Source organism: Malus domestica, chromosome 15 (genome assembly GCF_042453785.1).
Source record: "Malus domestica chromosome 15, GDT2T_hap1".
Classification (NCBI taxonomy): Eukaryota; Viridiplantae; Streptophyta; class Magnoliopsida; order Rosales; family Rosaceae; genus Malus; species Malus domestica.
The window spans coordinates 8,022,293-8,145,172 of NC_091675.1; the positions used below are offsets into that span (position 1 = coordinate 8,022,293).

The 122,880-nt window shown below is 38.2% G+C and overlaps 10 protein-coding genes and 1 long non-coding RNA gene across 33 annotated transcripts; 6 read left to right on the top strand and 5 right to left on the bottom strand.

Annotated features, from left to right (window-relative positions):
- The first annotated feature begins 7,527 nt into the window (after positions 1-7,527).
- Positions 7,528-9,387, top strand: LOC114821600 (uncharacterized). 2 transcript variants are annotated; one of them, XR_003769208.2, is made up of 3 exons: positions 7,528-7,704; positions 7,803-7,838; positions 8,640-9,387. It is a non-coding gene; the product is annotated as an uncharacterized lncRNA (long non-coding RNA). The 2 variants fall into 2 exon arrangements; XR_003769209.2 differs by having other exon boundaries at positions 7,534-7,704; positions 8,664-9,387.
- Positions 9,388-10,888: 1,501 nt separating this feature from the next.
- On the top strand, positions 10,889-19,865 carry LOC103415641 (DDB1- and CUL4-associated factor homolog 1-like). The gene is made up of 14 exons (XM_029093831.2): positions 10,889-11,504; positions 12,518-12,596; positions 12,723-12,839; positions 12,950-13,128; positions 13,221-14,001; positions 14,086-14,183; positions 14,273-14,696; positions 14,808-15,410; positions 15,566-15,748; positions 15,847-16,326; positions 16,740-16,850; positions 17,083-17,201; positions 17,312-18,935; positions 19,080-19,865. Exons 1-14 carry the CDS (start codon positions 11,221-11,223, stop codon positions 19,770-19,772), a joined length of 5,775 nt encoding a protein of 1,924 aa, XP_028949664.1. The 5' UTR covers positions 10,889-11,220; the 3' UTR covers positions 19,773-19,865.
- A 526-nt stretch (positions 19,866-20,391) lies between these two features.
- Positions 20,392-24,117, bottom strand: LOC103415490 (aspartate--tRNA ligase 2, cytoplasmic-like). Its single transcript, XM_029093832.2, has 10 exons — positions 23,351-24,117; positions 23,121-23,228; positions 22,897-23,010; positions 22,508-22,798; positions 22,301-22,411; positions 22,033-22,086; positions 21,762-21,841; positions 21,526-21,641; positions 20,958-21,072; positions 20,392-20,717 (listed from the first exon to the last, which is right to left on the bottom strand). The coding sequence occupies exons 1-10, from the start codon at positions 23,870-23,872 to the stop codon at positions 20,591-20,593; spliced, it is 1,638 nt and encodes a 545-aa protein (XP_028949665.1). The 5' UTR covers positions 23,873-24,117; the 3' UTR covers positions 20,392-20,590.
- A 2,894-nt stretch (positions 24,118-27,011) lies between these two features.
- Positions 27,012-55,317, top strand: LOC103423812 (uncharacterized). The gene is made up of 36 exons (XM_029094546.2): positions 27,012-28,268; positions 28,810-28,954; positions 29,768-30,046; positions 30,185-30,352; positions 30,450-30,665; positions 31,271-31,365; positions 31,642-31,816; positions 32,371-32,789; positions 33,114-33,237; positions 33,382-33,480; positions 33,576-33,647; positions 34,293-34,430; positions 34,672-34,825; positions 34,934-35,301; positions 36,304-36,767; positions 36,851-37,192; positions 37,456-37,680; positions 38,193-38,283; positions 38,438-38,515; positions 38,672-38,962; positions 39,092-39,289; positions 39,474-39,962; positions 40,412-40,573; positions 40,748-41,077; positions 41,197-41,279; positions 41,480-41,584; positions 50,758-50,986; positions 51,225-51,590; positions 51,724-51,825; positions 52,051-52,194; positions 52,643-52,731; positions 53,280-53,362; positions 53,470-53,585; positions 53,996-54,081; positions 54,188-54,287; positions 54,561-55,317. The coding sequence occupies exons 1-36, from the start codon at positions 27,328-27,330 to the stop codon at positions 54,624-54,626; spliced, it is 7,632 nt and encodes a 2,543-aa protein (XP_028950379.2). The 5' UTR covers positions 27,012-27,327; the 3' UTR covers positions 54,627-55,317.
- A 2,987-nt stretch (positions 55,318-58,304) lies between these two features.
- On the top strand, positions 58,305-64,922 carry LOC103456133 (potassium channel KAT3). Its single transcript, XM_008395774.4, has 13 exons — positions 58,305-58,645; positions 58,862-59,077; positions 60,486-60,647; positions 60,746-60,803; positions 61,013-61,330; positions 61,890-62,129; positions 62,230-62,328; positions 62,433-62,465; positions 63,371-63,556; positions 63,670-63,747; positions 64,002-64,053; positions 64,243-64,377; positions 64,656-64,922. The coding sequence occupies exons 1-13, from the start codon at positions 58,464-58,466 to the stop codon at positions 64,757-64,759; spliced, it is 1,863 nt and encodes a 620-aa protein (XP_008393996.2). The 5' UTR covers positions 58,305-58,463; the 3' UTR covers positions 64,760-64,922.
- Positions 62,732-65,518, bottom strand: LOC103456134 (uncharacterized). Its single transcript, XM_070814515.1, has 4 exons — positions 65,330-65,518; positions 65,146-65,186; positions 64,882-65,046; positions 62,732-62,994 (listed from the first exon to the last, which is right to left on the bottom strand). The coding sequence occupies exons 1-3, from the start codon at positions 65,441-65,443 to the stop codon at positions 64,896-64,898; spliced, it is 306 nt and encodes a 101-aa protein (XP_070670616.1). The 5' UTR covers positions 65,444-65,518; the 3' UTR covers positions 62,732-62,994; positions 64,882-64,895.
- A 7,955-nt stretch (positions 65,519-73,473) lies between these two features.
- Positions 73,474-76,277, top strand: LOC139187438 (FCS-Like Zinc finger 10-like). Of its 3 annotated transcripts, none has more exons than XM_070814031.1 (3): positions 73,474-73,861; positions 74,566-75,621; positions 75,727-76,277. In XM_070814031.1, exons 2-3 carry the CDS (start codon positions 74,609-74,611, stop codon positions 75,872-75,874), a joined length of 1,161 nt encoding a protein of 386 aa, XP_070670132.1. In that variant the 5' UTR covers positions 73,474-73,861; positions 74,566-74,608; the 3' UTR covers positions 75,875-76,277. The 3 variants fall into 3 exon arrangements, with proteins under 3 accessions (XP_070670132.1, XP_070670134.1, XP_070670133.1); XM_070814033.1 differs by lacking the exon at positions 73,474-73,861 and adding an exon at positions 74,182-74,382; XM_070814032.1 differs by lacking the exon at positions 73,474-73,861 and having other exon boundaries at positions 74,406-75,621.
- A 162-nt stretch (positions 76,278-76,439) lies between these two features.
- On the bottom strand, positions 76,440-82,416 carry LOC103456136 (probable E3 ubiquitin-protein ligase RZFP34). Of its 3 annotated transcripts, XM_070814034.1 has the most exons (13): positions 82,125-82,321; positions 80,151-80,770; positions 79,490-80,029; positions 79,316-79,403; positions 79,130-79,189; positions 78,996-79,028; positions 78,747-78,824; positions 78,561-78,604; positions 78,223-78,263; positions 78,053-78,135; positions 77,861-77,952; positions 77,643-77,754; positions 76,440-77,553 (listed from the first exon to the last, which is right to left on the bottom strand). In XM_070814034.1, the coding sequence occupies exons 3-13, from the start codon at positions 79,627-79,629 to the stop codon at positions 77,443-77,445; spliced, it is 882 nt and encodes a 293-aa protein (XP_070670135.1). In that variant the 5' UTR covers positions 79,630-80,029; positions 80,151-80,770; positions 82,125-82,321; the 3' UTR covers positions 76,440-77,442. The 3 variants fall into 3 exon arrangements, with proteins under 3 accessions (XP_070670135.1, XP_008394000.2, XP_070670136.1); XM_008395778.4 differs by having other exon boundaries at positions 80,151-82,416; XM_070814035.1 differs by having other exon boundaries at positions 79,490-80,770.
- Positions 82,417-84,267: 1,851 nt separating this feature from the next.
- LOC103400230 (leucine-rich repeat extensin-like protein 4) lies at positions 84,268-87,195 on the top strand. The gene has a single exon (XM_008338887.4). The coding sequence runs from the start codon at positions 84,667-84,669 to the stop codon at positions 86,743-86,745; it is 2,079 nt and encodes a 692-aa protein (XP_008337109.3). The 5' UTR covers positions 84,268-84,666; the 3' UTR covers positions 86,746-87,195.
- LOC139192252 (uncharacterized) lies at positions 86,758-88,554 on the bottom strand. 2 transcript variants are annotated; one of them, XM_070814037.1, is made up of 5 exons: positions 88,309-88,554; positions 87,759-88,030; positions 87,530-87,648; positions 87,226-87,290; positions 86,758-86,873 (listed from the first exon to the last, which is right to left on the bottom strand). In XM_070814037.1, exons 1-3 carry the CDS (start codon positions 88,327-88,329, stop codon positions 87,546-87,548), a joined length of 396 nt encoding a protein of 131 aa, XP_070670138.1. In that variant the 5' UTR covers positions 88,330-88,554; the 3' UTR covers positions 86,758-86,873; positions 87,226-87,290; positions 87,530-87,545. The 2 variants fall into 2 exon arrangements, with proteins under 2 accessions (XP_070670138.1, XP_070670137.1); XM_070814036.1 differs by having other exon boundaries at positions 87,226-87,295.
- A 2,909-nt stretch (positions 88,555-91,463) lies between these two features.
- Positions 91,464-103,495, bottom strand: LOC103415493 (uncharacterized). 17 transcript variants are annotated; one of them, XM_070814041.1, is made up of 10 exons: positions 103,165-103,440; positions 102,940-103,066; positions 102,765-102,838; positions 102,593-102,677; positions 93,880-93,942; positions 93,080-93,270; positions 92,726-92,982; positions 92,328-92,632; positions 91,983-92,206; positions 91,464-91,823 (listed from the first exon to the last, which is right to left on the bottom strand). In XM_070814041.1, the coding sequence occupies exons 3-6, from the start codon at positions 102,823-102,825 to the stop codon at positions 93,111-93,113; spliced, it is 369 nt and encodes a 122-aa protein (XP_070670142.1). In that variant the 5' UTR covers positions 102,826-102,838; positions 102,940-103,066; positions 103,165-103,440; the 3' UTR covers positions 91,464-91,823; positions 91,983-92,206; positions 92,328-92,632; positions 92,726-92,982; positions 93,080-93,110. The 17 variants fall into 17 exon arrangements, 8 of the variants coding, with proteins under 8 accessions (XP_070670142.1, XP_070670144.1, XP_070670141.1 ...); XR_003769606.2 differs by lacking the exon at positions 91,464-91,823 and adding an exon at positions 101,185-101,267 and having other exon boundaries at positions 92,003-92,206; positions 93,080-93,374; XR_011576284.1 differs by lacking the exon at positions 91,464-91,823 and adding an exon at positions 101,185-101,267 and having other exon boundaries at positions 92,003-92,206; positions 93,080-93,374; positions 102,940-103,062; positions 103,165-103,435.
- Positions 103,496-122,880: the final 19,385 nt, after the last annotated feature.

Consider the following 122,880-nt stretch of genomic DNA (forward strand, 5'->3'; position numbering starts at 1 on the left):
TAGTTTCAGGCTTGGTCAAGCGCGATACAAACCATGTAGTAGGAGTCCCCCAAGTCGCCGAGCTAGGGGGTCTGCTGAAAGAGGTGACAGACAAGGTAAGCAATCAGAGCTCCGACTGATTGTTCACCTTCTCCCCATCTTGCAGCAGCATGAAGGATAAAGAGAAGAAAAATGAGAAGAGATGATATGAGATACTTTTGCTTTTGAAGAAGTAACTTTCCACAGGCTTATTCTTGAACTGAGCTGGAGGGTTTTCTGGTTTCCTCCAGAGTATAAGGCCGACTGAAGAATTTGAGGGTCAAAACAAGTCCATCAAATCTAGAGTACGTTCCACCCTGCTGATATGGGATACTTTTGCTTTTGACAGAGTAATGAATGTATCGGCACGGGTGCTGTTACGCTTGTCTCCACATGCTTCCTTGTATCCTTCGCACTTGCCCTATCTGTTCCTCAAGCAGATGCGGAATCTTCCCTGGAAACATAAGATGTTGAAGATGAGTACTCGAGAGCAATGCCAGGTAAGTAATCAGGTAAGGGGTTCCAGGCAGTCAGTTCCTGGCTGGAAGCTTGATTCCAAGTGCTGACTGATTGCTCTCTTTCTCCTTGTCTTGCAGGTAAAAACAAGGCCAAAAGAAAAGACAGGAAAAAAGCATGATATGGGATACTCTTGCTTTTAACCCTGATGATATGAGATATTCTTGCTCTAGTATAGCTTGTTTGCAGAGGTATTATCGGGGGGAAAGAAAGCTGAATATTTCGAAAGGCTTCGTTGGGAGTGCCCTCTCAGATATGATGAAGGGTTGAGCATTTTTGCAGGTCTGCCTGTCCGTTGGGGATGGAGGTCGACATATATAGGAGTCTCCCTAACAACAAGTAGTAATGCTATTCCTTTACCCTGCTTGGTCATAGCACGGTAGTGGGAGCTGCCAGTTTCACATGTTTTAACTCTGTCAGAGCACTTTGAAAAAGTGGTCTGTGGTATCTGGCTCTCGAGATTCGGAGAACGATGCCTCTTCGATTTTTGAGAAAGCAATCATGCTGGGGGTATGACTCTCGAGATTCGGAGAGCAGTGTCTCTTCGATTTTTGAGGAAGTAATCATGTTGGGAGTCTGGCTCTCGAGATTCGGAGGGTGGTGCCTCTTCGATTTTGGAGCAAGCAATCTTGTTGGGAGTGTTGTCTCGAATGTGAGTAAAGGTTGGGCATGTTTGCTAGTCTACCTTGCCACGAAGTACAAAGGTTGACACACAGGGACTTTCCAATTATCCAGCAATGGTACTGTTCCTTTACCCTCTCTTCGATTTTGAGAAAGTAGTCATGTTGGGAGTCTGGCTCTCGAGATTCGGAGGACGGTGCCTCTTCGATTTTGGAGCAAGAAATCTTATTGGGAGTGTTTTCTCGAATGTGAGTAAAGGTTGGGCATGTTTGCTAGTCTACCTTGCCACGAAGCACAGAGGTTGACACACAGGGACTTTCCAATTATCCAGCAGTGGTACTGTTCCTTTACAGTTGTGGGTAATAATATGGTAGCTAGACCTTCAAAATTTATGTGTCTAAACTTTTGTTAGTGCTGTTTCTTTGCTATTCTTTTACCTTTCTTGGTCAGAGCGATGTAGTAGGAGCTGCAAGCTTCACGTGCTCAACTTTGGCAGAGAACTTTGGCAAAGTTATTTGTGGTACCCATGAGCTATTGTTGCGTGTGGGAAGTGGGTGATTGAACAGTAAGATTCATGTGCTTTCTACTTCACCAGAAGTCTTCGACAGAATGCCCATAATTTCTGCAAAGCTGAGTGTGCGTGTGACAGGTGTTGACAAGGCTAGAAAAGTAGGGCCTCTTCGATTTCTGAGATCGGCCCTCGTGGTCTCTGAGCAGCCCAGCTTTTGAGAAAGCGAGCGCCTCTTCGATTGATTCGGAGAACGATGCCTCATCGATTTTTGAGAAAGCAATCATGCTGGGGGTCTGGCTCTCGAGATTCGGGGAGCAGTGTCTCTTCGATTTTTGAGAAAGTAATCATGTTGGGAGTCTGGCTCTCGAGATTCGGAGGGCGGTGCCTCTTCGATTTTGGAGCAAGCAATCTTGTTGGGAGTGTTTTCTCGAATGTGAGTAAAGGTTGGGCATGTTTGCTAGTCTACCTTGCCACGAAGCACAGAGGTTGACACACAGGAACTTTCCAATTATCCAGCAATGGTACTGTTCCTTTACCCTCTCTTCGATTTTTAAGAAAGTAGTCATGTTGGGAGTCTGGCTCTCGAGATTCGGAGGACGGTGCCTCTTCGATTTTGGAGCAAGCAATCTTATTGGGAGTGTTTTCTCGAATGTGAGTAAAGGTTGGGCATGTTTGCTAGTCTACCTTGCCACGAAGCACAGAGGTTGACACACAGGGACTTTCCAATTATCCAGCAGTGGTACTGTTCCTTTACCCTTGTGGGTAATAATATGGTAGCTAGACCTTCAAAATTTATGGGTCTAAACTTTGTTAGTGCTGTTTCTTTGCTATTCTTTTACCCTTCTTGGTCAGAGCGATGTAGTGGGAGCTGCAAGCTTCACGTGCTCAACTTTGGCAGAGAACTTTGGCAAAGTTATCTGTGGTACCCATGAGCTATTGTTGCGTGTGGGAAGTGGGTGATTGAACAGTAAGATTCATGTGTTTTCTACTTCCCCAGAAGTCTTTGACAGAATGCCCATAATTTCCGCAAAACTGAGTGTGCGTGTGACAGGTGCTGACAAGGCTGGAAAAGGCTGGAAAAGTAGGTGCCTCTTCGATTTCTGATATCGGCCCTCGTGGTCTCTGGGGAGCCCAGCTTTTGAGAAAGCGAGCGCCTCTTCGATTTTTGAGATCGGCCTTCGTGGTCTTTGAGCAGCCCAGCTTTTGAGAAAGCAAACGCCTCTTCGATTTCTGAGCAGGCGCCTCTTCGATTTCTGAAGCTTCGTCGAGTGCAGATTTTTATAGGGGCTGGCATTAAGTTCCAAAGCACACTTGAATCTCTACCAGTAGAAGCTTCATTCTTGCACTTCTAAGATCTTGATTTGTCCGACCTCTTCTCTCTTCAACACCTTTGAAAATGTCTGGCCCCTCCGACCGTCGTTTTGACTTGAACCTTGTTGAAGAGGCAGCCCCGCCTTCTCCAGACAACATATGGCGCCCATCCTTCGTCTCCCCTACTGGTCCTCTTACCGTTGGGGATTCCGTGATGAAGAATGATATGACCGCTGCGGTGGTGGCCAGGAACCTTCTCACTCCCAAAGATAACAGACTACTTTCCAAACGGTCTGATGAGTTAGCTGTTAAGGATTCGCTGGCTCTCAGTGTTCAGTGTGCAGGTTCTGTGTCTAATATGGCCCAACGCCTATTTGCTCGAACCCGCCAAGTTGAATCATTGGCGGCTGAAGTGATGAGTCTCAAACAGGAGATTAGAGGGCTCAAGCATGAGAATAAACAGTTGCACCGGCTCGCACATGACTATGCTACAAACATGAAGAGGAAGCTTGACCAGATGAAGGAAACTGATGGTCAGGTTTTACTTGATCATCAGAGATTTGTGGGTTTGTTCCAAAGGCATTTATTGCCTTCGTCTTCTGGGGCGGTACCGCGTAATGATGCTCCAAATGATCAACCTCTGATGCCTCCTCCTTCTAGGGTTCTGTCCAGTACTGAGGCTCCAAATGATCCCCCTCCGATGCCTTCTCTTTCTGGGGCTCTACCGACTGCTGAGACTTCTCCTAAGCAACCTTTGTGAAGGCTCCCTCTTGTGTGCTTATTTTGACTCATGTATATGTACATATTTGTAGGTTATCGGGGATATCAATAAATAAGCTTTCCTTCATTTCAACGTATTGTGTTAAATACACCAAAGCCTTCTTCGCTAAGTTCTTTGAATTTTCTTTTGTTAAAGCTTGTATGTTGAAGGTTTCTGAGTGGAGCATGTAGGTTGGGGTAGTGTTCTCTTAATTTCCCGAATGAGGAAAACTTCTCGGTTGGAGACTTGGAAAATCCAAGTCACTGAGTGGGATCGGCTATATGAATCTTAGAACGCCATTGTGCTCGATCCTGTGTCATGTCCTTCGTTAGATCCAAGTACTCTAAGTCTTTTCTTAGAGTCTCTTCCAAAGTTTTCCTAGGTCTTCCTCTACCCCTTCGGCCCTGCACCTCTGTCCCATAGTCGCATCTTCTAATCGGAACGTCAGTAGGCCTTCTTTGCACATGTCCAAACCACCGTAACCGATTTTCTCTCATCTTTCCTTCAATTTCGGCTACTCCTACTTTACCCCGGATATCCTCATTCCTAATCTTTTCCTTTCTCGTGTGCCCACACATCCAACGAAGCATCCTCATCTCCGCTACACCCATTTTGTGTACGTGTTGATGTTTCACCGCCCAACATTCTGTGCCATACAGCATCGCCGGCCTTATTGCCGTCCTATAAAATTTTCCCTTGAGCTTCAGTGGCATACGGCGGTCACACAACACGCCGGATGCACTCTTCCACTTCATCCATCCAGCTTGTATTCTATGGTTGAGATCTCCGTCTAATTCTCCGTTCTTTTGCAAGATAGATCCTAGGTAACGAAAACGGTCGCTCTTTGGTATTTCTTGATCTCCGATCCTCACCCCTAACTCGTTTTGGCCTCCATTTGCACTGAACTTGCACTCCATATATTCTGTCTTTGATCGGCTTAGGCGAAGACCTTTAGATTCCAACACTTCTCTCCAAAGGTTAAGCTTTGCATTTACCCTTTCCTGAGTTTCATCTATCAACACTATATCGTCTGCGAAAAGCATACACCAAGGAATATCATCTTGAATATGTCGTGTTAACTCATCCATTACCAACGCAAAAAGGTAAGGACTTAAGGATGAGCCTTGATGTAATCCTACAGTTATGGGAAAGCTTTCGGTTTGTCCTTCATGAGTTCTTACGGCAGTCTTTGCTCCTTCATACATATCCTTTATAGCTTGGATATATGCTACTCGTACTCCTTTCTTCTCTAAAATCCTCCAAAGAATGTCTCTTGGGACCCTATCATACGCTTTTTCCAAATCTATAAAGACCATGTGTAAATCCTTTTTCCCATCTCTATATCTTTCCATCAATCTTCGTAAGAGATAGATTGCCTCCATGGTTGAGCGCCCTGGCATGAACCCGAATTGGTTGTCCGAAACCCGTGTCTCTTGCCTCAATCTATGCTCAATGACTCTCTCCCAGAGCTTCATTGTATGACTCATTAGCTTAATACCCCTATAGTTCATGCAATTTTGTACGTCGCCCTTATTCTTGTAGATAGGCACCAAAGTGCTCGTTCGCCACTCATTTGGCATCTTCTTCGTTTTCAAAATCCTATTGAAAAGGTCAGTGAGCCATGTTATACCTGTCTCTCCCAAAAGTTTCCACACTTCGATTGGTATATCGTCTGGGCCTATTGCTTTTTTATGCTTCATCTTCTTCAAAGCTACAACCACTTCTTCCTTCCGGATTCGACGATAAAAAGAGTAGTTTCTACACTCTTCTGAGTTACTCAACTCCCCTAAAGAAGCACTCATTTCATGTCCTTCATTGAAAAGATTATGAAAATAACCTCTCCATCTGTCTTTAACCGCGTTCTCTGTAGCAAGAACCTTTCCATCCTCATCCTTGATGCACCTCACTTGGTTTAGGTCCCTTGTCTTCTTTTCCCTTGCTCTAGATAGTTTATAGATATCCAACTCTCCTTCTTTGGTATCTAGTCGTTTATACATATCGTCGTAAGCCGCTAACTTAGCTTCTCTGACAGCTTTCTTCGCCTCTTGCTTCGCTTTTCTATACCTTTCACCATTTTCATCAGTCCTCTCCTTGTATAAGGCTTTACAACATTCCTTCTTAGCCTTCACCTTTGTTTGTACCTCCTCATTCCACCACCAAGATTCCTTTTGGTGTGGGGCAAAGCCCTTGGACTCTCCTAATACCTCTTTTGCTACTTTTCGGATACAACTAGCCATGGAATCCCACATTTGGCTAGCTTCCCCCTCTCTATCCCACACACATTGGGTGATTACCTTCTCTTTGAAAATGGCTTGTTTTTCTTCTTTTAGATTCCACCATCTAGTCCTTGGGCACTTCCAAGTCTTGTTCTTTTGTCTTACTCTTTTGATATGTACATCCATCACCAACAAGCGATGTTGATTAGCCACGCTCTCTCCTGGTATAACTTTGCAATCCTTACAAGTTATACGATCCCCTTTCCTCATTAGAAGAAAATCTATTTGTGTTTTTGACGACCCACTCTTGTAGGTGATCACATGTTCTTCTCTCTTCTTAAAGAAGGTGTTGGCTAAGAAGAGATCATATGCCATTGCAAAATCCAAGATAGCTTCCCCATCCTCGTTTCTCTCCCCAAAACCATGGCCACCATGAAAACCTCCATAGTTGCCTGTCTTCCTGCCCACGTGTCCATTTAAATCTCCTCCTATAAATAACTTCTCCGTCTGAGCAATTCCTTGCACCAAGTCTCCAAGATCTTCCCAAAATTTCTCCTTCGAACTCGTATCCAACCCTACTTGAGGTGCGTACGCACTAATCACATTGATAAGTTCTTGTCCTATTACAATCTTGATTGCCATGATTCTATCTCCTACCCTCTTGACATCTACAACATCTTGTACCAAGGTCTTGTCCACGATGATGCCAACACCGTTTCTCGTTCTATTTGTGCCCGAATACCAAAGTTTAAACCCTGAGTTTTCTAGATCCTTTGCCTTACTACCAACCCACTTAGTTTCTTGTAGGCACATAATATTTATCCTTCTCATCACCATAACTTCCACTACTTCCATAGATTTTCCCGTTAAGGTTCCTATATTCCACGTTCCTAAACGCATTTTGCTCTCTTGAACTCTACCCTTCTGTCCTAGCTTCTTCACCCTCCCCCGTCTAATAGGATCAAAGTACTTCTTTTGTGTGTCCCGGGTAAAGTTGATAGGAGCATATGCTCCCAAACAACTTTGAGTGGAGTCGTTCGAAAAGAAGTTTCTATGGCCCCCTTGCTCATTTAACACTGCATCCGGGTGCCGATGGAGATACAGCGACCCTCAAAAAAAAAAAAAATTAGAGAGAAAAAAAGGGGACAAAATCATAATTAGAACTACTTTAATTTACGAGAAGGATATTCAAACTCGGTTGCAATGGAGCGAGCAACTAATCTACCAATATATGTGTTCCGAATCATTAATTGATTCATGTTATGCTCTAAGATTGCGCGAATTTCATGTAACATTTATTCAAATTTACTTACGTCACTTCCTACTCAATAGTCATGGAGATTTCTAGACTTAGATTAACAAATATCAAAATTTTGCATACTAAGACTCGACTAGGCCTAAATTTTTTGACTAAACCAAGTCTCCTTTGACAAAGCAATGTCAAAAGTTTAAACTAATCTAATTTACGAGAAAGTTTATTCGAACCTGAGTGAATGTAATAACACTCGTATATTCAAATAGGTGTATATAGGGTATTTATGGCATTTCAAGTAAAATACAGCCATAAATGGAAAGATTAGGAGGGTAGCATGCATGACAGAGTGAAAGTCTGAAGAATACAGAGCCCCTATTTTGGTGAAATTTTGCTCATGTCTCTCCATCCCTCTCAAAATATCTCAGACACACACTCTCTCTCTCTTTCTGAAAGGCTCCAACTTTCTCCATTTCCACACCACAAAACCCTTCTCAAGGTATTTACTTTAGCTTTTGGTTACGGAAGATTTCAAATTTGTGATATTTTTCCAATAATTTTTAGTCAAGTGTTGAAGTTGTTTCCTTCTTATTACAGACCTCAAGTTACCAACATAGCATAAGAAAAGAAAAGGTAATGTTGGTTTTTCAAGTTTCGTTTTGGGTTGCAAAACTTGGACGTTCTGAATTTGTTGGGGATGATGTTTTGTTTTTCGATTCGGTAAAAAATGCGGTTGGATTCAATTTCCCTTTTTTTTCTTTGTATTTGTTTCTTATTTTGTTTGCCTTTGCTTGGTTTGTGAGAAAAAGTACCGAAGAAAACAAATTTCTTTGTTCGGTCTAGTGCAAATCTACTTGGGTTTTGATTGTCAAATTCTTGAACTTCTTACTTAATTTTGGAAACAAAATTATATTGCATAATGCAGAAGATACACTTTCTTTGATTCGACATTTGAAATTCCTGTATTTAGATAGAAAGTACTAGTTTAGGTATCGTTTGGTATGTAGACAAGACGGGACGGAACGGAATGGGACAGTACAGGACGGGGTGGAACGGAGAGGGAGCAAAGATGCCCTCGGATGGAAACAAAGAGGAAGAAAAAGGAGACGGAGAGGTTATAATTTTGTGTTCCACGGATGTGGAACGAGTCGTTCTAGGGGTGAGGCGGAACGAAAATTCACCTAAAATTCGTGATGTGGAACAGCGTGATTCATCCGTTTTAGACGCAACAAACGTGAGACAGAATGCCTCGTCCCACTCCATTCCGTCCCGTCCTATGTACGAACGGTACCTTAAGTCTGCATTTTGATTTTGTTCCGACAGATAGATCGATGTTAACCAAATTTTGTGCTACTGATATGATGTTGATGAAGTGTTTAGATAGCAAGAAGTGTTGAAAAATGTCCATGAGTTAACTTGTTTGACATATTGTAGGTCAATTAATTTCTTGCATTGTAGGAGAATCTATGGCTGCAAACCAAGGAAGAGATGCTGTTGTTGAGGCGGAGAAGGAAAAGCTGAGGAACAAAATTCGGAAAACGGAAGCTACAATTGCAGATCAGCAAAAGAGAATCGGCTATCTAAAATCAGCCGGCAGAGAACTTCTCATCCTTTTCGTTGCCTTGTATGGACGTTTTCTCTGGATCATCAATGGCGGCAAAGGTTTGAGATGCTCCGACTATTGGTTCTTCCTCGGCTATCATATGTTCCTATGCGCGGTTGGCTGGTCTTTAGCAGTAAACGGAGTCTACTATATCCTTAGTATTAAGGAGAGCGACCGGACCTTGAATGAGTGCAGGGAGTTGAAGAAAACGCTTGCTGTTCTTGATGGATCCAATATTCCAAACTTTGATGGAGAGCCGAGTCAAAATGCTTTTGGAGTTTGGAAGATCATCAGCGCTATCGTACTGAACTCTCTCGTGTCTGATATGCTGATCAGTTGCTTCTTGTTGTTTTCGGCTACCTTTACCAATCTTTGCAGGAAGGGAGGTGTAGAGTGAGTGACTAGCCTAGCCATGCTTCGTGCTCTGGTATTCGGATGTAAAAGCTTATGACTAAACTTGCTGCGGTTTACCTTACCTGATTTGTTAACTGCACATCTCTATGGTAGTTTTTGTAACTCGAGTGCAGTTCAGACACTTTTCGAATCCAATCAAAGTCATGGAGTAGTAGTTTCCTTAAATTCGTGTTTCGGTGTTTGTTTAACGCCATAAAAAGTATTGGAAGTCCGCATTATACTTAATACTTGTATCCTCATCGGTTCGTTTAACTGTTTTTCTGCTAGTGAAATCTCTTCTCCTTGTATATTGTAGCAACTGGCAAATAATCGTAGTTTGCTTGGTTCAGTTCCGTAGCTTGGCCTCCTTCGCGCACGCTTGCACGTTGAATTAGCCTACGTTGTTGCAGCAAAACTGAAGAGTAGCTGATAATGTTTCGCGTTGAATTTGAAATGCTTCTTTCTCTGCCTGGTTTGTGGTCTTCTGAAGAAGAACAAGGTGATGTCTCCTGGTGAGGGGAGGCTTGTTCGCACTTGTAAATTTGCAATTTTGCATCTACTAAACGATGCGTTTAATGGTTCGTGGCATTCAGAAGAATTAAAATTGAACCTTCTTCTATTGTCACCCTCACCACCACGACAAAATTGTAGGTCGGATATATAATGATGATGACATTGTTGATGAGAACTGATGTCTTCCGATGTTATCTCTCTCTTTATAATAACTCTGGTCTGGACTGATGTCTTCTGATGGATGTGACATTTGTTCTCACCAAAACGCTAAGTTTTTCCCAGTTCATGCCTCATGGCATTCAGAATCAAATCCACCGGTAGACATTGGGCTTTCTTTTTTTGAGCAAATGTAACATACATTACCAACAACAAACAGTACAAACACTACATGGAGATAAAAAATTTACAACACAGAGGCCCAGGAACTAAAACACAAACAACCAACAGAGGCCCAACCAAAAGTTGAGCCCAAAACAAAGAACACACAGAAACAACCAGAGATGCTGCAACCTCCACCAAAACCGCCGTTGCAACCACCAAAATAGCAGTTGTGCATGTTGATCCAATCAAATTCAGTTCCCAAACAAAGCCACGCCTCACCAACACCAGCAGCCAATTCCAAGCTTCACGCCCAGCACAACTACAGACCCTAGAGAACCTGCACCCATTCTACTCATCTCTCTCTTCTCTTTATTTTTATTTATTTTTGGTTGGTTTTTGTTTCGGGTGGTGCTCCGCACACCATTTTTTTAATATTTTTATTTAACTCATCTAGCTAAATTAATTAATATTTTTTTCAAAAAAATGAAAAAAAATTATTATTGACAGTCCAAAACTCTTAATTGTGCACTCCTCTAAAAACATATTTGTTTTAGAATATAGAGAATTTAAAGTATGCAGTTGAATTGTTGGAGTACTGATAATAATTATTAAAAATATTTTGTTCAGACAAACAATTTGTAAAGAGTTGTTGGCACTCGAGCGTATTTTTCTTCTCTTACATTCTCATATTTAGAGCATTAAATAATTTTTCAGATTAATAAACATGCCATAAATAGTTATAAAAAAAAAATAAAACATGGCCTTTAGACTTTAGTGATGTGGTAAAGTTTTCTCCAATTTATGTAGAAAAAAAAAATAATAATAAAGAATGAAATGTCCTCCGGAAAGAAAAGCCCACAAAGTAAAGTTTCTCCCACAAACGCCGGTAGGGTAGGGCTCCAAATAATCGGGTCGGGCACTTTCCGGAACTTTCCGACTCCACCTTTCTTTCTCACTGTTCCTCTCTCTTCTCTGCTATAAAAACCGAACAATCACTGCGCTGCTTTTTCTTTCATTTCTCTCTCTCCTCTCTCGCTCTGCGAACTCCAAACTATAAATAACACAAACCCTGAAAAACTCCAATTTCAGAAAACATAATAACGTACATAATTCATACACGCAAAAATAATAAATTCAATTTCCAATTGTTAATCCCTTCTCTCTCTAGGATTTCTCTCATTTGATATGGAGGCGGCCGTGGACGAGCAGCAGAACTTAGGGCAAGGCCAAGGGGAGGAAGGCGGAGCCGGGCCTCCAGCTCCGCCTCCACCGGTGGCAGCGCCAGAATCGCAATCTCAGGGAGGTGAGGAGGAAGAAGATGAGGAGGAAGAGGAGGAGGTTAAGAATGAATACGACGAATTGGCTGCCCAGGCTCACAAGCTTATGGACAAGGTCACTGCCGCGCCTGATAGCCCTAATCCTACTGTTCTTCACGCCCTCGCCTCACTTCTTGAAACCCAAGAATCTCGGTTAGAACCGTTTGTATAGTGCTAATTGATGCCTAATGCTTTGCTCTGTGCCATCATTTGCATTTTCTTGTTCTTCTTGTTCTTATTCTTTCCTGTAAAGATTGGGCTTTTGCTTTCGAGTTGATGACGATAAAATCGCAATTTAAGACGTTTAGATTAGCTTGTAGGCTGCGGGTTTTATAGGCATTGAGTGTGATTATATATGTGCTTATTGTTTTGTTGAAATTGGTGAACAATGTGAATTTTCAGAATGTTATTCCTCGGACTGTTATTTACTTAGTGGAGGTTTCATTTCTTAGTAAGCAATACTTCTACAGCTTTACAATGCACGGCCTGCGGGTGGTGTGATATAAGCATTGTTTGAAGACTTTTCTTGACGGTTGTACTTTGAATTGCTGTAGTCGATGTCAGGGTTTAAGGACGGCATGGGATAGCATTGTAATTGTACCTAGAGGTTAGGGTTTTTTTTAAAGTACAAAATGGTGGGTGAGTTGAGGAAACTGTCTTTGGGATGCGAAGGTGATGAGTCAAACTTTTCCTGGTGATTTGGAATTTTATTCTCAGCAAAGGAAAGACATTTGAATTAAGGTCACTGGACTATGAACTGTACACTTGGGATGTTACACTGGGGTGTGATTGAGTGATTCGATGTGGACTTTTTAAGAATGGTGGTAACCATTAATAGTTATGTAAATCTTTGGGTTGATTTGATGTTAGTAGGTTATGCATATGTGCTCGTGCAGAAAGGAATTAAGTTTGAGACCTGAAAAGTGAAAAGAATATTGATTTTTCATTGAAAAAAATGGTTGTTCTAGTATTATGTTGGTGGTAATTTTGATTGTTCTCGTTTACTTAGGATGCTCTGGCTGGTTATGTACGCACCGTTTGGTGACTTTTCACTGTTTTGGTCATTGCACAACTCTATATTTCTAATATGTACAGCATACAAGGTGTATTTTTTTTTATTTCTTTTTGAATCTTAATTATTGAGTTAAAAAATTCATTTAACACAGATACATGGAAGAGAATGGTCATTCATCCAGCAATGGTCGGACTTCACATAACATTGGACAGCTAGGGAACTTAGTCCGGGTAACTAGTTTTGGCACGTTATTACTTTAAATTTTTATCTTTTCAGGATGGTTGCTAAATATATTCATATGAGCGGATTGTATCTTGTTTGAAAAAAAAAAATCCTAATTTTTCTCTCTTTTCCAGGATCATGATGATTTCTTTGAATTAATATCTTCAAAGTACCTGTCAGATGCAAGATACTCCATTGCTGTGCAAGCAGCTGCTGGAAGGCTGCTTTTAACCTGTTCACTAACCTGGAGTGTAAGACCCCTTTTTTCTTTGTAATGATTGATTTCCATTTAATCTTAGTTTTTTCTAAAAAATAAATAATATGGCTTATTATCAATCTGACAAGCCTAAATGTGATACAGTATCCTCATGTTTTTGAAGATGCTGTTTTGGAGAGAATAAAAGATTGGGTGATGGATGAGACTTCAATCTCATCGGTCGAATACCAGAATTGGAAGCATGATTTGGGGGGAAAGGAGGTCTCAGATTTTGAAATGCTGAAGACCTATTCTACTGGACTTCTTGCTGTATGTTTGGCTGGGTATGTTCTTGCTGTATATTTTTATTTTCACATCCTCATTTTATTCTTGTTCACTAGTTTGGTTGACATATCTTAATTTTTATTGGAACCAGTGGCGGTTCAGTAGTAGAAGATGTGTTGACATCTGGGCTGTCAGCCAAACTTATGCGTTATCTTCGCATGCGTGTTTTGGGGGAGACGAGTATTTCTCAGAAGGATGTTACTCATTTAACAGAGAGCAAAAATATCTTGGGTGCTATTTGCATAAGAGGTAGAGATGAAGGTCGGGGTAGGGCTGGTCCACGGATAACAGATGAGAGATGTTTAGATGACCGGATTGTTGAAGGGGATCATGTCAGGAGTATCAGTAGGCAAACGTTTGGTGAAGAACAATGGGTTGATGGTGGAGAACCACCTGATGGATTGGCTGAAGACGTTGAGATCAATGCTGATGGAAAGATGAAATCTGGAGATCTTGATGAAAATGGGAGAGATGACTCCTCAAGGCGCAGACCCAACCGTGGATGGACAAGATCTAGAGGGAAGGGAAGGACCAATGAAGGACCTCTAGAGGATCAACAGCTCTTGACCTCTCCAGGATCTGGTAGTAGGTTGGGACATGGGAGGAGCCCTAGAGATAGGAGTTCGCTAAAAAATTCTGATGTGAAAAAAATACCAGACTCTAGGAAGTGTGCGGATGTTGTCCTTCTGGAAAGGGCGGATAGTGATGACTGTTTCCAGGACTGCAGAGTTGGATGTAAAGATATCTCTGATCTAGTTATGAAAGCAGTGAGATCTGCAGAAGCTGAAGCTAGAGCAGCCAATGCACCTGAAGAAGCAATCAAAGCTGCTGGTGATGCTGCTGCTGAAGTTGTCAAAAGTGCCTCTTTAGAGGTACTAAAGATGTTACTCTCACTGTCTGTTAACCATTTTATCTCTTTTTTTCACTTCTTAGATGTTTGCCACTTAATTATGCAGGAATTCAGAACTACAAATAATGAAGAAGCTGCAGTTTTGGCTGCTTCAAGAGCAGCGTCTACTGTCATTGATGCTGCTAATTCAGTTGAAGTTTCAAGGTAGGTACCTCTGTGAGAGCAGCATCTACTGTATGCTCTACAATATCCTTCTTTTCGTCTGGGTAATAATATTTTCTATGGATTGGCAGGAGCTCTAGTGGCATCAATGCTGAATCAATGACTTCAAGCTGCACAGAACCAGAAAATCATGTAGATGCCGAGGAATACTTCATCCTGGATGCTGAGTCCCTTGCGCAGCTGAGAGAAAAATACTGTATTCAATGTCTAGAGACTCTAGGAGAATATGTCGAAGTTCTTGGACCTGTACTGCATGAAAAGGGGGTGGATGTATGTCTTGCACTGTTGCAACGAAATTCTAGACATAGAGAGCCGTCAAAAGTTGCGATGCTTTTGCCTGATGTAATGAAGCTCATCTGTGCTTTGGCTGCTCATCGTAAATTTGCTGCCTTGTTTGTGGATAGGGGTGGCATGCAGAAACTGCTTGCTGTTCCTAGGGTTGCTCAAACCTTCTTTGGTCTTTCTTCATGCCTATTTACCATCGGCTCTCTCCAGGTAATGACATAGCTGAAGTTTAGCTGTTAAGAGGTCTAATCTCTCATTTACTTGGGTGACTATATCCATCTACTCTCTTCATTTTTTTGATGACCAATTAAATTTTTTTAGGGAATTATGGAGCGTGTTTGTGCTCTTCCTTCAGATGTGGTTTACCAGGTGGTTGAATTAGCTCTTCAACTTCTTGAGTGCTCACAGGATCAAGCCAGGAAAAATGCAGCCTTATTTTTTGCTGCTGCATTTGTTTTCAGGGCAGTTCTTGATGCTTTTGATGCTCAGGATGGATTACAGAAATTACTGGGCCTTTTAAATGATGCTGCATCTGTAAGATCTGGAGTAAATTCTGGGGCATTAGGGCTCCCTAGTTCAGGAACACTACGGAATGACAGGTCACCTGCAGAAGTACTGACTTCATCAGAGAAACAAATAGCTTACCATGCTTGTGTTGCTTTGCGCCAGTACTTCAGAGCACATCTTATTATGCTTGTGGATTCTATTCGTCCAAATAAGAACACTCGAAGTGCAGCTCGGAATCTTCCAAGTGTAAGGGCTGCTTACAAGCCACTTGACATCAGTAATGAAGCTATGGATGCAATATTTCTGCAGCTACAGAAGGACCGAAAGCTGGGTCCTGCATTTGTGAGAACTCGTTGGTCTGCAGTCGATAAGTTTTTGGGTTCTAATGGACATATTACCATGTTGGAGTTATGCCAGGTATAATATATTATGTTTAGGATCTCAATCTCTCTCTCTTGATTCAGGTCAAGGTTTTATTGAATTCCCCACCCTTGCAACATGAACTTCCAATATGCCCTCTTGCCTTTTCACTTTATCCCATCTCTGATTATACCTGATTTTGCTTTCTGCAGGCTCCACCCATTGAGCGTTATTTACATGATTTACTTCAATATGCATTGGGTGTTCTACATATTGTTACATTGGTCCCTAGCAGCCGCAAGTTGATCGTGAATTCTACATTAAGCAATAATCGTGTTGGTATAGCTGTCATTTTGGATGCAGCAAGTGTTGGTGGTAGCTATGTGGACCCTGAGGTAAAGAGCTGCTTATGATTTCATTTCTTACCTTGATGGCCATCTTCCTTTTCTTATATCAATACATTTAATCTTATTATTGATTTGTATCTTTCCAGATCATTCAACCGGCACTTAATGTGTTGGTCAATCTTGTCTGTCCTCCACCATCAATCAGTTATAAAGCACCTTTACTTGCACAAGGACAGCAGTCAGTTTCTGCCCAACCCTCTAGTGGTCCTTGTGGGGAATCAGCTGTAGCTGACCGAGGCAGTGCGGCAGCCCCTGGTACGCAGTCCAATAGTAGCAGCGCTCAAGCTCCTGCTGCCACTGCAACTTCAGGATTGGTGGGGGATCGCCGAATATCTTTAGGAGTTGGGGCAGGTTGTGCAGGCATGGCTGCACAATTAGAGCAAGGCTATCGCCAAGCAAGGGAGTCTGTTCGCGCCAACAATGGTATAAAGGTTCTTCTGCATCTCCTCCAACCACGCATATATTCTCCTCCTGCTGCACTGGACTGTCTCCGTGCACTTGCTTGCCGAGTCCTTCTTGGTTTAGCCAGAGATGATACTATTGCACATATATTGACAAAGCTCCAGGTTAATGACTTTTCAATTTTTCTGTCACTTCACTAGTTCAAGTTGAAGGATTTTTTTTAACTATATCCTCATTCTTGCCATGATTAGGCTTGTACCTCAGATATAACTGTCTCTGACTAGTTGCAACTTTAGAGTTCACTCCAAACATATTTATGCCTTTTATCGTTGATTCTTTGCTGTGACATGACACAGAACTGAGTGCAATGGCATTCTAGGATTCATATAGCCAACCCCACTTAGTGGGAAAAGGCTTTGTTGTTGTTGTTATCGTTATTTCTTTGCTGTATCCATCAAGTTATTGTCTTCATATTCTCAATCATGGTTTTGTGGTGTCATTGTCCTAAGTTAGGACTTAGGACCTTATGTCATATAAATCAATTTTTCTTGCTAATAAGTGCAATGTGATGTTCTAGGTTGGAAAGAAACTATCAGAACTAATTCGAGATTCAGGGAGCCAGACAAATGGAACTGAACAAGGCAGGTGGCAAGCTGAACTTTCACAGGCAGCTATTGAGCTCATTGCAGTAAGCATTTCTATTCTTGTACTAGTGTTCCAATTAAAATTGCTTGCAAATGTTTGTTTAATGCATATCTATCAAAATCAGTTTTAGAACGATATAGGGTTGTGAACATGTTAATGGCTTTACATTGTATCCAAAGAATGTATTGTTATTCCATACTCTTTTGCCCCCTCTGCTTCACCCCACCGACTTTTAGTTCATAGTAAAAAATCATTTCATATTGTTTTTGTTGTAGATTGTGACAAATTCGGGACGAGCTAGCACATTGGCTGCCACTGATGCTGCTATGCCAACATTGAGGCGTTTAGAAAGGGCAGCTATAGCTGCTGCCACTCCTATCACTTACCATTCCAAGTACGGAGCAATTTCTTTTATTATTCCATTATTCGTTGGAGTTTCATTGCTTTTGAATTTTCTGCTTATTAATTTTCCCCTCTATGCATGCACTATGGTTGAAATTTCAGGGAACTACTGCTGTTAATACATGAACACCTTCAAGCATCTGGGTTGGCCGCAACAGCTGCCTCTCTACTAAAAGAGGCTCAGTTGATGCCTTTGCCATCTTTGGCTGCCCCCTCATCTCTAGTTCAGCAAGCCACACAAGAAGCTCCTTCAGGGCAACTTCAGTGGCCCTCTGGTCGAACCCCTAGTGGGTTTCTTACAAACAAATCAAAGTTTACTGCAAATGATGAGGAAATAAGTTTCAAATTTGATTCTGCATTCTCGTATTCAAAGAAAAAACCTGTAGTGTTCTCTCCTAATTTAGGTCTACTGTCAAAGAATCAGTCTCAGTCTCATGACTCTCACCCCGCATCATCCAGGAAAGTTGTTAGTGCAGCAAAACAGTTATCTGCTTCTGCGAATGCATCAGAAACTCCATCAGTATCCCTGCCAAAACCTACTACTGATACAGAGTCCCATTGTAAGACACCCATCGTCTTGCCAATGAAACGAAAATTATCTGAGCTGAAGGATCCTGGGTGTTTGTTATCTTCTGGGAAACGCCTTCACACTGGTGACCATGGACTTCGCTCTCCCGTTTGTCTTACACCCACTACGGCGCGCAAGAGTGGCCTACTAACTGATACTGTTGGATTCTCTACCCCAACTGCCAACTTGAGAGATCAGTATGGTCGATCAACACCAGCTATTTTGCCATCAGAGTTTCCAGATGATAACCAGTATGGTAGTGGCCTTGCAACACCCTCCCAATTTGGGCTTCAGAGTGACCCTCAACCAAGCAACTCAGAGCGATTAACTCTAGACTCTGTGGTTGTTCAGTATTTGAAGCACCAGCATCGCCAGTGTCCTGCACCTATAACCACTCTTCCACCACTCTCTCTTTTACACCCACATGTTTGTCCTGAGCCAAAACGAAGCCTCGATGCCCCATCGAATGTAACAGCCCGGCTTGGTACACGTGAGTTCAGAAACATATATGGTGGGGTTCACGGTAATCGCAAGGATCGTCAGTTTGTTTACAGCAGATTCCGACCATGGCGAACTTGTCGGGATGATTCGGGTATCCCCTTGACATGCATCTCTTTTCTTAGTGATTCCTCTCATATCGCAGTAGGCAGCCATGGCGGTGAGCTCAAAATTTTTGACTCCAATAGCAGCAACGTACTGGAGAGTTGTGCAAGCCACCAGTGCCACCAGTCTCCTGTAACGCTTGTTCAGTCACGTCTTTCTGGTGAGACCGAACTTGTGCTTTCGTCAAGCTCCCAGGATGTGAGGTTGTGGGAGGCATCTTCAGTCTCTGCAGGGCCTATGCATTCCTTTGAAGGGTGCAAGGCTGCAAGATTTAGCAATTTCGGGGATATTTTTGCTGCTCTACCAACTGAGCCGGCTAGGAAAGAGATTCTCCTGTATGACATCCAAACTGGCCAGCTGGAATCGAAACTGTCTGATACATCTTCTAGCTCTACAGGTCGTGGACATGTTTATTCTCAAATACATTTCAACCCTTCAGACACAATGCTGCTTTGGAATGGGGTCCTGTGGGACAGGCGGGTTTCTACCCCTGTTCATCGTTTTGATCAGTTTACGGATTATGGGGGTGGTGGCTTCCATCCTGCTGGCAATGAGGTATGTGCAACTGCATTTCCATTTCACTTTATCCGATTCTTCTTGTTTCCAACATAACAGTCTGCTTTTTTTTTTTCTTTCTCGCAAGCTTGTATTTTTCCCGTCTTGATCAATTCTGTTCTGATTAGTGTAATTTTCCAACAGGTGATTATAAACTCCGAAGTCTGGGATCTCCGGAAATTTAGACTCCTCAGGAGTGTACCTTCATTAGACCAAACAACGATAACTTTCAATGCGCGTGGTGATGTAATTTATGCAATCCTCAGAAGAAATCTTGACGATATAATGTCAGCGGTTCACACCCGACGTGTAAAGCATCCACTCTTTGCTGCTTTCCGCACAGTGGATGCAGTTAACTACTTTGACATTGCCACAAGTCCAGTTGATCGTTGCGTCCTCGACTTCGCAACAGAACCAACTGATTCTTTTGTTGGGTTGATCACAATGGATGACCAAGATGAGATGTTTGCTTCTGCTAGAGTATATGAAATTGGTCGCAGAAGGCCGACCGATGATGATTCTGATCCCGACGACGCTGAGAGTGACGAAGAAGATGAGGATTCGGAAGACGACGACGATGTGGATTTGGACCCCATGCTGGGCCCGGATCTTGATGGGGATGATAGTGATATGGATGATATGAGCAATGACGATGATGATGATGGCGTGAGCGACGATGACGACGACGATGGAGATTTCATCATGGATGACTTTGAGGCTGGAGGTGGAATGCTGGAGATTGTAACGGACGGAGAGGAGGACGACGACGATAGTCAGGGGTTCGAATCGTACAGCAGTGGGGATGAAGATTTTGTGAGCAATGGTTTTGATGTTTGAAGTGGTATTTTTTGACCAGATATTGTAATTAATATCTTTGGGTTTCCTTCCAATGATTCATTATCCAATGAGAAAAATGGCCAGTCTCTATGATGTGTTTTGAGTCGATGAAACCTAGTCTTAAAAGGGCAACAAAGCGGACCATAGTGGCATTCCGTGCTAATGATGTAACATTTTAAAAAACTTCTGCATGTATCGCTTGCAAAGAGATCTTCACACAGTGGTGTTCTGCGCTAATAAAGCAACATTTTAAAAAAATTTAAACACGTATCACTCGCAAAGAGATCTCTGTGCAAATAAGTAATCATGTAACATTTTATAAAACTTCTACTAATAAGTAATAATGTAACAATTCAAAAAACTTGTACATGTATCATTCCCAAAGAGATCTTCACGACGATGTTGGTCACCGTTTCTCTCGAGCAGATTTTTGCCTTGAATTCTAAACTCGGTATTTTGAAAGGCCTATGGTCCGTGAAGTCCAGCAGAGTTCGTTTCTATTATTTTGTTCGTTTGGAATAGATTCTGAGTTCAAATCTTGTAAGCGAAGTTTCTTTCGTTGTAGCAGAGACGAGAATATTCTGAAGATGGCTATACTTTCCACATGGACATTAGAATATAGATAGAAGGTATTTAGAATATAATCCATTCATTCAACTCTGAATCATACGAACACCGAAGAAAAACGACTCGAGCGAATAACAAAAATACAGTTGGTTTATGGCATGCATGCATATGCCATCAGCTGTAAGAAGAGATGATTCTGTAAAACTGATGAACGACAAATTCTACGGAAATATTAGTAAAGAGTTGCGCCTCTAAGGGGCGAGCCTAAGTGGATCACGAGGAAACAGAGAAGTTTTGCGGATGTTGTTCAAACCACAAAAAAGCATGACGACACGCTCCAGCCCTACTCCAAATCCACCGTGGGGAGGTGCACCGTATCTGCAAGAATCATCATAAGCATGGTCAGGTAGAACTGAGAAGGCAATTTGTAAAGAGATTCTAGGGTCCAACTTCAACGCTACGGGAGTTTTAGCTGTTAGATTCAATTTCTACAACTGTTAGATCGTCTATATTCAATCTCAACCATTCGCTCTGTTTTAGCTGTTATATTCTTCATTTTCAATCTCAACTTTTCAAATAAATAATAACAATAACACAGGGAGCAAAGGGTAAGGATACCTGAAAGCGTCGATATATGTTTGTATCGTCTTTACATCAATTCCACACGCCTGTGCACGCTCAGTCAAGAACTCTGGAACATGGACACGCTGTGCTCCAGAAATTATCTCCTCGCCTAGGCGATAAAGAATATATATTTAGATTCACATAAAGTTAATGATTGGAGTATTTTCACTCCAAATGATAGTTGAATGTATAATGTTGTCCCCTAGAATAAAGAGAATAACTAGCACATATGAAAACGCTGTCTAACATATCAACGAATAAATGACAGCTATGGCATACTTTTAAATTTCCTTTTAGCTATGTTGATCCAATTTTCATATATACATTTCTAATTAACTAAAGTTATACAGCCGTGTTAAACATAGTCTTGAGCATTTGAACATACAAAAGTCTTCTTGATCCTATTAATCCTTTTTTTTTTTGGGAGAAGAGATCCTACTAATCCTGTTACTTATTAATTATTAACATCTGAAGTCCCGAGATTTAAAACAAAACTAAAACTAGCAAAATGAGTTAGGACATAAATACAACAATAATATTGATAGAAACAATGATGGTGTACCTCGAATAAAAACATCAAACGAATTACTGTAAGCAGGATTGTCATGGCAAGGCATTGTGTAGAATGGCCTAACAGCCAAAGGATAGCGGTGCAGTATGTAGAACTCGGTGCCATACCTGTAATCAAGTAAAAAATCAGTTCAAACATTTATGATGACAACAGAACTTCAACAAAATGAGAACAAACTAAAAATTATCCTTATTATAAGCTGACTTTGAACAAGCAAGATAAATTACTTCTCCAAAACTAGTAGGCCCAATTTTCTCTCATTCTCAGTGTTTAAATCCCCAAAAGGATCCACTTCAACCCCAGATTCCTGTGGAAAACATGAAACTTAGAATAAAAAGAAGAAATTATTTAAATGAAAGCATGCCATGCATGCTTCAGCTTCAAGATTTGCACTAATGCTGGCTCTGACCATGTGATGCATGAGAAACTCTACCAAAGTCCACAATCATGCATTACTATTTGTTACTCAAGTGGCTAAACAAGAACAAGGGGAAATACCTTAAGCATTTGAACACCTTCTTCAAATTTTAAACATAGTGTCTCTGGCAAATACTGCAAAAATTAAGAAATGACAATAATCAGAATCCAAAAACTGTGTGTCTGCGGCAACATTTTTTCTATAATTTTTTTTGAGAAGAAACATTTTTTCTATAATTCAGAATATATAGATAATAGAATCAATGTTTAGGCGATGTGACATTGACCATTCAACAACCAACATATCACAACCTAAATATTAAGACAACAAAAAATAAATAAGTGAGACCTTTAGCGGTTGGAATGGATACTGCCTCGCTACAGCTTCAAGCTCTTTTGCACAGTTCTTGTTCAAGGAGTCGAACATCGCAACAAACAAGCGACCAACAAGGTCCATGACCTGAACAAACAAGCATATAATTGCACCATAAGTTAACATCCATCGTCATATAGGGCGATAATGGTAAACAAATGCCTTAAAAATTACTAATTCTACCTCAGAGTAGTGCCTCTTGATCTCCATCTCGACATCAAGGCCAGTGAACTCACACAAATGCCTGTGGGTAAAGGAGTCCTCAGCTCTAAAAACAGGACCAATCTCAAAAATACGGCCGAAGTCACCACAGATAGCCATCTGCTTGTGAAGCTGAGGTGACTGGGCGAGGCAGGCTTCTTGACCCTTGTAGTTGAGTCTAAAAACAGCAGCTCCACCTTCACTTGAACCAGCAATCAGCTTTGGCGAGTGGATTTCAAAAAAGCCTTCGGATATCAAGAACTGCCTAAAGATCTACACAACAATGCAACCGACATACAGAACTAAACTCTTAACGATTTTCTCTAGCTTTAAAGAGATAAATAGCTGCAAATGGTGGAAAGACTACTTACATTGCCAACTTGACTCTGAATGCGGAATATCCCCTGATTCGCGGGTGTTCGCAAATCAAGAACTCGGTTATTCAAGCGGGTATCCTGATTAACCCGAACTAGTGTTTCTCCGGCCTAAAAACCCATCATACCACCCAATGAATATACACATACTAAGAGCGAAAGTCCCAAAAAGCTTAACAAAGCTTCAATAATCCAATTCAAAATAAAACATCTAAATGTACCTGCAAAGCCTTTTCGATTTCGACATCACTCCGAGCAGCATCCTCAATGTTAATAGGTAAAACAGCAGCCTTACTCACACAATACAACTTCCTCACTTGAACCTCCACCTATTTAAAATCAACATCTCAATTATAATCGCTTCTTAATTACTCAGTTAATTCAAATTTTAATTAAGAACAAAGCAATCAAAATTTAAAAAAAATAAAATAAATTACGAGAATTACAAAACCTGCTGCGTGGTGCCTTTAATCTCGACACTAGGAACAGACACGACGCCTTCAATATCGATAATCGACTCTCTGCTCAACCCAGCGATGTACTTCACCATCTGGCGGCTCACGGTGTCAGGCTGCACCGTCGCCACGCACTGCACCGTAAACCCCCTTTCTCTGACGACAACAAACGCCATATTCTTCCCGACGGCACGAATCGTCTGTGCCCGGCCACGTATCAGCACGGACCGGTTCTCCAACGCATTGGTTAGGCTTCCGACCTCGGTCCAGTGACTGACGTCCTCAGCCGTCTTCGATTGGAGCTCGATCAGGGGGACGTCGCCGTAGTTCGCAGCGAGAGGATCCTGCTCGTCGACGGAGAGGGAACGAGCCGCGGCCGCTAGGGCTTCCTGCTCCTGGCGGCGGCGCAACTTCTCTTGCTTGGCGGCTTCTTTTTTAGCTGCTTTTTTGCTGACGGAGGCGGAGTCTTCGTTGGATGGCTCGGAGCCGGCGGGGGGTTGAGATTCCGGTGTCGACATTGGAATCGGAATCGGATTCGGAGTATGGAAATTTCAAAGAAGGAAATTTTAGTGTGGAGTGGCTCTGAACCTGCCTGCCTGGGTGCGGGTTTTTATCGTGGGAAGGGTGGTCTACTTTGGACCGTTGGATGATAGCTGGACGGTTGAGGTTTGGGGAGGCACAAAAGGTTAATAGAAAACGTAGCTGGTGGTATTCTCTTTTTAGATTGAAGTTTGTTTATTCTCTTTTTAAATTGGAGCAATCCGTCAACTCTATCAGAATTTTATCAAAATGAGATATATTGTAAAAACCATTACTACAATTGAGATTCCTCACATCATTAAAATGTGTAGTTATGGTCATTTTCATCAACTTTATCATAATTTTGTCAAAATTAGTTATGTTGAAAAAATCATTACTACAATTAAGTTAAAGTTGAGGGATTGTTACTTCAATTAAGTTAAAGTTGAAGGATCATTTCTCCATTTGAATTAAAGTTGAGGGACCAATGGTAATAGATTTTTAACCGAAGGACCATAGTTGCATGTTTTGATGAGTTGAGGGACCAATAGTAACATATTTTTAGTTGACGGATAATTGCTCTAATTGAGTTAAAATTAAAGAATCATTGCTACAATTTAATAAAAAAAATGCTAATGAGTTTATCTCAAATTAGGGGGTATATTCAATTGAGATTTTGAGGGATTTTAATTATTTTAATGAATCTAGGAGTATTCAATCAGGATTTTAAGTGATTATCTGAAATTCAATGTGTATTCAATCATGATTTTAAAATAGTTTATTAAAATATTTAGAAATCCAGATGTATTCAATTAGAATTTTAAAGAAGTTTATAACATTCAAGGTGTATTCAATTAGAATTGGAATTTAAAGAATTTGGAAAAGTTGATGAATTAGAGGGAATTGAAGAGATTTTGTAGTGTATTTTAAGCATCCATAAATCTCACACATTCCCATGATATTTTGAGGGAATTGAATCAAAATTTTACGTGAAATCTTTACAAATTAGTTAAACTCTATAAAAATCCATAGATTTATAAATCCATTAAAATCTTTTAAATTATCAATTGAATACATCTACCTAGATCTCCTCTACCTCATTTTTTCGCCCTAACATTTTAATAATATTGACACAACAATTATGCCAAAAAATATAAAATGTCAGGAATTCACGTAAAGTCTCACTTTTGTAAATCCATGTCACAGACTCAACTTTTGAAAACTCTTACCTTATAAGAAAAAAAAAAAATTCTAATTCTAATTAATTGCATGTTTAACTACGTGTCACTAAGCCAACCATAAGAACTCTTAATTACTTCTTTAAAAAAATTATAATTATAATTATTTTGATTGCACTTTCAACGAATAAATGACAACTACATGCCACAGTTGTTGATTCTGTTTTCTTTTGTATAAGGGCAGTTTCACCTCTAAAAAAATGCACCAGCATCAAACCCATTTAATCCATTCAGTAAACAGTAATATATCCCAATGAACAGTAATAGGTCAAATGCATCTCCACCCTTAAACAAATGCACTGCCACCCAGCCCATTTTAAATTTTTTATAAAAGAATAAATAAATTAAATAGTTAATTAAATTTTTAGAAAAATTTATAGATTTTTTTTAATGTAGTTAATTATCTGGGACCTTAGTTAATGTAGTTAATTAATCTGGGACCTTAGGTATTTATAGAAAAAAAAATTAAAAATTTTCTGTATTTTTAAACAATTTTTCATATTTTTTAATATTTTTTATAAATTTTAATGTTGTTAATTAATATGGACCGTTGGATTTGAAAAATATTCAAATCCAACAGCCTATAAGTTGACACATGGCCAACGGTCATAATTATGACCGTTGTGCATTTTTTTTAAAAAAAAAATGGGGGGGAGGGAAGTGGACCGTTGATTTGTGATCGGACGGTCCATATCAAAAATCAAATTCAAATTTTTTTTACCATTGGAAATCCAACGGTTCAGAAAAACTAGCCGTTGGAAATCCAATAGCCCAGGACGAGTCATGTGGCCTCCTATTTTGTTCATTGGGTGCACCTGCACATGCGGGCCCTGACTCTCAATCTTGTTGGCAACATGCGCCTAGTCGTGTGTGTTTCCCACGCATCTGGCACAAAAAAAATTTCAAACGCTCGCTAACGCCACGTTAGTGTCAGCGTGACGTCATATGGGGTGTCTCTTTCCTCTGTCAATTATGGGCTGGCCTGTGGCCTGGCTTGGACTGGATGCCAGCCTAAAGGGCTGGGGCGGAGCAAATTGAAGGGAACCGATCCATTTTTTGGCCCCGAGTGCCGACCTAAAGAGCAGTGGTGGAACTGCTCTAAAGCATATGCACTGTTCTCAATGGTTTATGTGCTTTAATGGATACTGGAGAATCCAGCAGCCCCACAAATAACAGCAAAATGGATGATCAAGGTAATTTTTATTGTCACTTAATGGATGATCATGTTAATATGACAGAACTCATAACTCATTACATGTTTTAATTGATTTATGAAGTTTAGAGTCTTCAGATATTCATCTAAAAGATTTGGGGGGTTGAAATGGAAAAATATGACGATGACTTTATAAGACTGTTTTGATTTTGTTTTATTTTTTATTTTTAATATATCCATTTTTTAAGGGGAGGAAGAGTTCGATAAAGTTACACAATGTGCAATCTAATTTTGTATTGAATTCGTTATTCACGAGATTCGAATCTAAGACCTCTCATTTCCAAGTGAAGAGGAATACTACAAAACCATAGTACTGAGTAACATAACACTCTTCTGTTGACAATGAAGTATAATCATACAACTAAGAGTATTTCCAAATGAGATGTTAAAAAATCTACATCACCAATAATAGTAAAAAAATACAACACTAATGTTTTTAAACCGAAATGTCAATTTCTATGTGACATGACATGAAATACAGCAGAGAAAGCTCCTGTCAGTAACGGTCAAATTTGAGAACGAAACTTAAAAAGATGTCAAAAGTGTTTATATTGACTATTAAACATTAAATTTATGTTTAAATTTTAAGGAGATGGTCTAACAATTTAAACTGTAAATTTGTAAAAAAAATAAAAAGGTTTCACTCAACAGTAACATAACAGCACAAAACTGTCCGGCTGGCGGTTTGCCCTGCTCATGCCAATTTTCTTCACGGTTCCTCAGTTCGAAACTTCCAGTGCAGTCAAATTATTACCTCTGATGTCGCTTTTCCGTCATTCCGCCGATCTACTTTCCCGAGAACCAAACATAAACTTCCATATGCAGGTATATCTTTCTCCACACGCAATATAAAAAATCCCCCTCTCCCTCCAGTCCACATCATCCAATCCAAAAAACCCAGCATTTTCCCGATAAACAAACACTCCAACAAGCCAGGATACACCGGATTGAAATCCAGAAACCCCCAGGGCTAGGGATTATTTTATCCGCTCTATATGCTGCAATGGACAAGGAAACCGAAATCCTCTCCCGCCTGGCCGCGAACCACCTCTATCTCGCCCAATTCGAGCCGCTCCGGGCGGTTCTCATCGCCCTCCGAGCCCGTAACCCCGAGCTCGCTCTCGCTGTGCTCCAGACCATCGTCGCGCAGTCTGGCCGGTTCGAGAACGTTCTCTGGTCGCAATCCTGTCCGTCGCCGGCTCTCCTCACTTACTTGTCGACCGTCGAGCTCTTGCAATTCGATAATGCGTCGTCAGCGTGGAGCTTCGATCCCGAAACGCTGCGGTTGCGAGCCGAGTTCTTATTGCTAGTCCAGCAACTGATCGACCGGGTATCTGAGAGTTTGCGGAAGGATTTCGATTTGGAGGGCATAGAGAAAGAGAAGGAGAAAGAGGGTTTGGGCGAGAGCGAGAGTTTCGAAGAGCGCGCGGAGTTGTTGGAGAAGAGTGATGATACTAGCAAGGATTTAAGAGATGGCAGTGGGGAATTAGATAGCTGTGTGAAAGTTTTGGATAGGGTGTTGGAATTGGGGGTCAAGAGGTTGAAGCCGGGTTCTGTGGCGGTAGAGTCTGCTGATGCTGATGTTGGGAGTGGAAATGAGGCGCCAAGCGTTGTACCGATTGAGGAAGGCGAATTGATGTGTTTAAGGAGTGTAGTTTGGGAGTACCGAGATGTTTTCGAGGCGTTGTGTTGGAATATACAGAGCCAAGTGAGGGGGTGGGAGGGAGATGATTCTTCGGGTTTAGCTCTAACGGTGAGGAGGGACGAAAATGCAGGGGGAACCTCCGAGGAGGATTTGAAAGTTCTTGGTTTGATACAGAGGAGTGTTCAGTTAGCTCACTTAGATGCTATGAAAGAGGGCATGAAGAATGGTGATGTCGATGGAGTGGTTTCGCGGATTCGTTTTCTTCAACTTGATTATGGAGTGGAGGAGAACAAGTATCGGTATGTCTATAAAATTTGAACGAATATTTGTTTGTACAACTTGTGAAGTGTTTTTATAGATTATGTTTTGTACTTATTTTAGTACCATAAATGTTATTCTTAGCACAATTGTTTCGTTAACGAGTTTGAATTTAAATTTTCCTTAAAACAATTCGAAGAACACAACAATGTGAGGGTGAATTGTGTTAATAAGTTCTTGAATTTTCCAATTGTTAGGCAAATATGAAGATTGACAGATATTTCAGAGTTTTTGCTAGTTGTTAGGAGGATTGTTCATTTTAAGAAATCTTTATAAATAATACTTTGAAGATGCTTCATGAATTGTGTGCTATATTAGGAGGGGTGGTTCTCAGATGGGGGAATAGGAGTATGATTTACTGCTCTCGGATGAATTTTGGGAATGAAATATCAGAAAGAGAAGTAGTTGTTATCGGTGATGTAGCAGGGCATCTGCTACTTGAAATCCCAAATGCGGCCTTAGGATATATAATACTTACTTCCTTCTAAACATTTATTTGCATTTGTTGAATGTTTCTTACAGCATGGTTCTGCAAGATCTTCTCAAGATGGTGTCATCAGGAAAGGAGGGATATGGAGATTCCTGGCGTGACATGCGAGAAAAGTTACTGGGGATTTATGGTGCTGCTCTTGCATCAAGTTCTGGACGTCTTGTTGAAATGATACATGTAATGTTTTCAATTTTACTTGTAATCGTTTCTGCATGGTTAATTCTTTATTGGAATTTTTTTTTATTAGGCCAGTAGTCTTGCAACTAATTTCTTGTTAGATGATTCATTGAATGATTCTGGTTATTTTGTTATGCAATGGATATCATTATGTGGTGAAGCTAACTGGCCAGGTTGCTTGGAAAGCTACAATACTCAGTTGGAAAGGACTTTCTATTTATTTTTTTAAAATTTATCTGTGTGTGCAAAGTAGAACTTGGAAAGCTTTTCTTTATTGAAGTTTGGTGCTAAGTATCTTTAAACCTAGATCAATTCATGTCTATGTGTGTATAAATTCGTTAATCCTGAAGTAGGTAGATCAGTTCAGCCAGTTTCATAAGGTGTGTAGGCTAGTTCAAATCTGATTATGATGGTTATTCTAATGTAACAAGCTAATGCTGTACGATAAATGCAGTTTATATTTTCAAATATATATCATGGTCAATAGCATTTTTTCCTAAGGTCGTACCCAGTGCACAAGGCTCCCGCTTTACGCAGGGTCTGGGAGAGGTGAATGTCGGCTAGCCTTACCCCCATTTATGGAGAGGCTGCTCCCAAGTCTCGAACCCGAGACCTACCGCTCATGGGCGAAGGCACTTGCCATCGCACCAAGTGCGACCTCTAATTCATTGACCATAATTATGAGATGTATTTGAACATTACTAATCAAATACGTTATATTTTCTTTTATCATCCTTTGGGTGCCATTCAATATGTATTACTATTGCTTCTGAGCCATGCATGAGGTAATATTGACTTTATGGCTTCCTGCAGGTTCTTCAAGATGAGTTGCTCTCAGAAGAGATTGAGAAGTACAGATCTCTTGATGACAACCAGATTCCACCACCTCTTGAACGTCTTCAAAGATATCTTGCTGGGTTGAATCCTGAGGCAGATGTTTCTGATCAAACTTGTACCTTCAACACTGTAGCCGGATTTTGCATGAGAGACATGTACCATTATGCCCGTGTTTCTGGTTTACATGTCCTTGAATGTGTCATGGATACTGCTTTGTCTGCTGTGAAGAGGGAGCAGCTTCAAGAAGCTAGCAATGTATGTGCCCAGTTTTATGTTTAAATTCAATATGTGAGTATGAAATGATATTATCATTATTCTGTGGGATCACTTATTTTTTGTTTGATATTGTATTGATACTATTTTGACTAGCCTTTCTTGTCCATCTATGTGCAGATTCTTTTGTTGTTTCCCCGACTTCAGCCCCTGGTAGCTGCCATGGGTTGGGATTTATTATCTGGCAAGACTGCAGCACGAAGGAAATTAATGCAACTGCTGTGGAGAAGCAAGTCACAGGTTTTACGCCTGGAAGAATCTTCTCTTTATAGTAATCAATCGGATGAGGTACTTGCCCCTAAAGTCTTTCTTGTGTGATATTTTTCTGGCATGATATCAATTTTAACAAAGGAAAAATGTGACTATATGTGGTATTCTTTGTCAGGTATCTTGTGTGGAATATCTCTGTGATTCTCTTTGTTATCGGCTTGATCTTGCCTCTTTTGTTGCCTGTGTCAATTCTGGTAAATCATGGAATTCAAAATCATCATTGATGTTGTCTGCTAAAGAACAACTAGCCTCCAGTAATGAAGATGCTGAGAATGATCCTTTTGTCGAGAATTTCGTACTGGAAAGGCTTTCTGTTCAAAGTCCTCTTCGGGTAAGTCGTCAAAATAACTATGTTGTTATTTTTGAAAGGGAAACTTACATTTGATCAAACACAGAGCAAGAAAAACTACAGGAAGGATGGACAACATGGCCATCGAAATCAGACGTACAATGATGACATATAAGAATCAGATTATGCTCAGCCCAGACTCTCACCAATCAACATGAATTACTCTAAATAGTAACTTATAATTTCTTTAGCAAAGACCCCCCATGAAAAGCAAAAAATTTAATGTTATTCTACCCCACATTAAATCCACTACATCCACCTTACCATGAGAAAACCTTTGGTGATGATTTATGGAAACATCTACTCTGGCATTTTTCTTAAACCATTTTTTTTGTACATATGCATAGACTTACGGTTATTTATTTTGGTGCATTATGTAATAACGTTGTCATACTGTGTCGTAAGTTCGTAACTTGTCACTTGCAGTTGATTTTCTCTGGATATAAAGTTATACTGTTGTCTTTTGTTCCCTGAATATGTTCTTTAGGTGCTTTAAAGATATAGTTAGCATTGTAATGGTTCCGTTTTTAATAGTTTTGAGTCCTCCAATGTTAGAATGTGATATGTGATGGGTTCATTCTCTGTAGGTATTGTTTGATGTTGTTCCAGGCATAAAGTTTCAGGAGGCCATTGAATTGATAAGCATGCAGCCAATTGCATCAACTTTAGAAGCCTGGAAGAGGTGAGCATTCTTGTATCATATCTTATTGGGTGTCAATCTTTGTTATGCATGATTTAGTTTGCATCATGTATTACTAGACATACAAAGAAAGGGATGAAAACAAATCATTTTGTGAATAGGAAGTGTGTCCAAAATTCCACTCATGCTAGTTCTGTGACTGCTTTTCTTTTCTAAGTTGTTGATCTGACATTCCGGCAGATATCAGTGCTGTTTATTGTTAAATGTGGAATTGCTTTCCCTTGCATATCATGATTGATGTTTTCACCTTTCTCTTAGGATGCAGGATATTGAACTCATGCATATGCGCTATGCTCTAGATTCAGCTGTTCTTGCAGTTGGCGTGATGGAAAGGAGTATTACTGGTGAAAGTGACGGTCTTTATCAAGTTGCATTTAGCCATCTGAAAGATCTGCAGAACCATTTGGAGGCTGTCACCGATATCCCTCGCAAGGTAATCTAATTTTTAGTGCGTTTTTCTTTAATTGTTTGTTTCTTATGTTATGCTTGAAAATTGTTTATTGTTTTCTTTTTTCGCAAGGTAACATTTCACTTAATTGTTTGTTTCTTATGTTATGCTTGAAAGTTGTTTATTGTTTTCTTTTTTTCGCAAGGTAACATTTCACTTAAACTTCCTTTTTTGTGGTTGTAGAAATGTTTTGTTTTCGTATGTTTATCTCGAAAGTTCAACTTGCGAGTCTATGCCACATGTTTCCTTGAGCAGATCTCTGCATGCTGTCTTTGAAACTTTGTGTAACTATAAAATAAAATTCATGGACAAATGCATAACTGTTGTTTATCCATCATGTTCTGATGCTAGAGAATTAGCTTGCCAAATGGATTGTCTTTGGTATTATGTTCCAACTTCATTTTGAAATTTCATGTTTTTCTTTGAATCTAAATGCTCTTGATTTGTTTGGAATGCCATCAGTTTTCTTAGTTCACTGCTTTTATTTTCCATTTTTGTTTGCTATTATTTTCTAATGGTTCTTTTCAATGGTGGTGTAGATCATGATGGCAAATGTCATAATTTCACTTTTACATATGGATGATCTTTCTCTCAATTTGGATCATTGTGCTTCACCGGGGAGCTCTTCTGGATCACACCACTATGCTTCAGAACAAACTGATGAAACATGTGAAGGGGGAAATGAATTGGTTATATCCTTTACTGGGAAACTACTATCAATATTAAATCACTGTCTTCCGTCAACTGTAGCTGAACTAGATAATGCTCTAAGTGAAGGCATTAGTAGGGATGGAAGACAAGCGTTGGAGTGGAGAGCATCAATTGCTAAACATTTCATTGAAGAGTGGGAATGGCGGCTGTCAATTTTGCAGCGTCTTCTTCCATTATCTGAACGTCAGTGGCAGTGGAAGGAGGCATTAACTGTATTACGTGCCGCACCATCTAAGCTACTTAACCTGTGAGTTCTATAATTTTTATTTTCTTATTTGTGGAACTTATGTAGTGTTCAATCTGTTCTTTAGTGTGAATTGATTTTTGGATATTGGTTATAAATCACTGGTTTTCAAATGGTAGTTTATGACAACTATGAACTATGACGATCGCCCCAAAAAAAAAAAAGATGACAGCATTAAATGAAATAAACCTTGTCCAAAAAACAAGATAGAAAGCAGTGATGATATTTTGAAGATCATAATACATCATCAGTTAAACTTAATATGAGATTTCTGACGCCAATTTTCCAAAGGTGAATTAATATTGCAGTTGTTCTTTTATGTTGCAGGTGCATGCAAAGAGCAAAGTATGACATTGGCGAAGAAGCAGTGCATCGCTTTTCATTGTCTGCAGAAGATAAAGCTACTCTTGAATTAGCTGAGTGGGTGGATCGTGCTGTCAGAAGACAATCTGTATGATTCAAATCATGTCTTGTAACTACTTATTTTATGCTTTTCTGCTTTGACTATCTGTACTTGTTCCATGTAGACTTCTTTTGGCTTTGTTTTGCCTTGGGGTGCCTTCATCTGTAGTGTCTCATAAGATGGCCTTTCTAGGTAGAAGATGTAGTCTCTCGTGCTACTGATGGTGGGACTTCTACAATACAAGATCTGGATTTTTCTTCATTACGCTCCCAGTTAGGTCCCTTGGCTGCAGTAAGTGCTTAGACTACCAAGTCTCTACTCCCCACTATCTTCAGGGAGGTTGAATATTTAATTAATGGGCTGATATTGTATATATTTCCTGTCAGATTCTTCTTTGTGTCGATGCTGCTGCTACTTCTGCTAGGTCTGCAAAGATGTCCCAGCAGCTTTTGGATCAGGCAATGCTCAAATAAACTTGGAACTTTAAGATCCTAATTGTGGCACAACCACATAAAAATTGATTCGTTGTCCTTATATATGCTTGTCTTAGATTATTTTGTGATTCTTGAATTGTCTAATTTCCAGAAGACATGAAGTATTTACTTTAAAACATTGGATTTTTCAATGTTTTGATATTGAGTGGTCCAAATCACCTTGGTTCTGATACTTTTGTGAGAAATTGATGTGAATAGGATAATCTGAAGGTTTCAGCATCAGTTTTGCTTTTTCTTCCACCCCCCCCCCCCCCCCCACAGTAGGCCGCAAATACTTTAATACCAGACCAACATTTGTGTTATCACGGCCTTCATAGGCAAAGATCTTTGCATTGCCTTTTCTTCTGAAGTATTAGTTGTAAGACTTCATGTCATGTGTCAGAAATATCATGAGCTTGGAAGAAAGTAAAGTTTGCCTCGATTGGTATCATTGGATTGTTATTGGAAACCGTCTCTGGATGTATTCCAGAACGTTCGTCTTCCCCATATTTTCTTCTGTGTTCCTTTTGTCTTTTTGTTGGCTTTGTTATGAGGTGTTTTTGTTGTTAACAGACATACAGACTCCAGTAGTTTGGTTTTACAACAAGCTTCGATTTTTCATATATGCAGGCTCAAGTTATGCTGTCTGAGATATATCCAGGAGTTTCTCCAAAGATAGGCTCCATGTACTGGGATCAGATCCTTGAAGTGGCAGTTATATCTGTTTTAAAACGAATTCTGAAGCGTTTACATGAGTTCTTGGATCAGGTGATCTTTATATTCCTATGTAGGATAAAGAGTTCTTATTAAAAGATTGCACCGTCTTTTTATGAAGTTGACGAACCAGGATATAAACAAATTAATTCCTTTCTATCTTGTTGTTCTTCCATTCTTTAATTCTTGGTGATTACATTCTGTCCCGAGTAGCTTGCAGAATGATTACTGCATTAAAAAATTATATTTGAGATTACTTAATTATTTATCCTGGACACTTGATCTACTCATCCAGGATAATTCTCCAGCCCTTCAGGTCACTTTGTCTGGGGAGAACATCATTTCTTCACCAAAGGAATTCCAGAGACTAGGACAACGGGAGCGTGTTCTCGATATGCTACATCATATGATTGAGGATGCTCACAAGGGAAAGCGGCAGTTTCTCAGTGGTACATTTTTCTAGATTATCCTTTTTGTTTTTAGTGTGGAGGGCTGGGGAAATATGTTTTATGGATGCTTTGCTTCGTATGGCTTCATCATGTCTTTAATTCACACAGGTAAGCTCCATAATCTTGCAAGAGCCATAGCTGATGAAGAAACAGAGCTAAATTCTTTTAAAGGAGAAGGCCCATCTGGTGACCCGAAGGTTCTTTATGATCTCGACAAAGACGGAGTTCTTGGACTTGGGCTAAGAGTTTCCAAACAGATACCATCAAATTCCGCAGTTGGAGAAACTACATTGCAGCCTGTTGGCTATGATGTAAAGGACAATGGGAAGAGATTATTTGGTCCAATAAGTACCAAACCCATGACATATCTTTCACAATTTATTCTCCATATTGCTGCAATTGGAGACATAGTTGATGGAACAGATACAACTCACGATTTCAACTTTTTTTCACTCGTGTATGAGTGGCCCAAGGATGTAAGATTATTTGAAGTATTTGCAGTAAAGTGTGTGTACATTATATTATATGTATTTGCTTTCTAATGTTCTCTTATTGATGGCATTTTGGAACTTAGTTAAAAGAGTGGAATACTTTTGGAAGCACTTTAATATCAGGAACCTCATCAAATCATAGGTTTAATTTAAAAGGCTGTAGAATCACATATGTTTAGGTGCAACTTCTGGTACTATGGTACAGTGACTTTTAGGCATGTATATGATGGCAAGAAATGTGGAACTGATGAGTATTTGTACATGGAATTTATGCATTATTTACCAGTAATGTTGCACTTGCATGCAGTAAATGCATACTCGATGAGATAAAATGTTTAACCCTGTCCCCGGTCTGCTGTTTGGTTGTCAAAAATAATTTAAGGTTGCACCTTTAGCTTGATTTATCTGGAATGGTCTGCTATTTTGATCTAAGATCCTGTTTGGTTTTCCTTTTTCTTTGTTTGGTTTCTTCTTGTTATGTTCCTGGTGGACTTCTTGTCCATCCTGTTTTCTAATTTCCTTTCTTGAATAAAATTTTTCTCCCCTATAAAAAGAGAAGAAATGTGTACTTGATGAAAAGGAGAAATACGATACACTTGACAATTACATGAATTATTTTCCTGTCGCTAGTATTTGTACAAATTAATACACTTTTAGAACCTATTTAAATCTGATACTCTCATTTCTTGAAAAACTGATAACATATGTAATAGATTTAATTCGTAGAAATTGCATGGTTTGGATGGATTGTTAGTGTATAGGCAAGAATGATCTATGAAGGGATATTAGCATCTTTGTTTGACGCAGAACTTGCCAGTCTGTTTATTTAGTTTAGTTTGATACATATGAAATCCTTTTGTTGGATGTTTCTTGGTTCTTAATCGTGTGTCTTAGATTTGAAAGCTAAAAGTTCTTATGTTAGTAGTTTACATATTTCCTTTTATGATAGATTATTGATATAATTATGGTGGCTATTGTATTTTGCAGCTTTTAACTCGTCTTGTCTTTGAACGAGGCAGCACTGATGCAGCTGCTAAGGTAGCTGAGATCATGTGTGCAGATTTTGTCCATGAAGTAATTTCAGCATGTGTACCTCCAGTTTATCCCCCACGATCTGGTCATGGATGGGCCTGCATTCCAGTCTTTCCCACCTTCCCTAAAAGTGGCTCAGAAAATAAAGTATTATCCCCCTCTTTCAAAGATGCTAAGCCTAATAGTTACTGCCGGTCCTCATCCTTGCCCGGAATCCCTCTATACCCTCTTCAGTTAGATGTCATTAAACATTTGGTTAAGCTATCCCCAGTGAGGGCAGTCTTAGCATGTGTTTTTGGGAGTACAATTTTGTACAATGGCAGTGATTCTTCGATCTCAAGCTCCTTGGATGGTGGATCGCTGCAGGCACCTGATGTTGATCGGTTGTTTTATGAGTTTGCTCTTGATCAGTCGGAGAGGTTATATTCATGACTGTAAATCAATTTCTCTTTGTGTATTTGCCTTATTGTTGCCTAGCTTTACTTGTTATTTTTACGTACAGGTTTCCAACTTTAAACCGATGGATACAAATGCAAACTAACCTTCATCGAGTTTCTGAGTTTGCTGTAACAATTAAGCAAACTGCCGATGGTGGCGAGGCTAGGGCTGAAGCAAGAGCTATCAAGAGATTACGCGAGCTTGACAGTGATACTGAGTCAGAAGTTGATGACATTGTTGGTAGCAGTAGTGTTTCAACAGCTTTACCAGACCTCAATGACCAAGGTGGTGCAGCTACTGAACCTTGGGATGACTCTTCAAAATCTGATGTTGCTGAGCTTGATACTTCAGTTTTCCTTTCTTTTGATTGGGAAAATGAAGAACCGTATGAGAAAGCTGTACAGAGGTATTATAGTTCTTTACGAAGATAGGGAAATTATGAGAAATATTTGTTTAGTATGCTGGAAAGCATCTTTACTATCTCTGAAGTTTCAGTGCATAAATTATCTGGTTTTGGGGAGCATTAAACAGAAATTTTCCGTTTTGCTTTGGAGGGAGGGGTTGGCAAGTCTATTTATCTTTTGATTGGTTTTGGGATAATATTGTCATCATGCTTACAAAGGAAGGTAACATTACCGTTTCTAGTCACTCATTGCTGTCATTTAACAGATTGATAGAAGAAGGTAAACTCATGGATGCTCTTGCACTGTCTGATCGCTATCTACGTAATGGAGCTTCAGATCATTTACTTCAGCTAATCATTGAAAGTGGGGAAGAAACTCGGTCAGTCCCTGTACAATCTCACGTTTATGGAGGAAATAGCATATGGAGCAATAGTTGGCAGTATTGCCTGCGGTTGAACGATAAACAAGTGGCTGCTAGACTTGCTCTCAAGTATGTAATGTCATGGGTGTATAATTTACCTTGTGAATGTTAGCTCAAATGAATTATACTAGTATCCGGCTATCGTACCCATCATCTTTGATCAGATTTGTTGCATTTGCGGAGCTGTTTTTGTTCCAGTACTGAAAATGTTCCAATTTGATATTTCAACTTATATAAGTGGTTCTTGTTTCTCATAAAAAAACACTTATATATGTGGCCTTTTTTAATTTCAAATATTGCTGGAATGTATGAATCTATGAATCTATTTTTGGTCCTTGAAAATGTCTTGTTCCTGTAAGTTGGGACTTGGGAGTAATTCTGCTCTCATTGTCTCCGAGTCTCATAGTATAGTTAGCTTTCCCTGGCATCACATGTTGTGAATCAGCCAAATCCTTCTCGTATGTTTATAGTCCAATTAACTGAGGGGTGTGGTTAATGGTGTTACACATGCACTAATGATTATATGAGAATCATTATATTCTTATTTCCATAGAGTCGTAGTCTTACAAATTTTGTTCCAGGTATATGCATAGATGGGAACTGGATGCTGCTTTGGATGTTCTCACAATGTGCAGCTGCCACCTACCTCAAAGTGATTCCATTAGGAAGGAGGTAGTGCTTCAATATTTGATAAATTGCATATATTGTATTAATGCTAAATTGATGTCTTGATTACGTGAAGCTTGATAAAGGTTTTACATGTTGCATTATTGTACTTGGTGAACTGTATCTTTTTGTTGTTGATGTAATTCTTTTGGATGCTTAGGTCATGCATATGAGACAAGCTCTGCAGAGGTACAGCCACATTATAAGTGCAGATGAGCACTTTAGCAGCTGGCAAGAGGTTATAATTCTGGTCTCTATGGACTAAAATGAAAAGTAAATATGATAGGAATATTACAAGATAGCTCTTCTTGTTTATTTATTTATTGTGGTACCATGCATGTCACATTAAGTAGGGTTTCATTCTCTTCTTTTGTCCTTCTTGGTTCAATATCAGGTTGAAGCAGAGTGTAAAGAAGATCCTGAGGGCTTGGCACTCAGATTAGCTGGAAAAGGAGCTGTTTCCGCTGCTTTAGAAGTGGCTGAAAGTGCAGGATTATCCATAGATTTGCGGAGAGAATTGCAGGGCCGGCAGCTTGTGAAACTTTTGACTGCAGATCCTCTCAGTGGTGGAGGTCCAGCAGAAGCTTCGCGGTTTCTATCTTCTCTACGTGAATCAGATGATGCTCTACCAGTTGCCATGGGTGCAATGCAGCTTTTACCTGATTTACGGTCAAAGCAGCTTCTTGTAATTATCTAATTTTCTCATGGAAATTTCTTTGATCTAATAAAGAATACTATTTGTGTGTTATACATTCATATACTCTTGGTTGAATTAAAATGTTTATTTTGTTTATTTATTTTTACTTTTGTAAAGGTTCATTTCTTCCTGAAGCGAAGAGAAGGAAATCTTTCAGATGTTGAGGTTTCTCGGCTTAACTCATGGGCTTTAGGTCTTCGTGTTCTGGCTGCCTTGCCATTGCCATGGCAGCAAAGATGTTCTTCCTTGCATGAGCACCCTCACCTGATACTTGAGGTTCTTCTGATGAGGAAACAGCTACAGTCAGCTGCTTTGGTTAGATATCACTTCTGAAATGCCTTCAGTCACACACCAATACTTGACATATTCTGTGTTAAGACAGATTTGAATACCATATGATCATTTTCAACTACTTACTGCATGAAGGCATACTAGTTGGATTGTGATCTCTCTGTTTGTGGTTCTTTGATTGCTTATTCACATTTGTTTTCTTTGACAGATTCTCAAAGAATTTCCTTTGTTGAGAGACAATAATGTCATTATTGCCTATGCTGCTAAAGCTATTGCTATCGGTATTAGCTCTCCCCCGAGAGAATATCGAGTATCTGTTTCAGGGACAAGATCAAAGCAGAAAACAAGAACAGGTGCACCTGTGAGGTCTTCTTTCACGAGCAGTCTAAGTAACCTGCAAAAGGAGGCTCGCAGAGCTTTCTCTTGGGCTCCACGAAATACCGGAGACAGGGCCGCCCCAAAAGATGTTTACCGTAAAAGAAAGAGTTCAGGTTTGACGCCATCAGAAAAAGTAGCTTGGGAGGCCATGGCTGGTATCCAAGAGGATCGTGCTTCAACATATTCTGTTGATGGGCAAGAACGTCTTCCTGCTATTTCCATTTCTGAAGAATGGATGCTAACTGGTGATGCAACGAAGGATGAAGTTGTTCGTGCATCTCACCGTTATGAAAGTGCCCCTGACATTACTCTTTTCAAGGTATGCTAGTGAAATGAGTATGTACATTTTGGTTTTTTGATGCAGGAGCGTCTACAAGGCATCAGTTTTCTTTTATAAACACCCCTAGATGTATAATAAAGATAGGAAAACTAAATATGTTCCAACTTCCATTTAAAGCTAAATATGTTTCATGCTGCCATTGTAAATAATGATTTTCATACTGCTATTTGTCCATTTCATATGTAGAAGTAGAACATATGGGAGCATCCATGGCTTATATTAAATCGTTGTTCAAACTTCTGTGGAATTCTAATTTCATCAGTCCACCTACACTTAATCGTATACTTTCCTTGTATGAAGTTTTTTTGGCATGGGTTTGTAAATTTTTTATCTTTATAATTAGTTAATTAGTGGTTTCTTCAGCATGCAATGGTCTTGTTTGGGCATGCTGCTACTGCTGGCTGACAGTTTGGGTTTTCTGTTTGCAGGCACTGATTTCTCTATGTTCTGATGATTCTGTCTCTGCAAAAAGTGCATTGGATTTGTGTGTTAAACAGATGAAGAATGTGCTGAGCTCCCAACAATTGCCTGAGAATGCATCTATGGAAATAATTGGTCGAGCATATCATGCCACAGAGACGCTTGTACAGGTATACTTCCAGAAAGCATTTACAACATGGTTAAAATTCCATAACGAACAAAGGAAGAGCATTCATCTTTACCTTGTAAAGGCAGGGTTATGGTTTTGCTATGCAATCATCTTTATGTGCATTTTAGTTTGTGATGCGGATTGCAATATTAGTTCTCATGGCATGCTTTTGCAGGGGCTACTTTACGCTAAATCCCTGCTGAGAAGGATTGTGGGTGGTAATGATTTGTCAAGTAATTCTGAAAGAAGCAGGGACATTGATGATGCATCCTCTGATGCTGGTAGCTCTAGTGTGGGCAGTCAGTCCACAGATGAGTTATCTGAAGTGTTGTCGCAAGCAGACATTTGGCTAGGACGCGCTGAGCTGCTCCAAAGCCTTCTGGGATCTGGAATAGCTGCTTCTCTAGATGATATTGCCGATAAAGAGTCATCTGCCCGTCTCCGTGATAGGCTGATTGTAGATGAACGGTACAGCATGGCTGTATATACATGCAAAAAGTGCAAGGTAAGTATCATAGATGAACTTTGTAGTTAAAGTCTGCTGCTTTTTTTAATTGTATGTTTTTTCTTTGGAATGATTATTTGAAGCATGTTATGCTTATGGATATGTGGGACTTCTGTCAGATTGATGTTGTCCCTGTTTGGAATGCATGGGGACATGCTTTGATTCGGATGGAGCACTATGCCCAGGCTCGTGTCAAGTTCAAGTATGTTTAGTTTAGATTTGGCATGGAAAGGCTATGGAGCCTTTTCCTTCAATAAAAATGTGTTGTCCCCCTTCTACTCTCGCTCTCCCCTCTCTTCCCCCCGCCTCTTCATGTTGTATCTCTATGTCCATGTTTATCCGTGCTGAGGTACGTATGGTACAGGTGTTTAGTAATGTTATCTCCCCCCTTCTGATTTTTAGGCAAGCTCTCCAACTGTACAAAGCTGATCCTGCTCCTGTCATTCTTGAGATCATCAATACAATCGAAGGAGGTCCGCCTGTTGATGTTTCAGCTGTTCGTTCCATGTAAGATGCCATACAGCTTTGAAATAAAAAAAAATTATGTTTGTCTGGTGTCAAATATTTTGTAGGATGCTGTGTGATCTAGAGTTTGAGACAATTTTTGTCCAAGTTCTAAGCCAGGAGTTTGAAAGCTCTTTCTATTTCCTAATGGGAGTTTTTAAGCTTGCACACTGTATACTTCTATTTTCTTCAACTGTAAAGTCCCAAGCCCGGATAAAGGAGGAGGGGGAGGGCGTCAGGTAGTCGACAGCCGGCACTCCATGATCACGTCGAATCCTTATGAAAATGAATCCAGAACAAAATCGCGCTAAAGCTAGGGCGTCACCCGTAAGTGGCGCGCTGTGTGGCCCGAGCACAGTGATAAGTGAGCAAGGGTCGCTGTATCTCCATCGGCACCCGGATGCAGTGTTAAATGAGCAAGGGGGCCATAGAAACTTCTTTTCGAACGACTCCACTCAAAGTTGTTTGGGAGCATATGCTCCTATCAACTTTACCCGGGACACACAAAAGAAGTACTTTGATCCTATTAGACGGGGGAGGGTGAAGAAGCTAGGACAGAAGGGTAGAGTTCAAGAGAGCAAAATGCGTTTAGGAACGTGGAATATAGGAACCTTAACGGGAAAATCTATGGAAGTAGTGGAAGTTATGGTGAGGAGAAGGATAAATATTATGTGCCTACAAGAAACTAAGTGGGTTGGTAGTAAGGCAAAGGATCTAGAAAACTTAGGGTTTAAACTTTGGTATTCGGGCACAAATAGAACGAGAAACGGTGTTGGCATCATCGTAGACAAGACCTTGGTACAAGATGTTGTAGATGTCAAGAGGGTAGGAGATAGAATCATGGCAATCAAGATTGTAATAGGACAAGAACTTATCAATGTGATTAGTGCGTACGCACCTCAAGTAGGGTTGGATACGAGTTCGAAGGAGAAATTTTGGGAAGATCTTGGAGACTTGGTGCAAGGAATTGCTCAGACGGAGAAGTTATTTATAGGAGGAGATTTAAATGGACACGTGGGCAGGGAGACAGGCAACTATGGAGGTTTTCATGGTGGCCATGGTTTTGGGGAGAGAAACGAGGATGGGGAAGCTATCTTGGATTTTGCAATGGCATATGATCTCTTCTTAGCCAACACCTTCTTTAAGAAGAGAGAAGAACATGTGATCACCTACAAGAGTGGGTCGTCAAAAACACAAATAGATTTTCTTCTAATGAGGAAAGGGGATCGTATAACTTGTAAGGATTGCAAAGTTATACCAGGAGAGAGCGTGGCTAATCAACATCGCTTGTTGGTGATGGATGTACATATCAAAAGAGTAAGACAAAAGAACAAGACTTGGAAGTGCCCAAGGACTAGATGGTGGAATCTAAAAGAAGAAAAACAAGCCATTTTCAAAGAGAAGGTAATCACCCAATGTGTGTGGGATAGAGAGGGGGAAGCTAGCCAAATGTGGGATTCCATGGCTAGTTGTATCCGAAAAGTAGCAAAAGAGGTATTAGGAGAGTCCAAGGGCTTTGCCCCACACCAAAAGGAATCTTGGTGGTGGAATGAGGAGGTACAAACAAAGGTGAAGGCTAAGAAGGAATGTTGTAAAGCCTTATACAAGGAGAGGACCGATGAAAATGGTGAAAGGTATAGAAAAGCGAAGCAAGAGGCGAAGAAAGCTGTGAGAGAAGCTAAGTTAGCGGCTTACGACGATATGTATAAACGACTAGATACCAAAGAAGGAGAGTTGGATATCTATAAACTATCTAGAGCAAGGGAAAAGAAGACAAGGGACCTAAACCAAGTGAGGTGCATCAAGGATGAGGATGGAAAGGTTCTTGCTACAGAGAACGCGGTTAAAGACAGATGGAGAGGTTATTTTCATAATCTTTTCAATGAAGGACATGAAATGAGTGCTTCTTTAGGGGAGTTGAGTAACTCAGAAGAGTGTAGAAACTACTCTTTTTATCGTCGAATCCGGAAGGAAGAAGTGGTTGTAGCTTTGAAGAAGATGAAGCATAAAAAAGCAATAGGCCCAGACGATATACCAATCGAAGTGTGGAAACTTTTAGGAGAGACAGGTATAACATGGCTCACTGACCTTTTCAATAGGATTTTGAAAACGAAGAAGATGCCAAATGAGTGGCGAACGAGCACTTTGGTGCCTATCTACAAGAATAAGGGCGACGTACAAAATTGCATGAACTATAGGGGTATTAAGCTAATGAGTCATACAATGAAGCTCTGGGAGAGAGTCATTGAGCATAGATTGAGGCAAGAGACACGGGTTTCGGACAACCAATTCGGGTTCATGCCAGGGCGCTCAACCATGGAGGCAATCTATCTCTTACGAAGATTGATGGAAAGATATAGAGATGGGAAAAAGGATTTACACATGGTCTTTATAGATTTGGAAAAAGCGTATGATAGGGTCCCAAGAGACATTCTTTGGAGGATTTTAGAGAAGAAAGGAGTACGAGTAGCATATATCCAAGCTATAAAGGATATGTATGAAGGAGCAAAGACTGCCGTAAGAACTCATGAAGGACAAACCGAAAGCTTTCCCATAACTGTAGGATTACATCAAGGCTCATCCTTAAGTCCTTACCTTTTTGCGTTGGTAATGGATGAGTTAACAGGACATATTCAAGATGATATTCCTTGGTGTATGCTTTTCGCAGACGATATAGTGTTGATAGATGAAACTCAGGAAGGGGTAAATGCAAAGCTTAACCTTTGGAGAGAAGTGTTGGAATCTAAAGGTCTTCGCCTAAGCCGATCAAAGACAAAATATATGGAGTGCAAGTTCAATGCAAATGGAGGCCAAAACGAGTTAGGGGTGAAGATCGGAGATCAAGAAATACCAAAGAGCGACCGTTTTCGTTACCTAGGATCTATCTTGCAAAAGAACGGAGAATTAGATGGAGATCTCAACCATAGAATACAAGCTGGATGGATGAAGTGGAAGAGTGCATCCGGTGTGTTATGTGACCGCCGTATGCCACTGAAGCTCAAGGGAAAATTTTATAGGACGGCAATAAGGCCGGCGATGCTGTATGGCACAGAATGTTGGGCGGTGAAACATCAACACGTACATAAAATGGGTGTAGCGGAGATGAGGATGCTTCGTTGGATGTGTGGGCACACGAGAAAGGATAAGATTAGGAATGAGGATATCCGGGGTAAAGTAGGAGTAGCCGAAATTGAAGGAAAGATGAGAGAAAATCGGTTACGGTGGTTTGGACATGTGCAAAGAAGGCCTACTGACGCTCCGATTAGAAGATGCGACTATGGGACAGAGGTTCAGGGCCGAAGGGGTAGAGGAAGACCTAGGAAAACTTTGGAAGAGACTCTAAGAAAAGACTTAGAGTACTTGGATCTAACGAAGGACATGACACAGGATCGAGCACAATGGCGTTCTAAGATTCATATAGCCGATCCCACTCAGTGACTTGGATTTTCCAAGTCTCCAACCGAGAAGTTTTCCTCACTCGGAAAATTAAGGGAACACTACCCAACCTACATGCTCCACTCAGAAAGCTTCAACATACAAGCTTCAACAAAAGAAAATTCAAAGAACTTAGCGAAGAAGGCTTTGGTGTATCTAACACAATACGTTGAAATGAAGGAAAGCTTATTTATTGATATCCCCGATAAGCTACAAATATGTACATATACATGAGTCAAAATAAACACACAAGAGGGAGCCTTCACAAAGGTTGCTTAGGAGAAGTCTCAGCAGTCGGTAGAGCCCCAGAAAGAGAAGGCACCGGAGGGGGATCATTTAGAGCCTCAGTACTGGACAGAACCCTAGAAGGAGGAGGCATCAGAGGTTGATCATTTGGAGCTTCATTACGCGGTACAGCCCCAGAAGACGAAGGCAATAAATGCCTTTGGAACAAACCCACAAATCTCTGATGATCAAGTAAAACCTGACCATCAGTTTCCTTCATCTGGTCAAGCTTCCTCTTCATGTTTGTACCATAGTCATGTGCGAGCCGGTGCAACTGTTTATTCTCATGCTTGAGCCCTCTAATCTCCTGTTTGAGACTCATCACTTCAGCCGCCAATGATTCAACTTGGCGGGTTCGAGCAAATAGGCGTTGGGCCATATTAGACACAGAACCTGCACACTGAACACTGAGAGCCAGCGAATCCTTAACAGCTAACTCATCAGACTGTTTGGAAAGTAGTCTGTTATCTTTGGGAGTGAGAAGGTTCCTGGCCACCACCGCAGCGGTCATATCATTCTTCATCACGGAATCCCCAACGGTAAGAGGACCAGTAGGGGAGACGAAGGATGGGCGCCATATGTTGTCTGGAGAAGGCGGGGCTGCCTCTTCAACAAGGTTCAAGTCAAAACGACGGTCGGAGGGGCCAGACATTTTCAAAGGTGTTGAAGAGAGAAGAGGTCGGACAAATCAAGATCTTAGAAGTGCAAGAATGAAGCTTCTACTGGTGGAGATTCAAGTGTGCTTTGGAACTTAATGCCAGCCCCTATAAAAATCTGCACTCGACGGAGCTTCAGAAATCGAAGAGGCGCCTGCTCAGAAATCGAAGAGGCGTTTGCTTTCTCAAAAGCTGGGCTGCTTAGAGATCACGAGGGTTGATCTCAGAAATCGAAGAGGCGTTTGCTTTCTCAAAAGTTGGGCTGCTCAAAGACCTCGAAGGCTGATCTCAGAAATCGAAGAGGCGCTCGCTTTCTCAAAAGCTGGGCTCCTCAGAGACCACGAGGGCCGATCTCAGAAATCGAAGAGGCACCTACTTTTCCAGCCTTGTCAGCACCTGTCACACGCACACTCAGCTTTGCGGAAATTATGGGCATTCTGTCGAAGACTTCTGGGGAAGTAGAAAACACATGAATCTTACTGTTCAATCACCCACTTCCCACACGCAACAATAGCTCATGGGTACCACAGAAAACTTTGTCAAAGTTCTCTGCCAAAGTTGAGCACGTGAAGCTTGCAGCTCCCACTACATCGCTCTGACCAAGAAGGGTAAAAGAATAGCAAAGAAACAGCACTAACAAAGTTTAGACCCATAAATTTTGAAGGTCTAGCTACCATATTATTACCCACAAGGGTAAAGGAACAGTACCACTGCTAGATAATTGGAAAGTCCCTGTTTGTCAACCTCTGTGCTTCGTGGCAAGGTAGACTAGCAAACATGCCCAACCTTTACTCATATTCGAGAAAACACTCCCAATAAGATTGCTTGCTCCAAAATCGAAGAGGCACCGTCCTCCTAATCTCGAGAGCCAGACTCCCAACATGACTACTTTCTTAAAAATCGAAGAGAGGGTAAAGGAACAGTACCATTGCTGGATAATTGGAAAGTCTCTGTGTGTCAACCTCTGTGCTTCGTGGCAAGGTAGACTAGCAAACATGCCCAACCTTTACTCACATTCGAGAAAACACTCTCAACAAGATTGCTTGCTCCAAAATCGAAGAGGCACCGCCCTCCGAATCTCGAGAGCCAGACTCCCAACATGATTACTTTCTCAAAAATCGAAGAGACACTGCTCCCCGAATCTTCGAGAGCCAGACCCCCAGCATGATTGCTTTCTCAAAAATCGATGAGGCATCGTTCTCCGAATCAATCGAAGAGGCGCTCGCTTTCTCAAAAGCTGGGCTGCTCAGAGACCACGAGGGCCGATCTCAGAAATCGAAGCGGCACCTACTTTTCTAGCCTTGTCAGCACCTGTCACACGCACACTCAGCTTTGCAGAAATTATGGGCATTCTGTCGAAGACTTCTGGTGAAGTAGAAAGCACATGAATCTTACTGTTCAATCACCCACTTCCCACACGCAACAATAGCTCATGGGTACCACAGATAACTTTGCCAAAGTTCTCTGCCAAAGTTGAGCACGTGAAGCTTGCAGCTCCCACTACATCGCTCTGACCAAGAAAGGTAAAAGAATAGCAAAGAAACAACACTAACAAAGTTTAGACACATAAATTTTGAAGGTCTAGCTACCATATTATTACCCACAAGGGTAAAGGAACAGTACCACTGCTGGATAATTGGAAAGTCCCTGTTTGTCAACCTCTGTGCTTCGTGGCAAGGTAGACTAGCAAACATGCCCAACCTTTACTCACATTCGAGAAAACAGTCCCAACAAGATTGCTTGCTCCAAAATCGAAGAGGCACCGTCCTCCGAATCTCGAGAGCCAGACTCCCAACATGACTACTTTCTCAAAATCGAAGAGAGGGTAAAGGAACAGTACCATTGCTGGATAATTGGAAAGTCCCTGTGTGTCAACCTTTGTGCTTCGTGGCAAGGTAGACTAGCAAACATGCCCAACCTTTACTCACATTCGAGACAACACTCCCAACAAGATTGCTTGCTCCAAAATCGAAGAGGCACCGCCCTCCGAATCTCGAGAGCCAGACTCCCAACATGATTACTTCCTCAAAAATCGAAGAGACACTGCTCTCCGAATCTCGAGAGCCAGACCCCCAGCATGATTGCTTTCTCAAAAATCGAAGAGGCATCGTTCTCCGAATCTCGAGAGCCAGATACCACAGACCACTTTTTCAAAGTGCTCTGACAGAGTTAAAACATGTGAAACTGGCAGCTCCCACTACCGTGCTATGACCAAGCAGGGTAAAGGAATAGCATTACTACTTGTTAGGGAGACTCCTATATATGTCGACCTCCATCCCCAACGGACAGGCAGACCTGCAAAAATGCTCAACCCTTCATCATATCTGAGAGGGCACTCCCAACGAAGCCTTTCGAAATATTCAGCTTTCTTTCCCCCCGATAATACCTCTGCAAACAAGCTATACTAGAGCAAGAATATCTCATATCATCAGGGTTAAAAGCAAGAGTATCCCATATCATGCTTTTTCCCTGTCTTTTCCTTTGGCCTTGTTTTTACCTGCAAGACAAGGAGAAAGAGAGCAATCAGTCAGCACTTGGAATCAAGCTTCCAGCCAGGAACTGACTGCCTGGAACCCCTTACCTGATTACTTACCTGGCATTGCTCTCGAGTACTCATCTTCAACATCTTATGTTTCCAGGGAAGATTCCGCATCTGCTTGAGGAACAGATAGGGCAAGTGCGAAGGATACAAGGAAGCATGTGGAGACAAGCGTAACAGCACACGTGCCGATACATCCATTACTCTGTCAAAAGCAAAAGTATCCCATATCAGCAGGGTGGAACGTACTCTAGATTTGATGGACTTGTTTTGACCCTCAAATTCTTCAGCCGGCCTTATACTCTGGAGGAAACCAGAAAACCCTCCAGCTCAGTTCAAGAATAAGCCTGTGGAAAGTTACTTCTTCAAAAGCAAAAGTATCTCATATCATCTCTTCTCATTTTTCTTCTCTTTATCCTTCATGCTGCTGCAAGATGGGGAGAAGGTGAACAATCAGTCGGAGCTCTGATTGCTTACCTTGTCTGTCACCTCTTTCAGCAGACCCCCTAGCTCGGCGACTTGGAGGACTCCTACTACATGGTTTGTATCGCGCTTGACCAAGCCTGAAACTACAAGTAAGCTTCAAGTGAAATTGATACATTACCTTGTGCATCTCCACCAGTTAAAGATACCACCCCTGGATGGAGGAAGAGTACTTCCAGAGAAGATGCCACATCTACCTATGAGACAGATAAGGCAAGTCAAGACGACACCACACTCCGATACTTAGAAGTTTCGTGATTACGAGATCATTCTCTCACAATATTTCCTAATGTCATTTGTACTAAATCACTCACTTGTACTCACTAAAGGAGAGCTTGAACCTATGTACTTGTGTAAACCCTTCACAATTAATGAGAACTCTTCTATTCCGTGGACGTAGCCAATCTGGGTGAACCACGTACATCTTGTGTTTGCTTTCCTATCTCTATCCATTTATATACTTATCCATACTAATGACCGGAGCAATCTAGCGAAGATCACAAAAAGCGACCGTTTTCGCTACCTAGGATCTATCTTGCAAGAGAACGGAGAATTAGATGGAGATCTCAACCATAGAATACGAGCTGGATGGATGAAGTGTAAGAATGCATCCGGCGTGTTGTGAGACCGTCGTAGGCCACTGAAGCTCAAGGGAAAATTTTATAGGACGGCAATAAGGCCAGCGATGTTGTATGGCACAGAATGTTGGGCGGTGAAGCATCAACACGTACACAAAATGGGTGTAGCGGAGATGAGGATGCTTCGTGGGTTGTGTGGGCACACGAGAAAGGATAAGATTGGGAATGAGGATATTCGAGGTAAAGTAGGAGTAGCTGAAATTGTAGGAAAGATGAGAGAAAATCGGCTCCGGTGATTTGGACATGTGCAAAGAAGGCCGAATGACGCTCCGGTTCGAAGATGTGACTACGGGACAGAGGTTCAGGGCCGAAGGGGTAGAGGAAGACCTAGGAAAACTTTGGAAGAGACTCTAAGAAAAGACTTAGAGTACTTGGATCTAACGGAGGACATGACACAAAACCGAGCACAATGGCGTTCTAGGATTCATATAGCCGACCCCACTTAGTGGGAAAAGGCTTTGTTGTTGTTGTTGTTGTTGTTGTAAAATCATTTATCACTTATACGAGGAACAGAGACCAATGGGCTTTTAGAATTTTTCTTTCAATAAACAGGAAGCTTGATAATAAGCATGATGATCCATGGTAATTTTATGTTTCTGTATAAACTTGAGTTAGAAGAAACTCAACTCCATTCATAGTGTCAACCAAACTGACAGTAATAAATGAGAAGAAACTCAGCATTGAGCTTGTTTGCCAATATGAAGAAAAATTAGCTTTTTGTTAAATTTGAGATGAATCATCTTTGTACCCATTTGGGTTTTTTTATCAATGTTGAAGAACAATTGAGATTGTCCATTTCCGTAATGGTTATATACTGTGATGAAACCTCGTGCTATTCAGTGCATGATATATGACATATAGATACATTATGATTTACATCTCTTATTGTGCCCTGGGCTGGAATGAGAGGCACTGTAGTGTTGCTGATGTATCAGGTCGTGGTTATGTTAATTGAGTTTATTCTTAACATGACAGTCTGGCATTTCAAAACACTTTTGCTCATGTATCATGCACCTTTAGTCTATGTGCACTGGAACTTTTGATTCTGAATCAATAAATATGTGCTTATGTAATGAACACACTTTTCTGAAGCTGTCATTGTGTATAAAGTATAAACTGAAAATGCAACTTATACTGCAGGTATGAACATTTGGCTAAAAGTGCACCGACAATCTTGGATGATTCTCTTTCTGCTGATGCATATCTCAACGTATTGTACATGCCTTCGACATTTCCTCGATCAGAGCGATCCAGGCGTTCTCATGAATCTGCGAATAGTAATTCCACTCATATTTCAGACTTTGAAGATGGACCTCGCAGCAACTTAGACAGCATACGATATGTTGAGTGTGTCAACTATTTACAAGAAGTAAGTTTCACCTTCCTTCTATGCTCAAGCTAGCATTGACCTAGTATCTCAATTTACAGATTTTGAATGACAAGGAACTGAATTTATAAACTGTGCATGTCGATTTTTTTTATGCTCGCATACATCTAGAGTACGAGTTAAGGATGTTATTCTTGCTACTTCCCTTTCCTGTTATGTTCCCATTTTTATACTTTTGTTTACAGTCAGGTTCTTGATAGCTATTTTCAATCCTTTGCAGTATGCACGGCAGCATTTGCTCAATTTCATGTTTAGGCATGGTCATTATAATGATGCATGCATGCTGTTCTTTCCTCCAAATGCTGTTCCCCCACCTTCTCAGCCATCAACAGTGGGGGCAGCATCCTCATCTTCATCCCCTCAAAGGCCAGACCCTTTGGGAACTGATTATGGGACCATTGACGATTTGTGTGATTTATGTGTTGGTTATGGTGCAATGGCTGTTTTAGAAGAAGTAATTTCAACAAGAATGTCATCTGAAAACCTGCAAGATGTAGCAGTAAGCCAGTATACAGCTGCGGCCCTTTCCCGTATTTGCATCTACTGTGAAACTCACAGGCATTTCAATTATTTGTACAAGTTTCAGGTAAATGCTTCATTCAATGGGTTTCATGTGGAACTGAAATGAGGATTGTTAGAAAGCTGCACTTTTTTAATGTTCATCATATTGTACTTTTATTTTCTTTTAGTTGGATTCAGATATTTACTTCATCTTTCAGGTTATTAAGAAGGACCATGTTGCTGCTGGACTTTGCTGCATCCAATTGTTTATGAACTCATCTTTGCAAGAGGAAGCTATAAAACATTTGGAAAATGCCAAGGTATTCTTTCGCTTATTGCCCTTGGACCATCTTAATTATCAAACATTTTCCAAGATGTCTCCTATATATTTTGATGTATAATGGCATGGAATCTCAGCCCTATAGTTTGGGAATTAGGTTTAGGGTTTGCAGCAAAGCCGGGAGAATTTCAGCCCCATAGTTTCAAATTTATGAATTTGTAGTGGTTGTATGTCTTTCATGTTCTTCAAATTTTGGTGGTTTTAGATGCACTTTGATGAAGCGTTATCAGCACGATCCAAAGGTGGGGATCCTACTAAGCTTGTGACGAAGGGTGTTAGAGGAAAAAGTGCCTCTGAAAAGCTAACTGAAGAAGGACTTGTCAAGTTTTCGGCGCGGGTATCGATTCAGGTAGTTGCATCGCTGAAGTCCTATATTCTTTTATGTTGTTAATTTAAAGAAATTGTTGGAACTTGGAAGACTTATTATGATTTAAATGTGAAGATTTGAGGGCCACATACATGAACATTTGACCAAGACAGTCCAAAAAATCCTTTAAAAAGTTCAAGAAACATCTTTTATCATTTGAATTATTGTCTCTCATTTATATTATCCTTGTGTATTGAGGACTTGGCTCTGCGGCTCTGCCTAAGTTATCTGATGTTAATTCCCAAAAAAAGCTATCAGATGTTAAAACCATGGTAATTTAGTAGGCTATCTGTATGGACCAAATCAATAGCTGACATATTAATATGCTTCTATTTGGTGGAAAATGATATCAACAGTCCGTTTAATTCAATAAACAGTTTCATTGGCATTTGTCTCTCATGTTTCCTGTTGATTTATTATTATATGGCAGGTTGAAGTTGTGAGATCGTATAATGATGCGGATGGACCACATTGGAAACATTCACTTTTCGGAAATCCAAATGACCATGAAACATTCAGGTCCGAGTGGTTCTTATCAGTGCTGGGCTTAGCATGAGTGTCATTAGTTTTTTATGATATTAAAGAAACCAATTACTTCACTGCCCGAAGCTATTTCTTTTGCCTTGTTTTTTCATATATTTGTATTTCTTGTTCAAACAACAAGCGTGCATGACTAGAATTCAAAGTTATAAAAGGAAAAAAAAATTGCTACTGCTATTAGTTAAAGTCTATTCATGTTAGTGAGTTAAAGGAAAATGTTCAGCGGTGTGGTATCAGTACATTCCATGCATTCCTCTTTTAATTTGTCTTCCATGATGTGAATATGTCCCAGGGTTGACCGCATTACTATTATAATTTGTGAATGAGGATATTTATAAGGACATTCCATAATTTTCTGGTTTATTTGATGAAAAAAAAATGATTTTCTTTATAAGGTACTCGTTTCTTCGGTGGTTTTATTACCATGCATTATGCTGTTTATCTTTTTTCCTTGCCATTGTACACGTTACATGAGAAATATTTTGATATGATGGTGAGGAAATTCATGCCCTTTGCTCTTTTTGCAGGAGAAGGTGCAAAATAGCTGAATCTCTTGTGGAAAAGAATTTTGATTTGGCTTTCCAAGTGATTTATGAATTCAATCTTCCAGGTAGCCATTACATTATGATTTCATGTTCAAACCCTTTTTTTTCGCAGAATTTGGTTCTGGATTTAGTGCATGTTTTTATTTACATTCCATCCTCTCATAACTTTCAGCTGTGGATATATATGCTGGTGTCGCTGCATCACTCGCTGAGAGAAAAAAGGGTAGTCAACTGACAGAATTCTTTAGAAACATAAAAGGAACAATTGATGACGATGACTGGGACCAGGTAATGTGATTTACATCTTGCTCAATAACCTGATAAAGCACACAAAGTATCCCATTCTCTTTATTAAATTCACAACAAATGAAAAAAATGGTGAGAATTCATCATCCTCGCCATTCGTTCTAGCATTTTACCAACAGAAGAGGAAAATGCAAGGCTAAGTTAAATACCTCCAGTTTGTTATGATCATTGACCGAGTTATAATATACTGATGATCCATTAAGATTATGAAGAGTCAATTTTAGCTGGTAACTTGTTTTCAGTTTAAGGTTTATATTTTGATACTTTCGAACTGGAATTAGTTTTAGAACTGTTTTCTGTGTCTCCCTTTCCGCTTTCTGGAAGTCTGAAACTTATTCTATTTCTTTCATTTTGAATTTAGTAAATTTTTATGTATTTTTGGGCTCATGTAGGTCTTGGGAGCTGCAATTAATGTATATGCTAACAAACACAAAGAGCGCCCTGACCGTCTCATAGACATGTTGACCAGTAGCCACAGGTAGTGGTTTCATGCTGTTGGAAAATTGTTAAACTTTGATTAGTTGAACTTTTAGTACTAAGAAACTTGTTCTGTGCATTTTTGTGTTTTTGATTTGGCTATGCAGGAAGGTTCTGGCTTGTGTGGTTTGTGGTCGTCTAAAAAGTGCATTCCAAATTGCTTCTCGTAGTGGAAGTGTAGCCGATGTCCAATATGTAGCTCATCAGGTTACCTTTCCTTCCTCAGAAACTCTCCCTTACTACATGGTACTTTGAAGTACACGCATCAAAAAACAATCTATGGGAAAAGGACACTATTCCTGTTTACAGATAGGTTACATAGCTTGGCCAACATGTAAATTGTTCAAAATAATCTATAAAAATTTCATCTGGTTTATGCTTCTAAGATTTTAGCGCTGTCAACACGCTGCTCAATGCTTTTATTTAATATCTTTTTGTTTCACATACCATATTCATATCTTTATTCTAACTTATTTGCAGGCATTACATGCGAATGCACTTCCTGTGCTGGATATGTGTAAACAATGGTTGGCCCAGTACATGTGATATGGTTGCTTGAGGAAATTACAGCCGGTGCAAGCAAATTACTGTTGGCCTTGCTTGTTTTGCTGCACCCAGATAGTTTGAAACAGATGGGGCCTGACCACGGCTAGGGGACCCAGTTGCTACTGGAATGGCGTGTTGCCGATATCTGGTGGTAGTTACCGCCATCATTTTTGTTTCGTATTGTCAAGACTTCCCGCTGCCATTGATGAAGCTGCTTTTGACTCATCGAGTTTGCTCTGTTATATTCAGAATGTTCTGAAACTCTGCCCGAGTTTTGGACAACACAGACATAGGGAACGTCTCTCGAAAGGCCGAACAGAAATCGATAACAATTCTTCCAAGTACCGAGTAGACAACACGTTGCTCGTGTGCGGTATGAACGTGCCTTGTCACTGCATTTCTTTGCTTCGTCAATGATTTTTTGTTAGTGGATTTTGGCATTTAGACTTCAGAGCTTAGTTAATTTAGGAGTGCTTGCGGATGTGTATAGATGCGAGAGAGAAAAAGAGAGGCATTTCTTGTATATATTTGCATTTTTTGGGGGGTAACGCATGTTTGTATTTTTCATTTCCTGTAAGAAAAACTGATTGATACACGCATATTTGTGGTGCGGCGATTCGAACACTGGACCTCGAGTGCAGTGGCAAACATTTCTTTCTCTCTTTATACAAGGGGTGAACGATTTTAACAACTTGAGCCATAATCGCTTGGTAAGAATCTAATGGATTAATGCAACGGTCAGTCCTTGCATACAACCCGTATCACTGAGAACGTAGCATAGTAGTTGGACCCTTACGAAAACATCGTTAATTCATGTTGAGGAGGCAGTATCAAGAAAATCGTTTTATTGTGCACACAATCATTGCATTAGGCCTATTAATATTATCACCAACAACGAACGGTTAAAACTAGACGTTCGAAACCAATGTCTAACGGACGTTGTAACGAGTGTTTGATTAAAAGTTAAAACTAGCTCAATTTGTTCGAGGTTGGTTCGTGTGCTTCAACGAGGGTGCAAAAGCAAGAATACTTCGAAAGGTTACAGAGATTCTAGTTGACCAGTACTTGATAATTTTAAAAATAATATAATAGGATAAAAACACTTATAATGTTTGAAGACGTATTAAGTTCGAATGATTTTATTTGTTTTTTTATTCATTAGTCTGTGAACTTTGACTGTTTGTTAAAGAAAAGTGAGTAATTTGAGGCTGTTGAGTAACGTTTCAATGAAGCAAGGGAAATTGTCAAGAGGCCTAGGAGCTAGGGCCTTGTCTTTCTCTTACCTACCAGAATAAAGGCCTTCTTTTAATGAATACCGAAGATAAATATGTTAAGAATATTCTTTTAAAAGTAGAACTATCTTTTGATTATCTGACATCACATTTTTTTAACGTAATGTTTTATAATTTTAGCATGAGAATTATATTAAATTGCAAAATGTCAAAGAATTCATAAAGAATCATACTTTGAGGGATAGGCTTCTCAGCATTTGTAATAGGGGAATATTAGGGAAAGTCCGTCGGTAACAGTTGACAAAACATGTGACGCTCATTACTGATGACATGAGACAAAAGGATTTTGGGATTAAGCTAAGTACAACGTTCAATAATATGTAGGAATTTGGCCACATGCATGCCATCCACGTCCATCCCTTGAAAAAAAAAAAAAAAAAAAAAACCTATAATTTCATATTTATCCATTATTTCAAAGATTTAAAGTAGTCATATATATATATATATCATCACTAGGCACGCTTTGCGTTGCACGTTGCGATTCACTGATTCAGATGGAACCGGCGTATGTTGGACTCGTTTTGAAGTTTTTTTTTTTTTAAATGATTGAAAGTGTTTTTGATGATAATGTTTTTTAAATTAATTTTTAGTTAAAATATAAGTCAATCCTATAAAATCATTTAAAAGTGATTCATAACTAGTGCTCCTGGTAGGAAACATTTCACATGCTTTTAAAACTTGAAAATATTTTTTTTTAAATCGCTTTCAGTCTTTTTAAAAACCTTATATATGCACCCATTATTGTCCTCTCGTCTAGCATTAATACACATAAAAATGTCCAATATGTTGACAAGATGTTCTTCTCGAGCATGACCGCCTTTGTTAACGGATGAGCATAACGTACTCCACGATAGTTTTCTATGCTAGTAATATTGGAGAGCGTTGATATTACACGTTCTTATTCTTATTGGGAGTTGTAATTTTAGTTGATTATCTTAATTACTTGTGCATACGTTGAATTATATAACAATATTTTTTTCTACATCCCAAGTTCGAATCTTCTATTAATAATTTAGACTCTATCAATTAAAATTTCTATTAAGACTACGGAATAAAATACGATTCCATCATCCGTTAAGGGAAGTTATAAAGCCGGTGCTAATTAGGAAAATAATAAGAAGATAAGACGTTTAAAAAGATTTAGTTTTATCTTGTTTTGAAATATTTGACTTTTTTGGGAAGATTTGACTTTAAGCAACGGATGTGATACAAATAATTCCTCAAACGAGACAGAAAAACTATTATTTATGTCATCTCTACGTGAATTATTGTGATTAATTAAAAAATTGATTAATTATATAAGATTGTTTAAATTGATTAATTATATAAGATTGTTAGAAGGGAAATTTTATTTGAACACATATAACATCTTCCTACACTCAACTTAAATTTTAAATGTTAATTGTCTTTTTGACCCTATTGTATAATTATCATCAAGTACAATATAAAATTAATAATAAAACTTAAATTTATCAATAAACCCATACCGTCCATCACTCCTTATTTATCCTACATTCATCTGGCTCAAACCCTAATAGATGTTGCAGACACCAAATTTCTTGGATGCTAAACCTTTTTTATTGGTAGAAGTATTAATAAATTGTTTGACATATTAGAAAGAAAAAACTATTTCTTTGGCATTACAATTTGTTGGCGTGCTAGTTTGTCCTCCCATATTAAGCAGGCATTAGTTACCACGCTCTCTAACCTTTCATGAATAAGTTGTTAGCCCATGAAAATTGAGGCTTTTGTTTTACTAAGAAGATTATACGAAAAAGATCAAATAAAATGCACACATATGAGATGCCATAGTTCTGTAAAAAAGCTCCAGTTGGAAATTTGAAACTTAACGAAAAACTTAAATAAGATGCAGTGAAGCAATTGGTAGAAAAATTCAAAAAAAAAAATTCAAAAATCTCTGTCACTAAAGAGCTAAAAAGCTAAAGGAGACAAGGGACTAAAAGCTATTTGTTTCAAAGAGCTCATGGTGGGAGGGGAGAGAAAGGACCGAAAATATTTTTGATTTCGAGTTTCTTTGAAAACACAACATTTGAAGTATCTTCTTATGCTCAAGAAAATCTATTATTCCTACATGCACATAAAATCACGGAGAGATGAATATCAAGAAAACAAGAAATTGAAAAGTGTTGGGTTTTTAGAAGATTCATAAACAAGTAGAAACTTCACCAAATTATTTAATTTAGGATTTTATTTTCTAAATGGGTGTAAAAATAAATTTACATTTTGAATTGGGTTTGGGAGGGTAGTTTGGATAATAATTTTGGGTTTAAAGAGATTAATTCTTTAATTAAAAATAAAAAGGGTTTAAAAGGTAATTTAAGTATAAAAAGATGTTACATAAGTTCAAATAAAATTTTCCTTGTTTGAAAGCTCCCTATCACCTCTCTTCCCCTTATTATATATTTACTTAACCCTCACACTTACATATATAATATATTCTAATGAGATCCCATAGACTTTGTATAAACAAGAGGCAATACCCTCCTTTTGTCTCTCTTCTCTCTTCCTCTCTTCTCACTTGACAATGTCGTCGTGGTCGGCAACAGCCTCGCCGCTGCCCTTGCTGTTCCGGAGGCGCTCGAGTGGCGAGATTAGGAATTTGGCCTCGGTTTCAAGCAGCATCTTACCGGCTTTTGGAACCGTCGTCGATGAAGCCCACTTGCAGCTCAAGAAGTTTGTTATTGCTCCCTATGATAGAAGATACAGGTAAAATATAATGATCTCACTCGTATATTCTCTTATCAAACAGCGTAACATATTATGTATTTCTTTTTATTCACAATCTAGCAACGTTACATACTAACGCAATAAATCGTGAGTACAAAATATTCGTTCTGATTCATAGTCTACTAACGTATTTCTGTATCCATGACCTATGTTAGTGTGATTAATGGCTGCGTATGACATTGAGATGTGATGAAGGTGGTGGCAGGCGTTCTTGGTGGTGCTGGTGATATTCTCAGCATGGGCGTCGCCGTTCGAACTGGCCTTCAAAAAGGTGGCGACTGGGTCACTCCTGCCCGTCGATTTGGTTGTGGATGCATTCTTCGCCGTTGATATCATCCTAACTTTCTTCGTAGCTTACTTGGACAAGTCAACCTACCTCTTAGTACTTGATCACAAGAAAATCGCTTTGAGGTAATATTCTTCTCTCCTGGATTTACTCCCCTACTCCCGCCCCTTTTTAGGAGTGATTTATGGTATCACAAATTAAATACTAAAAAAAAAAATTATGTCGTTTAATCCTCTTTCAATTTATTCGATCATAAAGCCAAAACCTGAGAGAGATTAATTTGGATTTAATAGGAAACAGATTAATTATGAAAAATCCTCATTAGTATTGTCATATAATATTAGATTTTTTCAATTGATGAGAGATTTGAAAGAAAATTTCAAAAATCTTTTTTATCCTACCGGACGTGTTATGGATGATGAATCGCTAGAAACACCAACTTATTAAATCAAATTTAAATGCCAATTGATGTGATAATTTTTTATATTTTGTGAATAAACAAGGTTCTGAGTCAATCGAGAAAGAGGATCAATGAAACATTATTACAATAATCTAACAATCCGTGATCCAAAGGATGTAAGGCTTGTTTGGTGAACTGGTTGGAGTAGGTGTCAAAATATAAGATGAGCAGAATTGAATATGATAGATTATGAATCCACAATAACAAATGATCCATGAGCCTGTGCTAAGATTCGGTTAGCATGTGGTCACATAAGCAAGGGAGTCCCACACAAATCCAAAGGACGATTTTTGCCATGGCTTTTTTTACTAGGTCAAAATTGTCCTAGCCTATTTCCTACCATACATAAATAGACAAAAAGTTATAGAGATAACTTTTGCTAGGAACAAAAGCGAAGCAGGTGCAAAATATCATACTGTTTAGTTTTGTAACTATAACACAAAAGGATTGTAGGTAAAAAGAGGAAAGGAGGGATACTTATATTATTGTTTTTAGTTCTTTTCTTTTGCAGTGTGTATTGTGATCACACGGAATGCTCTGTATATAGAGTAACATCCGTGAAAACCAAACAAACAAAATGATTATACTTTCTGAAAGCATCACACAACTACTATTCCTCTACTATTCCCAAGTCTACCTTACTGTGGACATTCATTTATCCTCATAACTTTACAACAGTAGGCTATATAAGGTAATTTTAAGATGTGTTTTTTATATCATATTTTCTTTTCTTTAAAATGAAAAATCAAAAGAGAATTAAAAGACGGAAACAAATGAGAGTGCTTGAAAAAACACATTATTATATGGAAATCATTTCTTACTTCTGATCGCACTAGCATAGTCAAATCGGTTCTTATCAATTTATCTACCCGCACCACTTGAATTTGCTCTTTGTTTTGTATTACAAGATTGTGAATTATCTTACATACAACGAGTTTTATACAAAAACATTCGTACTGAATGTCAAAGTTAACCACCACCAAAGATAATTACAAAAAAGAATCAAGTTAAGAATGATGATTAATCTTGATACTAATTGAAATTATCTATTTTTATTTTGTTGGTAATTATAGGTATGTTACAAGAATATATTTTCCACTAGACGTAGCGTCAACTCTACCATTTCAAGTGATATATAGAATTTTTACTGGCAATATGCACCATCGGCAAGTCTTTGGCTTCATCAATATGCTTCGTCTATGGCGTCTCAGGCGTGTTAGTGAACTCTTCAAAAGGTACCTTAACTTCTAACTACATACTAAATCACTAATTATACATAAAATTAACATGTGATTAAGATCCTAATAAAGGACTAGTGTTTATTCACGTGCAGGCTAGAGAAAGACACACGCTTTAGCTACTTTTGGGTTCGATACATCAAACTAATTTGTGTAAGAATCTAGTTTCCTCTCTTTGAGCTTTTATTTTACTTGCTACATTCTCATGTTTGGTATGTTATGTTGACTGCACATTTAGGTTGTTTCATACATATTTTGCCGCATTAGCATTATAGATCCTGATTCACAGTCTAACAACATAACACATAACAATAACTAGTACTAATCAACCTATGTTTTTCCGGTGGGGTTTTGGAGCACAGGTTACACTGTTTGCAGTGCACTCATCAGGTTGCTTCTACTTCTGGATGGCAACCCATCACAAACAAGCAAAGGACACATGGATTGGAAGCCAGATCAACGACTTCGACCACAGAAGCATCTGGTTGTGTTACACGTATTCCATCTACTGGGCCACTGTCACTCTCACCACCGTTGGATATGGCGACTTGCATGCGGTCAACTTTGGGGAGAAGATTTTTAGCATCTTCTATATGCTTTTCAACATTGGCCTCTTTGCTTACTTGGTTGGAAACATGACCAATCTCGTCGTCCATAGCGCTGTTCGAACTTTATTCATGGTATATGATTTTCTCCTCTTTGGCAATCAGAAGTTTGATAACGATTTTGTTTTCAGTTATAAAAAAAAAAAAAAAAAAAAACGAAATAGTTATTAAACGGTTTTTAAAATAACTAAAGAAAAATATTCTCTTGTCAACTTTTCAACGACATAATCGTATTGCTAGACTGTGAATTTGAGTCGTTTGGCCATTAACAAAGCTAATTGTTGCATGACTGCCTACTTAATGTGTAATACCTAATCACAGTCTCGCACCATAAACATGTTGTCTTATAAAAAATAACTTTCGTATTAATCAAGCATCTTTGATGCATGTAGAACCCACTTCAAAAGCCAAAACCATAAAAATCACCTATATGTAGATAATTGACCTTAGCATTTGAATTCGGGAAATCATTTATACACATTTTCCCCTTTCTACACATTCTTATCTATCTTCGTGGAGGGCGTGAGAAAAATGGTGTACGGAAATCATTGATAAAACACGACGCAATGGTCGATTACTTATATAATAGACTAATTTGAAGTGACTTTTTTTGTTGAATGTGGTTTATAAACAGAGGGATGCCATCAATGAGATATTCAGATATGCAAGCAAAAACAGACTTCCAGAAGGCTTGAAAGAGCAAATGCTGGCTCACATGCAGCTCAAGTTCAAGACTGCAGAGTTGCAGCAAGAAGAAGTGCTTGAAGACCTTCCTAAGGCAATCAGATCCAGCATTTCCCACCATCTTTTCCGAAAAACCGTCGAGAAAACCTACCTGTTCAAGGGAGTCTCTGAACACCTAACCGTCCAATTGGTATAGCTATTACCTACTCTCTTCTCTTCCCTCTAAATGCAAGATTCATAATATGATCTCGTCGTTGTATAAATTCATCAAAGAACGTTGTTGTTTGCAGATTTCAGAGATGAAAGCAGAATACTTTCCCCCCAAAGTTGACATCATCTTACAAAACGAAATCCCAACAGATTTCTACATTCTAGTAAATGAAGCGTTGGTACACTCTCTCTCTCTCTCTCTCTCTCTCTCTCTCTCACATATCAATCCTACATAAGATATAGCAGAAACATAAACTAATTGCATCGCGTATTTGAAATGCAGGACGTGCTCAAGTACAAGAACGGCACAGAACAGGTACCTTTGAGCACTTCATTGTGAGCATTCCATAGATTGTTTCGGGTTTCAGAACCTCTTCTCTATGGAAAATGCAATGTACTCTCTCTAGGTTCCCCAGTGATGAACAGTGAGATGTAAGTTGCATCTTCCATACAGGAGAGCATCTGCCAAGTTTTTTTTTTTTAGAGTGTAGTGTGTTCGTATGCGCTATTTTAACTATGAAGTTCTGGACATGAAGTAATCATGAAGGGATGATAAACATGAAAGGCTTGAGAGTCAAGAAATTATCGAACATGGTAAAACATGTAATGCAAGATGACGGCTATGAATGAACTGAGGAAAACAAAACAGTGCACCTATTGGCATTGTAGGATGTTCAAGCCAAGAATCAAATTAAGGAAAACCAATAGTCAGATGACACAAGCGTGCATAGAATGAACTGCTAACGGATCTTACTGTGCATCTCTTACCGAAACTGATCCATCCAACCTCAAGGAAGACACCCGTAGCTTTCTCACATTGAGTTGTCCTTTAAGCTTCCAACAACCTGCAGAGGCGGATGAACAAAGATCATAAAAATTCAACTTTGAACCGTAACCAGGAAAGGATATTGTGCTCGTGAGAAATGGCTCATCTCGGATGTTCTCTTCAATTAAGCAGATACAGTCTGAAAAATGAATACAAAGAATTAGTATGGTAAAAGAAACCAAGAAGTACATATACCCTCTCCTCCCCTAGCTTTAACGGAAAGAAAAAGTAACGTTAAGCGGGAGATCGCTAGCATGTTAAACCAGCTAACTTATGACCTATGAATCAACCCTCGGAATTCTAACACAGAAACAAGCTATTACAGCAATGTTTGTTGACACTGAGAAGCCTTTTCTTATGTATGTTGTTCTGATTAAACTTGCTTGTATTTTCAGTTTTTGTCAAAACTAGGATCTGCAGACTTGGTAGGAGAGATTGGGGTATTTTTCAACATCCCCCAACCTTTTACGGTGAGAACAAAAAAGCTTTCTCAGGTTATTCGGATCAGCCATCAATCATTCAAGCAAATCGTTCAGTCACAGAATGAAGACAGCAAGATAATAATCAAAAACTTCATTGAGGTAACAAAATCTATCTCCTTGCTCTCTCCATTACTCTCGTTTCGTTCTTTTAAGATATATAAATAACCCTATCATGCGTAGTCAGTTGTTTATGCTGAGTCTTTCCTTTGCAGTACTTGAAAGACCTGAAACAAGAGGTGCGAGAAGAAATACCATTTCTAACAGAATTGCTCGATGACCTGAATATAGAGGTACACATCTCCATTTCTAACAGAATAACTTGACCGTAAATCTGAGTCTACTTATCCGGCTTTTCCTTAGCTTCTATTGTTTATTGAAGAAAGCATTGTGAATTCACACCAATGTAAAGGACTACTAGGAGTTCGGAATTTTTGCCAGACATTCTACTTAGAATAACTTCAACTGCATTGAGCTAAGGAAAGCCAACACTGAGTGGTTTCGGTTTCGGTTCATGTTAATGATGATACTTTCATATTCCTTGCAGCATATACAACCAAATGAACCAGTGAATTACCAAGGAGAAGCGAACATGGAAGGTAAAGTCATCCCTTAGTTGAATCAAAATTGTGAAACGTACATTGAAATTTGTAGGCTAGAGCCAGAACTAAAAATGTTCAAATGAGGAATTTTAGGTTAAAGTGGACACAGCATTACATACTAATTCTATGCATTAAAAGTTTCAGGATATTTGTCATCTTAGTTTAAAATTTACTATCATTTTACAGAAACAAGCGAAAATTTCACTCCAGGGCCAATTCCTATGAGAGTCATAATTCACGGACATCATCCAGATGAAGGTGACACGAACGGAAAACTCATTCATTTGCCCAAGTCAATGGAAGAGCTTCTGAAATTAGCAGGTACTCCCCTATCTGAGACACATACCTCCGAAAACTATAAAATGGTCGGAGCTAGTAAGTGGCTAATACAAATGGTGAGAACTAAAATCCGCCACAGAAGGCCGGAGTTCATGATTCAACATATCGCCAACAATATAGAATATCACAATCTTCTCAGTAATACTAACTGATTTACCGAACAGTTTCATACCAAATAGAACACAAATTTTCGACCTCGCTCACACTTTCGTCACAAGTTGACAAATTATTGGAACTTACTAACTATTTTGTGAATGCAGAGAAAAAGTTTGGAAAAAGAGGAAGCACAGTTGTGATGGCAGACGGCTCACAGGTCGAAGAGCTAAACGCATTACGAGATAACGATCGCTTGTTTATCTTTTAAACAGAGACACTACGTATTAAGGAATGAATGGACGAATGACGACTAATCAATCGGTTTCGGCCATCTTCTAAACGAACTTTTATAATGTAATTCGTGGAAAATATGAAGATTCAAGAACTTACAGCATCTGTGCATTCTATGCTCGGTTGTTGAGCAACTCCAAGACGGCGTAAGCAGCTTTTTCGACTTGCTCTCTGACCTCCTCTAAGTCTTTCTTCTTCTCGATAGCAGATTCCTTGCACTTCTCGATCTCCTCCGAAATTCCGGCAGAGTTCTCATCAATCTCGCTATCGAAAAACCAGATCGTCATTGAAACTTCAGAAGAATAAATTCCAGGAAACAGTTCCTTGAAATCGAAATCAAATCAAAGTTAAATAGAAACTTACCTGGTCATCTTAAACATGTTCTCCATCGCGCCCTGGACTTGCTGAGAAATCAGTGCGCGATTTAATATAAACTTAAACAGTTTTTTTTCTTGGAATTCAAGACTCAAATTAGAACAGAAGAATTCGTAGAATTGAATCACAAATGAAATTGACATTGAATTGCGCGAGAGAGAAATGAACTGACCGTAGACGATGGATGACATCGGAGACTCAGTCTCCGATTGAGTTGGAGCTGAAGGTCTGACTGAGATGGTGAAGCCGCCATTGGAGTGTGGGGTGTGCGTGTAACTTTGAGCATTTGGCAAAAGCAGCAGCTGAAATGGAAGAAATGGTGTGTTTGGTGCGCTAATTGCCTAGTATTCAGGAAAAGGAGGGAAACTGAAAAAAAACGAGTAAACTAGTTTTAAATTTTTAGTGTATTTATACAAAAGAATTTTCATGAATTTAATAGTGTATTGCTGACCTTATTAAATTTTAGTTTCTCTCCTTATGTTTTGATAAAATTACAATCTTCAACCCATACAACTTGAATAAACAAATGATTTTTTAACTAACCAAGAGCAAAGATGGTATTAAATATGGGTAAATCTTCTCCAATGATCAATTCAAACATAATCTTGCATATGAGTACCAACGTAAAGCTAACATGATGTGGAGAGGCATGAACGGTAGTCCACCGTTTCAAAGGTCGAGAAGACTCACAAAGGCATTTCAATCTTTCCTGATCATCGTCAATGCGCAGTTTCTGATTTTGGGTTAAACTGGAGACCATATAAGCCTAAGTAGGTTTGTTTTTTGATTTTGGATTTAAGGCACGGAGCTAGCAAAATACGAATTATTTTCTAGTTGAAAGTTTTGGGATGACGTATGTCATTTGATTGTGACCAAAAGCTTTTTAACCTTTCCAGGGGCAATTGAAGATTAGATACCCTATAGAGTGTAGGATACTTACTAAAAAAAATCAATAGAAAATATAAATAATGTACGTAAGCAGGAATCAAATCGAAATTGTTGATTTGCTGATGTCCCAATATTGATTATTAAAGTTTGTGATCGTTAATGATGAATTTTTTGGATACATGTTCACGTTCAAAACAACAAATTGGGCTTCTTTTTGAGAAGCTCTTGTGTGCAGCAAAACTGTGAAATCTAGGCCCATGTAGAAAGTCTCCCTTCCTCTAGCAAAATACTGCATAAACATTTTGTCATTTTAATCACGTAACGTAGGATTAAAATATACTTTAATTACACGTTTAAATGTCTCCTCGTTGCAAGTGTGTGATAATGACCTCATAAAATAGTTGTATTGAAAATTTTGACCCTTCTAATTACGCATGTCTATTCTTGTCACTTCTTATTTTAAATAAACGATAATGAGAGAAGAATCAGACTCGTAATTTCGGATACAAAGTTGTTTTCAATCACTGAGAAAATGAAACAAAGACACTTGGCTTCATATGCAAACTCTATGTGGGCCCCCCTTTGGCATACTTAATTGAAGCAACTAGATAGTTAAATTAGCACTTAATTTGGATTTTATTGAATTTGAACAATTCGATACCAAATCATGAAATAGTGAGCACATACCAACAACAGGCCAACACTGTGTCCACGTGACGTATCTGCTCAAAGCGTCTACCGTTTACCGAGGACCAAAAATTAAACCGTAATTTCCAACCATTTAATTTGTTTATTAAGCTCAATTTAAAAACTCATTTTATTTGTTTATTCCTTGCACTGGGAATTTTTTGGAACTTGTGGAGGTAGCAAGCATAATCACAATTTAAATAAAATAATATTTCTACTACTTTAAATATTAAAATTTAAAAAAATTCTTTTCTTTTTTTATACGGGTAAGTAGGAAACTTCCAGGAATTGGATCATTTTCGCGGCAAAGTCTCGGAATCCTCCTGACCTACTAAAACGGACGATTAGATTTTGATCCAAATACTACAATTATTATAACTTTTAAAGAAACTCCATTCTTATAGCTGTTGGATCAAAATCAAATAGCCCATGTTATTAGATCAGGAGGATCATGAGACTTTACTTTTGGGAGGATCCAATCCCTGGTAAATACATACAATTATGATTTTTTTTTAATTAAATTATGTTCTTTTCTGTTAATTCAAGGTGTTGTTTTGCATAAGAGTTTTTCTATTTAACACACGTTACACGTTAAGTTCACCTCACCAAAGCATTTTTTACACATTATTTGACAAATTTACCCTCTCAAAACTAAACAACTTAAAAAAAAAGAAAAAACAAATAAAACAAATAACACAACCACACCCTATCGGAAACCCCTCTCTCGCCGACAACACAACCACCAACAGCCCCTCCCTCTCTCCTGAAGCCAGATTCCTAGTAGAAGTGGTTCCGATGACTCCGTCTACCACCCTTTTCACTTGCATAGTCGCATGCTGTTTCCTTTATGTTACAACTTAGAAAGAGAAAGTTAAACACCTTCTTATACGACAAACTACATCCCTCTCTCCATCTGGTCGGCGTCGGGGTGTTCGTGCGAGGGTGCAGAAAGGGGCGGAGGAGGGGGATTGGGCTTAGCTGGACCGACGGGGATGCGCGGGGAAGATCTCAGGGGGGACTAGGAGAGGAGATGGTGGTGCGTGGTGGGTGGTGGGTGGTGGGTGGTGGCATGTGTGGTGCGGATGGAGGGGAGGTGGGTTGTCGGTGGGGACAAATTGTTATGTTCATTTTTGTTATTTTGTAAAATTTCTTTTTTATTGATTGTCATGGGTATATTTGTAATTAAATAATTTAGAGTGAACATAGAAATGTAGCGGGGTGTAACTGGAAAACCCCTTAAATAATGTCATTTACTATGTTGGTAAATTATTATTATTTTATTTGGAAATGTTGGTAATTAAGCAGGCACCACATAAAAAATAAATAAAGATAAAAGTAAAAAAAGGAAAAGGGGAAAAGAAGCAGCGGAAAGCACCACCAGTACAGTGAAACGTACATTCATTGCGGTCCTTAAGTTAGATGGGTCCCGCATGATTTTACACAGATCCCAATCCATGATCAATCCAAAGAGTCGGCATACGGTTGGGATACGTTTCCCCACCGTATTTTATTTTTTTCATGGGGTTGTGATATATGCAATTTACCAGGGTATTTAATTGGAATTTTGAGGAATTTTAATTTTTTTAATGAATCTAGAAATATTCAATCAAGATTTTAAGTGATTATCTGAAATTCAATGTATACAATAATTTGGGATTTTCCACAAAACCCTAAACATGCATATGTGCTTACATTTGTTGTGGTCCCGTATATCTTGTTCTGTTCTCATAGAAGCTAGAATGTGCTCATATGACCACTTTGACATTATTGGATTACGAAATAAGAATCCAACTCCTTTGAATAAAATACCCTAAAAAACATGTCATTGTCCAAAAGCACTTGTAAGCTTAGCTTCAAAACAAAACACATATGGAATTGTCATTCCATGTTACATTTTATAAAGTCATCATCTTTAATCATAACATAGAATTTTTAGACACTCAAATATATGAAGGTGGAAAAGCAAAATATATATTAAAGGATCATTCTCACTTTACTATTATAAAGTATCGTGATTTTCAAATTTTTATATATCAAGTTTTTTTCATTATAGTCTCATATGTAACATAATTATGAATATAGGAGAAAAACGTAACTTTAGGTATGAGATTGAGGTGAAAAAAAACCTTGACATATGGAAATTTGAAAAATCACGATACTTCAGGTTAGTAAACCAAAAATTACCCTATATTTAAAGTCCACTTCCACCATATATATATATACTTATCAAAAGTGCATGGAGTCATTATTTTGTTTAATGACCATTGACTTAGCCTTATGAAAAGTGTAGGGTATTTGAAGATGTTTTGTGGGATCACCTTACATTATTCTTGGTTCTTAAGTATTAGCGATTCTATTGATCATTGAGATTTTGTAGTTTCTATTGAACTCAACGTTCAACGATGTGTTTGAAGTACGTTTATTTGTTTTGGCCCTTGACTCTTTTAAATTAAATAGTTTATGAATATGTTCATGTAATGCCCTTTAAATAGTGAATAAAAAAATATAAGAAATATGATGTATAAAAAAATATAAATATAAAAAGTAAAGAAGAATAGAAAATAGAATTCTATAATTTCCAAACATATTGAATATTTGAATCCATCGAGCCAACTACCAAAAATCAACAGAAATGGCAAACTCGTGTTTCTACATTAAGTATGGTAATAACAATGGTACTTTCGTATCTTTATTATTTTTTTCAGTCAAATTAATGTACTTGAAAAAGTCAAGTCATATACAGAACGAGGAAGAAACTGGTTCGACCCCGGATTAACATTAATTGATGGATCAAAAAGGCCATCGAATAAAACAAGGCCAAATGCATGTAATAATTACTGTAACTTTATCAATTATTATACCCCACATGTCCCCCAGCGAACAAAAAGTAAAACCCCAACTTCATTTTAATTTTAAACGAGGTAAATTTGGCACATGAAATAAACATGGCAAGGAAAAGTTGAAAACAAAGACCTTGTACAGGTATCAAGCAACTCCTTTTACAATGTTGTTTCTACGTGTATTTTAGCCGTTAAATTTAATTTTTTCGATTGTTTATATCTTTTATTTTTAAATTGAGCTTTTCATTTTGCATGTCACATATATAGTTTTTATCTTTACACACATTGTTGTTTAATCTTGATAGTTGATTTTGGTCTGATTTATCAAATCAGAATGATTAAAAATATAAAAAGCTGCGTAAGAAGTTAAAAAAATGTGGAAAATCGTTTTCTATCACTCGATGGATGTTACGTAGTGGGTAAGAAATTTCCCTCGTCTGCTTTTGGTAGAAAATAATTAGTTACACCCTTTAAGTCACACTTTCACAGTAAAGGTCAGTCACTAGCTGAAATTAATATTTTTTTATTGAGAGTTGAACCATTTTCTTATACGTCATCAACTTACGCTTTTTGAATAACCTCGGCGGAAAAAGGAAGTTTTTTCAAAATAAACCAAAAAAGAATACTTAATTGTGAATGACATAAAACGCATAATTCTTCAATACTACACAATCTAACATAAAATGAAGAAAATATGTAACATCATGAATGGATGACAATGATTTAAATCGAGGATATATATACCTTTAGTCATACACCTAACTATAAAAATTAGGCCAAATCAGATAAATGATCCATGTGATCATAAGATATTCGGAATATAGTCCATGTGCTAAAAAACTCGGATTTAAATCCTTGTGGTGTACTCTGTTAGCAAATTTAATCAAAAAATGATTTTTTTCGTTAACTATCTATTAATATATGGATAAAATCGTACTTTAACACTTCTCCTTTCTGCATCTCCCCTACGCAACCCCCAAACTCAGTTCGCGCAAGAGAAAAAGGAGAGACAATTTTCAGTTTTCGACAGAGTTACCACCGCAACCATGACGGCCACCATGTCTCTATGGGCCAAACCTAGCGCCTGAGCCCTCGTTGTCGGTTGGTCGTTGCTGGTTGCCAATTTATAAAATAATTAAATTTAATTAATGTCAATTTATGTAAAAAAATTAGTGGATCGGGGAAGTTAAAATAAGTGAAAAAAAAAATAGACGTGGGTGGTTAAAATAAGTGAAAAAAAATAGACGTGGGTGTAGATGAGAGAAAGAGAGAGAGAGAGAGAGAGAGAGAGAGAGATAGACGTGGGTGTAGATGTGAGGCTTAAAAAAAAAGTAAAAAATTTGTTTGTATCACATTGCTTTAATGCCCATATTTTTGTCTTTTCTAAATAATTCTTTCATTTATGTATAAAAATGTATAATAATAATTTTATTGGGTTTTTTTTTGTTCAATATTTTATTGATTTATAGTTAACAAATAAAGTTATATTAATATGCAGTTTAAATTTAACTCAACGAAATTTTATTTCTCGTATTCGTACATGTCAGAAAACAAAATTTTCATGGATTAAACAATCATAGTTAATCAACAAAAAAAAAATATTCAAAAACTTACAAAAAAAAAAAAACAAAAACAAAATCAAATAAGGAATTGTCACGTCCATGTGTTTTATGAGAGAAACACAAAATTGAGGTTATAACTTATAAGGAAATGTCCTAATCTCATAGAATGGAGATGGTCCTACTTAATTTTCCTTTGTATTTTGTTGTGGTTGATTTGTTGCATCTAAAGTTTTTAACCGCCGTTAACTTCCAATGGAGTACTAGAGAAGAAGACAGAGAGATGTTTACATATACATTTAATTGGTAAACACCACAATTCAAATTAAATAAATGTGTGTCATTTTCAAGACATTTACATACAATAATACAAAGGCAGTAAATTATTAGTAAATTACAAAGATAACTATTAATTCATTCAATGTTTACCCATCTCACTAAGTTAAGAGGCCATTAATTATAAAGAAAATTAATGAAAAGAGTTTGAAAACTTTAAGTTTAATTAAAGGAACAAAAAAGTGTTGTAAGTGAATAGTACCAGAAATGATTTTTTAGAGTAAAAATATTATTTTTACTTAAAGTGAACAATACCGGAAATTGTTATGTTAAAACTCCCTTAATAATGTTACTATGCATAATCTGTTAATCGACTAAATCAAAAGAGTTAAATTATTATTATTATTATTTTTACACTAGAGCTACTTTCTAATGAAGAACCATTTATCTGATTAGAGCTCAATAAATGGACTTCTCCATTTGTATATATGGATTCATATTCGTTAAAGTGACTTATTCAAAAGCGAGTTTGAAGAGCCTCTGTTTTCTCACTCATAAATTAACATTAAAAGAATTGTAATCATATTATTTTCTGTCAATTATGAGTAGTATGTTGAGACATTAAGCAGATAAATAATATAAATGAGAATTTACAGAAAAGAAATCTTGTTTGTGAAAAGAGAATGAGGATCCACTTCGGATCCTCTTTGTGAAGATCTCGATAATCCTCACATTATGTCCGTTTATCGTACATCATACGGTCATAAATTATTTTAAATATTTTTATTTAAAAATAAACATACAGTACCTGGCAAAAACTAATACCACGATATATGATAAACAGACACAATATAAAAATCTTCAAAATCCTCACAAAGAGAATTCGGAGAATACCTTCATTAGGGAAAAGAAGTCTCTTATAATGTATCAAATATAAAGTGTTTCTTGAAATAAAAGTAAATCAAATATCGAGGGTATTTTTCAAAAAAAAAAAATCAAGTGTCATAAAAACTGAAATGACCCCGTCAAGTCAAGCAAACGGCCCCCGTTAAGAGCCGTGAGGGTCTGTCAGTCAGTCAGTCAGTCAGTTAATCGGTCTGTCGGTCAGAATTGAACCCATGGGTCATCAGGCATTTTTGTCGTCTTGTGATGACTCAGCAAGAAAGGGAAGAAAGTACGGAACATCATCTCTTTTCTTAATTGCCCTTTGACGCATTTCACCCTCTCTTCCGTACTTTACCCTATACCACAAAAGTTACCCCCCCCCCCCCACCACCACTCTTACTTTTACCACTTCCATACCTCCAACAAAATACCTAATTTTCTTTTTCTTGCCCAGGAAAACTCAATCTTTAATTTTTGTTACATCTAATTGTTAAGCTAATAAACACAAGTGAAAATTGATTAATTTGTAACCAGAATATATCATAAAAAATGTCGAAGGACGAGAGTTAAACTTTTATGGAGAATGCTGCAGTATCTGTTATACTAGAAACAACTTAAGCATTTAAAAAATAATCTTATTGCTAACGTTTTATTAAGAATCCAATGTAAATATAACTTCGATTAAAAGATCCCGAAGAAGAGATACAGGGATTCATATGTGATAGTAAACGCTTTTAATCACTGCAACAGACACACAATTCAATGTAAGTTGATTTTCACCTAGATTGTTATAAATAAAAGGGTTTTATTCTAAATAATTAACCTCAGTTACAAGTACATGCATTTTTCCAAATTTCCAAAAATTAACTAGAAAGTGGTCCAAAACCACTTTGGTGCTGAAGCGGCACCAAAGGGAGGAGCAAAGGTTGTATAAAGTGGCAGAAGCTGGTAAAATACGTACAAAAGCTATTTCTGTGGGCACAAGTACATTATTGCATACATTGACATAATTTTGTGAGAAAATTAGAGTAATGGTTATGAATTTTAGCCTAATTAGAATTTTGGTCTTCGAATTAAAAGTTTGTAAGTATTGTATAATGCAGAGTAATTGTTCTTTTGACGCACTCTGTTCTATCTAAATAAAAAGCTTAGAAGAACAAAAAATAGATGAATTTTTTAACAGAGTTAGCGAACAAAAAAAACCACTCCGCACTGTATCAAGTTCAAAATCAATACTCGAGAATTTTTTTAATTTGAAAACCAAAATTTTAATTAAACTAAAGTTCAAGACAATTGCTCCAATTATCTTTAATTTTATTTGAGAGAGAGAGAGAGAGAGAGAGAGAGAGAGAGTGAGTGAGGAGTATTTCAGAAGCTCACTGCTTCGCTGATTTTGAGGCACGAAATAGAGTGGGGAGAGAGAGAGAGAGGAGTGGGGAACAAGTTTCACACAGAGACACACCGCTTGTCAAAAAGCTTCATATATTTACTACATTGGGGCCTCCTTCTACCATCCATCAGAGCCATATATCTCTGAAGTTTCCAGAGCTAGAGAGAGAAAGAACCCAGGTGGCCTTTTCTTCCTTTTAACTCATTGTTCATCTCAGTTGCTCTTTTTCTTGAATCCAATGCTGGGTTCTTCGAGTTTAATCCGTTTATTCTATTAATTTTTTTCTGGGTTTTGCTGATTGAGCTAAAAGATTCAAGCTTTTTGTTTTTCTTGGGGATTAATCGCCTCCTAATGCATGTTTGATCGGATTAAAAGGGGTTTTTCTATCTGGGTTTTCGTTGTTGCATGTAATTAAGTCGATTTGAATTAATTTTTTGGTAATGCATTAATGATTTTACAGTGATTCAACCCCCTTTTCTCCCTACATTTGAGTTTTTACCAAATACCAAGAAAGCTATTTTTTCCTATGCCTTGAATTCGATTAGACATTTCTGTGTCATCTCAGACGCCCTTTAATGCTCTGAATCCACCCAATAAAGAAAAAGAAATTAAAAGTCTTTATGTCGTATCCGTTGGGTGATCCAAAAACCCAAATGTTTCTTCCAACCCAATAATCTTTGAAAAGCATCAAGTTCTTTGTGTATGTGTGTGGTTTAATAATTTTTCATGTTTTTTTTTCCTTTTATTTCTGCAATGCAGCTCATGGATTAGGCAGATGATTAATGGGTTATTAGCTGTTGAGTAATCTTTATTAATTAGCTTCTGAAAATGGTAGAAATAATGTATTTATTGATTTGAAAACCTGTTGATTTTTTTGGTACAGAAAAGGGGGCTTTTGGTTTCCCAAAGGGGGGCAATTTGAGAGAATGCTGAGGAAGAGAAGCAGGTCAGTTCAGAAGGATCAGCACCAAATGGGTCATCTGCCAATTTCTGATGCTGCCGCTGGGTCTGATGTTTTGGGGCACAACCCTAAAAGCAGCTCTTTTTTCAGTGTTCCTGGTCTGTTTGTAGGGTTGAGTCCTAAGGGTTTATCAGATTGTGATGCAGTTAGAAGCCCAACTTCTCCTCTAGATTTTAGGGTTTTTTCCAATCTGGGTAACCCCTATAGGTCACAAAGGTCCAACCATGATGGGGGACAGCAGAGGAGCTGGGGTAGCAGTAAAGTAGGATTAAGCATCATAGATTCTCTTGATGATGTGAAATCTTCCGGGAGAGTTCCTCGTTCGTCGGAGAGTAAGAACATTCTTTTTGGACCTGGAATGAGGATTAATAAAACCCCAGAGCCTCAGTCCAATGTCAAGCCTTTCGATTCTTCACCAAAATCTCTGCCCAAGAACTATGCAATTTTCCCTCATTCCAAAACCAAATCTCCTTTACAGAAGGGTAGTTCTGATGTTCTTTTTGAAATCGGAGAACCCCCATCAGAACCTGGGTCATTCGGGAAAATCCGGTCCTCTTCATTAGATTCCGGTAGAGCATTTTCGACTCTATTGGGATTGAGCAACCTTAACCCCAGCTCTACTTCAGGAAATTTTTGCCCGGAAAATTTAACCACCCAAATGAAGACTGGATCCATCGGGTCTAGCAATGGGTTTGTTGGGTCTCTCCCAGCAAGTGAGATTGAGCTTTCTGAGGATTATACTTGTGTAATCTCTCATGGTGCCAAACCCAAAAAAACTCACATCTTTGGTGACTGCATTTTGGAGTGTCATTCTGAGGATGTGAACAATTTTGGTAAGAATGAGGAAAAGGAAATTGGATTCACCCGCCCTGGTTCGAGCTTGGACAATTTTGGTCACTACCCTTTAGACAACTTCCTTAGCTTCTGCTACTATTGTAACAAGAAATTGGAAGAGGGCAAAGATATTTACATATACAGGTACATTTTCTGAGACAGACGTTTACTCGGTTTCTTATCATATGCAAGGGTCTGCTAAACAGTTTTGGTTTCAGTATGCTTATAGTCGTATATGATTTCTTGCAGGGGTGAGCAAGCATTTTGCAGTTTGAGTTGCCGTTCGGAGGAGATTTTGATTGATGAGGCGTTGGAAAAATGCAATGACCAGTCTTCTGAGAAGCCTCTCGAGTCGTATGAGGAACTTTTCGAGACTGGCATGCTTGCAGATAAATAAGAGATGCCTCTCATCCTCAGCCACCATGCCCATGATCGATGAGCCTCGCGCAGACGCAGCTGATCATCTGTTTAGAAAGAGCTGTCCACGTGCATCCCCCGGCAGCCATGGATGATCGTTTTGTAAATTCACTCGTTTGCTGATGGTGTTTCAGCTTTCATGGTCTTGGTGGATGATAGGATTCAAACTCTAACTAGTTCTGCTTTCCATAAAACGAGACATTTGATGTATGCCATCGAAGTCCTGTATTTCCTTGTAATTCATGTAAGAGGGCGATAGCCGGCTTTTATGGCTCACCGTTTTTACTACTTCTTCATCCTAAAGTCTCTCTTGTGGCCAGAGTTGCTGTGTAATCTTGCACCGGTTTTTGACTGAATATATAAAGTAGTAGTATTACATACAATTCTCTCTCTACATCTTCAAATGTTGGGTTGAGGCTACAGTATTTCGGAGTATTGAATGACAGCCGTTGGATTGGATCTAAGATCTCTAAATTCGCGGAGAATTCAATACTGCGGAGTACTGTAGTTTTTTCGCAAATTTTATACATGTTTTGGAGTGTGGATGGAATGAAAATTTCTTGAGCAGACTTAGATTATGATCTGAATTCACCAATAATCTTTACAAGTGCAGTTTCCGTCGACGAACCGATGGAATTTATAGTCATCCCTGATTACAATCTCTATATGATAGGCCTGTGATATCAGTTTCATAGCTGAGTGGCAATCTCTACAAATCTGCAGATTAGTCACTGCTCGAATCGGTGCAACAGCCATTCTTTCACTGTGGTAAGCTGATTCCAGCTTCTGCTTTTTTATGTAAACGTGCACCCAATGCCATGATTCAGGGATGCAACACTAGTTTGCACAGTGACTAACGTGACCTTGTCGGGTTGTACCCTTGAACCCTGCATCTCACGGAACAACTCAAAACACTTCCCCAAATCGACGAGACATAGAACAGCAGTTGATCACGGTGTTCCAAGAGACCACATCCTTCTCAGGGATCTCATTGAACAGGAGTCTAGCCTTCCTAACATCTCCACTTCTGCAAAACCCATCCAACATCGAATTCCATGACACGACACTCTTGCAAAGCAACTGCTCCAACACCAGGCAAGTCTCAACCAGTTTGCTTATATTATAACACGTAAACTACTAACGACAGACCGCAAAGAAGTTAAAAAATACGAGCGAGACCAGACGGGTCAACCCTTTCTTTCGCGTTCACTGTCAGCATTATGTCTACACATCGGGACCAGATCCACTGAAGACCACCTCAGCCGATGGACGATCAAAAAGAAGCTCAGGAACCAGTGCAGTCGAGGACGACAAATAAAACCAAAAACAGAGAAATACATAACAAGAAATACAAATAAATGAAACATGACGGTGCTCCCCCGGTCACAGGTCTCCAACAGAATACATCCCGCACGACCACCTCCCCCGATATGGCTAGGTGGTCAAGAGAGTACGGGGCCTTTCTTTCGAGTCTCGTCACACATGCGCAGGTGCACACTGATTAACCAATGCTCAAACCAATTCGATTGCAAACACGTTGCCACCGGCTCAGCCTCTGGTTTGTCGAGTGTTGTACGATTTACAGTTCGGGCATTTCCGGGCCATAACATGGTACTGCACTTGTGAGATTTTCCCACAGTCGTTGCAGAGGATCGAAACCTGTCGAAGAGGATTGAAGAGCAATGAATTCTATCGGCACAATACTTATACACTAGGAAAACTATGAGCGAGACGGAGAGAGAAAGTACCAATTTGTTTTGATAGGGTTCAGGCATCGGCGTAGCTGCAATCTCCATATCATATTTCTCCCATACCTTAGACATATCGCAAACTGACTTGGAGCAAAGAGGGCATGCGTATCTGTCATCAAATACGAACGGCCAGGTCAGTTCAATAATTCTATTTACGATGCTCAATCAAGTCAAAAGAAAAAGGAACCAAAAGAAGAAATCCGTTGAATACTCACTGATAATGGTCCCTCATCTCGTTTAAGCAATTCTTATGAATGGTGTGCCCGCATGGCATGACGGTAACATCATCTCTTGTTTCGAATAAGAACTGCAAAACACCAATACATGTTCGGTAAGGCATCAACGGTACCAAAACAAAATACTTTAAAATCCGTCATAAGAGGATAATGAAAAAACTTTAGTCTTACCTCAAAACAAACAGGGCAGTCGTGATGCATTGCTCCCTCCACACAGGGATGGCTGTTCTTCATCAGCATTGAGTAGCAGCAACCTGACAAGAAGATGGATTTACATCAGTAACGAGATGATAAAAAAGGATGCTCAATTTCTTTGAAAATAACAAGCACGGGTTACTTACCACACTTGTCACAGTGAAAGAAATTCTCGCGCCCCCCAATTCTGTCACAAAAGAGCACACTCAAGTGAATACTTCAGTAATTAACAATTCGAGAAGGCATAACACTACAAAGAAAATGGTTAATGCAGACAAGAGAAAGTGCATGAGCGAGTGTTGCAAGAACTGATGCTTCAAAAAGCATATTGAATAAAAAGACCTATCACGCTCTGGTGCCAAAAGATAATACCAAAGTGAGACTCGCATACTATGTGGTTAGCTAGACATCTCAGCACATTTTTTCATGGCAGTTCAATCGGCTTTGCAAAAAGACAACAAAAACAAGGACATGAGAATTCTACCTGCAAATCCCACAGCCATTGCAATGGTACTGTTTCTTAGATACCTGCAAAAAGCAAAAAAGGATCATCCGCCTGCAAGAACTAGTCACTTCAAAGCATCATAATTTCCCATACCAGGCTTACACCAATATCCTAATCATATATCATCGAAAACTAAAACAGATGTACAGAAAGTGAGGCACTTACATCATCATCAAAGAGCTTGCAAGTCTCACAGAAGTATTTCCCCATACATACACCACAATTAATACAAACTTGTTGAACCTGGTAATGAAGCAGCAAACAAAAGACACTTCAGAAAAATGCGAGCAAAATTCTCATCACTAAGGAATTTTCTTATCTGCTACACCAGCTTATTTTCATGATGCAAAATATCTTGATTAAGTACTCGACGCAAATCCAAAAGAAATGGATCTGCCAATAACACGAACTCACCTCTTGCTCAGTGTTGCAAAGTGAACATATCACCTGAAATATCATGCATGTGTTGTCAGCTTATGAAGCAGAACAGTATAAGTTTAAGAAGCCAAAAAGGATAAAGAGATGCATGAACTCATAAACGGATTTACCTGTTTCACTTGATGGCGTGGTATGTCATGTCTATACTTCTGATCAATGCTAATATCATTCTGTATACCAAAATGAGAAGTCAACACAAGTTGATACAAGCCAAAGAACTATCAACAAATACATCACAAAGCCAGCATTGGTTATAACGGCTTATACTCTGAAGTAGTTCACAATCATATACACACCTTAGCTTCGTTATGACAATGGCGACAATCAAAAATCTCATTGCAGCAAGGAGCTCTAATACGGCACCTCCGCCGGTAGTGTGAACATCTGAAAAATAAAACCATCATAATGTTATCTTCGTGGCAACCAAAGAAGAAAAGAAAATAAATGAAGAAATGAGTAAGAATAATTACCCATACTGCATATATCCTTTCTCTAGCAATTCAGTGGCCTCTCCAGTATCCTTCGATTCAAATTTGAGCTTATACTCGCCATTCGATATATTACAGTGAGCATCCCCCATTACGTTCTGCCTAACCATTATATCTTGCATACTTCCAAACGGATATGGCAATACTTAGAAGCTGGAAATAAGCCTAAAGCACCTGCATGTACAAAAACGTTTAATACCACTTGTTAAAGCTCAGAGGCATTTAGTCGCCCAATCAAGGCAGGCAAACACCCCATGACACTGCTTTCTTCTATAATGCTGCAGACATTTGAAATCAGCTACAACAAATCCAAGCAAGGTTGAACAGCTCCAATCAGCATTTCCCCAAGAGGAGGATTCATCAAAACAAGTAGATATATAAACAATAACTGCAATGCAGCGCTTGGGAACTCCAGAGATTCCATCTTTGGAAAGTAAGCAACAACATTGCATCACTTGATTCCTTGAAGAAGTCTCGGAACCAAATCCAACTATACTGGGCACAACGATTTGACGCCCCAACCTATGGTACAAGCAATAGATCACACAATCAAATGCGTTTTAGAAAGTCGTAACAAAATAGGGAAAGAACGGTAGAGATGGGAAAATGTGTTTTGTTGATTGTCCATACAGAACAGGCCTACCTCAATTGGAATTCCGCACCATCTCTGCTTCGAGTACTGAACTTACCCAACAGGCAAAATTTTAAAGCTCTATACCATCAGACTTTGAGTGGCTCTGCTTGAACCTTATACAGTTCTCTCATTATCAACATTTTGAACTATAAAAATAATCACAATTTTATCTCTTGATTCCCCATCTTCTAGTGACACGGCCTCACGAATAAGCCCCCTTAACCAAATGAATGGGAGCAAAACCCTTGTCTCACTGACCTTAATTGCAAATCGATAGGTTTCAAAAACGATTTAAGGGTTGAAAAAATATAAAGGAAAAAAGAATAATGACCTAGCATGAGCACTGAGAATGATAATACCAAGAGTAAATCAATGCTCAGATTAGCATTAGGGGGGAAACAAAGACGACCCAAAAAATCATGTTCCCAAACCAGCAATATCAGATAGGAGCCATACGGCAAACCCACAATGCTGTGACAACAAAGAAGTGACGACAAGACCACACTTGTAATATTAGAAGCCATTTATTGGGATAGAGCTTTGACTCAATCAGAACCACGATAAACAAGCATATACGCTCCGCACTTGCCAATTTCACCTCTGTTAAGGATGCAACAGCCCTGCAGATACTGCCGCAGAAAAACCGTCAAATACTACATATAATTCAGTATTTTAACTCCAGCAACTCATTATACAGAAAGCAGAGGATAAGTCCCTGCAGCATGCTACCCTATCTTCCAGTACAATGAACCAATGAAAAACAAAGAAAGTAATCCTGTTATGTTGTCTAACTTTGGTATATCAGTCTCCTTAAATTTTAATACATATCCACAAGCTTCAAGGTGCAACCTCGATAAGGTCTGAACGTTAAAGGCAAGACGCACATCGCGACACCTGAAACCAAGGTTCAGAGAAAGTCTAAATAACCAACACTGGCCTTGGCTTCTAAACGTACAAAATACACACGACAGCTATGGAATACTCCAGAAACAAGAAGTTGAGCTCCAACATACAGGATGCACCACCCATAAAGAGCGGATGACGCCTAACAGCAGTACTCACAGCGATTCCAATCACAAGTTGAAATCTTTTGCCCCTCAACTACTATAAACCTCCAACCCAAAAAAGACATAAACAACCTCGATAATGTTTTCATTTTTAGAAACCCAATTAAATAACTTATTATTTGGTTAATTTTATCTAGACTTTATTCAGCAGGTAGCTGATATCAGGTAACAATTAATAGACAAGACATTTTGCCCCCCAACCAAATGAAGCCGTCGTCAGTAAAACTAAAGCAGAAAGAAATCCACATAAGTAGAATCACGTACGTAACGCTCACGGTGTCAATACTCGAAATTCGTTCTCTTTTTCTCCTCTTGACACACACGTTTCAACTTTCAACAAATAAACCAAATTTGGAAACTAGAAACAAAAAGCTAGGCGCGGAATCAGTTCCTTCCCAATGTAAACTCAGCAGTCACACACACACACACACACACACACACACACACATGTCATCACTATACAAACATCTCACGCAAGGGCAGGGCTAACAATTTCTACAAACACAACTATCTAGGGCCAGAATCACATTTCTCTAAAACATTAGCTAAACCAAACATAACCATTATCGTCATCGTCATTAGCAACAACCACCAAATTACATGACAGTCCATCAGCTAAAAATTACCACAAAATTAAAAACTACAGCAGGTTTAATCCAATCAACAATTCATCAAATCAAATCCACCACAGAACACGCAATGCCCATAAATTCACACAATTCATTGCAAATACGATCAAAAGATTCAGAATTCATGCAATAACACGCCAAATAAAGCTAAAAATTAAACACAATCTGCAGAATTAAAAAATTTCAGAACCAAATTACCTACAATTATAATCAATTAACGCAAAACCAAAGCCAATTCAATTCAAAACAAATTACGAATTATATGAACTTCTTAAAGAATAACGAACTTTCAATCCGCCGCGACACAAAAGCGATGCAGTCGCCAATCCAAATCCGATAGCAAACTCCAATGAGAATCCGATTGGTTATCCGGAGCCCCGACTGAAACTGACAGAGAGAGAGAGAGGGAGCTAGAGATAGAAACGCAGAGAAGAAGATAGAGAGAGAAAGCGATGCGGAACGATGAGAGAGAATTCGAACGCGATTGCTATTTATACCGAAGATACGATCGCTTCGCGAGCCTTCGAAATTGCCTCGAAATCGAAAGCGTCAGGATCACTGGTGACAGCTCTCTGTAGTAAATTGTCTGAAAATATCCCCCCGCTTTTACTCATTCAATAATCTGGTTTTAATCCTCTGCAGTCTCGCTCCCTGTATCCTTCTGCAAATGCGAATCGAACAGTCCTCATGTCTTAACTATCTATCCGACGGTGAAAAACAGAGAAACCACAGTAATTAGAATGCAGCCGCCTGCACTTTAACATTGTCCTTTAAAAGTCCGTGATCTTCTTGTAGACGAAGTTCGCCGTTCAACGCAACGATCCAATCGGCCAAGTCAGCGTGATGGCGCTCCAGCTTGCAATTTGGATTGGGTTGTCGACACGTGTTAATAAATTTGGCCAAGCTTAATTGCTTGCCACGTCTGCAGACGAGATAAAGTGATTTGACGTGGATGATTTTGATGGTATTAAATAAATAAATATCTAATTAATTAATTAAGCATGATTGTATTGTTATTGTAATGCGGATACGTTATGTTTTTGGAATTGACTTCTTAATTTCTCTCAAATTTCATGGTTATCCATTGAACGATTACGTATAAGTATTATTTTCCATTAATTAATATGACGATGTTTATCCATCAACATTAGAGCCATATGATTGTCAAGTTCCCTTGGAGGCTTGGAACCACTTTATATTCTAATATATATTTGTTTTTGTTGTTTCAATGACTCTTTAAGTTTGTCCGACTCAACGTTCTATCCATAATAATGATCGTACATTTATTTTTAGAGATATGATATTCACACACCTCTTTTACTTCTCTCACATTTTTTTAGTTTTTAACCGTTGGATCTGATGAATTGAAGAAGATCAACGGACATAAATTAACAAAGAGTGTGTGAGAAGTAAAAATGGATATGTGGATAGCACACCCTTTTTTTTTATTATCTCAACAATGATTCGATTAATTTTTTTCGTATTTATTGAAATTAGTTAACTTGTATGACTCGGTTACCAAAATACGGTCCTAGCTTATGTATGTCTAACGTTCTATCCATAACAATTATCTTATACTCATTTTTTCTTTGTCTGACTCTCAACAATATGCTCTTTGCTCGTAGATTACAAACCGGAGAAAGATGTGATAATCCTTTACTATTCCAAGAATGCCAAAAAATTATAAGATTTGTACAAAAAGCCTCTCACATCTTATAATGTGTAGTATGCCAATTAGAATCATTGAGATAGAAGGTTATACATGGGTCCTGGTATCTTTTTAAAAATTGAACTAGGCAAGCACCGACGATCAGTCTAATTGTTTTCCTAAATTGTGCTTCTATGATAAAAAGCACTTTTTTTAAATTTTCAAAAGCAGTCTGATTGGACAGTTGTATTGATCTTTGCAGTTTGCATGCATGAATCCTCTAATTCCTAATGTGATGCACTCTCGTCGTTTCATATTTTTAGCACAATGTTTTATAATCCTAGTACGGAAATTATGCCAAAAATATGAGGTGGTGGATAGTCAATGAAAAGTCCTACTTTTGAGAGTCTCCTTAACATTTCTCTTCCTAATGTTGAAGTTTATGTGAATGATTGTCAGCCAAATGTATATAGGTTTAATATGCATAACCAAACTAATAACGTGGTTACGACTCAAATGCATCTATGATTCTATAGTTCCACATAGATTGTCAACCATTAATGTATATGTAAATCTTCCGGATGTAATCAAGCATTAATGTCTATGAGACTTATTGCATCTACGGTTGAAAGTTGCATACAGATGTGATGCATGTGTAAAGTGTTAATGCATTAGGTCTAATACGCGTAATCAACTATTAACACGTTCATCATGAAACTCGTCTGCATCAACGGTTAAAAGGGTATTTGCGATCATAGAAGGCCGTCATAAGCTCAGCTCAAACTCATAATTATATTTCCTCACTATTAATACTCAGCTCAGCTCCCTAAATTGGTGTCAGAAACTTGATCAAGTCCAAGATGAGAGAGTAATCGGAAACCGTCCCAAAAAAAAGGGTGTTTATGTTTTGACTGATTCAGTTTTACACAGATGTAATAAACACATGCACTCATCACTTCCAGTAAATCTCATTTCTTTACCTCTAACTGCTACTACTTCCGACACACTTAAAGTACAGTGGAAAATTGAAGATTTACCTCAAACTGAGCTTTTTTTTTTTACTTTTACCGTCGAGGTTTTGATCAGTTTTCCATCTCCAATATCCTCTCTTTTTCTCTGATACATGCTGAGAAAGCTAGAACAGAGAAATTGAACCCATTAGATGTGATCTCTTGTATGTGATGAAGAGAAGAAACATTCACATTTTTCTACTCTCCATTTTCCTTGTACAGATCTTTTTCCTAGGTGCCACCACTGGCGAAGTGCTTCCGATTTCGCGCAATGCCGGCCTGAGAGACTCGTCGCACACTTTGCATTACAAGCAAAGGCAGCTCTTGTATTACACTGACCACCATGGATCACGAGGTGTGACTGTGACAGCCGCAGGCTCCCTTGTTTTTGAAAATCCTAGACTCAGAAGTGCCTACACTGCCCTCCAAGCATGGAAGCGAGCCATGGTCTCGGATCCTTGGGATCAAACATCCAACTGGGTTGGATCCGATGTATGCAAATACACTGGAGTCTTCTGCGCCCAAGCTCCAGACGATCCATCAGTCCAAACTGTTGCTGGCATTGATCTAAACCATGCTGACATTGCAGGGTTTCTCCCGGAAGAGCTTGGTCTTCTCTTGGATATTGCATTGTTTCACATCAACTCAAATCGTTTCTGCGGCAAAGTCCCAAAGAGTTTCAACAAGTTGAAGCTGCTTTTCGAGCTTGATCTAAGCAACAACCGCTTTGCTGGGGAATTCCCTGATGTTGTTCTTCAGCTGCCAGCACTAAAATTTCTGGACCTGCGATTCAATGAGTTTGAAGGTAAAGTCCCCAAGGAACTGTTTGATAAGGACCTTGATGCAATCTTCATCAACCACAACAGATTTTCCTTCCAATTGCCAGATAATTTTGGGAAATCGCCGGTCTCCGTCATTGTCCTTGCTAACAATAACTTCCACGGATGTGTACCTGCCAGCCTCGGCAACATGTCCAAGAATTTAAATGAATTGGTGCTCGCTCACAATGGGTTCCACTCGTGTTTGCCAAAGGAGATAGGGATGCTGAAGAATGTGAGACTGTTCGATGTGAGCCATAATCGGGTTGTGGGAGAGTTGCCGAAGGAAATAGTTGAAATGGAAAGCTTGGAGCATCTGAATGTGGCTCATAACATGCTCAGAGGGACTATACCAGAAGGGGTGTGTGAACTTCAGAATCTGAAGAAATTTAGCTTTGAGCACAACTTTTTCACTAGCGAGCCACTGATGTGTTTGAAGTTGGAGGAGTTTGATGACAGCAAGAATTGCTTGCGGAAAAGGCCAAAGCAGAGAACCTTTTTGCAATGCAAATTGGCTTTGTCTAAAAAAGTTGATTGTAGTTCTTTTGGATGTCATCCTTTCGTTCCTCCTTTGCCACCATCACCACCATTGCCTCCACCATCACCATCACCGCCTACACCATCACTACCACCACATCTGCCATCACCACCAATGCCTCCGCCATCTCTATCACCTCCGCCTCCACCGTCACCACCACTGCCTCCACCATCTCCATCGCCACCACCGCCTCCACCGTCACCACCTCCATCACCGCCACTGCATCCGCCATCTCCATTGCCTCCCCCACCATCTCCATCCCAGTCACCAAAATTACCATTACCACCTCCACCATCACCACCATCACCACCACCGCATCCGCCATATTCATCGCCACCTCCGTTATCTCCATCCCCTTCACCATCATTACCATCACCTCCACCTCCACCTCCACCTCCACCATCACCATCACCGCATCTGCCATCTCCATCGCCTCCTCCACCGTCTCCATCCCCTTCGCCGCCATTACCATCACCTCCGCCCCCATTACCATCACCGCCTCCACCATCATCACCACTGCATCCACCATCATCACCACTGCCTCCGCCATCTCCATCACCACCTCCACCATCTCCATCACCACCACCACGACTGCCTCCTCCTCCTCTTCCTCCACCTCCACCATCCTCACCTCCTTGCCTTCCCTCTCCACCACCCCCTCCACCATGCTCTCTTCAGAATTCACCACCACCTTCACTACCTTCTCCCCTACCACCACCACATTCTCTTCTGTCACCACCTCCACCACTTCCTTCAACTCCATCCCCACCACCATGTGTGCCATCTTCTCCGCCTCCGCCTTCACCTTCAGCACCAACTCCAGCATATGATGGCCCGTTACCACCAATTAAAGAAACCCCCCACCCTTCACCTACACCACAACCGTATTATTAGTGATTCCTTCCATTTTCTTCTCCACCTTCCAGACAGCTTAGCGACTGATACACTATAGTGAGTACACTCCCACAACTCCGAAAAGCATTTCAACTTCTGAAATAATTGCCAACTGTTTATCTCTACCACTGCAACCAAAGAACACAAAAGAATGCCATCAATTATCAAATTACATGGTGAAGGTGAACACGAGAAGTGGGAGACATGCACAGGGAAGGTTATTCATTTTGCTTCTTATTTGACATTTTCACATTGTTATGGACTGGTTTTTTTTTTTTTTTTTTTTTTTAAGTATATAATAAGTTGGAAGATGTAGTTCTAGGCTACTTGGAATGTAATTACAGAGATCTCTAGATTCATATTTCTGTTATATTAAGAGCTTTCTTTTGCTTATATTCCGATCTAAATGTATTATGCAATGATGGATATTGGATTGAAAATGCTTACAAATATTTAGAAAAAGTTAGGTCTCAAAATTACCTTCTGCATTGCTCTGCTTCGCTATTCATGAATCGGAATAAACAACCGTAGAATCTTTGTTCCATCTTCGCTGCAGGCAGAAGAAAGTCACCAATCTTCATTTTCATTTGAGAAAGGAAAAAACAACAGATGATCTAAATAATAATTGAAAAATAAAACTCCAGTGAAAAAGGCTCAGTACTTGAGCAGCTAAATTAAAAATAAAAAAATAAAAAAAATAAAAAAACTGTTTTCCTTGTCCTTAATCTTAAAAAGCAGATGACAAATGAACAAAACTGATAGCCGAAATGAGAAGCGTGAATACCAAAGAATTTCAAAGCTCACTGAGGCAAAGCCTCAACTGTACATCGAGTCTTGACCCGAGCCATACCGAAGAGCATAACTTCAAAGCCCCATGCATGCGAGCATCTCCATTTTGATGGCCTAATCAATCGAAACGAGGAAAAAGTACATTTTCAACACGGTTAAAGGAACAATGAACTCCTACACATAAACATATGCACGACTAATAATAAAGCACAGAGGCAACACACAGTGTATATTCAAGATATCCATCAACCCTTGGCTTGCTGATACTCCCCTCATGTATCTTCCTTCTTGACTCGACACGGAAGCTAGCAGGGCATTCAGCACTTGAACATTCTCCTTTTACAAAATCACCCACTCTAGCAAATGGGATCAGGGCGATATCATCACCACCTTGGCGACCGCCTTCTACTTTCACCCATTTGATATGAGCTGCGGAAAACTCTGCATGCCGAGTATCTTGTACCGGGAGGTTAAGAATGTCCTCCATTCTTGCCAACTGTGTAATAAAATGGAAACCCAAATCATAGTTCTACTAATTTATGCAGCACAAATTCAACCTAAGGTTTTTTAATATAATTGGTCTTTGTTAGTTTCCAAATTCCAAAATTCCCAATCTCATGTGGTACCTCTTAACTCAATCTAACATGCAAAACACAAAGGTAAGAAATTTCAAAGCTATTTAAAATTACTAACTGAAAGTGCTTATAAATTAAGTCAAAATCATCATAAGCACTTCAAAGACAGCAAAAGTAAAAGCATTTTAACAAAATTTACCTTGTGTTCATGGCCCTTCATGCTTCTCCAACTAGCCCAGAAATTGTAAATTCTGGAACTTTTACTCAGCAAGTAATAATTTCAAAGTTTAAAGTTTATACAAAACCAAAAGAAAGCAAATTGGGCAGCTCTAGAAAGAGGAAAACCAAAGAGCAGCTGGAAAAATGCAAAAAGTTACAGCTTACATAAGTAAAGAATCCAGGAGAGCGTAAAAGTAATTGAATCTAAAGTAAAAGTAGTAAATTTGAAGAGGGTAATTTCCCTTTAGGGTCTGCATTTCGAATGGGAAGCCATAGAAGGGAGTGATTCAAGGTCTTCCGAGTCTTCCAGCGGAGTGGAAGCTTTTGCTTTCTGGGATCAAGTAATCATCAATAACAACAACATAATATTTAAATCCATTCATTGAATATGTTGGAGAAGTCCATACATCCGAGTGAATAAGTTCCAATAGAATAGAAGAAACATACAGTGACAAATTGAAAGGTAACTTATGGCTTTTGCCCATGGGACATGAATGGAAAAATTCATTAGTTACATTAACACTAATTGGTAATTTATTTCTATTAATTAAAAACTTTAAAACATGAGACGATGGGTGACCTAGCCTAGAGTGCCCAATGGTATTAGTCGCTCTTGTTTCAACAAAAGCATGAACGCCAATATTATTTGATGAGGTACTCGAAAAAGGGTAGAATTCATTCCTACTCCGCCCTTGGAAAAGGATCTTCCCCGTCTGTAGGTCCTGAACAAAATATGAATTAGGGTAAAGAGTGTGTCAACAATTATTATCATTGGTGAATTGATGGATGGAAATGACATTGGAAGAGGCATTAGGGCAAAGTGGAAGGAAGAATTTATGGTGTGGTATGTGAATGCAAGAATTACCAATATATGTAATGTCCAAACCTGTTCCACCCACGATGCCGTTAACCTGATCAACACCATTGTATGGACGAGGATTAGTGACTTAAGCAGGATCATTAGTGATGTGTGCATTGGCACCTGAATCAAATAACCAATTTTGCACTGGAGGGAAGAAGATGGTGCAGTAGTCGCAAAAGCTTGGAGTTTAGGAGCTGGTACACGACCCTCATAAGCCATATTCAAGCGATTGTAGCAATCAATCGCGGAATGTCCAGGTCGAGAGCAGATTGACAGTGTATGCGTCCAGAGGGATTACCTTGAGAATTGAGATGGATGTGTACAGAGAACGCCATAATTGACAGCATGAAAGTGAGCTCCAGGATGATGGTTGGGATTTACAGGTCTATACTGATTGCGCATAGGGGGCTAAGGACCACGACCTCCACGATAAGGACCTCCATGACCACGACCACGACCACCGCGTGTTGCAGCAAGGGTTGTCCAGTGTCAGCTTCGTTCAGCACCCAAGAGAAGGGCTTTGAGAGCACTATAGCTGATTGCTTCATCACGTGCCTGAGCAGAGGCAACGGTACTGTCGTAAGCTGGGCCAACCCTGTTAAGGATAATAGCAACTAAATCCGAATCGGATACAGTAGAATCACCTCTGTGAGTATTCATTAACTCACTACGGAGTTGAAGGAGACGTCTCGTGGATTGGGAGGCATATCGGTCGTGGAAAGTAGTCCAGGAATAGTGGGAACTAGTCTTCCCAATCAAGGATACGAGCACTGTGGGATGATCAGAAGAGTTGATCCATGACATCACCATTGCATCCTGCTGTACCCATGTATCAAACTCAGGGTTGATAGTATCTATGAGATTGCCATCTGCATCCTATAAAAATGCAGGTGGGCACTTGCTTGTTCCATCGACAAGGGAAACAAGATTCCTACTTCTAAGCAGGGGAAACATCTGGGCTTGTCGGAGGGGATAGTTCGTACGATCTAATTTGATCGTCAGAAAATTAGAGGTATTGGGAAGGACGGGAAAGGGAGATTGGGAGGCCATTTGAGTGAGAGAGGGAATGAGGGGAAAAAATTAGGGTTGCCGTTTGATCTAAGTTTAACAAAAAGTTCACTGTTTATTTTAACGAAAAATCATATTTTTACACTAAAAAATTGAATATGGTACTATTTATTTTACCTTTTATTTTTTCTTATCATTAAAACTCAAAGTTTTCAAGTCTTTTTCATTAGTTTTCCTTTGATTTAGCTCTTGGATACCATGAAGAAAGTTGAGGTTCTACCATAAAATCAATTGGCAATATGGGGAGTAGTTCAACCTTTTATAAGCTCATGCAAGGTCTCTCCTCCTATCAATGTGGGACTGATTCTCAACACGCTCCCTCACATGTGGCGAATTTTCGAGCCTAACACGTGAACAATATAATGAGATGATGTGGAGCACATGTGGCCGTTTGACTTTACACGTAGAACAACTTGCTCTGATACCATGAAAAAATCCAAAGTAGGGGTTTGCGAATCAGATTGCATAAGCTCACCTCTATGAATATGAGTAAGCCTTTGACTTCGTTTATATAGAGTTTCAATACACAAGGTTGCTACAGATTTGTTATCTATACAAATATTCAAAATACAAAACATATATCAGATTACAATAGATAAAGATACGCCATGATTTATGAGGGTATGATAAGCTTTGACTAAAATTCAAAGGGCTGGAACAGTTTGGAATGACGGGAGCTTGAATTTCAAATGGAGAGAAGACGAATTGCTGAGTTGGCAGAATCCTTAACTTTGATTGCTGACTAGATTTATCTAGTTTCATGGACGAAAAGTAATGATACAATTTATAATCTATGTGTGTGAATATGACTATTTCATGGACGAAAATATTTGAAATCTTATATATCCTCAAGGATATTGGCGAAAAGAATATAGTCACAAAATATTCACGGATATCTTCTCCTTGACTTCTCTTCTCCCCATTAATCCTTCCCATGGAGAGAAGAATGAAGTTTAAAAGCTGATGAAGCTGTGTACATTCATACGAACCTTATGCCATGTTTGTCAAAATCCCCTTCACCCTTAATACTCAGTACAATCTCAAAAGCAAAAACAAAACAAGAAATTTCAAGTTTCTTTTCCAAACAACCCAACACAACACAATACTCGGCTTTTCCTGCATAATATGGCTGACTGATATCGGTGACAATGAACTGATGGTCATCAACGGTCCACCTCCAAGAAAATGAACAATACTTACAAAAGTTGATGAAGCTGTGTACATTCACATGAAGCTGATGAATCTTGAAATGTTTGTCAAAATACATTTCACACTCAATACTCATTACAATCCCAAAAGTAGATTCAAGTTTCTTTTCCAAACAACACAAGTTACACAACCAAGCTGCTATTCATAAGTCTATTGTTCATAGCCAACAACTGGCTAGCTAACTAATAGTCTAATATAATGGCTAGCTAATATAAGTGAATCTACTGTATTGACTTCACTGTAGCTCTCACTCCTCCTTTACTTTTCCCATCCTTTCCAGCTTGTAAGTTGTTTGGTACTTCTCCTTTTCCCCATTCCAGATGGACACTCTGTAGATTGGGTGCTTTAAGTTGCAACTACATCACATGAGAAATACCCACAAATAGAGCTCAGTCAGTAAACATGTTGTTATCTAATTCCACCTCACCCACCATTATATACCAAATAGGCAAAATATGATCACATCTAAGAAGGAACACAAAAATTGCAGAGAACTAGCTGCATAAAAGAATTACCTCAACTATTGTGAGTGAAGTATATGTATGAGCTTTAAACCCCATTTCTTGCTACTGCAAACCCAAAGCGTTCAAACAGAATAGCCATGTGAGTGAAGTATATGTATGAGCTTTAAACCCCATTTCTTGCTACTGCAAACCCAAAGCGTCTCAAACAGAATAGCCATGAATTCGGGAAAAGAATTCTTGAGTGTCTCATGAACGTCCGTTTCAGTCATACCAACCTAAAAGAAAATAATGAAAAAAAAAAAAATCAAAAATAGAACTCATACCAATCTATAAAGTAAATTATGAAAAAGCATTCATAAATACAATTCGAGAAATGTAATATAGACTAAAAAATACCTTGTATATAGCATGGCTGATACATATGCGGCTACAGTGAAGAAATGCCATGCTCCGATTTATCTAACTTGTCAAAATTTGGTACAAACGTCTTCAAACTTTGCCCATTGGGTTGCTTCAGAAAGTTTTTTTCCAATCCAACTTCGATTGTCCCAAGTATTTTTTGTATATTTTTACTAAATTCCTTACCAACGTCATATCCAAGATTATTCTTACTAATCATGGACCATGCTTCGACACATATATCGTTTTGATCCACCGACGTTAGGTACCATGGATGACTCAACAGTGTAGTAAGTCGACGCCTACAAGACAAATATTTTATTACCATTTTAGACTTTAATACCAACACACCTATCACAAAAAGAATAAACGTAATTGCAAATACAAAAACTTACTCCATGTCCACTTCGGGCACATTAGCAGTAGGCTTCATGCTTGAAACCAAGTGGGAAAGCTCAAAATCATTACAGCAACGGAAAGGATATAATTCGTTGATAAGAGCTTCAAAACTGCTTATATCACCCTCTACTCCGTCACACCCAACGGAATTCCCATTTGGACATCATGCTCGACGACAAAAATCGAATCGGCTGTAAATGCGGCACAAATGCCATAATTTTGTCTGCAGTCTCGCATTATTTGCATTATATTCCTATAAATCATCGCAAAAAACGCAAGTGTTTATATATTTATATATATAAACCACAAAAGCAGATATTCAAAATAAAAACATTTGATGGTGCACTCACCTAATCATGACACGAGTGTCATGCGTGTGGGCTAAACTTGGATTTGCTTTGACCCAATTAGATAGGGTGTAATCAACATCTTTAGAGATGATGAGCGCCTTACCACCTTGTTCAATCCGAAGTATGGATGGATGAAAGCGTTATCTCTATCTTCTTTTGCCATTTTATACCAAGCGATAGTAACCTCTCCACTTTCGAACACATGACAGGCAGCGGAAAACTTATTTAGATGTCCGTGAAACAAAGGAGGAGTAGAATTTCCTGTGGTCGGCCTTTTTACACCTTCAAACTTGAACTACAAATATGTATATAGAAAAAATATTGTAAAAACTCGTCCATAAAAATCACCAGTCACCAACATGCTGATTTATTTAGTATGGCCATGAGATATATGTATATAGTGTGATAAGATGGACACTAACAGTATGCAAATGTAAAGTGAACATAAAACTCATTTCTTGATTTCGTTCACTAGCTAGTTGACGGTGAGATATAAGTCATGTGAATATATATTTAAATAGAATCACTTAAAACAAAATTTGTTTTTAAAAATAATCATTTATTGCATAAACTGGTATTACATGGCACTTTCTCTGCCTTTATAACCACATAGCAATCTTCATCTAGCTAATGTCATGCTTGCACTCTAAAGAAAGAAACTGAACAAGTACACATTCCCATATTAAAACATACAGTCGACTAACCATTGTACAATCAGTTACACTACAATATTGAAATCTAAACAACTCAAGGGGTATAAAATGTGAAATATTGCAAAACAACAACAACGTTATGGTTACCTCAATTTTGTGTGGTGTCTGGCTATTAGGTGTCCCATCGGTACAAAAGTTTGTAAGCATTCCCTGCAGCACAAAAGAATCCAACATGTTAAGAAACAAAAGAATCCAGCATGTTACCAATCAATAGAGGGGGAGGGGGTGAGGTGGTGGGGACGAAGTTATGCAGTGAACAAAAGAATTTCAAAAATATCATTGGTTGTATGTCAGTGTGTTTCTCATCTTATACAATAAAGTTCAAATTATCCTCCTTAAATTGGAGTGCTCTGGAATACTCCTTGTCAAAGAAAAAAGTTCAATACATGCTATCATCAAGTTGTAAAAGATTGGACATGAGCGAGTATATAGGAAAACGAGATAAACACACACACACCCTATTTTAACTTTGTCCGTTGTCTCTGTTTATTCATTTAATCTTATGATGAGAGATAAAGAAGAGCACAGGAGATGCTAAAAAAAGTGTAAAAAGCATCACCGTCGTAACTTCAACCAAAGTGATCAAACACGGCAACATTCACATAAGTTGCATATAATTATTACACATATCTACCATTTACCTTTAAAAGTTGTATTAAAATCAGGCATGTGAGTTGTCCTTAAGGTAATTTAATTAAAGTTTACAGTGATTAAGATGCATTTGCGATTTGTTTGGTTGTTTTCTACCATTTGGATGAAGAGAGTTGATGAATATTAGGTTTGGTTTTAGCTCTTGTAAAAAACAGAGTGAAACTTTAAACATTTGATACAAAGCAATTGCAGGCATAAAAAGGTTTATTTGTTATTCCTATGCTAACACGCAGTTGGTGCATTGTATGTATCACACATAAAATGAAATGAAATGACTAAATCACACTCCGATATGTGCGTGCTAAGAAACAAGATTACTAATTAAAAAGAAAAGATACTCAGATTTAAACTTAGGAGCACCTTCTTGTTCATTCATTTGTAATCGAATTACTAATGAATTGTACACATGTAACAATCAAAACCAATGATTTTTTTATCACTCTTACAAAAAGATTAAAAAACTCAATTAAATTGAAGATTGTTTGACTTTCTATATGTATCAATTAAAATGGACAATCATCATGGTAATCTTAATTATTACCTAAAATCATTGATTTAATTACTCGATACATGAAGAGATGACTAAATAATATCCAATTAATTCGTTTTGTGTGTGTGTGTGTGTGTGTGTGTGCAATTTAGTAAATGAATGATGCCGATTTTAACTAAAATGTATAGCATGAAACTTGGTAAGTCACAAATGGGTTAATATTCTAATAGTGAGCTTCACAGTAAGGTGCAATTTAAGTATTGTTCCCTTTTGAAAACAATAGTATTATGATGCGTATGCACTGGAACTACACCATAACTCTCTTAAGGTCTCCAAATTATCTACTCATAACTACTCCCATATTCAGTTAATGACAAGGCAGCTGATTGACATTAATATTATCCATAACACGAGAATTAGATTTCGCAAACGGGTTATGGTTGTCGTATTATAGCATCATATACTTGATTCGTTAACGAATTGACCTAGAACTCATTTCGATTAACCAATCGTACAATAATATATCATGTCCGATTTAAAATTCGTTTCGAGTTAACAAATCGTGCAATAAGTTGTCATGCCCACACAAGATCGAGACCAAATCAAGGTACAAAGTTTTGTCATACATTTAATCAGACTGAACTTGAATTTTATAAGGAAACAAGAGCAACCACACAATTTATAGGTGGGTGTGTGTGTGTGAGCCATATAGCTTACCAATGTCGGTGGCTTGAGACCCCACTGGATAGCCGCAGCCTTCTAAACCATCGTCCAACACAATGCATGGTGAGGGAGGCGACAACGAAGAGGGTTGAGAAAATGGAAAAAAAGCTGTCGGCTCTGTCTCTTTCTCGGTCTCGGTGGAGTCGGTCGAAGAAAAGGGTGTGAAAGGTGGTCAGGCACAAGACCTAATCTTGTCCCTTTAGAATCTGCTGAGGGATGTCAGGTCGGATAACAACATCGAGCTCTCGCCACGTATGTGAGTGTCCTGACGCTTCGCTTTGCATCCTGCGAATTCTAGTTGTTTCTTACCGCAGTTTCTACCGTGCGCTTTCGTTAGAGTTCTCATTTGAAGTCCGTACTTGTTAAATGTCGTTGATTGAATTATTAAGCAAATTGCAAGACCTCAATTACCAAAACTGAAACCACCAGTTCTTAAGTGAAAGATCCGCAAAACTACGCGCGAATTGTGAATGGAGTTTGAATCTCTTGCTATTGTAATCCTAGTTTGTTAAAATCCTTAGAAATCCGACAAATCCGGATGTATTCAATTAGAATTTTAAAGAAGTTTATAATATTCAAGGTGTATTCAATTAGAAATTGATTTTAAAGAATTTGAGAAAGTTGAGGAATTAAAGAGAATTTGAGAGATTTCGTAGTATATTTTAAGCATCCACAAATCTCACATCTTCCCATGAGATTTCGAAGGAATTAAATCAAAATTTTATATGGAATCTCTACAAAACAATTAAACTCCATAAAAATTCATGAATTTATAAATCATTTAAAGTATTTCAAATTCTCAATTGAATACACTCCCTTAATCTCCCGTATAATAATATGCTTTGTCCAACATCATGTAGTTTTGCTGCATCAAGTTAACTCCCAAACAAGCTGGGAAATGCGATGCCCCTTAACTTATGGATTTAGAATGTTACCCCTTTGTGTCTTGGATTTAGAAATTAGGTCATATAGACGTCGGGGTGGTTCGGTATGGGATTTCAAATTGAAAATGGGATCCTGAATTCTAAACCGAAAATTTTTGGAATAGAAATTTGAAGACAAATCTCAAACCAAAATTTAGGTATTCTCAATTTTTGGGATTCCCAAAATATTTTCGATATTTCAAGTTACGTATTTCCAAATTTCATATAAATTGAAATATCAACCATTCATATCAATTCAAATTAATATGCAACCAAAATAAAATAAGTAACAAACCCAAAAACAAAAATATAAGTTACAAACCTAATATGTTCAAAAACTAACAAACAATTTTTTGATTTCGTGTTGAAGAAATAGACACATTTGGTTGAGAAGCAGCAGTGCAAGATGAGTGTGTGTGGGAGGTTTGTATCGTCAAATGTGGCAATAAAGGGTTATGGTTACTACCTATGGACTAAATGTCAAAGCTAAAATTCTGGAAATCCAAAAGTTGGATGATAGCATTGAACAAAGGGCTATGGTTACTACTTGTGGACTACACCAATTATATTGCTACTAGTAGTGAGCAACAATTCAAATGTATAATAATAATATATATATATATAATATTGATTTTCATTTTGGTATGGGATTACCAAAACAATACCAATTCCTGTGCCGAAATTTCAGGATCGGTTCAATATGTCATCTTGAAATTTCAAGAATTTGGTTTAGGACATTTTGTCTTCGGAATTTTATACAGTTTGGGATTATTTTTTATGACAACAATTCTGCACTCAAAACACTTTTTTTTCTAGCAGATAATTTTCGGATTGCTGAATATAAATACATGGGGCAAATCGAGATTTACGATGACGCTTCCTCACCAAACTCACGGTAATCACTTGGAAACGCGGACGAAAAGCAATGATACAATTTCTCTATGTGTGTGAACATGACTGTTTCATGGACGAAAATATTTGAAATCTTATTTCTTCACCCAATATCCTCGGGGATATTGGCGAAAAGAATAGTCACAAAATATTCAAGGATATCTTTTCCTTGGCTTTTCTTCCTCCCATGGAGAGAAGAATGAAGTATAAAAGCTGTGTACATTCATATGAACCTTAAACAATGTCTGAAAATCCCCTTCACTCAATACAATCTCAAAAGCAGAAACAAAAAAGTTTCTTTTCCAAACAACCCAACACGACACTCAACTTTTCTTGTATAATATGGCCGACTGATATCGATGACAATGAACTGATGGTGATCAACGATCTACCTCCAAGAAAATGACTAGCTAACTAACTAATAGTCTAATATAATGACTAGCTAATATAAGTGAATCTACTGTATTGACTTCACTGCAGCCTCCTTTCCTTTTCCCATCCTTTCCAACTTGTAAGTTGTTTGGTACTTCTCCTTTACTTTTCTCACTCTGAACAACACAAGTTTCTTTTCCTTGGTAACTACACCACATGAGAAATACCCACGGCTCAGTCAGTAAACATGTTGTATACCATCGCGCACCCACCATTATATACCAAAGAGGTAAAATATGATCACATCTAGACATAACATTAAAATTGCAGAAAACTAGCTGCATAAAAGAATTGCCTTACTTCAAGAGTTTTCCAAATCACCCTACTTTGTTGTGTATCTCCAAGTGCTAGTAAAATTAACTCTGATTCTTTCTACTGAGATTGCAGATGCTCTCAAAGAGCACGCCCAAAAACCTCGGAAATGAATTGCTCAATATCATATCTATCTCTGCGATACCCAAATACAGAGAAAAACAAGGTCAAACTATTAGATTTATGTCTCACAAAAACTAAGCAACTAGAATCATAATATAAGAAAATTTTCTTACCCTGTGCTTTAGCATTCATGGCGATATGCTGGCTAAGTTTCAAGAAATCGAGCATATTGTACCCCTTGTAGTTGGGTGTGGTAATCTCTCACAATATGTCTCAACATTGACCCGTAATCTTGTAGCTCAAACAATGTCTTTCAGTCCAAGGTTAAAAGATCTCCACCGTGAGATGCATACACGTTCTCCAGCTCAATAGTCACCAACAATTAACAAAATTATAGGTTTGAAAAAATTTTGCGTAATTCTAAATTTGTAAGCCAATCTGTTTTTTGGGCCTCAGAAGTGAAAGATGGCTGAGCAGATCTTCAACGCACCTGTAATAGAAAAAACAAAATATAACAATTGAATTATTTGTTGTAATTCTAATTAAATGTTAAATAAGAAAAGAAAAACATGAAAATTAAAATCAACTTACATAAGAAGTAGCGTCAAGTTACGTAGCGTTTCAAGTTCAACTATTGTGCCCTTATGACTCAGTTTGTCAATTAACTCTCGAATAATGCTCCCAAAACTCACTATCAGGTTAGTCCGTTTTGGAATGACACATTCAACTCTACTGACCACCAAATACAGTGAATGTCAACCAAAGGATGTAGCTGGATAAGACTTTTCTTTGAGATCACTCACTATCTCTATTGTATTTCTACCAATAAAGAAAAGAAAGAATGAAAAAAAAAGTAAAAAACAACTAGTACGATGTATACAAATGAAAACACAAAATAAAAAAATATCACTTACCTCAATATCAACTTGAACTTCGATGTGAGAATTTCACTATCAATTTGTTTCCACTCAAGTGGACTATTCTTCATCAACTGAAATAGGGTGGAGTCCATCTTTGTAGAGATGATCAAGACTTTGTCATCCACAAATTTGTTCATATAACTTGGATATATATACGACTTCTTCCTATCAAATTTGTGAAATAAGTTCAAATTATCCAAGTTATATGATCAAATTTGTGGATGGTAAAATCTTGATCATCTCTACAGAGATAAACTCCATCCTATTTCAATTGATGAAGAATAGTACATTTGAGTTGAAACAAATTGATAGTGAAATACTCACATCGAAGTTCAAGTTGATATTGAGATGAATGATATTTTTTTTTTTTGTGTTTTCAATTGTATACATCGTACTAGTTGTTTTTTCACTTTTTTTTTTTCATTCTTTCTCTTCTTTATTGATAGAAATACGGTGAAGATAGTGGGTGATCTCAAACGAAATCCTTATCCGGTTACATCATTTGGTTGGCACTCACTGTATTTGGTGGCCAGTAGAGTTAGATGTGCCATTCCAAAACGGACTGACCCGATAGTGAGTTTTAGGAGCATTATTTGAGAGGTAATTGACAAACTGAGTCATAACGGCAAAATAGTTGAACTTGAAACGCTACATAACTTAACGCTACTTCCAATGTAAATTGATTTTATTTTTCATGTTTTTCTTTTCTTATTTAACATTTAATTAGAATTACAACAAATAATTCAATTGTTATGTTTTGTTTTTTCTATTATAGGTGCTTTGAAGATTTACTCAGCTATCTTTCACTTCCGACGCCCAAAAAACGGATTGGCTTACAAATTTGGAGTTATGTGAATTTTTTTTTAAACCCATAATTTTGTCAATTGCACCCAAGGTTATATCTTTAGGTTGGTGACTATTGAGCTGGAGAATATTTATGCATCTCACGGTGGAGATCTTTTAACCTTTGACTGGAAGACATTGTTTGAGCTACAAGATTATGGGTCAAGGTTGAGACATCTTATGAGAGATTACCACACCCAACTACAAGGGGTCCAATATGCTCGATTTCCTGAAACTTAGCCAGTATATCGTCATGGGTGCTAAACACAGGGTAAGAAAATTTTCTTATATTATGGTTCTAGTTGCTTAGTTTTTGTGAGACATAAATATAATAGTTTGACCTTGTTTTTCTCTATAGTTGGGTATCGCAGAGATAGATATGATATTGAGCAAGTCATTTCAAGGGTTTTTGGGTGTGCTCTTTGAGAGCATCTGCAATCTCAGGAGAATGAATCACAGAGTTAATTTTACTAGCACTTGGAGATATACAGCAAAGTAGGGTGATTTGAGAAACTCTTGAATTAAGGTAATTCTTTTATGTAGATAATTTTCTGCAATTTTAGTGTTCTGTCTAGATGTGATCATAATTTGCCTCTTTGGTTTATAATGGTGGGTGAGATGTATTATACAACATGTTTACTGACTAAGCCCTATTTGTGGGTATTTCTCATATGGTGTAGTTGCAACTTAAAGTACCCAATATGTAGAGTGTCCATCTAAAATGGAAAAAATAAAAGTATCAAACAACTTAAAAGCTGGAAATGATGGGAAAAGTAAAGGAGAAGTGAGAGCTGCAGTGAAGTCAATACAGTAGATTCATTTATATTAGTTAACCATTATATTAGACTATTAGTTAGCTAGTCAGTTGTTGGTTATGAATGATAGACTTGAACAACAGCTTGGTTGTGTAACTTGTGTTGTTTGGAAAAGAAACTTGAATTTTTCTACTTTGTTTTTTGCTTTTGGGATTGTCCTGAGTATTGAGTGTGAAATGGATTTTGACAGACATTACAAGATTCATAAGCTTCAGGTGAATGTACACAACTTCATCTACTTTTATCTAAACTTGGGATCCAAACAGTTCACAATGAAACTTAAATGACTGCCAAAAAACATGTTAATCAAAGTTAAGACAATGCCGCACCTCAGGAAGGACCAGCTTATAAACTCTTACGTGTAGGAATCGCCCACTGAGCTCTAAAATGACTGGAGATAGAAGTTTATGAGCTGCACAGGGGGAATAGCAAACATAAATTCTAAAGCAGCAGTTTATTGCAGATTACTTGATCACATCAGTCATCGGGCTTAACTAACAAAACATATAAAATAAATTTTATATATAGTCTTTCTCATATAGGACGCCCCGTCTCCGAGAAAGATGGGATGCACGCATTGAGATAACCTCAGATTTTAATCCCTTTTATCAAAATAGGCGTAGAATAGAATCATCAATTACATCTTAGAGTTTATGTTTCTAGTTTGGGGCCGGTTAACCGGTTTGGTTTTAGGTATAAGAATAGGCTTCAAGGACTATTCTAGAGCCCTATGAATTAATGGGAACAAAGTTATAAGAAAATTGAGCACAAGTGAGATTTTCCCAACACGTCATGAGTAATCAATATTTGACCAAAACTATTTTGATATTCTATTTTGAATGTCACGTCTAAGAATGGGAAAAACATAACAAACTTGAGAAATCAAAAAACAAAATAAATCACACCAAAAATTAACGTGGTTTGGCTACGTCCACGAGTCAACAACAACAATCTTTCACCATATCAATAATGAGTACAACGGATCATCTTGCCAAGTCCTAGAATTAAGACTTGACGAAAAATTTAAAATTACAAGAACAAGAAATACACTTTTATCTCTCTTCTTTTCTCCTTCACAAACTTTACCCTTCTCTCACTCTGACTCCTAGAATGCTAAACAACTTATTGTTTTGTTCCAATTCAAAACCCAATAAAGGTCTTCTTCAATAAGGAATACTAATCCTATGGAATCTAGTTATGTATCCTTCTCCAATTGAGAAACTAACTTCAATTGGAAAAACAACTTAAATTGAGAAAACAACTATTTCAAATGGATAAACAATTTAATCCTGAATATAATTCTAATAAACTTACTTAGGACAACTCATCATGGGTTGGAAAACCCCAACATATTCTTGGGTTTCAGATTGATTCTGAAGAAGACTTAAGAAACCCAGTAGATACAAAACTAATTGAAATCAATTAGTTTACAACTTACAAGCCTTGCAGCTGGATGAAGTGATGTATAAAATTGCTGACGCATAATAACCTATCCCAACGAACATGTTGAAATTCGTTCCATTACTCAACGGGCGCCTTTAATTGTTTTTTTTTTACAGATAGTATCTTCTACATTTTTAACTCTGATTTCAACATCTGATTTTTATGCAGCCAGCAAAACAAGACAATCAAGATTTAATGCACAGAGAGATCATTTTAGACGGAATCATACATCCAGTAGCAGATCTACATCCAGTAGCAGATCTGTCATATACAAGCAGGGATGTGATGTTATACCTCTCTATTTTGCTAAGCGGCCATTCTTCAGCGTAAGCTAATGGTTTTGTCATCACGTTTCCTTTGCCGATCTGGGGTATTTTCCCTGCAACAGAACAATCAAGTGTATGAGTTCCAGTGGAAACAGGTGTATCAATTTGGGGGTCATCATTGGTGGAGAAAATTTTTTTACCTCTGCATGCCTCAGGTCCGCAATGTCGCCTCTGTGCCGTGTCCTTGCTGCTGTCCAGCATCCAGCTCAAGCACCTTTGCACACCAACGAGACACACAACTTATACATTTGCATGGTGGAGTTATAGGCGACATGGAAATCACCACACTACGATAGTTGGTGTGAAGATGTGTACCTCTGTGTGATGATTGGAGCTGCACTGTGCGTTCTTTTCTATGGCAGACACCGACTGGTTTCGGATTTTGTTGACAATCAGTGTCCGTGGTGTAGATGGGCTCAAATCTGCAAGTTTGGGGGACTTCCTACGGATAAAAACACATGCATGTGTTAGATCTTGTTTCCTTTCACCCAAATCCATCAAGCTGACACGGAAGTCACACAAATTTCGGAGGATTTTTACCTTCAGCATCGTCACTCTTCAGTTGTGCAGGCTGGAAGGCTACGGAGGCACCTCTTCGAGAGGATGCAGGAGCTGCTGTGACATGGAGGTTTGACTTACTGGTTGGGTTGCGAGTTTTGAACATGGCAAGAGCACCGTGAATCTCTGGGGGTTTTCTAGAGAGAGAAGGAAAATTGAAAACGAATGTGTTCTTCCCGTGACTGTGTTCTTTTCTTTGTGGCAGCAATGAGGGCTGAGAGAAATGACTCTGTTCTTTCAGTTTCTACAATACAAAATAACAATGAGAACCACTTCAGGTATCCAAAGCTTTCCGCATGCTTCACTGTAATCTGACCGTTCGTTTGGAATCCTAAGAGTTTCAATGCACTGATATTTGCCACGTGTCCAAGGCTACCCATTTCACGTGATTTGTCAGACATGTGGGTTTTGAAAAATGACAAGACAGAGAGCCGTTTGGCTCTGGTTTTGCTGACAAGTATGACTCCGGGCTCGAGGGAGTGCAACAGGGAATCCAAGGTGTGGTACACAATCAGCTAGGGTTTGTGGATGTACGTGTGTGCATGCGTGTGAGTCAATGCCGCCGCTAGTTGGGCTTTTGATGTGTTTGCATGCCATTTTCATTGAGGCCCAATGTATGTTTTCCAAGTTTTTGTCTCTATGCTCGGTCGTTGGTCACGGGCCTTTTTTTTGGACTACAAATATTTTTTGAGCATTTCTTTGATGCTTTCCTGTACCAAGTTCGACCCCATCCAGGTGTGTCTTCCTCCATTTCTCATTCTTTTATTTGTCTTTGTGTATCCTTTCATTGTTTGTCTGCTTTGTTTTTTGTTTTTTTTTTTTTCCTTTTCTATTTTTCATTTCGTTTTCTCCCTCATTCCAGTCGCTTAGGATTGTTGTTGATTTCTCTTTGGATGTTTCAGTGTAGTTTATATTTATTTTCCACACCTTGAGGACAAAGTGTGAAATAAGTTTGGGGGTGAGAAAAATTTGGTTTTTTTTTATTTTTGTGTCAATTAAATTTTTTCGTTTTTTAGTTAATATTCATAGATTATTTTAAACGTTAAAACAAATGGACATGGTAAAAATTAATCCCATAGTAGAGTCTTTTCTATTTATCGTTACTTAGACACTAATTCACGAGTTATACTTTGAAAAATTTGCACATTCACACCAACATGGTTTGTGGGGAGTGAGATTGAAACACTTGTTTTTTGTCCAAGTGTATTTTTATTTTTGTTCTAAATAAAGTAAAGTTAGTATGTGTTATAAAGTAATAATTGTCTCACCCGAGGTTCTGCCTAGTAATCGGGTCAGTCCTGCCTAATCAGCAGTAATTCTCGCGTCAAACGGTAGAATTTTGGCATGAGGCAGGATGGTTAGTTGGTTTCGTAGCCTTTTCAGCTCGGGTTAATAAGTCCTTAGGGGTGTTCCACACCTAGTGCCCTAAAGCCCTAGTGGTTTGGGCGTCATTGACATAAAGCTCGCTACATGGGTTGGATCGAAAGCTTAAGTGAATCGACATTGCACGACCACTACTGTTACTTCATTATAAAAAAATAAAATAAAAAATAAAAAAAATTATCTATGCGAAGTTAGTGTGTGAAGTATGAATAAAGGGATGAGAGGTAAGAGTTTTGGTCGAGTCTCTTTAACTATGTTTGTTCACTTTACACCAAAGGAAGTTTGTGAATTCTTTTCTAATTGATTCTAAATGGCTTAGACTCTGTGGTGGGATTGGTTGGAACTTTTGAAAAGATGTTTTGATTTTTAACATTTTCTATGGAATGCAACTTGAAAGTGAGAATTTTGTTTTAGCTGAGTTTTAGTTAAGTGTCTAGTTTGTTAGTTTTTATTTTTATTTTCTAGTTTTATTTTGCTTGATGACAAGCAAAAAGCTAAGTTTGGAGGTATTTTGATAAGTGAATTTTATATTATATATTTAACCTTATTATTGGTATATTTTGATTAATATTTTGGAAGAATTTTGATACTTTGAATTGTATTTTCAATATAGGACTTTCGACTTCCTCTGGAGCAAAACATGGACAAATGGACGAATTTTGGAGTAATTCCAGTTGGAGGACGTTCTTGAGTTACTTAGCTTGGTCGTATCAAAATTTAGGATTTTTCCATCAAGTGGTTATTTTCTGGCGATAAAATAAAAGAGCGATGTGCGGTGCTGGAAAATGACGTTTCTGGGCTTAAAGTGCGTTTTTGGAGTCCAAGATGACCTCCGATAGTTTCGTGGCCTTCTGGAGATGTGTTCGGAAGGTCCTTATCTTTAAAACAAGCTGTCTTGGGCCGGATTTGGAGGAGATCTGAGGCTAAAACGTGGCTGGACAAGTATTTGGCAGATTCTCCTAGTTTAATTAGGGTTTTATTTTTTAAGATATTTTATTTTTTTTCTTAGTTTCCTAGTTGGAATAAAAAACCTATGTCTTAGGGTTTGTGAGGGGGGAGAAAATAGATTGCTTTGGCCGTCTACAATTTTAGACTACGCTTATTATTATTCAACGTCAGAGACAAAGAACTTGGCTAGGGTTCTTAGAGATTTTATACTTTAAGGTGTTTTCATCCCTTTTCTTCGTAATAATATTTTCTATGATTTCAATTATGAATATGCATAACTTATTCCTTTTGCTAGGGCGAAACCTTGAGCCTTAGCATGAATATGTAATTTTTATTTAATTGTTTATGATTGATTGCATGCACACTTTGAATTATTGATCACTGTTTTAAACTATCTAATTATCTTGATGATTGGCCACCATTAGGATGTTTAGACAAGTAATTGGATGCAATTCGGTCGGAATATCACCGGAGGATTGAGTATTGCTTCTTGTGATTAATAATTGTAATTCCATCTAAGGCGAATATCACGTTCTTAGGGGTTGCATGGTTCTTAAAAAGGTTTTCATAAAACTTCATGAGTCTTGCATGTTCATATTTGATCTGAATATCACAGACGGATTGCATGTTAGATATATGTTCTTGCTTGAATATCACGAGGAGAATATATATTAGGAAAACCTAACCTTCGAAGTAGCATGTGTAAATCGTAAGTAATTGGTAGAAATTCATAGGATTGCTAGGTGATGGTGGAACCCTAGTGCCTTTATAAATTGGTATTTAAAAATCTTTTCTTCGATTATATTAGTTTTTAATTAAAATTCGTTTTTAATTTACCCAATCTCAAACTCTATTTTCTCAAGTTTTAATTCTAAGTATTTTGATTAGGAATTGTTTCTACATAAATTATCCAAATAGTCCTTGAGGAAAACGACCTTGCATGAGCATCTATACTACAATATCCTTGTATTCTTGCAAGTATTTCATGTGATTTTGACCCTATTTGCATAGACGTTAAAAATCCTATCAAGAAATTTGTGTGACTTCCGTGTCAGCTTGATGGATTTGGGTGAAAGGAAACAAGATCTAACACATGCATGTGTTTTTATCCGTAGGATGTAGTTTGAGGGCCCTGAAAGTTGAGAATTTTTTGAACTGGTTGAGTGTCAAACGCAACAGAAACAGCAATAGAAAGTTGCGGAGAAAGAAACAGCAACAGAAAGTTACCGGTGGGTTTATTGGGGCGTTGTTCCTCCCGACGACGTTCTTGAGCTGTGATGAAGTTCTTGAGCTGAGTTGGAAATGAGGTTTAAACTATGAGGGAGAGAGAGGGGGGAATGGATGCTTTGAAATAGGTGGAGTGTTTTGAGGATTCTTATAGAGATTAAGTGTGAGATATGAGGGAAAAGAGAGAGATGGCAGGGAAAGTGAGAGATGGCAGAGTCACGGACGCTTTGAAAGAGGTGGAGTGTTTGAGGATTCTTATAGAGATTGAGTGTGAGAGATGAGGGAAAAGAGAGAGATGGCAGGGAAAGATAAATGAGGGAAAGAGAGATGACAGGGAAGAGGGAGATGGCAGAGTCGTGGGGAAGAGAAATGGGGGAAATGAGAGAGATGGCACAGTCAAGGGGAGGAGATACGAGGAAAAAGAGTGATGGCAGACTACGACTGCACAGGGAAAAGATTGCACAAGTTGTTATAGAAAGGATGAGCCTCTGGACAATGTCACGTGATACTATGTGATTGGTTGAAAATCTTATCGAAATCTTAGTTAAATTATTGTAAATAGATAGTGACACGTGGTTCGTCAAAATTAGTTAAAAATCTTATTGGAAATCTATCCACAAAATAGTACTTTCGGATAATGTCATATAGCATTACGTGATTGGTTGAAAATCTTATCGAAATATTGACTAAATTATTGTAAACCAATAGTGATAAGTGACGCGTCGGGATTGGTTGAAAATCTTATCAGAAATCTATCCACAAAATAATACTTTCGGATAATGTCACATGGCAATACGTGATTGGTTGAAAATCTTATCAAAATATTGACTAAATTATTGTAAACCGATAGTGACACGTGGCGCGTCGGGATTGGTTGAAAATTTAGAAATTTATCAACAAAATAGTACTTTCAGATAATGATACGTGGCGTGACAAGATTGGTTAAAAATCCTATTCGAGATTAAAACTATTTTTTAATTATTTTATTAAAAAAATTAATAATATTTTAATACGAATTGACTAGACTTTGTGCTAGCTCATTTTTAGGCGTAAAGATGCATTTAAGCAATTACTGTTCATTGGGTTTAATCATTATTTATTTAAGTGGATTAAATGGGCTGAGTGCCAGAGCATTTTTAGGAGTGGACTTGCTTTAAGTTACCGATTTACCTTTGGTCTTCAATTTTCATTGTAACTCTGAATTTCGTTTTGCATGTGCTTTTCATTCGTAATTAAGGTTCTAAAAAACGCTAGGCACTAGTCGGATGGCGGACTAGCGCCTAGCGCCTAGGCACCTAGGCAGAGTCTAGACGGGCGCCTAGGCGGCCTAGGCAAATTTAGGTAAATTTCTTATATATTTTGTAAATAAATGTATACTGATACATACAAAAAATTATACTTATATGAAATCACTGAATAAGATAGTAAAAGAATAATAAAATGTGTATCTAACAAGTCCAAAAAATCCATAGCACTTGATGCTATAAACTGATAACCTGACAATCAATGTTTTTTTAATCAGAAAAAAATTAATTTTTTGTCAGGCTATTAATTTTTTGTAGTTGGCAACTAGTCTGCCCTTTGTCTAAGAAGAGATGAGTGCCCCATCGCTATCTACAAAAAATCCATACACTTGATCCATAAAAATTAATAGCCTGACACCCTTTTTTCTTTAAGAGCAACTCCACCCATGGAGCCTTTCCCCCTGGCAATCCACTATTGAATCCACCATTTTGAACAGTAACTGCCTTTAATGAATAGTAACTGCCATTAATGAACAGTAATTGTCATTTGCATCTCCACCCTTGGAGCCCTCCCCCTGGCAATAGGCAATAAAATATTAGTTTTTTTTGTTTGTTTAAATAATACAAAATAAAATTATTTGTAATTTCGGATAAGATTTTTTAAATCGTTCTCGTTGCGCCACGTGTCATTTTATAAAAAAAACAATTATTTAGTGATGGATTTCGATAAGATTTTTATCCAATGTCATCGTGCCACGTGTCGTTATCTTTTGAGAATCTTTGACAATAAATTTTGATCAGATTTTAACTCGTTCAAAATTGCGTCACGTGTCATTATCCGAAAATATAATTATTGGAGATCGATTTCGATAAGATTTTTATCCAATACGATCGTGCCACGTGTCATTATCTTTTCAGAATCTTTGAGGATAGATTTCTATCAGATTTTTAACGAATGACGGCATGCCACATGGCCTTATCTACAATCCAATCCTTTATGAATCGTCCATATAATCCACCATCCATCCTCATAAATCTCACACCAATTTTCTCAACATCTCTATCTCATTATTCATAGTTTCTGCTTCTTCTTCACCATCCATCATTACAATGTCTTCTTCTTCATCAAGGATGATGTGGGAAATCGATCAGCAAGAGGAAGAATTGTTTAACCAATCTGAATGAATGTTCAACCTTCAGATAGTCGAAAATGAGATGGAAGAGGATGAGGAGCGTAGAATGAGAGATGACGAAACAAGAATGGCCAGAGCCTCACATTCCCGTCGAGTCATCCAAACTGTTGCTCAGATATGCAGGCCCAACCATTCAAGAAACCTTGATAGAAGTAGGCAACGACGGGGTGAAGAGCTGTTGGACGATTACTTTGTCCATAACAGTGCATTTCCTGATACGTACTTCAGACGTCGTTTTAGAATGGAACGACATTTGTTCAACATAATCATGACTGATGTTTGCAACCATGATTCTTACTTTGTGCAAAAGCATGATGCTTGTGGTGTTATGGGTCTCCTGCCTGAGCAAAAAATCACTGCTGCGTTGCGGATGCTTGCGTATGGAGCATCTGCAAACCAAGTGGATGAGATAACGAGGATGGGGAAATCAACCATTCTTGAGGCCCTAATGAGGTTTTGCGGTGCAGTCGAATCTTTGTACATCGCAGAGTACCTCCGAAAACCTACTCGCTGTGACTTACAAAGGCTTCTGAAGAAGGGCGAGATGCGAGGTTTTCCCGGGATGATAGGAAGCATCGATTGTATGCACTGGACGTGGAAAAACTGTCCAAGTGCATGGCAAGGCGCATATGGGGACAGAAAAGGATCAAAATCTATCATTTTGGAGGCAGTGGCATCTTTTGATACATGGATATGGCACGCCTTTTTCGGGGTTCCGGGGGCTCAAAATGATCTCAACGTCCTTGCCCAATCCCCAGTGTTCAACGACGTCCTGCAAGGAAAGGCACCAAAAGTCACGTACGTCGTCAACGGACGTAGGTACGAAGGGGCATACTACCTAGCTGACGGCATTTACCCATGGTGGGAAACATTTGTCAAAACAGTGCCACGTCCGCGAAGTGCAAAGGAAAAACACTTTGCAAGCTGTCAAGAGGGGTGCAGGAAGGATGTGGAGTGTTGTTTTGGTATCCTTCAAGCTCGTTGGGCCATCGTCAGGGGTGCTGCCAGAATGTTCGATGTAGAGTCACTTCGATCCATCATGATGACGTGTGTCATTCTTCACAACATGATTGTGGAAGATGAGTTCGATTATGATGCGGTTGATGAATATGAGCCAGAGGCAGACACGATGAACAATTCAAGAACACGGATATATTGTGCGCATGATGCCACCGAAGAACCCGTGCAACACGACCCATTAGAAAAGGATGGACGTTACAATGAAAGGGTCATTCAACGATATACTGCACTTCAAAGGTCATATATGCACATTGATCGGCAAATTGACTTGATAGAGCACCAGTGGGCATTGAAACAAGCTGAAGATACTTAAGTTTATTTAGTATGTTTGTTTGTATTTGGTGTGTTTATGTAATTTTATTTGGTGTGTTTTTTGTAGTGAGTTTTTTATTATTTCGTATGTTTATGTAATTTTATTTGGTGTGAATTATTTGGTATGTTTATGTAATTTTATTTGGTGTGTTTTTTGTAGTGAGTTTTTTATTATTTCGTATGTTTATGTAATTTTATTTGGTGTGTTTATGTAATTCCAATTGGTGAGTTTTTTAGTTTTATTTGGTGTGTTTTATAATTTCATTATACGTGAACAATTTGATGAATAAAGATTCTATTATTAGGATAAATATATTATGAAATTAAATACATGTACTCTCACTTTTAATAAAGTACTAACTTCAATAAAATGGAAACAACATAAATAATGAAATTAAATACATGTACTCTCACTTTTAATAAAGTACTAACTTCAATAAAATGGAAACAACATAAATAATAAATTACATAAGTACCCTATTCCGATTACATGGAAACAACATAAATAATAAATTACAACCCAAAGTGATTGGAAAACTATGGGCTCCGATTACAAAAGTACCCTATTCCTCACCACTTAACCAATCTGTGGTGCTAGGACCATCTTGTCTTGATCTCACTTCTCTTGCACGCCTCATTTGCACCACATCCGCTTTCTCCGACTGCCAAAAATATTTAGAATTTGGAGACATCTCTTCTAAACGCGTGTTCATAATGTCACGATCTCGTTGTGCAATTCTTTCTTTTCTAAGCAACTCCCTTTCTTGCCTAAGTAGATCTCTTTCCCTCTGTTCAGCTTGAAATGCTTGTTGAATAGCTGCAGCTTTTACCTCATCTCTAGCCTTGTCAGCCTCATATTTCGCCAATTCCCGCGCCAACGTCAATTCACCTTGACGAGCAAGTTCTTGCATGTACTTTCCATAATCATTCTTGGAAGCACTCCCTTTCCTCTTTGAAGCCTTCTTACCTAGAGGCCTAATTGGATAACGGGTCGACCCCGACGCTTGTTCAGGAATGGGCGTTTCAGGCACTTCTTCTTCATCAACATGGGAGCCATGATCGGGTGTAGAGTGTGGAGGGGTGCTGTGTAGAGAAATGCTGTTCATGCATACTTCTGGACCAACAGGCACAACTTTGAATTTAGGACAATCTTTAACAATATTCCAACATTCCCACCAGGTGAATGATTTGTTTCTTGATTTGATTTTGGCACCATACCATGCTTGTGCTTGAAGTTGCTACAAATACTAATATTGTGTTGGAAATGTGCCCTAAAGCCAATCATGTGATGATACTTTACGGACATTTCACATGTTAAACTAATCTAGTTTAACATATAAAGGGCATAGATTATTGTTTGAGCCGTCTCATATAAATGTTATATGCTTAAACAATAAAGTCCAAGGAATATGTGATTGAGAGAATGTAATCTAATGAAGTTAGATTCTTGAGACCATTCTTTCGTAGACACATCCTAAACGTTCCTGATCATAGGATTGCCAATTGGGCATTGACAGTCCGTCAAGATCGGTACGTACTATGTCTTCTCTCAGGGAGAGTGATTAGTCTCTAGTCATTGGTGTGTGTGACATCAAGACAAGTACGGTAGGTGCTCAATAGAGAATGAGTTCACTGAACGCGATCAACGAAGAGTTCTCATATTCCATGTCACATGAGAACTCATGGTTGGGATAATGCAAAGTAGTCTTTTGACCTGAGGCATCATAGTTGTCTTGTGGTTAAGACCTTGATCTTTGATTATGTCAAAGTCATCCCACCAGGAGGGTGTCCACGGCATCGTTGGGGTCAAGCCGCTTAGCTATGGAGACAAGTGAATGCGCAACAAGGGATCTCTAACCTTCAAACCGTTTGAAGGAGAATACTCTCTGATATGATTTGAATCTCTGGCCAGAGTATGAATGAGATTTGGGAATGCGTTCCTAATTACATTCAAGGTAATCATATAAGCACAAGACACACATTGGATAGTAGACATGAGAAAATAAACTATCAAACCAAACAATGTGGTCAAGAGTATTAGATTAGAGAAGGACCGTATTGCATTTGTAATCCCAGACTGAATAGGTTCTCCACCTCTTCTGATTAGCTTGGGTAACCATGACATACGGCTAGGTGTCACTCATGGTTTGTGGAAGCCCTAAACGTGTGTAATCACTAAAGGGAGAATTGAAAATAGTTTCAATTCACAATCGATGTAAAATGGTTTTAATCGCCCACTACCTCGCTAAAAGGAACCTAATGGATCGTACACCGTGTAAGGTAGAGATGGACGAAATAAATGAAATGAGTAAGATTAATTGAATGGTTTAATTATTTATGGCAAGGATTAATTAATATGTTAATTAATCAAACGAATAAGTTCGTTAAAGACCACGGGATAGTTTTGGACCTTAAGGCCCAATGGGCTTCGAACGTCAAGCCCATTAACTTAAGTTGTATGACAATTTAATGAATAAAGATTCATTAAAGCCCAAAAGCCCAAAAATCCCTAAATGGCCGGCCATAAGGAATGAATTAGGGTTTTGGTTATTTAGGTCACTTAAAGAAGTGACTATATAAATGACTTTATAGCCAAATATTCATTAAGTGAAATAAGGGTTTATTTTTGGGGAAAATGGGTGAGAATTGTCTCTCCATTTTCTCTCTAAAGAGGCCAACACCTTGGAGGTGATTAGCTAGTCATCTAATCCTCCAAGGTCACTCATTCATCATCCAATCTCTCCTTGGTGTAGAGACTTAGAGGTTCTCAATTTTGGGAACTTGGAGAACCTATTCTTCCATCCAAATCCATGGATCTAAGAAGCAAGGAATGAAGGCCCTATCTCTTTGGGTGATTAGCCTTTGCTTATGCAAAGAGGAATCTACAAAGGTATTAATTTCAACTCACTTATTTTTGAGTTGATTATTGGTTCACCAATCTACTAGGCTTTGAATTTCATGGGTAAATGTTTTGTATTTGAGTGCATGTAAGCATGATTCCGCCTTTAATTGTTAATTGCATGCTATATGATGTTGCTCAAATGAACATGTTTTTCAAAATAATTCCTTCAAGTGGTATCAGAGCCTAGGTCTAGTAGTTGGTGAATCCTTTTGTGTTTTGTAGTTCATAAGTTTGTGATTTAAAAGTTGTAATTGTTACAAGCTTTATTCTTGCTTCTTTGAAAGTAAATTTTGTTGGAAAATTTGCTATCTCAAATGTTGTAGATGTTGTTCATATGAGCATGAATATTGGAGCTAAAATTTGGTGCCATGCTTTTGGGAAAATTCGGCCAAAATCAAAGGGTGAAATTTTGGGTTCTTGTTTGACTTGTTAAAAGTGTTTTAATGTGTTCTTTGGAACCCCTAAGTACCCTAGTTTGGTTAGATGTTATTTCCCTTAAGTAAGAATGGTTTTGGAATGTTTTTGGGTGGAAAAAGTTCATGGAAAAATTTGGGTTTTTCATGGATGTTCTTCATTGTTCTTGATGTTCTTGCCAAGAACAAAAAGGTTTGGTGTTTTGATTCAAAGTTTTGAATTATTTCATAAAGTTTATGTGATATGTTTTTAAATGATTTATTATGTATTTAAAGTGTTAAATATTTGTATAAATGATGATTGAAATAATTGTGTTTGAATTATTTCAAAAACATATCTTATCTTACATACACTTGCATGTTTTTGACAAAACTCACAAATCAACACACACACCACTCTTATCCTCTCCCTAAAACAGGCCACTCCCTCAAAGGGAGTACTTTTGGGGCTTTTATGCAATTACATAAAGTTTTGATACTTTTGTGTATTTGCACTTTGGCCCAAAAGTTTACGTTTTTACGTTTAGGTCCAAAAACGCTAAAGGACAAATTGTTTTGATCCTTTAATGATGTTTTTGCATTATTAAAAGTTTGGGTTCTAGTTGTATTTACATGAAGTTGTGACTTTTGTGTATTATACAAAGTGACCCCAAAAGTTTTTGTTATTGCAATATGGCCCAAAAGTTGAGGTTAATTGCATGATGGCCCAAATAGGATGAGAACAAAATTGTTTTGTCTCTTTAAATGAGAATTGGATTTTCATTTTGTTTAGCTCCATTTAAATCAATCTTATGGATACAAAAACCAAATGAAAATGTTGCATTCATTAATTAGTTAAAGTGTTAATTAATTAAAGGGTGATTATGAACCTAAGCCTAATATAATTGAGCTATGTGAAAGGCGTTTCAAATTTGTTTGAACCATGGGAATGTGTAGATTAAATTTTGGTTGTAATTTGATTTGATCAAATGTTGTAAAAGGGCTTAAGCTCTTCTTTACTTTAAAGTAATTTGTTATATGCAAATGTTGTAATGAGCATAAGCTCACCTTTACTTTGAAGTACTTCTTTCTTGCTTTATACGATATGCATGAAAATGAAGTAGTTGGGTCCAACGCCCATAAGACAACACGCCTTAATGTGATTAAACGCGTAACTAAAATCAATCACCATTCCTAGACCGAGATTCAACACAAGGCTCGTGTTGAATCTAAACAAAGGTTCATAATCATCCTTAGGCCCTAAGACAACTATGTAGTCCATCAAATGAATGCAAAGTTTATGTTAGTAGTATCATATACTCTTGCTTTAAAAATCGTTTTAAAAGCATAGTGGGAGTATTATGTACAACTAAAACAAAGGGATGGACCAATAGTTGTAATAGGACCAAAATTGTTTTAATAGAGATTAAAATGTATATTTATGTGATGAGACCAAAAACCCTCAACCAAACTAATATTAAGTTGATAAGCGGAGAGTGCTTAGAACACTCTTTCGTGGCCTTCCACTGTGGTGGGATCCAATCGTTTATGACTTGTACACCGGCTTCACCCTATCATGGGGGAGTACAAAGTGCATGCTTATACTCAGGAGGAATCCATATACATATGATGAGGTGAGTGTAGGCAACGAGGATAGCTATATATCGTATCATCGTGAGGCTATTCTTGAACCCCTTCACACACTAAGCATGGTGGGAAGAACTTAACTAAGTGCAATGGAACCAATATCATATCATTGTGAGGTTACATTCTCTAGAGGCCAAATAAGATGGGTACTTGCATGAGTTGCAAATGAGTAAGCGTACTCTCTCATTATTATTATTGCTAGCCATATATCGTATCATCGTGAGGTGGGCTTGGTAATAGTGAGCCTCCCATAACCTACTAGGAGTTTCATCCAAAACTCTCGAATTCCAAATGAGGGATATGGAATTTGCCAAAAATAGTGGGTGGTGCTATTTTGATTTAAAGACCCGAATCAAATGGCTTAAAATCAATCAATTTATATTTGTTATGTATTTGTTTACCAATATATTTGCATACGCTATCCAACACTTGACAAAACCGAATGTTTTAGTTTCCGGACTTAGGTACCACAATCCCAAAGAATGTCTTAAAAGGATTGCATATGTATCTAAGTAGTCTCATCCTCACAATCTTACTATTGATAATGTATCATTAGAAGAATATGTTAGAAAAGGTCTATCATAAAGAGGACAACACTTTTAAATGTCATAATTCTTCAATTACAATTTGTTGTATGAAGAAATAGGAGTTGCTTTGAACAACTCTTAGTCAATGCAAACACTAGTGCTTGTTTCTTTGTTAAATGAACAAAGAACTTGAGAAGGTTTGTAATTATGTTTAGAACATAATGGTTGGTTGACAAAAATAGTCCATTAACATGGATTTATGATGATTTTGAATCATTGAATGTTGAAGTGATAAACCACTTAACGAGACGGGAACTAGGCAAGGACTTCACCTTTGTGTCCCTATCCTAATGGTTCACTAAGTTTATTGTAAACTATGTAGTGAACAATAAACCACATGCTCTCCAAAATTGTTTGATGTGTATAACACAATTGAAAAAGGTTTCAAGAGAGATAGTGGGAGTTTAGGGACTATGACTATTGTAGTCCAAGGAGAAGTCAAATAAAGAAGATAAATAACTCCAAGGGAACAAACTTTCTTTATGAAAGGATGGACATTGGAAGGGGTATTTGCAAGAAATGTCTTGCAAGTGTCAAGAACACATCTTTCGAAGGTGTTGTAAATTGTTCTTGAAAAGTTCAAAACAGTTGGTTCTTCTACTTGAATGCATGATTCCGTATTAGTGACTATGTTTTACAATCGTTGTAAAAGTGTGGCTAATAAGAAGTAGAAGATTAATGAGAGAAGAGAAAGTACTTCACATTCGAAGCGTGAATCAAATGTAGATCTCTGCGAAAGCAGATGGTACTTACTTCCTCATATGAACTACCAAAGAAATTGGAAAAACATAGATTGTCTTTGTATTCCAATTTTAAGGAACTAAATTCCGTCACTATGTGAAATGGATAAATGTTTTGTTTGACAAAACAATGTTCTTTATTAATCAATGATTGGATTATGGTAATCTAATTAATTATCTCTATAGTAGAGATAATATGGTAGTGTTAACTGTTTAGAAAATAATGATGCTTAAAACCCAAAAGGTTGCAAGGTAGTGACTAATCTCAACTAAAGTTGTGATACCTCTAAAACATAAATTACGAGTTGGTCATAGATGGACGCTTTGGATCGTTAAATCCGGATCCAATACCTTCTTGTTAAAATTGTATAGAGGCAAAATGTTTGAATCTTTATTCTTTTGGAAAGAAGAAAGAATCACAAAGTTGTTGAGGTTAATTCACTTAGATGTTAGTGGCACTTGTCCACAAACATAATACTACTCATGTTGAATTACATTTACCGAAGATCACTCTCGGTTGGACTATAGTTTATTTTGAATAAACACAAGTCCGAATACTTTGCAAAATGTTTCAAAGAATTCAAGTAATGTAAGTTGATGAGTAAGACGTCTAAAGTATTTACCTCCTTAGATTTGATCCAAGGAAAGGTAACACTTTAGATGAGTTTCCTTGAAAGATATCAAGGAAAATAGCATCATAAGATAATGTATTTCTCCATTAGGAGAAGAACGAACTTGAATAAGATTTAGTTCGTTAGATATTATCAATTACCCATATATAGGATATATACTTCTAAAACAATATGATTGTCAATGAGAAGATCTTCCAATATTTTCATGACTCCATAAGATGTAGTTGGAAAAGAAAGACAAATCTTAAGAATGTTAAAGATTTGGGGTTGTGTGCTAACAAGCAATATTTGTTTGATAACAATCTTGTAGGATATCCTTAAAATAACTTTTGGATATCGCTTCTATAAACCAACTAACAAATGTTGTTTTGTTGGGTAGTTCATTGTAATTCTACAATGTGATTTGCCTAAAAGCAAATGAACGAGAGATAGAACTCGAAGAATGGGTTCTTTGAGAGACAAGAAAGTAATCAACAAATATAACAACCTAGTTCCTATACCACAAGCTCCAAGGTAGTCGATAAGGATTTATAATCCATCTCAGTTGAATGGTTTTGAACTTTATGACTATGTCATAGAGTTGCACCTCTTAATTCGAAAGAAATAAGAATGAAAATCCTTATGACTACATTGAGTGCATATACGATATATACTCAAGAAAATGGTAAAGTACCATTTGACTCGAAATAATGAAACCTTCAAAGCTAATTGGTAGCTTAAGGTGACTACAATCAAATAGAATGGTTGACTTTAAAGGAACCATTTTTGACGTAGTCTTAGTTTCAATTAATTCGAAGATTGCTAACTACAACTAAATGGTGATTCAATGTTTGGACATAATATGGGTTTCCGAAACCATTATTAAGATAGTCTTGATAATATATGTCTAAAACTATAAATCACAAGACATGTAAGTTGTAGAGATCCATCCATCATGGATCTTAGCAAGTTAGTGGGAGCTATTTGCATTTTATGAGAAAAGGATCAAATCGTTTGATTTATCATAAAGATGTAAATGAATCTTTTGTTTACTAGTTTTACAAAAGATTAGTGGGAGTTAATCATGTTCCTAAAATTTAAATATATATGATATATTAATTTTGGAAATGAAAAGAATACTTCTTCGTTAAAGTTATGATTTTAAGCATTCTATAAACGATAGAATGTATATGGGAGATATAGTCTATGTACATGGGATGGAAATCTATAATGATATATTTCATGATATAATTGGATTATATCAATCCCTAATAATAGACAATGGATGCTAGGAAGTTTCTCATATGATGATAAACTTCAATTAGAAGGATGACTCTAGTAAGACTAGCAAGTTGCCCTTCTCAAAGGGAACGTGCCCCTTTGACTCCCAAAGAAATAATGCGTAAATTGAATCCTTTATGCATAAGCAGAAAGGTGATTTATGTATTTCATATTGTATGAAAAACATTGATATGAGTTGTACCCAGAACGGTACAAGACGATATCAGTGCAAGCCCAGGATCAGAACCATGGCAACTGTCAAGTGAGTCCTTAAGTATTTAAGAAATACTAAAGGATAAATTCCTCAAAGAATGAGGAAGAATCAAAGTAACGTAATGGAAGCGTAAATGTATTAGATTATGAATCTAATCCATCATTGGATGTTTCTTCATTATGAATGAAGAGATAAACGGATATCTCTTTATTATGACTAAAGAGATATTTGGATGGAAACATTAAAGTTATGACTTTAGTGTGTTCCATTATGAATGCAAAATATATTGCCATATAGAAGTTTACAACAATGTTGTTTGGATGGGAAAGTTCATTTATGAATTCTCTATTCGGTTCCAACCAGAAAGTGTATGACACTAATGGGGCGATAGCTCAAGCCTGGGAATCAAGGTCTCATCAAGATCCGAACACAAATGAGAGACTGAACCACATGATTGAGAATCATGTATAATGGTGACGTCGTTATTCTCAAGGTTGCTTCTGTGGATAACACATATAGATATCCACTGTCTAGGCCTACTATTCAGCCATTTATGAAATGACTACAGAAGAGATATCATCATTGATGATCAAGCTGATTGGCTCTAGTGCAAGTGGGAGATTGTTGGAAATGTGCCCTAAAGCCAATCATGTGATGATACTTTACGGACATTTCACATGTTAAACTAATCTAGTTTAACATATAAAGGGCATAGATTATTGTTTGAGCCGTCTCATATAAATGTTATATGCTTAAACAATAAAGTCCAAGGAATATGTGATTGGGAGAATGTAATCTAATGAAGTTAGATTCTTGAGACCATTCTTTCGTAGACACATCCTAAACGTTCCTGATCATAGGATTGCCAATTGGGCATTGACAGTCCGTCAAGATCGGTACGTACTATGTCTTCTCTCAGGGAGAGTGATTAGTCTCTAGTCATTGGTGTGTGTGACATCAAGACAAGTACGGTAGGTGCTCAATAGAGAATGAGTTCACTGAACGCGATCAACGAAGAGTTCTCATATTCCATGTCACATGAGAACTCATGGTTGGGATAATGCAAAGTAGTCCTTTGACCTGAGGCATCATAGTTGTCTTGTGGTTAAGACCTTGATCTTTGATTATGTCAAAGTCATCCCACCAGGAGGGTGTCCACGGCATCGTTGGGGTCAAGCCGCTTAGCTATGGAGACAAGTGAATGCGCAACAAGGGATCTCTAACCTTCAAACCGTTTGAAGGAGAATACTCTCTGATATGATTTGAATCTCTGGCCAGAGTATGAATGAGATTTGGGAATGCGTTCCTAATTACATTCAAGGTAATCATATAAGCACAAGACACACATTGGATAGTAGACATGAGAAAATAAACTATCAAACCAAACAATGTGGTCAAGAGTATTAGATTAGAGAAGGACCGTATTGCATTTGTAATCCCAGACTGAATAGGTTCTCCACCTCTTCTGATTAGCTTGGGTAACCATGACATACGGCTAGGTGTCACTCATGGTTTGTGGAAGCCCTAAACGTGTGTAATCACTAAAGGGAGAATTGAAAATAGTTTCAATTCACAATCGATGTAAAATGGTTTTAATCGCCCACTACCTCGCTAAAAGGAACCTAATGGATCGTACACCGTGTAAGGTAGAGATGGACGAAATAAATGAAATGAGTAAGATTAATTGAATGGTTTAATTATTTATGGCAAGGATTAATTAATATGTTAATTAATCAAACGAATAAGTTCGTTAAAGACCACAGGATAGTTTTGGACCTTAAGGCCCAATGGGCTTCGAACGTCAAGCCCATTAACTTAAGTTGTATGACAATTTAATGAATAAAGATTCATTAAAGCCCAAAAGCCCAAAAATCCCTAAATGGCCGGCCATAAGGAATGAATTAGGGTTTTGGTTATTTAGGTCACTTAAAGAAGTGACTATATAAATGACTTTATAGCCAAATATTCATTAAGTGAAATAAGGGTTTATTTTTGGGGAAAATGGGTGAGAATTGTCTCTCCATTTTCTCTCTAAAGAGGCCAACACCTTGGAGGTGATTAGCTAGTCATCTAATCCTCCAAGGTCACTCATTCATCATCCAATCTCTCCTTGGTGTAGAGACTTAGAGGTTCTCAATTTTGGGAACTTGGAGAACCTATTCTTCCATCCAAATCCATGGATCTAAGAAGCAAGGAATGAAGGCCCTATCTCTTTGGGTGATTAGCCTTTGCTTATGCAAAGAGGAATCTACAAAGGTATTAATTTCAACTCACTTATTTTTGAGTTGATTATTGGTTCACCAATCTACTAGGCTTTGAATTTCATGGGTAAATGTTTTGTATTTGAGTGCATGTAAGCATGATTCCGCCTTTAATTGTTAATTGCATGCTATATGATGTTGCTCAAATGAACATGTTTTTCAAAATAATTCCTTCATATTGAGACTATTAGGTAACAAATAAATAATAATAATAATGAAATTAGGTAACAAATAAATAATACAAACAAATAATCTTACCTCATCCGCATAATTTGCCCCACTTCGAACATTACTACTAGCTTGTGTCAAGGCATCTCTCCACGTACTAAAGGAATGGCAAAGTATTTTCCAACGACTGGACATCGATTCTTTGGTTCTTTTCCCACTCATTTGCTCAAGAAATTTGGTATGAATTAAACTCCACATTTCTCGCAACTGCATCTCATTACCCATAAGGGAATTATGAGTAACTTCAACCCAGCTAGTGCACAACGCAACATCTTCAAGAAGCGACCAATTCGTACCTGCATCAGTAGTCATTTTGTGGAAAAAAAATTGGATTGAAACTTTGAAAGAAAGATAAGAATTTGATTGAAAGTGGTTGAGAAAATATGAAATTGTAGTGTAAGGTAGATGGAGAAGAAGTGGTATTTATAGAAAAGTAAAAACAATTTTTTACAAATTTTTTTTCAGATTTTTTACAATTTTTTCGGATTTTTTCCATTTTTTTAAATTTTTTTTTCCAATAATTAATTTCTGCCGTTGGATTTAAAAAAATTTGAATTCCAACACTCCAGATTGTGCCACATGTCACAACGGTAACTTTTCTTAATTTTAAAACTATTTTTTCTTTATTTATAAAGCATATTAATATCGACCGTTGATCTCAGATCGAACAGTTGATATTAAATCAGATTTTTTTTATTTTTTTTATCGTTGAGATCCAACGGTCCAAATGAAGGAGCCGTTGAGATCGAACGGACCGTGCTTCCCAACGGTAACTGTGAAAGGCTGAAAAGTTGTCTGTTTTTTCTGAAAAGCTGTCGGGCGACGCGCCCCCACGCGCGAGTTGGGTGCACGCGCCTGACAGAAAAAAATAAAAAATGGGCTTCGAGCTCGGGCTCCGGGGCTGTCACAAATTGACAGGCCCCCTGCTCGGGCCTTCTCCACGAGCTCGGGCTCCTCATGGCTAGAGCAACTTGACAGGCCCTCAGGCCTTTTCTTCTCCCCTATCCCCCGGCCTATTGACAAGGCTGGAACTGCTTTAAGAAAAGCCAAGGCTAGTTGTCCACATTTGAATGGACAAAAAAAATAAAAATAAAAATAAAAATAAAAAAGTTTAAAAGATCACGTGGGTGGGTGTGGAAAGAAGAGAGAGAAACTAATTCTCTCATCTTCTTCCTTTTTCGCGAACACAAACCACCAGAATCCCAGAAAAACCAGAAGCATTCATCCTTTCTCAAGTTCGAACATAGAAAAAATTGAAATTCCCAGACCGCCTAGGCCGTCCAAGGGCCGCTCAGGCCGCCTCGGCACCTGCCTAATCCTTATCCCGATTTTTCTTCTGATTTTGCGTTAATCCCGGCGGTTGGCGGCCCAACGTCTAGGCCGATTTTTAGAACACTGTTTGTAATGTTGAATACTTCGAGAATATGTGTGTTTCTAGGTCAAGCTTAAATAACAATTAATTAGGCACGAGACCCAATTAAGAAAATATTAACAGAGACAGGTTTACT

Bases quoted from the DNA above. Each gene is read 5' to 3' on its own strand.
- LOC103415641 (XM_029093831.2), top strand. From the start codon at position 11,221: ATGGAGGCGGCCGTGGACGAGCAGCAGAACTTAGGGCAAGGCCAAGGG. The intron at 12,597-12,722 runs GTAACTAGTTTT...TCTCTTTTCCAG, and splicing joins AGCTAGGGAACTTAGTCCGG to GATCATGATGATTTCTTTGA. The intron at 15,749-15,846 runs GTAAAGAGCTGC...GTATCTTTCCAG, and splicing joins GTAGCTATGTGGACCCTGAG to ATCATTCAACCGGCACTTAA.
- LOC103415490 (XM_029093832.2), bottom strand. From the start codon at position 23,872: ATGTCGACACCGGAATCTCAACCCCCCGCCGGCTCCGAGCCATCCAAC. The intron at 23,229-23,350 runs GTTTTGTAATTC...GATTTTAAATAG, and splicing joins TTAAAGGCACCACGCAGCAG to GTGGAGGTTCAAGTGAGGAA. The intron at 21,073-21,525 runs GTACACCATCAT...TTTATCGCCTAG, and splicing joins GTTTGATGTTTTTATTCGAG to GCGAGGAGATAATTTCTGGA.
- LOC103423812 (XM_029094546.2), top strand. From the start codon at position 27,328: ATGGACAAGGAAACCGAAATCCTCTCCCGCCTGGCCGCGAACCACCTC. The intron at 36,768-36,850 runs GTTATATTCATG...TTTTACGTACAG, and splicing joins GCTCTTGATCAGTCGGAGAG to GTTTCCAACTTTAAACCGAT. The intron at 41,280-41,479 runs GTATGTTTAGTT...TCTGATTTTTAG, and splicing joins CAGGCTCGTGTCAAGTTCAA to GCAAGCTCTCCAACTGTACA.
- LOC103456133 (XM_008395774.4), top strand. From the start codon at position 58,464: ATGTCGTCGTGGTCGGCAACAGCCTCGCCGCTGCCCTTGCTGTTCCGG. The intron at 60,804-61,012 runs GTAAGAATCTAG...TTTGGAGCACAG, and splicing joins GATACATCAAACTAATTTGT to GTTACACTGTTTGCAGTGCA. The intron at 64,378-64,655 runs GTACTCCCCTAT...TTGTGAATGCAG, and splicing joins AGAGCTTCTGAAATTAGCAG to AGAAAAAGTTTGGAAAAAGA.
- LOC103456134 (XM_070814515.1), bottom strand. From the start codon at position 65,443: ATGCTCAAAGTTACACGCACACCCCACACTCCAATGGCGGCTTCACCA. The intron at 65,187-65,329 runs GTCAGTTCATTT...CTGATTTCTCAG, and splicing joins GATGTCATCCATCGTCTACG to CAAGTCCAGGGCGCGATGGA. The intron at 65,047-65,145 runs GTAAGTTTCTAT...GTTTTTCGATAG, and splicing joins AACATGTTTAAGATGACCAG to CGAGATTGATGAGAACTCTG.
- LOC139187438 (XM_070814031.1), top strand. From the start codon at position 74,609: ATGCTGAGGAAGAGAAGCAGGTCAGTTCAGAAGGATCAGCACCAAATG. The intron at 75,622-75,726 runs GTACATTTTCTG...GATTTCTTGCAG, and splicing joins AAAGATATTTACATATACAG to GGGTGAGCAAGCATTTTGCA.
- LOC103456136 (XM_008395778.4), bottom strand. From the start codon at position 79,629: ATGCAAGATATAATGGTTAGGCAGAACGTAATGGGGGATGCTCACTGT. The intron at 79,404-79,489 runs GTAATTATTCTT...TTTATTTTTCAG, and splicing joins AAAGGATATATGCAGTATGG to ATGTTCACACTACCGGCGGA. The intron at 78,136-78,222 runs GTAAGTAACCCG...TCTTCTTGTCAG, and splicing joins CTTTCACTGTGACAAGTGTG to GTTGCTGCTACTCAATGCTG.
- LOC103400230 (XM_008338887.4), top strand. From the start codon at position 84,667: ATGAAGAGAAGAAACATTCACATTTTTCTACTCTCCATTTTCCTTGTA.
- LOC139192252 (XM_070814037.1), bottom strand. From the start codon at position 88,329: ATGAAGGGCCATGAACACAAG. The intron at 88,031-88,308 runs GTAAATTTTGTT...TTTATTACACAG, and splicing joins TGAAGGGCCATGAACACAAG to TTGGCAAGAATGGAGGACAT. The intron at 87,649-87,758 runs GTGTGTTGCCTC...TCGATTGATTAG, and splicing joins GGATATCTTGAATATACACT to GCCATCAAAATGGAGATGCT.
- LOC103415493 (XM_070814038.1), bottom strand. From the start codon at position 102,360: ATGTTCGTTGGGATAGGTTATTATGCGTCAGCAATTTTATACATCACT. The intron at 101,268-102,293 runs GTAAGTTGTAAA...CCCCCTGTGCAG, and splicing joins TTCATCCAGCTGCAAGGCTT to CTCATAAACTTCTATCTCCA. The intron at 93,943-101,184 runs GTGCGGCATTGT...TTTGTGCTGCAG, and splicing joins ATAAGCTGGTCCTTCCTGAG to GGAATGCTTACAAACTTTTG.